This window comes from Danio aesculapii, chromosome 1, assembly GCF_903798145.1.
Source record: "Danio aesculapii chromosome 1, fDanAes4.1, whole genome shotgun sequence".
Lineage (NCBI taxonomy): Eukaryota > Metazoa > Chordata > Actinopteri > Cypriniformes > Danionidae > Danio > Danio aesculapii.
Genome location: NC_079435.1, coordinates 4,901,424 through 5,045,602, shown reverse-complemented (window position 1 = coordinate 5,045,602; position 144,179 = coordinate 4,901,424). Strand labels below are relative to the sequence as shown.

General features: G+C 38.4%; 6 protein-coding genes and 1 long non-coding RNA gene across 7 annotated transcripts in view; all 7 read left to right on the top strand.

Moving 5' to 3' along the window:
* LOC130223338 (B-cell receptor CD22-like) overlaps positions 1–318 on the top strand; it is an 8,801-nt gene extending 8,483 nt beyond the window's left edge. The window contains exon 7 of the mRNA XM_056456131.1: positions 1–318. This exon is cut by the window's left edge and continues 191 nt beyond it. The gene's annotated coding sequence lies outside the window, so the exon portion shown is untranslated.
* A 5,376-nt stretch (positions 319–5,694) lies between these two features.
* si:ch211-286b5.8 (B-cell receptor CD22) lies at positions 5,695–10,479 on the top strand. The gene is made up of 8 exons (XM_056456406.1): positions 5,695–5,737; positions 5,846–6,184; positions 6,932–7,177; positions 7,254–7,517; positions 7,599–7,692; positions 7,771–7,822; positions 10,119–10,190; positions 10,263–10,479. Exons 1-8 carry the CDS (start codon positions 5,695–5,697, stop codon positions 10,335–10,337), a joined length of 1,185 nt encoding a protein of 394 aa, XP_056312381.1. The 3' UTR covers positions 10,338–10,479.
* A 33,201-nt stretch (positions 10,480–43,680) lies between these two features.
* LOC130223449 (uncharacterized) lies at positions 43,681–55,600 on the top strand. The gene is made up of 8 exons (XM_056456322.1): positions 43,681–43,725; positions 45,994–46,371; positions 46,555–46,611; positions 51,260–51,631; positions 53,214–53,334; positions 54,927–54,996; positions 55,065–55,136; positions 55,206–55,600. The coding sequence occupies exons 1-8, from the start codon at positions 43,698–43,700 to the stop codon at positions 55,278–55,280; spliced, it is 1,173 nt and encodes a 390-aa protein (XP_056312297.1). The 5' UTR covers positions 43,681–43,697; the 3' UTR covers positions 55,281–55,600.
* Positions 55,601–61,129: 5,529 nt separating this feature from the next.
* si:ch211-286b5.9 (B-cell receptor CD22) lies at positions 61,130–72,085 on the top strand. The gene is made up of 9 exons (XM_056456077.1): positions 61,130–61,289; positions 61,417–61,460; positions 67,233–67,571; positions 67,654–67,899; positions 67,976–68,239; positions 68,633–68,726; positions 71,152–71,197; positions 71,284–71,480; positions 71,621–72,085. Exons 2-9 carry the CDS (start codon positions 61,418–61,420, stop codon positions 71,664–71,666), a joined length of 1,275 nt encoding a protein of 424 aa, XP_056312052.1. The 5' UTR covers positions 61,130–61,289; position 61,417; the 3' UTR covers positions 71,667–72,085.
* Positions 72,086–78,524: 6,439 nt separating this feature from the next.
* LOC130223254 (sialoadhesin-like) lies at positions 78,525–88,213 on the top strand. Its single transcript, XM_056456027.1, has 13 exons — positions 78,525–78,717; positions 78,884–79,234; positions 80,323–80,430; positions 82,843–83,091; positions 83,289–83,627; positions 83,811–84,059; positions 85,558–85,902; positions 86,096–86,344; positions 86,717–86,977; positions 87,056–87,155; positions 87,264–87,312; positions 87,436–87,516; positions 87,595–88,213. Exons 1-13 carry the CDS (start codon positions 78,555–78,557, stop codon positions 87,706–87,708), a joined length of 2,658 nt encoding a protein of 885 aa, XP_056312002.1. The 5' UTR covers positions 78,525–78,554; the 3' UTR covers positions 87,709–88,213.
* Positions 88,214–92,400: 4,187 nt separating this feature from the next.
* Positions 92,401–142,969, top strand: LOC130223372 (obscurin-like). The gene is made up of 24 exons (XM_056456202.1): positions 92,401–92,463; positions 109,410–109,480; positions 109,626–109,982; positions 112,815–113,063; positions 113,261–113,602; positions 114,463–114,711; positions 116,009–116,353; positions 116,561–116,809; positions 117,160–117,420; positions 117,499–117,610; positions 117,751–117,799; positions 117,962–118,212; positions 125,562–125,632; positions 127,779–128,033; positions 128,778–129,023; positions 129,102–129,198; positions 129,311–129,359; positions 129,647–129,730; positions 140,609–140,858; positions 141,243–141,488; positions 141,567–141,646; positions 141,810–141,851; positions 142,024–142,277; positions 142,887–142,969. The coding sequence occupies exons 2-24, from the start codon at positions 109,426–109,428 to the stop codon at positions 142,918–142,920; spliced, it is 4,227 nt and encodes a 1,408-aa protein (XP_056312177.1). The 5' UTR covers positions 92,401–92,463; positions 109,410–109,425; the 3' UTR covers positions 142,921–142,969.
* LOC130223321 (uncharacterized) lies at positions 122,967–126,064 on the top strand. The gene is made up of 3 exons (XR_008836649.1): positions 122,967–123,042; positions 125,562–125,632; positions 125,779–126,064. It is a non-coding gene; the product is annotated as an uncharacterized LOC130223321 (long non-coding RNA).
* Positions 142,970–144,179: the final 1,210 nt, after the last annotated feature.

Genomic DNA, 144,179 nt, shown 5'->3' with positions numbered 1-144,179 from the left:
TTGATTAACTCATCGTTATTTGTGTAATTGATTCCTATTTCTCTTTAAAGTTCAATTCAGCTCAAGTTTATTTGTACGGCGCTTTTTATAATGATTATTGTTTCAATGCAGCTTTACAAAAGGTGCACTTTACTGCATTACAATCAAATTAAGTTACAGTTACAATCAAATATAAGTTATTATACAGTATACAGACCTTCAGTGGTTAACCTGCAAGCTTATAGCATATAGGTATAGGGCCAGAAGGAATCTGTGGACATTTTTTGCTATTTCTTTGCAGAATTGTGTTAAAATCTGCGGATTTAGGCGGAATTATTTTGGGAGTATAATTAGAGTAACTAAAACCTCAATATATGAAATAAACCTTTTTTGTACCTTTTTAACTTTTATTTAATGTTTACAATGTAAATCCAATTAGATCTACTTTATTTGGTAAACAAAGCAAGTCTCATATAATATCTATACTAAAAAACTGAAAATATTACTTTACAAACCGTATTGTAAATAAATCAAGTGAATATTTCATATTAGTCAATAATATTACTGTAATTAATTTCAAAACTGAATAAATATAAATTTACACAAGTAAATAAACAGAATCAATGGGGAGGTAAAAATCTGCGGAAATCTGCGCGTGCAGATTCCCTGTGGGCCTACATATACAGTTGAAAGCAGAAGTTCATATACACTGTATAAAAAGGCACATAACCATTTTAAAAGAGTCAGGTGTTAATGTGACTAAACCTTTTCTCTTTTAGGTAAGTTAGGATTATCACATGTGTTTCTGTTCTGCTTAATAGCAGAATAATGAGAGATATTTTGAGAAATTGTTATAACTTTTCTTGAAAGTCAAGTTTACACACAATAAGATTATTCTGCCTCTGAAAAAGCTCAGATGATGATGGTCAAGGTTTTGGAAGTTTCTGATTGGCTAATTGACAACATTTGAGTTAATTGGAGGCACAACTGTAAAATAGTATTTAAGGAAAACCTCAAACACACTGGCGACACTGGCGAATCAAACAAATTAACTTGATAAAAACATTTTTGAGTTGTAAATAAGTCATCGTAAAGTACTGAGTTGATGTCTCATATCTTTTGTGGGTCTGACATGAGTTGATCCTTTGTTTTTTTCTTGGTTTGCTTCAACCTGAGTTCCGCAGACAATATCATTGGTATTTGTTTTTTTTGAAATGTGTTAATTTCAGTTTCCCTTCTTATTTAAAGCAGTTTTTTGTTCCATTTACCTCATCATATTCACTTCATCATACGCAACAGAATTATTTCTTTGTTCCCAGAATTTCTACAGAAACTGGCTGTAGGTCCTTTCGATACAAAGCTCCTTCTGACTGGAACAATCTCCCATCCTTTTTTAGATCAATTAAATCACTAAGTCTTTTTAGGGCTAATTAATTTTGTTTTCTGGAAACAACTTGCGAATGTTATTAATATTGGCTTCAAATTAAACGTTTATTATTTATTTGTATGTCAAATTGTTTGTACTTTTGATTATGTTTTCGTTTATTTAGGCCTCAGATTGTGGGAAGTGTTTAGGTGGAGTGTGCTGCTCGTTTATTTGTTTGTCTTGTTAAGTATATCTACGTCATGATGTGTTGTACTCTGTTTGATTTATGAACTTTTAGGGACCCCCTCGAGATTGAGATGATTCATCTCAAGGGGCTATCCCATTTAATAAATAATTCAAAATAAATAATAAATAAATACAACAAAAATGATGTTCCGAGTCAAAATATATGTTAATCCAGGATCGCATTGTTATTGGCAAAATCATGACGTGCTCTTTTAAATGGTGGACTCCGAGTTCAGTAGTCTGTGTAACAAAACAACAAGCATACATAAATTTATTTATAGAAGAACGGCACATATGCAGGATGAATCATAATGTGGTTCATCCTCAAATCTAGGTTACTTTCAGTGTAAGTCATGCCACTGTGAAAATACATATGTACATTTATAGTACATATACTTTGTAAGTCCTAATAAAATGGAGATTGTAAAGGATTTTTGTTGTTGTTGGGTGAGTGAAACAAGAATAAAATGTAGGGTGGGACTTGATTTTATCCGTCCATTGGGAAGTTATACTGGGGTGAATGCATTTCAGCAGTCAAACCCAGTTTAATCAAGTAAAATCCAGTGTGATCGACTAAATGTGGATCATCCTGCAGTTTTATTACCGGCCTCTAGATAGGCGTATAAGGTTGGTTTAAATTTTGGGTTATCAAAAAACTTGTCAACTTATTAAAGATTATATATTAAATAATATTCCATGCTTTTTTGTAAAAAATGACTATATCCTCTTTTACGGTGTATGTAAATAAGGTCTTTTCACATGATATCGAATTTTACATGCTTTTTTATATGCGTGACCCTCTAGAAACATCCTCCTCAGTTCTTATTATCTGGTCTTAAATAATTCTTGAACTCGCTTTACAGTAACAAATTAAAACAAATACATTCTCACAGCTGACTCTGTGACTTGATGAATATTTACTGAAGTAGTCAAATATTTTTCACCGGCATTTCAACATGCTGCAGATTTTCACAACTTTTAGGAAAGCCGCACAATAAACGGAAAGAAAAAGAAGAAGAGGGACAATAAATGTGACGTCTTCAGAGGGTATTACAATATTTCAGTGTTGTGTCTTAAGAAATAATTAGGTGTGTGTGTAAGAGAAAGTGTGTGAATGACTGAGGCGCCACATAGAGTTTAAATCAAACTTTGTTTAGCACCACATATTTTCTTGCATATATACTGATATGAACATATTTCAACAAGAGAAATAGCTACAATTGACACAATATGCCAACAGTACATATTATTACAAGTAGAGAGGAACAAATAACAGCCAGAGGAATAAAAATAAATTAAAATTAAGTCAAAAGTATTATGATAACACAGTTTGCTTGTCAATTTAGAATTTACAAATAATATTAAAGGTCCTGAGATCATTTTAGATTTACGTTTATTTAATTATCATTCAATATACGTTATTATTGAATTTGTTAATGTACTTAAACACATACTTAAAACTCGTAAGATACACCTATAAATAACTCGAATATACGTGTATAGTATTGGATGTTCAAAACAATATATATATATATATATATATATATATATATATATATATATATATATATATATATATATATATATATATATATATATATATATATATATACAGTTGAAGCTAGAATTATTCGCCCCCCCTTTGATTTTTTTTCTCTTTTTTTTATATTTCCCAAATGATGTTTAATAGAGCAAGGAAATTTTCACAGTATGTCTGATAATATTTTTTCTTCTGGTGAAAGTCTTATTTATTATTTCGGCTAGGATAAAAGCAGTTTTAAATTTTTTAAAAAGCCATTTTTAGGTAAAAATGATTAGCCCCTTTAAGCTATTTTTTTTTTCAGACTGTCTACAGAACAAACCATCGTTAAACAGCAACTTGCCTAATTACCTTAACCTGCCTAGTTCACCTAATTAATTAAGCCTTTAAATGTCACTTTAAGCTGTATAGATAAAATAAATCAGTTATTAGAGATGAGTTATTAAAACTATTATGATTAGAAATGTGTTCTAAAAAAATCTAAAGAAATTGGGGAAAAAAAATAAACAGGAGGCTAATAATTCAGGGAGGCTATTAATTCTGACTTCAACTGTGTGTGTATATATATATATATATATATGAATGAAATACATGTGCACACTAATATAATACACACCCATACATATGATAATGAATGCATATACACATGGGAATAACTTGCGTATAAACTTAATGCAAGTTTGATTTAAATCCTAAATCCCTCATAAATGACGATGTGTTTTATAAACGTATTCTGCTCACAGACTTTATAAAAACACATTCACTCGCCCTAAAAATGAAGAGATGCGCAATTGCACATTTTCCTGTCTAACTGAAGTAATGAAGAAAGACCGGACGTGTGCTAACATGCTGTAATAAAAGTTCTCCGCTCAGGCTGTTCACCTGTCATATTAATGGGCAAACCCTGCAGGATTCAGTAAATCAAGGTAGGACAGATTTATAAATAGATGAAAATGCATTATTTACACTATAGACTGACAGATCGTTGATTTTTTTTGTTGCTGTTTTAAAGGGGAAAACATTTGTCTGAAACCATGTCAAACTAAGTAATATATTATAGTAAATAGTGTATAAATAGTGAGTTTGAGCCATACTATGGTAAAGTAGTCGAGTTATTCTGTTGTGGTGATTCTATAGTTGCTATGGTAACACAACAACTATAGGAATGCTAACAAATCACCCAATGGGCTAAATGCACACAGGACTTTTAATTTTCAGCCAGGCAGCCCAAGGGCTTCCCGTGAATTGTCTTTCCATTACAAAATTGTCGCATTTAAGATCTGATTTCTTTAAAAACTTACCAATCTTCACTGCCTGTTAGATATACGATATGAAGTGGATGTCAGATCGGACAAGAAGCACTGCATTTTATTCCATTTCCCCCTACCATGTCTTGAAAATATAACCGTTTATTTTACTCCAGTATTTTCAATGGAGTTTTTGTGCTAGCCTGATGCTCCTGACGGCGCTAGTGGTTACAAAGGTCTTTCATCTCGTTTTATGCTTGAACAACAAAATGAATGCTTAAGTCTATTTAACTGAATGTATTTTAATTACATTACAACATTGATGCTGTAAAAACAACCTTGTGACATTGCAAATACTCACATTAAGCTTTGATAATAAGCTTCCCAACGATAAACTGACTTTAAAACTCTGTGCACAGAGCCCATACTGTAGTTTTCTACAGTTATACTACAACACATCAGTTTGCAGTGGAAAAAAACGTAAAAGTATTTATTACAGTTTATTATTTCACTGTATTATATACTACAGTATCATTAACAAAGTGTTGTAAATACTATAATATATAAAGCAGGGGTGCCTATACCTTTTCTAATAAAGTACCAAAGACTAAACCTGATTAAGGCCTGCAGCTCGAAGTTAAATATAACAAAGTGTATTACAATAAAGTCACCGTGGGTATTTTCCCAATCTATTTAATAATAAAAACAAGACAACAAAAAAAAAACGTTACTTTAATCGTATTAACTGATGCATTTTAACATTTTAGAAAACAATGGAGTTCGATGCTGAACACACTAGTCAAGCTGCATATTCTCTTGCATTGATTTCCTAGCCAAAGTCTTGTGCATTTGCCCTCTATCCATTGAGTGACAGTGTGTACATTTAAAAAAATCTGAACATTTAATTGAAAAATTAAATTTAAGATAGCCGTTTTTGTAGCTCAACAACACAATTTTTTTTACAGTCATTGATCACAAACAATCAAAAGGTTACATTAAATTAGAAATGACAATCTCTATTAAAGGCATTCCCCAACTAATAAATGCAATCCCAATGGGATGGCGGGCCAAATCAAAGGTCATCATGGGTCAGCTTTGGCTTGCGGGCCCTAGTTTGGACATCTCTAATATAAAATATAATACATTTTACTGTAGTATGTGCTTCAGCAACACTATACTATGTATTATATATATATATATATATATATATATATATATATATATATATATATATATATATATATATATATATATATATATATATGTGTGTGTGTGTGTGTGTGTGTAATTTTAAATTTCCTCTGTTGTCTTCCAGAATGTTTTGTCTTTTTTCATTGTTTTCCCTGTTTGTAAGTCAAGGTGAGTTTAAACCTAAAAGTTTTTAATACTTACCATAAATTGACAATCAGTGACAGAATGAAATGACAGCATTTAAAGATGTGCACATCTCTGTGTTTTGCTTTCCAGGGTTTTGCAACCTAGAGCTGGGGGTTATTTACACAAATACTGTAATATGTGCAATAAAGGGCTCAACAGTACATTTATCTGGCACCTATAAGAACCTAAGGAATTATAAAACAGTGATATTTTGGACAGTAAACCCAGTGAACATCACGGATGACATCAAACTGTTGGGTAATCCAGATTACAAAGGCAGAATTCAGGACTTGCTCAACGGCAAAACACACACTTTAACACTCAGTGATGTGAAACATGAGGATGAAGGGAAGTACTGCCTCAGAGTCATGACACATGTAGAAATACTAGACTTACAGCCCTGTGCTGGGATTGAGCTCAGAGTGACAGGTACAGTTGAGCTAATATTACTTAAAGGGGACCTATTATGGAAAAATTACTTTTTCTGAGGGGTTGTGTTAGCAACAGCGTGTGAATATAAGCAGCTTCTAATGGTTAACAGATTTTATTTCAGTTTTGTCTTCAGAAACACTTTGATTGACATTCTCCCTTTGTACGTGTCATCAGAGGGGGAAAGCCCCGCCCACTAGTGACCAGATCTCTCTTTCATTAGAATAGGACATTAGCAGGGCTTGACATTAACACCTGCCAACCCGCCAAATGCGGGTAGATTAATAGTGTGGCTAATGAAAATGGCGAGTGGCTAGTAATGTTGGAAAACTACTAGCCACAGTGGCTGATGATCAGAAAAGTTAATGTCAAACCCTGGACATTAGTCTTGTTTTTGAATCTGCCACTATGCTGACACACAGGCATTTGTAGCCCCGCCCACTTTTGAAAAGAGCACAATCTCGTTTAAATTTAAAGCGACAGTCACCAAAACACCACAATTAGGTTCAAAGCCTAAAAAGGTCAGTTTCAGAGTTATAAAACATTATTTGTGTGGCATTTTGAGCTGAACCTTCACACACACACACACACACACACACACACACACACACACACACACTCACACACACTCTAGGGGCATCAGAGACTTACATTATGTAAAAAGGCACACAATAGGTTCCCTTTACTTCAATTTAATTCTGTTCAGTCATGTACTGTAAATGTGACACATTTCCCCTGTGTTTTCAGATCTCAGAGTGGAGACTCCTGAAGAGGTTGTTGAAGGAGAGTCTCCAGTCTTAACTTGTAAAAGCTCCTGCAATCTCAGCAGCACAAACTTCAGCTGGTATAGAAACGGCGAGTCTTTCCCAGAATCGGAGCGTCAGAATCAGCTGATTCTGAAGTCGGTCAACAGAGGAGATGCTGGAAGCTACAGCTGTGCAGTGAGAGATCCCAAACATCTGCCATCTCCTGCTCTCACGCTCAACATCAGATGTACGGCGAGACCTTCAGCTTCTCACACTCCTCAGATTCACCTCTGTCAAACTCACTGATGATCATTGTTTTTCAGATCCTCCAAAGAGCGTCTCAGTGTCCGTCAGTGGATCTGCTGTAATAGTGTCTGGAGATTCAGTGACTCTGAGCTGCAGCAGCGACTCAAACCCTCCTGCTGTGGACTTCAGCTGGTTTAAAGAAAATCAAAGCTCAGTTGTTGGATCTGGACAGAGTTTCAGCATCTCCAGCTTTAACTCCAGTCACAGTGGACGATACTACTGTGAGGCTGAGAATAAATATGGCTCTCAGAGATCAGAGTCTGTTTCAGTCACTGTTGAAGGTGAGGATCATCGTGAGGTCAGTGTTTGTTTATAATGAGCGTCTCTGATTAAAAGCACTGTTTTTTCTCTCATCTGGACAGAAAGCAGCTCATCTTGGGTCTTGATCACAGCAGGAATCACTGCATCTGTTTTTGTGATGTTTGTAATTCTGATGGTTTTCATGTTGATCAGAAGGTGAGTGTTCAAACTGTACAAATTCAGCCCAGGATCATTGAAAGATTTTTGCTAAACGTTTCAAAATGTCTTTCACAGGAAGCGAGTGACTCCATCAGAAGAGCAAAACCACAGAGGAAGTTGTAAAACGGTATGTAAATCACCTAACGCAGTGGCGGATTTAGGCATGGGCTTTATGGGCGATCGCCCAGGGCGACATCTTGCTAAGGGGCGGCACGGGGAGACAGTGCAAAACAATAATTAAATAAAAAATGAGCCTCAGAATGATTTGATGTAGCTACCCGCCGGTCAGTGGTGTAGTCCTTGCTATACTCACGTATACTCAGTATGCCTACTTTTTTTCACGAGCTGTTTGGGTATTACGACTTCTGAGGATCATACCCTCGGTATACTCACTTGTTTTGGTGATTAAACATCCCTAATTTATGTGTATTCGCATCTCCTTTAACGGTGTACCAAATGTTTTTTAACTCGCATCTTAATTTGTCGCAGTTGGTGCAGTTTTGTTTAACTTGCGCCATTCCCTGCCCCTTGACGGCCGCAGCAACTGTGAGAACATTTCGAAGACCACAACAAATCAGCTGAATGATGTCTCATTGAAACATTCAAGTAAAATTATAAAACAGCATAGGCGTCGCTTTAGCTCTCCTATATTTCCATTCAGCCCCCCTAAAACCTTTGCGATTACCTCATGAACTGTACACTACTAAATGATCGCCTCAGTCCCTTTTAAATTTGATGTAAAACAGCGTCAGAATTCTGCTTCTCCGTTTTCAACTTGTTTTTCACTTAGTCAGCAAACCACAGCTGTGCAGACCGTGCGCACAAGGTGTGTGTTTATCGATAGATTGTTCGAATATCCGCATATTTGCAGTTCTTTGCTATAGACACACTTGTTTCCTCGTCGCTCCCCTCATCAGCACAGATGTTTTCTCCAGTGAAAATGTAACTCTGAACAGACATGTTGCTGTTTATTTCACAATTAACAATGAAAATAAAACATGTGCATTAACTATATCATACGTTCATGCACAGGATTACAACACAGAACCACTTAATGAATGTACTCATTTTAACTGCATATCTGAGTGACATTAGAGTCTAACATCATGTGTTGTGTCGAATTAAAAATTAGTTCCTATTATAACTTATGTAATGATAGTGAAATATGTAAATTAGCCTTTAAGTTTTTAATATGTTTATATTTATGATTTTATGAATTTAAAAGTGGCAGTTTTATTTAATACATGGATAAAAAAGTACTTGAGTATAGGCTAGTATTTATATATATATATATATATATATATATATATATATATATATATATATATATATATATATATATATATATATATATATATATCAGATTCAGAATCAGAATGTTCACACATACGAGGAATTTGTTTTGGTGACAGAGCTTCTACAGTGCAACAGGATAACAGAGACAGGACAAAAAACAGAATAAATATATTAAAAAAAAATAGAAGTAAGTAGTGAGTGCAAATATACAAATTGACAAGTGTATGTACATGTTTATTACTATATACAACGTTATATGTGCAGCTGTTATGTGCAAATTGGCGTGTAAAGTGTGTTGTTAAATAAGTGTATATGTGTATAAAGTGTATGGCAAGTAGTGATGTTGGTTCCACAGTTATTATCATCAAGTGTTCATGAGATGGATTGCCTGAGGGAAGAAACTGTTTCTGTGTCGGGCTGTTCTGGTGCGCAGTGCTCTGTAGCGTCGACCAGAAGGTAAAAGTTCAAAGAGGCAGTGTGCTGGGTGTGAGGGGTCCAGAGTGATTTTGGCAGCCCTCCTGCTTGCTCGCTCGCTCTCAGCTATCTATATATATATATATAGCTAATGAATCAAAGAACCATTGACATTCGTCGTTTTTTTGCCTACTTTTAAAATTTGGATTGGGTGGGTAATAGTACACCACCTTTTTTTCAGGACTACACCACTGCCGCCGGTTATTAAAACAGTCTATGCTTCCCAAATACTGATGATGTCCATGCGTTTCGTTTATTGAACACAGTGAAAGCTAAAGAATAAACCAAATGTTTCAAACAAACACAATTAAAAGGACATCAAAATAAACAGATAATATACAACAATGTTTAGTTTACCGTGTTGGCCTGATAACCAGCTGTACAATAAGCAGGAGCATTTAACAGGTGCCTGCATTGAAACTGAAATATTAGTAACATTCCAGTTTGTTTGTGTGCTGTCTGAATTGTTTGTTTGATGCAATTACATGCGTTCCGATGGGAGAAATAAAAAAATCCACCACATAGTTTTGGGAGGGGTGGCTAGTTGGATATGGGGTGGTTCGCCCAGGGTGCCATTTAAACAAGAACCACCACTGACCTCACGTGTGATTGGTCGGTGATGAATGAATAATTAATCCTCTCATCATTGTCAGGTGGAGTCTCCTGAAGACCCCTACATGACCCTTGACCCCAAGTCCAGATGCTCTGAATATGACACACTGGATGTGAGTTACTGGCTCTGTTTATCATCTACAGATATAACATCTGATCTTACTCATCATGTGTTTTATCTCCAGATTATGAAGCGATCCAGTGAAAACACGGAGAGTCCTGAAGGACAAGACCCAATTTATCATAACATTAGCAAATGATGGTTAAACTTCATCCATTTGATTTCACAGTTCATTTTAAAAACACTGTTGAAACCTTCGAACACTCAAATCCATCAATCTAGTTTATATTTATATTTAGAAATAATGAAAAAATGACCAGCTGGGTTACTTTTTCATTCATTCATTAGTTTTCCTTCTGCTTAGTCCCTTTATTCTTAAGGGGTTGCCACAGCGGAATGAGCCGCCAACTTATCCAGCATATGTTTTACGCAGCGGATGCCCTTCCAGCTGCAATACAGTACTGGGAAACACCCATACACTCTCACATTCACACACTCATACACTACAGCTAATTTAGTTCATCAATTCCCATATACCACATGTCTTTGGACGTGTGGGGGAAACAGGTGCATCCGGAGGAAACCCACGCCAACACGGGGAGAACATGCAAACTCCACACAAAAATGCCAACTGACACAGCCAGGACTCGAACCAGCATCTTCTTGCTGTGAGGCGACAGTGCTAACCACTGAGCCACCGTGTCGCCCAGGCTAATAATAATAGTTTTATTCCAATCACAGTCCTATAAGGTGGAATTATATACTGATAAATCTTCGGATCCTCGTGTTTTTGTTTGCATGCATCTTTAATTAATAAATATTTATGTGAAATACTTGGTAATGTTTTTTACACGAGTGCATGTTGGAAGTTTCTCAGAGAGGAAGCTGATGTTCAGAAGTGCTATTTTCCTCGAATGACACGTTGACCTGAGTTTTCATCATAGTTTAGTAGGCGCAGATCTATTAAGCATATATACGGCCCAAACTTGTGAGGATTAAGGTAATTCTCGCCTACTCTTCTTTTTTGAATATTAGGGGATCAAACATACCCAATCACACCCCTACTGCTTTTAGCATACCTAATAGTAGGGAAGTATGCGGTTTTTAACACAGCCCAGGTGTTGTGTGTGATGATAGCATGCCTTCTGCACTTCCTCTTTCTCCTTCTTTGTGTGGATGTTCCTGTGCGTGATTGGAGATGTGCTTCCTCTGGTTGTGGCGTGCGTGTCTATAGGGCAGCGAACAATGAGTGATATTGTTTATGAATGGAAAATCTTCTAAATCCCTGCCTCTGATTGCACTGAACACAGCATCAAGGCAAGGCAAGTTTATTTATCTAGCACATTTCATACTCAGTGGCAACTCAAAGTGCTTTACATAAACAGGAATAAAAGAAACAAGTATAAGAGAAATAAAAACAAATAATAGAAATGGTAAAAAAATTAATAAATAAGCATAAAAACTGATAAAACGTGTTATAAAAGAATGAAAAAGAAGAGAAAAACATAATAGTGCGATCTGTCGGACGTAGCACAGTGCTCATTCAGTAAAGGCACAGCTAAACAGATGTGTATTCAGTCTGGATGTGAATGTGCCTAATGTTGGAGCACATCTGATCATTTCTGGAAGCTGATTCCAGCAGCGAGGGGCGCAGTATCTGAAAGCCGATTCACCCTGCTTTGACTGAACTCTTGGAATTTCTAGTTTATATGATCCTAAAGATCTGAGTGATCTGTTAGGTTTGTATTCAGTGAGCATATCTGTAATGTATTGAGGTCCTAGGCCATTTAGCGATTTATAAACCAGTAATAATACTTTAAAATCTATTCTGAATGTAACTGGGAGCCAGTGTAAAGACCTGAGAACAGGCGTGATGTGCTCTGATTTCCTGGTTCTGGTCAGAATCCTGGTCGCAGCGTTCTGGATGAGCTGTAAGTGTCTGACTGTCTTTTTGTGAAGAGGCCGGTACAGTAATCCACCCTGCTGCTGATAAAAGCATGAACAAGTTTCTTTAAGTCCACACTGGAAACAAAGCATCTAATTCTTGCAATGTTTCTGAGATGATAGTATGCTGATTTACTAACTGCTTTGATATGACTACTGAAACTCAGATCTGAGTCACATCAAGATTCTTGACCTTATTTTTGTTGTTTGGCCCTTGGAGCTAAGGTACCCATTCACCTTGAGAACCTCATCTCTGTTCCTAAACGCAATCACTTCAGTTTTCTCTTTGTTTAACTGAAGAAAGTTTTGGCACACCCAATTGTTAATCAATCAATCTAGTCAAATAATATACACTACCAGTCGAAAGTTTGGGGTCAGTAGGACATTTAAAACAAAGCACTGTAAAACAAAGCACTGTAAACTGTTCAAAAGTAGTTTTTACTTTAATTTAATAATTTATTGCGGTGGTTTTAATTGAATTGAATTTTCAGCTTTAATACTCCAGTCTTCAGAGTCTTATGATCTTTCAGAAATTACTCTAATATTTATTATTATTGTTATTATTAATATTAATATTATGATTATTAATGGTAATAGTAATAAAAGCAATAATGACTGGAGTAATCATTTCTTTTGAAACTACATACAATATTTAATAAATAAATATTTAATTAATATGTATTTAACAATTTATTTTTTTTACATTTAATAAATGCCGCCTTGATGAACAGAATAATTTTCTTTAAAAAAAAAAAAACATGAAAACAAACGACGCCAAACTTTGAACTGGTAGTGTATATATTATTTTACAGCTTATTTTCTATGATTTAGCCATTTTATTGTTTAATGTTAAATGTCATAAATTGTGACGTCATCTGGGTTCTTGCTGGTGAGTGAAAAGCATATTGTTGGAGATTCTTCACAATATTGCATTCAAGAGTTCACACTTAGATGATGATTGATCATAAAGCTTGTTTGGCATGCTGTCCCGGGAGAGAGCCCTGAGCTCATAAGATCCTCGAGCCTGTGGTTCCCTCCCGTTTGCAAGGCGAGAGGGGAGTTTGAGCTCAGGTAGATCTCGAGAACTCCCCTGCTGTAGTATCTAATCAACAGATAGTGATTGCTCTTATAAGATAACTACATATAGGAGCTTATCTATGGTGGAGATTTGGATCAGTCAATTAACTTAAGTTGCATGTTTTTGGATGGTGGGATGAAAACCGGGAAACCCGGAAGGAACCCACGTGAGCACGAGCAGAACGTGTAAACTCCGCACAGAAACATCAGCTGGCTTGGTAAGGACTGGAACCTGTAATGTTTTTGCTGTGAGGCAACAGTGCTAACCACTGGGCCCCCGTGCCACTCATCTAGGAAAGGAGGAGGAATAGGGGTGGAAGGGGGGATTCTTCAAAATGAAGATGGCTGTTATATTGAACTTAGGGTACTTATCACAGCTTTAAAGTCACCATTGGTGAACATTCATCTGAGGCAGCCTTTTTATCATGTGGTGTTCCCCAGGGATCTGTTTTAGCCCCTATTGTTTTTTCCGTATATATGATTCCCCTGGGTTCTATTTTTAGAAAACATGGTCTGTCTTTCCACTGTTATGCAGATGACACTCAAATTTACCTGCCTTTAAAATCGAGTTCAAGTGGATTGGAGACTCTTATGACTTGCCTGTCGGATGTGAAAGCCTGGTTGTTATTGAACTTTCTAGATTTTAATGAGAGTGAGGGCGTACTCACACTATGTACAGTTGCCTTGAACCGGGCCAAAGCACGCTTATCCCCCCTCCCGTCTCCCCCGACGGCCCGCACTCACATTACATTCGGGCCTGGGCACGCTTACGTCATCGATGATGCGCTGGTCAGAAGCGCTCTCGCTCACCACAGTGGAGATTTCTTCAGTGATATTGTCGTTTAAGTCCTTTGATATGCAGTGACATGCAGTCAAATCAGCTACTTTTGACGCTCATAAACAGTTATAAAGTGCTGCAGAAATTAGGTTTGCTGAAGGTGCAGTGAGGGGTTTGTGTCTTCAATAAACTACAACAGTTTGCGTTCATTTTTTTTGCACTCACACACAAATGTACTGCGCCAAAGCCCAAGTGAACCGGGCTCTGGCACACCTCTTCCAACCAGGCCAGGGCAGGCCAAGTGAACCGTGCCTGAGCCTAATTCAGAGCACTTACACTTCTCAAACGATCCGGGAAACGGGCATGGGCACGGTTTGGATAGCATAGTGTGAGTAGGCCCTAAAACTGAAATAATTGTGTTCGGCCCGTCAAATTCTTCTAGGACACCACCAGTAAATCTTGGTGAATCTGGTTTTTCTGTGAAGCCTTGTGTAAAAAAATCTGGGTGTTATCTTTGATGATGGCTTGAGATTTGCTAAACAGATTAACGCAGTGGTCAATTCCTGCTTTTTTTCAGCTTCGACTTTTAAAAACAGTCGAACCTATTTAATCTAGAAAACATTTTGAAAAAGTAATTCATGCTTTCATTACTTCTAGATTGGACTACTGTAATTCGCTATTTTTTGGGATCAGTCAGACAACTCTATCCCGCCTAGAGTTAGTTCAAAATGCTGCTGCAAGACTTTTAACCAGTACTAAAAAATATGACCACATCACACCAGTTTTGCGCTCTTTGTACTGGTTGCCTGTGCACTATCGTGTCACTTTTAAAATTCTTCTTCTGGTTTTTAAATCCCTAAATGGCCTGGCTCCTTCCTACCTGTCAGACCTGTTGACTGAACATCAGCCTGGTCGGTCTCTTAGGTCATCTAACCAGAGACTATTATACAGCTCAAAGTCGAGGCTGAAATGCAGGGGTGACTGGGCTTTCACAGTAGCTGATCCTACCTTGTGGAATGCTCTGCCCCTCTGTATTAGGTCTATATCATCTCTGTCTGTTTTTTAAATCTAGTTTAAAAACTTACCTTTTTGATTTGGCATTTTATCAGTGAGAATTGTTTGTTTTAGCTATAATTTTATACTAGTTCTTTGTGAGTTGTTTTGTTCAGCACATTGGTCAACCTTTGGTTGTGTATAATAATAGTGCTATATAAATAAAATTGACATTGACATTTATAGTGGCTTAGGAATCGTCTGATTGGTGAATCATAGATTGAATAATGCGGGACCGGCTGCAAGCAGTCATAAGCATGTGATCCTCTCCAAATTAGATTATAAATATACTTCACTAAAAAAAAATAATTAAATATTTTCAGTTAAATTTAGCCAATTGTCTAAAAAATGTAAGCTCATGGTAAAGGGAAATAACATGAGTTTACATTGAATGTAATCAGATGATGAGTTGTGAAGTTCTTTATTTACTGATCCTCCATTATTATATTTTGGTTTGTTGAGCTCATAATGCTGATTGTGATCATTTCACATTTTAAATATTTATATGTATCATACAATGTCATGTAAATGAGTGGATATATTTAAGGAGGGAAGGCCACAGGTTTTCATTCTTTTTATTAATTAATTTTTTTTATTTTTTATATTTTAAAAGTATCAAATTAAGCACATACAGGTGAAGTCAGAATTATTAGCCCCCCTTTGAGTTTTTTCTTTTTTAAATATTTCCCAAATGATGTTTAACAGAGCAAGGAGATTTTCACAGTATGTCTGATAATATTTTTTCCTCTGGAGAACGTTTTGTTTGTTTTATTTCGGCTAGAATAAAAGCAGTTAAAAATTTTTTTAAAACCATTTTAAGGTCAATATTATTAGCCCCTTTTAGCTATATGTTTTTTCGATAGTCTACAGGACAAACCATCATTTTACAATAACTTGCCTAATCACCCTAACCTGCCTAGTTAACCTAATGAACCTAGTTAAGCCTTTAAATGTCACATCAAGCTGTATAGAAGTGTCTTGAAAAATATCTAGTCAAATATTATTTACTGTTATCATGACAAAGATAAAATAAATCAGTTATTAGAAACTTTTATGTTTAGAAATGTGTTGAAAAAATCTCTCCGTTAAACAAATTCTGGAAAAAAATAAACAGGGGGGCTAATAGTTCTGACTTTAAATGTACAATGAAATAAAATGAAAATACCAACAGATAAAAGGTAAATAATAATAATGTGGCTTAGCAAAACTACAATTGTACAATCTGTATCATACAACACACTCCACTTTTGACTCAGGAAAGAAAAAGAATCATTTTGCTGGAACAGGGACAGGGATATTGTTATATTTGACAATAAAACACGTTCTTGGATATATTTCCTAAATGAGTCCTAAATTTTCTTAAACTGGTTAGATGAACCTCTAGACAGTCTAATTTTTTCAACTTTAGGAAGAAGAGGACATCACGGATCCACTGTGTTGGGGTTGGAGGTTTCTGATCCTCCTAAGCAATATCAGTTGTTTGGCCAGGCGCACAATAAAAGCCATGCAATCAGATTGTATCTATGTTAGATTATATGACATGAGAAAAATCAGTGGGCAAGGGGACATAAATACATTTTGGTGACTTTAAACAAAACAGATTTATTAAACAGATATATTTATTAAGATGATATTTTAGTCACCAAACATTTTTAGAAATTGAAAGATAATACAATTAAATTCAAGCAAAATGTTGCAAAAATAAATTACAACCTACAAAATTTCAACAAATTTTTGCATCTCGTAATTTTTCCTCCTTTTTAAATTTGTATTTAACATTTTTCTGTAACATATAAATCTGACTGTACTAGTTTTTGGATTGTTATTGTAAGTTATTTTGTTAGATTAGCTCCAGATTTGGCTTCAGTACAGACTAATCTAATGTATATGCACAAACATAATATTGTAAAGCTTCCTATTAAAAATATGAATGTAAAAGAGAGATTTGTGAGGCGTGAACTTATTTATGCTGAGCACTGTATCCCACCCACCCCCCCCCCAAAAAAAAAACAGATATAGTTTTAAAAATAGTGTCCCAAAAGCAGTTAAGCTTTACACAACACATATGTGCATGAGTGGCTGAGGTGGAATTACAGCGATTTCAAGCAGGATTTATATGCTGAAAGAGCTTGTCCAGTTTACACAATGTACAATTTTGCACTGCAGAAGTCCATGTCTTGAACAGTGAATTCGGCAGTGAATTCAGTGAAGACTGATTCTCACTCCTCATCTGAGGGCCACAGGTTTTAATGTTCCACAAAAGGTTTTTGCATGTGAAGCTCAGAAGCTCCTACAGAGAAAATGAGGGTTTTCCCCATTATGAGTCCTTTTTTGACAAGAGAATATTTACAAACATATTTTCAATTTGTAGGATGAGAGAGTTTTATCTGTGAAGTAGATTCACATTCATAACTAAACTATACAAATATAACAATGAAAGAAAAAAGCTGTGCATTAAAGCATGTGAATGATTCATTTTCCCTTTCAGGTTATCTTTTTAATGTATTTTTAAAAATAAATTAAGGTCTTAATAAACAATATGATGTATATGCTGTGTTTGTGAAGGCCTTTGTGAGATTATACTGTTTTGAATACAGTTTGAAATTTAAATGTATATTTGAATTTAAGGAAACGGTGCAGATGAGATATTTCCCCATCAGGATGATAACAGTCTACATCACAGCACGCAAATATTTGCTTTGTTAGGCGGTCAACTGTTTCAGGTGAAGACCACTGCTTTCAGCTCATATCAGGTAAGATCTTTCTGCTCTTAATGATGTTGATAAATCATATAAATCATGATGTGACTGTGTGGTTGGATTTGGTTGAGTAATTTGGGTTTTGACCAGGTCAGGACTTTTACAAAAATCTAAATCGTTTTAAATCATCAAATGTAAATCATAAATTCAGTGGAGTATTTCTCTTGTGTGTCTGTGTGTACATGTTTTTATATCCTAGGTTCTATATCCATGTTTATAGGGCCATAAATGAAAAGGGTGTCCGCAGGGTACGGTGGCCGGGAAGTGCAAAACAATATGACAAAGTGTGAAACACTTTTACAAAGCTCGAGACAAATTTACATTTTGAAAAACATTTTTACCTATCATAAGACACAATTACATAGGAAAAACAGTTTTACCAAGGACGAAACTAATTTACATTTCAGAAAAAAAATAACAAAACGCAAAACACTTTTACAAGTCCCGAAACAAATTTACAATTACAGATTCCTTACGGAAAGGGAATGTCCCACATACTGGAAGTGACGTGGAACGTACACCGGGAGTGACGCGGGAAAAAGTGTTGTTGTTGGTGGTGAGCGCGGTAAATTCGTGCTGTGGAATACATAGTGTATATAAAGGTTATGGTGACCGACCATGGACTGCGGTCGAAGGATGTTTTGCTGCAAACACATGAGCAGCTTAACGTGGTTTTGCTTTTCGTGTGGCCATAGCAGGGCCTTAAAAAGTCTTAAAATGTATTACATTTCAAAATCTAAATTTTAGGCCTTAAAAAGCTTTAAATTCACTGAAATCTTGTGTTGTAGGTCTTGAATCATTTCAACTCCTATGTCCATGTAAAGCTCCCCAATCAGGCCAACACCCATTCAACTAAAGTTTAACAACCCTATTTACCATTCATTCATTCATTTTCGGCTTAGTCCCTTTATTATTCAGCTCGCCACAGCGGAATGAACCGCCAACTTATCCAGCATATGTTTTACGCAGCCGATGCCCTTCCAGCTGCAACCCATCACTGGGAAACACCCACACACTTCCATTCACACACATACACTAAGGACATTTTAGCTTATTCAATTCACCTGTACCGCATGTCTTTGGATTGTGGGGGAAACCGGAGAACATGAAGGAAACCCACGCCAACACGGAGAACATGCAAACTCCACACAGAAAGGCTATCTGACGCAGCCGAGGCTCGAACCAGCGACCTTCTTGCTGTGAGGCGAGAGCGCTACCCACTGCGCTATCGTGCTGCCCTCATTTACCAATATAGTTCAATTATCTTCCATACAATTGTTTAAATATTTTAACTGGGCCCTTAGAAAAGCGTTTAGCTTTGTGTAAGTCTGATTTCTTGTATAATGGTCTTAAAAAGTCTTAAATTTGACTTGATGAAACCTGCAGAAACCCTGACTGAGGTCTACTTAAGCTTATAAATTATACAGAATAAGTGATGAAATGTAAAAATGGATTGTTTCTGTGTGTGAAATAACAAAACAAACCTTTATTTTTTGTGTATGTTGTTTTGTGTTTATTATGCATCATAGCGAGTCCTAATAGTTTTTTTCTCTGAACTGTGAAGGAAACTCTCTTATGAACTGATTAGTGGATGAACAGAAACACATCAGACTCATAAATGACAATGACTTCCTCTCTGCTTGAAAGTAAGATTATTTCTCATAGTTCAAAACTATAAATGTAGATTTCACGTTGTCAAATTGCAGCACAATTCAATACAGTTTCATTTGTTTTTGTGTTTTCCTATTTCAGGTATTATAAAAGCACTGAGTACCATCTCTGTTGTAATGCGTACGTATATTCACATTTATAAATATTTTTAAGTTTCACTATGATGTTGACACTTCATGCATGTTGATCGATCTCACACACACGTTTACTGTTTGAAAGCAGTAAAGGTGTGTGTGTGATGCATAAATGAATGTCTTCGAGTCAGAGCTACAGTAACAGAATCTGTATTTGCTTTGGACAAAAGTAACTTGAAGGTTCAGAAAATATTTAAAGTGAAAAATATAAAAAGTGAAATTTTAAAAAGCTCAAGTGTATCAGCAGTCTTGGGCGTTGCTAGGCCTATTTTAGGGAAGCTCCTCGCCGAAATGTTGTAGTGGCTCATTTGGATGATCCGACTGGGCTATGCAATTCAATTTGCCATCAGCCTCCGGAGTTCACGGGTTATTGTCCTCCTGGTGAAGGATGCAATCGAGCCAGTCCCTCCAGCTGAGATGGAGAGTGGGTTTTACACTCGTACATTATCGTACCCAAAGAGCGGTGGATTTTAATCAATCCTGTCTGCACATTTTGATCTGTTATCTGCTCAGGATGCCGTTCAAAATGCTCATGCAGAAACACCCCCCCCAGTGCATCCGTCTGTGGGATTGGTTGCAGCTATAGACCAGAGCAAGCTCTCCTAAGAGTGCACCAGGCAAGTGCTGCCCTGTCTGATACAATTCATCAGTTTACAGTGTTCTCGCTAAACTTTTTCAGAGGCTCCTAGGGCATATGACATTTGTAGCCGCTATCACGCTGCTCAAGTTGTTCATATGAGACAACCTCATCGTTCGCTTCGCGATCAAGTCTCTAGATGGGCATGGCACGTGGAGATACACCGGGTGACCATCACCCCGCTGTGTCCCTGCACCTTCAGTCCCTGGATGGACCTTTCCTTCTATGAGCCTGGTGCCCTTAGAACAGGTTTCCAGTCATGCTGTCACTCTGACAGATATTTCCAGCTTACGCTCCCGGGAGAATGGAGACTCCACCCCGGCACAGTCCAGCTGATATGGGCACTCTTCAGAGTTGCCTTTTACCTTCTCTGCATGGATGTGCTTGCTCTCAGCTGGAAATGTAAAAATGTTCCCATTTTTCTGGTAATTAAAGGGCCCAAGGGACGTTGAAAGGTTACGTCCATGGTGATGCTTGTGTGCTCACGCTATGCTTGGCAAACTTTACATTAGGGGGTCCGACGGGCTCAGCTGCTGTGGCGCTTTGCTTACAATCTCCCAAAGTGTCTCTGAGACACATTGAAGTTCCCTCTGAAGGGAAAAGTTCTGGTTACAAACGTAATCTATGTTCGCTGAAGAAGGGAATGGAGACGTGTGTCACCTTTGCCACAGCAGCTGGGTTTCCAGCTCAGCTCTTCAGTGGCAAAAATCTGAAGCACTCTCTCTCAGGTGCTGGTTATATACTCTACTAATGATTATTCACCAGCACCTGTTGAGCTGTGCTCTGCCAACTCATAAGCAGTCATTGGCCAGTTTTCTAATGCTGTGGTCACTCTAGAGCAGGGGTGTCCAAACTTGGTCCTGGAGGGCCGGTGTCCTGCAGATTTTAGCTACAACTTGCCTCAACACACCTGCAAGGATGTTTCTAGAAAGCCTAGTAAGAGCTTGATTAGCTGGCCCTGGTGTGTCTGATTGGGGTTGGAACTAAACTTTGCAGGACACTGGTCCTCCAGAACCAAGTTTGGGCACCCCTGCTCTAGATTTTGAGCATGCAAAATTCTGTAGTACAGCACTGCAAAAAGGGGCGGGATTAAACAAGATTATTAGACATTAAAAAAGCAAGCGATTGGTCCGTTTTAAATTTCTGTCCAGAGAGGTCATGTTTTGATCCTCAATTGGTTTCACGCAGTCAAGTGATGCGATTTCGCAGGTCAGAGTTCACCAAGCTTGAACTTTCCACTGCAGCAAACTGCGAAACTTGCTGCACGACCTTATGTTTCCGGTCTGACGCATTCGTGTGTGTATGGAATGGAAGTCTATGGGGAGAAAAGTCCAGTGTAACCGCAGCTTTGCTCTTCAGAGTGATTGGTCGCCTAGCGTCTCTCAAAGTGGCTCTGACACATGTCTCCTTTCTCTTTTTTGGAGAATGTGAGTTACATTCGTAACCAGGATGTTATTCATCCTCATGTCACTCAAAACCTGTAAGTCTCTTTTTTCAGTGAAGAATATTCTGAAGTAATTTTTTGTATAGTGAAAGTGAAGGTGAACTCAGTGTGACTTGCTGAAATGAGGAAAAGGCTGATATTTCAGTGGCCATAAGGATTTATTAGCATTTGTTCATGTGACGTCTCTCATTTTAGAATATAATAGAAAATATTTTAGTCCTAAATCCACTTCTGTTTGACTTCAGAAGACTTCAAATGTGGCACACAACTCATACTGTAAAGATATCTTTGTGTCGGGCTGTCATGGGGCTTATTTTATTTCTTCAGTTTGGACAGAGATGACTGGAGAGTTTCATCAAACTATGACAGCAAATGAAAATGACAGCAGATTATAGCATAGAGAGGAAATCCTATGTTCTCCTAAAGAAACGTCATCACAATTGTTTATTCTGATCGGATGAGGAAATCATGAGCTGTTTGTCTATTTATTTCATTGTGTCCTTTTTAATTTAACATTTTTTTTTTCAGATGTTTCCACACTTAGCTTGGCCTTTCTAATGGTTACACCAGTGATGGCCGCAGCTGGTAATGTACTATACTGTTGTCTGCTGTGTTTTAACTGAATAGAGATGTAATGCTCCAATGCTTTATTTTGTTTTTCTCAATAATTCCTGCTGTTTCAGTAACTCTGATTGACGAGAGTTTTCTGAGCACCTCATGTCTGATCCCTCCATTACTGACACAATGAATATTGTCTATATTTAAATATTGAATACCGTCATTATTGTGAAATCATTGGTAAGTTGGTGAGGCAGAGCACAGTGTCAGGATTACAGGAGTCTAGATTTCTAGTAGTAACTAAATAATTATTAATAACAAAAATCATAATGTTACCATTAAGAAAAATGTGTGTTTAGAATTTTAGCAAGTAAGACTCACTGGTATTAAAACAATCCTGTAAGTGCATTAGTAAGAATAAAAATGTAAAGAAATGGACAGAATTTAATATTTTGTTCAACTTTCTTTGTGAATTGTTCAACTTTATTTGTTGTGAGTTGGATCACTTTAAATTACTTTTTTTTTAATATCTTAAGCTTTCAAAAAGTTGTCAAATTATGCTAATTTTTTTTAATATCTATGTGTTATAACAGCTAATCTAACTGACCCCTGCAACAACTACACTGTGCTAAACGACTCATGGAGATCCGTCAGTAATAGATACTCCAGCAACGTGTGTGACCAGTCACTTTCCTGGAGCGGCTGGTATCGGCTCTTCATTAATGGTCTGAGTGCTCATATGCCAGACACATGTGTTGCATTGTCTAGTTGTGGCACTGATTTCCCAATGTGGATTCGTGGTGGACACCCAACAGTAGAGGATGGAATCGTCACTCGAGTAGTCTGTGCGAACGCTTACCTTTACTGCTGTTTTTACAACTCTTATCCTATTCGAGTCAAAGCCTGTCCAGGAAATTATTATGTCTATGAGCTTCTAAGACCAACTACCTGTAATTTAGCCTACTGTGCAGGTAATTATACTCACATCAGTTCTTTCTACACATTCATGCAGCATCTTTAATCAGCATCTGTAATTGGTGAAGCATCATATAAAGCAGGAATAAATGAATGTTATAATATTTTGTAACTCTGAATAGGTTTACATGTACATTATAAACTCAAATATCAAGTGTTTTCATCACCTTCATGGACTTTTATCTGTTCATAATGTTTTATTGATGTAAATTTTCAGATGTTGGCAGTGTTATCATCAGCTCTACAGCCGCCACACCAGTGGTCGTCACACCTGGTAAAGAAACACTGCTGGCTTTCAGTCAATAACTAATAATAATAACTAATAATAATAATAATAGGGCGACGCAGTGGCGCAGTAGGTAGTACTGTGGGTTTCTCCCACAGTTCAAAGACATGCAGTACAGGTGAATTGGGTAAGCTAAATTGTCTGTAGTGTATGTGTGTGTGAATGAGTGTGTATGGGTTTCCCAGTGATGGGTTGCGGCTGGAAGGGCATCCGCTGCATAAAACAAATACTGGATAAGTTAGCGGTTCATTCCGCTGTGGCGACCCCTGATTAATAAAGGGACTAAGCCGAAAAGAAAATGAATGAATAAATAATAATAATAATAATAATAATAATAATAATAATAATAATAATAATAGGGCGCGACCCCAGATTAATAAAGGGACTAAGCAGAAAAGAAAATGAATGAATAAATAATAATAATAATAATAATAATAATAATAATAATAATGCCTACCAGTGCACATACTGGATAGATACAATAGTTCAGTTGTTAAATCCCTGGTGGTGTCTGTCTAGGAGTGAGAGAGCAACAGTGAAAAGTTTAAAGGTGGGTTGGAGTGAGTGTGTATCGATCTCCTTCACGACAGCACACCAATTTCAATTAAAGAGGTGGTCCAGAGGGAATTTTTAAGGCTTGCTTGTGTTTATAAGCAGTGTTGAGCAAGTTACTTCCAAACTGCAATACATTACAGATTACTTGTTACTGTTATTAAAAAGTAATCCCTTACCTTACATTATTACTGTCTCAGAATTGTAATATGTTACATTACTTTTTACATAACTTTACATTCTGCAGAGCATTTTACATTCAGTAGAAAGCGATGTGATGTAGCAGAATGACTCGGACCTATCCAGACTAACTACTCGACTACTAGTATATAATTGGCAACATGAAGGCTCAAGACAATGGCAGAAAGGATGACAGTCAGAATCACAAATGATCTAAGTCTGTTAAAAGTATGGTAGAGGTAAAGTGATTATCTGGCAATATCTGTGAATTGCTTGACTATATTCATATTTGACACAACAGGCCTATATGTAAACTCCAATGCCATGACAAGATGCAGATTTCTTTTCTTATTGTTGCCATTATTTTATTCACTTTAAATTCAAGTGGTTCACAACACAAAACTGTCATGCACAAAGTGAGCATGATGAACATAGCTTTCTCAATATAAAGTGAAATTAGAGGACCAACCCCTCAACTTCAGTCATTTTAGGCCATATAGAAATGAACATATAGGCTAACCATCGCTAAATATAGCCAAAACTATAGTGATGTGACGTTGTGCGCCGAGGCTTCGAAGCATGTATCAAAAAAACGATACATCTCGCAGTGAAGCAGTGTACCGGAGCTTGATTTGTTTTGCCATCATCACGTGATCCGTGACGTGTGAAGCTTCATTTTCGCCTATACCCATGTGACTGCTTCGAATTTTGATACAAAGGTTTAAACACCCCCATGGGTTAGTAAAGTGTATAGAGAGAGATTAGGCGTCGATTACATACATTTCTAATGTTTCAAAGCACTGCACCGGTCACACACACCAGTACTTAAACTAAAATACAACAGTAATTTATAGTAAAAAGGTTTTGAACCATACTAAAGTGTATTAGCGTATTTTTTTACAACTATCTTTAAAGAAAACCACTGCATATCGTAGTATAGTGTTTAATGGAGGCCAGCTGGCGAGTGCAACCCGAAAGCATTACTCACACAGCCTCCTCCTTAGAGCATTCGCCTCCCATGAAGGAACTGCTGGTTCGATCCCCGCTTGGAACGGGACTAGTTGTAATATGATAAATGTAAATACTTTTGAATACCTTGGATTTAACTACAGTCATCGGTCATAATGTAACAAACCTAATGTGCAAAAACTAGAGTCATTTGTTTATATTACTGTTGTTGTACTTATACTACATGAATAAGTTGGCCAGTTGTGAACAGTTGACATGTTTGCAACACAGTGCACACGCTAACCAGAAGAGGTCCTCATCGAGCAGTGATTTAGAAAGCTTTGAGTAACGAATCTTTTGAGTCGAGCGCTTCACTGGTTCAGAAAGCTTCATTTCACCATCACTACTAAACTACTATGGGTTGAAAGGAGGGATTTTTCCAAAACGAAGATTGGGTAGTAGGGTGAAATTGGTCTATTTATTGTAAGCTTGAATCAATCTGATTGGATTATTGCTGATTACTGATGAGAGACCAGTCGCGATCAATCATATCACATGCTCCTCTCGAAATTAGTTTGTAAAACTTCACTTAACCACAACAACACATTGGCACACCACAACCAGGCAGGAGAGAGAGAGACAACACTCTAAAAGCAGCCTTCAATGTGGGTTGCAAGTTGGTTAGCTGGGGTGGCAGGGTGGCTCAGTGGTTAGCACTGTCGCCTCACAGCAAGAAGGTTGCTGGTTCGAGTCCCGGCTGGGCCAGTTGGCATTTCTGTGCTCCCGTTTCCCCCACAGTCCAAACACATGCGCTATAGGTGAATTGAATAAACTAAATTGACCGTAGTTTATGTGTGTAAATGAGTGTGTATGGGTGTTTCCCAGTACTGGGTTGTGGCTGGAAGGGCATACGCTGCGTAAAACATATGCTAGAATAGTTGGCGGTTCATTCCGCTGTGGCGACCCCTGATATATAAGGGAAAAAGCTGAACAAAAATGAATGAATGAAAGTTGGTCAGCTTTTAAGCTTGCAGGGTAATGAGCGGCATGTGCATTCAACCAACTTCTCCTCCACACCCGGTTGAGCAACAGGTAACAGAGAGAGAGACAGAGGGAGAAAAGAAACCAAACACAACATACAAAAATTCATTCAAAACACATTAGAATGTAACAGTAATAAATGTTTATCAGTTTTAGGACACTATAAGAAAACATCCTGTTATTTATGGTTGATTTTTCTGCAGATCCCTGCTTCACCTACACTGTGCTAGACGATTCCTGGAGAGCCAACAGCAGTCAGCCATCAAACATCTTCAAGCGTGACACTTCAGTCTTCTGGAGCGGCTGGTATCGGCTCTTCATTAACGGTCTGAATGCTCAGATCCCAAACACATGTGTTGCTATCTATAGCTGTGGCACTCAGATCCCACTGTGGATTCATGGTGGACACCCAACAGTAGAGGATGGAGTTGTCACTCGAGATGTCTGCGGTAACTGGAATAATTACTGCTGCTTTTTCGGCTCTTTTTCTATTCGAGTCAAAGCCTGTCCTGGAAATTATTATGTCTATGAGCTGCTCAGTCCATCTTTGTATACTTCAGTCTACTGTGCAGGTAATTATACTCACATCAGTTCTTGCTACGCATTAATCATATTTGTGTCTCTGGTTATTTGTCTATTATTATGGATGAAGAATCATGTTTTATCTTTTATTGATCCTGTTTCATTGATTATCATCATTTTCTTCAGTTTTCAGATGATGAATGTGGTCAGTTAGTCATTATCATAACATCACTGATCATTCAGCATACACTAATATTATATTAAGTAAATTCACTATAAATGTTTTATATAATGAGAAAGACTCTCATCAGCATCTCTGCAGCATCTGTAACCTGTGAAGTTTTATTTTAATCAGTAATAGTTTTTTTATGAATGATTTGTTCCACTAAGCCTGTAGAGTATATAAACATTTAGGCCAAATAATTCATTTACTCAAAATCTCAAATCTTAATATTTTTGGATTCATTTCTTTATTTTTATGTTGTGGTGTTCAGACATGAAGAACTAAATCTGACTTGATCATTTTGAATAATTTGGTAGATTTTCTAGACTCTTACTGTTTTTCACTTTATAAAAGTAAAATGAGCTAAAATCTAAATTGGCAGTTTTATGCATAAGGCCTGGATTGTGAGTTCATATAAATTGCTGCTAATATTTTCATGTATTCTGTGTATGTTCAGTATTATTTATCTGATTGTTGATTGTTTTCCAGTTGTTTCCAACATGAGCAGCATCAGTAGAACAGTCACACCACAGACGAGCTCAGCTGGTAAAGTAGTCTGATGATTCCTCTGTTGAGTGTGTTTTGACTGAGTGTGTGTTGGAACTGAACAATTGTGTGAGCGTGTTTGTGTCTCTGGATAAAAGATTAGGGATTAAAGAGTGCACAAATATTTGTCTGAATTGTGGTTATTGAGTAAATGAAGAGTTTAGATGCAAAAACCTCTGAAGGCCGTCTGAAAATTTCTTTAAAAATGAGCATTTTTATCAGGCTCCTGTGTGTATGTTCAGTAATATCACTTTTATGGCAAAGAATAAGTCCTTTTCCTGGTCTTTAAAGGGCACATAGTTTACCTCTTTTTTATGATGTACTATTAATATTATGGTTCTTCTGAGTGTGCCAGTTTAGGTTCAGTTTAAAACACAATTCAGATTGTTTTATTATAATGTGTTAAAAAGTGTCATGTTGGGGGCGTGTCCACAGTTCGCTGATTTATGGGTGTGTTGCTTCACATGTAAATTAGTTTCGGCTTTCCGCCCAACGTAACAAGGGGGCGGGGCCATGAGCTCACCCGCTCTGTGTTTGCAACACAGACAGGCAGACTCAGAGGAGCAGGAGAGGATCCGCATTCAGTCGTACATGTACGACTCTGACACAGACCAAGCAGAGAGTACAAAATCATTTGTGTCTTTGTACAGTTTTACAGCCAACTGTGTGCTAGTTTCAAGTGCCGAGCTTGTACACAGAAACTAATAACCACGCACACTGAATTAACTTTGAATGAGGCACCGGATGCGCCGCTCGAAGCCGTGACACGGCACACCAGACACTCTCTGTAGCGCGGCAGAAACATGAAGTGTCCCGAATCGTCGCGCCACGCATTTTTGAATTCTAAACATAGGTTTCTGCAGCGGTACGCGGTGCACAGCCGTCAACTTGAGTGTACCCTGATAGAAACCTATGTTTAGAATTCTAAAACGCATGCTAGTTAAGATCACAGGGAGCTTCTGGGATCATGAGAAATGCAAACGGCTGAAGTATAAGGTAGACTCAATGAGAAGTACACATGTTTGCAAACCTACCTAAAGATACAACCAATAATTCCGATTAGAGCGATAATGTGGAGAATATTGATCTTGTGTTGAGCCCAATGAGCCTTGCATCTAAAAATAGAGCTAGGGTGTTCCTTTAGTGATATCGCTTTGACTCACGCTGAAAATGGCGGACGTGAATCTTCAAACTGAGGATATGATGACGCGCCTGTCAATCAATATTGGTGGGCGGGGGGACCGCAATCCTACGTAAAGTTGCGGTCGGTTTGAAAACCGCTCCAATTGGTCCACCGTTTTTTATGTTGTTAAATTGAAAAAAAAGCACTGGGTGTGCTTATATCACCCCAATATGACGGTCTATACACCATACATGCACATATGGCTGTCCAACCAGCTTGAAAAGTAGATTTTTTACCATAGGTGCCCTTTAAAGTGAAACATCGCAACATAAACAAAAGTGGTTGAGAAAAAAAATATTAATTTTCGGTGGAAATTTCAGACAGCACTTAGAGGTTTTTGCATCTGAACTCTTCAAAAGTTTCCTCATGGTTTTGAGGGAAATACACGATCAGATTGATGGTGTGATTGTGTTGAACAGACTAAGACAGACTGTTTGGCATATTGGAGTTTTTACAAGCTTCCACTCATAGTCACATTTGTCATTTATTTTTGATAAGTGCTTCTACAACAATGGTTCCCACCCTTTTATAACTCGCGGCCCCCTAAATCCAACACATTTATTTCGGCAGCCCCCCCTGAAATTTTAAATGTACCCGCTATTTGTGGCAGGTTAGTAACTTGTACAGAAGTCTACTGAATGATCTGCCTATGATTTGAATAAATATCAAAAATCAATCAACATATCACCAAGCCCAGAGAGATTCAGGATAAAAAAGGAGAACCAGTTTCCTGGCACTGGGCAGATGCCATAAGCTGGTACACCATCAGCGGATCAATCAGGAAGCAGGCAGAGAGTATTGAGCTGTGCAGGAGAGATTTGTTTTATCTATTTGGATTTGGTCCTGAAGCCGCACAACATCTGTGTAAAAATGTTATACGTGTACATTTACATGCTATAATGCTATACGTGACCCTGTTAATTGTAGAAATAGGAATGTCGGAAACCACGCACTACGCTTGACCGAACAAAACACTTTCACTATGGGAGAAACATGCATCCGCGGGTAAAGTCCAGATAGGATACAGCTGCGGATATGCACATCAATATAGCATAATTTTTGTGACACTGTATAACAATAATTCATATTTTTACAGTACTATGATGGTTGAGGTAGGGGTAGACGTAAAACAATATAATTTATGGGGTAATTTAATAAATAACATAAATAATACTCTGTGCAACTACTGTTTTACATTACTGTAATGGTTGGGTTTAGGGTTGGGGTGGGGGTGGACGTTAAAATAAAATAAAGTAAAATACAACTAATGGAAATGTTAATAAGCAATATAAATATTTCTCATTAACTTCTGGCCACAACCATATCTGCTCTAGCAACAACTGCATTTGCATGCGGCGATTCGTTACTTGCTGCTGTTTGTGTCATTGCCTCTGTGAGTTTGATGAATACCAATATATTTACATAGGCCCAGTGGTGTAGTCGGGGCTATACGCACGTACTGTATACTCAGTATGCCTACTTTTTTCCAGTAGCTGTTTGGGTATTACGATTTCTGAGGATCAATAATTGCGTATACCCTCGGTATACTCACTTGTTTTGCTGATTAGACCTCCCTAATTTACGTGTATTTGCATCCCCTTTAACTGTACACCAAATGTTTTTTTATCTCTCATCTTAATTTGTTTTCGAAGTCAGCTGAATGATGTCTCGTTGAAACGTTCAGGTAAAATTATAATACAGCATGGGCGGGTTGGGTGGGTAATAGTACACCACCTTTTTTTTTAGGACTGCACCGCTGCATAGGCCCATATCCATTTTGCAGGAGTGCCATGGATAATTTTGAGCAATCTTTTAAACAGGTTTTAAGCATCTTAATGCCCGCACTGCTTATTTTAGCAATATAAGTATTATCTTCTGTCAAACTAGAACGAGAATTAGAGCATGGAGCAAGTGAAGTTTTATTTTAATCAGTAATAAATATTTTTTTAAGAATGATTTGTTCCACCACACACAGTACATACACATTTAGGCTAAATAATTAATTTAATTTATACTTATAAAACTCAAAATCTCTATAGAAATAGAAATAGAAAATTAGTAAAATACTAAATTGGCAGTTTTATGCATAAAGCTTGGACTGTCAGTTCATATAAATTACTGCTAATATGTTTATCTATTCTTTGTTTGTTAAGTAATATTCGTCCGATTGTTGATTGTTTATTGTTTTCCAGTTGTTTCCAATATCAGTACAACAGTCGCACCACAGACGAGCTCAGCTGGTAATGTAGTCTGATGATTCCTCTGTTGAGTGTGTTTGACTGAGTGTGTGTTGGTCTGTAGAACTGAAAAGGTGTGTGAGTGTGTTTGTGTCTCTGGATAAAGATGAAAGATATAAGTGAATCTGAATCTGTGCATGTGTGCACAAACATTTGTCTGAATTGTGGTAAAGGTGTGGGTCATCGTGAGGTCAGTGTATGTTTTTTCTCTCGTCTGGACAGAAAGCGGCTCATCATGGGTCTTGATCACAGCAGGAATCACTGCATCTGCTTTTGTGATGTTTGTAATTCTGATGGTTTTCATGTTGATCAGAAGGTGAGTGTGTTCAAACTGTACAAATTCAGCTCAGGATAAAAAATTGTGCTTAGTCTAGATTTTTGCTAAACATAAAATGCATTGCTCCAGGTATATTTTGTTGCATGTTTCAGTTGGCAAATCCACTAGAGGGCGCTGTCTACATTTTTGCAAATCTGTAATGCACTATAACTTTTATCTAATGGTCAACAATCACTGTAACCACTGAGATAGTAGTCTGTTTCTCTTCATCTTGTATGTTTGGTAATTGTACTGTTCTCATGTGTTGATGGATGAAATGTTAAGGGCGTCTGTATGTGTTTATGTTCTTTAGGAACCTGCTAAAAAACAGCATTCGTGCTGAGTCAGGCCCGATTATCATATAATCGTTGTTTAAAAATGATAAATAAATAAATAAAATACATTTACGGTACACTGTAAAACCCAACCGTCAACTTTATCAATTGAAATGAGTGTAGTTAACTCAAAATTTACAGAAAGTAATTCTACTTTTTTGAAAAGAGTTTTGAACCCAGTGTTAAACTCATTACTTCAACTTAAATGGAGTAAGTTCACAGTACTCATATAAATTAGTTTTTAACTGAAATGTTTTGTTGCAATCGGTTTCCTCTAACGATTTGAGCTGCCTTAACTTGTTGGTTTTACAGTAGTCAGTCAGTTGGTTTGAGTTCTCTTTATTTATTGGGTTTTACTGTGCTCAAATTGCATCATTTACTCAAATGGAGTAAGTTTACAGTACTCAATAGGATTCGTTTTTGAACTTAAATGGTTTGTTGCAATCGGTTTCCCAAATGGTTTGAGTACCCTAACTTATTGGGTTTTACAGTGTGCATTGTGCTGTAATTTATTTGCTGTTGTGCAAAGAATGAAAATAATTCTTTGTTGGCCAATAATATATCCCTGTAAATACCATTATTATTAAAATTAAAGTTGTTAGTGTTGTACTGACATCTAGTGTTTATTTTATGTAGAAACCGCAGTTAAATATATGTTTAAGTATGTTTTTTCTGTTTCACAAAAAATTCTAGGTAAAATCTAGTTAAAATAACTTTAAAATTTAAGTTGAATCCCGACTTAATGACTAAAATAAAGTTAAGTTACATAAAAAACATTTGTTGTCATGACTCAAAGTCAGTTTGTGTTCATGAACATTATTTCTTCTTCTCACAGGAAGCGAGTGACTCCATCAGAAACGCAAAACCCCAAAGGATCACAACCACAGCACAGTGCGGTATGCAAGCCCTTTCATGTGTGATTGGTCAACGATGAACAAATAATTAATCCTCTCATCATTGTCAGGTGGAGGCTCCTGATGTCCCCTACATGACCCTTGACCCCAAGTCCACATGCTCTGAATACAATACCCTGGATGTGAGTTACTCTGCTGGCTCTGTTTATCATCTACAGATATAACATCTGATCTTACTCATCATGTGTTTTATCTCCAGATTATGAAGAGATCCAGTGAAAACACGAAGAGCTCTGAAGGACAAGACCCAAATTATTATAATATTGTCAACTGAATGTTAAACTTCGTCCATTTGAGTTGAGAATCAATTTGTTGTTCATTGAAAACAACTTCAGAGATTTAAATAAAGGACAAGAGAATTTGCATTTCCAGCATTGCATATAACAGCAACCGCCTGCTTGTGAAAGACTCCAGCATTGCTTAACACGCGTCTAGTAAATGAATAGAAAAATGAGCTGCGGAAATTACTCAACCACAAGATGCTGTGTCTTTTGATGGCATTTTTAATACTTGAAGGACAGATTTGTGTTTAAAAATCTTAAAATCTGTAGAGGAAAAAAAAACACTTAAAACTTAAACTTGTTTGAAACATTAGAGGATTGTTAAATTTTTCTTTTATTTCCTTTTATCTTCTCAGTATTTCTAATTTAGTTTGCTTTAGAATTAAAATGCTTTGAAAATGAAAATGCTTTACAAATAAATGTGAACTGGAATGACCTTGTGACATCATCTCATGGTTTGCTGTTTCTATATACAATATACATGTACACAGGCAGGATGTTTTAGTGGGCTAATTATTATTACTATTTTTAAAGTCTCCAAGTAATGAAAGATGTTGTGTTTGTTTATATTTAAAGGAATTTCTTGGTCTTTATAAGTGCCCTAAAACAATGACAGAATGAACCATTAGAAGAGATCAGCATTCAAAAAGTTAAACTAAGGATTAGAATTGTTGAGTTGACCTTGTTTAATATATCGTTTCAGTCTGTTTAATCCACAAGTCCAAAGACATGAACTAGGTGAGATGGGTAAGCTACTGTAAATTGTCCATATAGTGTATGTGTGTGAAGGAGTGTGTATGGATGTTTCCCATTGATGGGTTGCAGCTGGAAGGGCATCTGCTGCGTAAAACATGTGCTGGATAAGTTGGCGGTTCATTCCACTGTGGCAACCACAGATTAATAAAGGGACTAAGCCGAAAAGAAAATAAAGGAATGAGTTTGTTTAATTCGTAGGACCGTAGGATTGAAAAGAAACTCCATCACTGTTACCCTGAAGAAGGCAGCTCTCTGCCGAATTGTGTAGATTTTTTAAGGATTAGCCATGTCAATAAAGGCTTTTTAATAGTTTTTCCACATCTTTCGAGTGCCTTGGACTAATTTTTGCTGTTTATTCTGATGAATCTCTTGCCCAAAGAGTGCCGACACATTATTTAAGCTACTCCTGAGCACTTTTAGTTTATTTATAAAAATATAGATCTTTTCAATGTGGTCATGTCACCGGCTCATGAACATTTCCTGCTTGTTATCAAACTATTTCATAATTTCCTCATAACTTAAAGTTAAAACAGCTATCATAACATTATTTATCAATATGTGGCTCTTTTTGGATTCTCGGAAGCTATCGAAATTAAAAATGTAAAACAGGAAATACGTCGGGCTCATTGTTTTTGTTTACATCCCTCAAAATTGTCTATATACTTTTGAGTGTGTAACAGAAGAGTATGTGAGGTTTGGGACATGCTACTTCTTCGTTAACAGATCGTTGTGTTGCTTAGTTATGAGCCCTGTCTCTAAACATTATTTCTGTCAGATTTAATCTCCTACCTTATTGGAGAAGCAGCAGCAGCAGGTTAATCTCCCATTCACGAGTCTTTTATGCGGAGAAATCTCCTCAGGTGTTTGGATAATTCTGCATTTAGACGTTAATGTCCAAACACGTCTTTATATAAGTTCAGTATTGTTGTTGAAGGTGAAATATAAGAGAAAACGCGAAAAATGTTCCAGATGGCTAGATATTAATATTAATGTCATATAAACATCTTTACCGAAGCCTCTCTACTTGACGGTTGGTCTCGCGCGTCCGCCATGTTTGTAGTTTGTTTACACTTTTCACCCATGTGAAAATTTCTACCGGAAATAGTAAACCATTCGGCGATTCCGGGAACCTTCGGCATACTCTTTTAAACATATTACGATTTGGGACATACTAATTCTATTTTCAAATACTATTTAGATAGATAGTATGAGAACTGGAATAGATTTCTTTAGTCTTTCTTTAGCAGTTACGTGTATTCACCTCTAGGATGCGCGTCAGGTCTGTGAGATGGGATACAGCTGCGGATACTCACAGCATTATAGCATAATTTTTACACTAGAACAATAATTAATATTTTTACATAACTGTGAGGGTTGGGTTTATGATTGTTGTTAATAAAATACAACTTAATAGGTAATCTAATAAATAATATGAACAATACAATGTATAATTACTGTTTTAACATCGCTGTGAGGGTTAAGTTTAGGATAAAGGCAGGGGTAGACGTTAATATTGTCACACTATACAATAATAATTAATATTTGTACATAACTGTGAGGGTTGGGTTTTGGATTGGGGTTAATAAAATACAATTTAATACGTAATTTATTAAATAATATAAATAATAGAATGTATAATTACTGTTTTTAATTACTGTGATGGCTAGGTTTAGGCATTAATGTGGGTTGGATTTAGGGTTGAGGTAGGGGTAGATGTTAAAAAAATACAATTTAATGAGTAATTTAATAAATAACATGAATAATACTCGGTTTAATAACAGTTTTTACAGTACTGTGATGGATGGGTTTAGGTTTGGGGCAGGAGTAGACATTAATAAAATACAATTATTGGATCATTTAATAAATAATATAAGTAATTCTCTTTTACCCCTGACCGCAGCTGTATCCCCTCTAGCAGCCGCAGAGGTGTGGGGCCGCTGTCCGAGGTGCTGATCAGTCACTATCAATAGTAACGTGTGTTAAATGTGCTCCTGAAAGGTATTTCAAGAGTTCACACTTAGATATTGTTTGACAACTGTTAGCAGGTTTGGCATGCTGTCCTGGGAGAGAACCCTGAGCTCGGAGATAGTTGAGCCCAGGGCTCCCGCCTGATTGATAGAGCATGTGAGGGGAGTACGAGATCAGGTGGTTTTCGAGAGCTCCCCGTGGCAAAGGAGGAAAGGAGGAGAAAGGGTGGATGGGGGGTTTCTTCGAAAAAGGAAAATAAGAGAGTAGTTCTAGCTAGGCTACTTATAGTGAGTTTGGATTAATCTGATTGGCTAACTAATGAATGTAGATGGGTGGCCAGCATATCACATGCTCCTCTCGAAATTAGTTTGTGAAACTAACGGCGTATGACGTCAGCCCTTCTCTTTAAGAACGCCGAACTTCCTTTCACCCCTTCTAATTATGACATCATCATTATCATGAATTCCGTGAGTCACTCCAGTCTAGACTAGAGCATTGCGAAATCTCGAAGGCAAAACAGTTCAACCATAGCTTATTTTAATTGCAGTATATATGTTAATTAGATGTTATTAAATCATCATATCGTCATGTTCATTGCATGAAAGGTTAATTTTATGTTGGTACATGATACATTCAATGTTTACCCATGAATGTTGCGCAAATAATGTTGCACTTCTTGTTTTCTTCAACTTTAAAATACCTCTATTGCACAATATCTTGCATAATATTGTGTAAAAGCGCTTGTAGGTAGTCTTAGGTTTTGAGTATAGTTGATTATAGTATACTTAGATTACTGCTCTGATATGTTAAATTTGTATAGGTTTAAAATAGCTTTTACATCCAGTGTTGTGTTCATATTTATGATTATGTTTTATGTAGCACAAGGGGGCCCAAACGTTTTCTTAAAAAGGGCCAAAATCTAGGAAATATTATAGTCGTTTTCATATTAGCTGAGTAGCTGTATATGATCAAAGTAAGATATATGAAAAAAAAAACATGATTTTTAAGCACACATTGCTTTGCATCTTATAAACACAACCAAGTCTTAAAAATACACTGTGGACCACCGCTTTAAGTAAAATTAATAAATAAAATAAGTAAAAAAAAAAAGAGTGCAGAAAAATTCACCTCTTGTGTGATTGGTCAGTGATGAGCGAATAATTAATCCTTTCATCATTGTCAGGTGGAGTCTCCTGAGAGACCCCTACAAGAGGCTTGACCCCAAGTTCACTTGCTCTGAGTACGACACACTGGATGTGAGTTACTCTGCTGGCTCTGTTTATCATCTACATAATATCTGATCTTATTTATTATGCGTTTAATCTCCAGATTATGAAGAGATCCTGTAAAAACACGGACAGCCCTAAAGGACAAGACCCGATTTATCATAACATTGGCAAATGATGGTTAAACTTCATCCATTTAATTTCATAGTTCATCAGTAAAAACCCTGTGGAACCTTCCAAATTCATCAATCTAGTGTATGTTTATATTTAGAAATAATGAAAAGAGCACCCAGCATTGTCAGAAAATGTCCACTAGAGGTCCTTATTGAGCTCAGTCATTCATTCATTCATTCATTTTCTTTTCGGCTTAATCCCTTTATTAATCTGGGGTCACCACAGCAGAATGAACCGCCAACTTATCCAGTATATGTTGTGCCCTTTCAGCTGCAACCCATCACTGGGAAACAGCCATACAAACTCATTTACACTCATACACTACGAACAATTTAGTTAATCAATTCCCCTATAGTGCATGTCTTTGGACTTGTGGGGGAAACCGGAGCACCCGGAGGAAACCCACGCCAACACGGGGAGAACATGCAAACTCCACAAAGAAACGCCAACTGACCCAGCCAGGACTCGAACCAGCAACCTTCTTGCTGTGAGATGACAGTGCTAACCACTGAGCCACCGTGTCGCCCAGGCTAATAATAATAATAATAATAATAATAATAATAATAATAGGTAAACATTTACTCATTTTTATTCCAATCACAGTCCTATAAAGTGGAATTATATATTGATAAATCTTCAGATCCTCGTGTTTTTGTTTGCATGCTACTTTAATTATTAATTAATTATGTGAAATGCTTGCTAATGTTTTTTACACGAGTGCATGTTGGAAGTTTCTCAGAGAGGAAGCTGATGTTCAGAAGTGCTATTTTCCTCGAATGACACGTTGACCTGAGTTTTCATCATCATTTAGTAAGCACAGATCTATGCTAGTTAAGCATATATACGGCCCAATCTTGTGAGGATTAAGATAATTCTTAAGATAATTCTATCTTATTTGAATATTAGGGGATCAAACATACTCAATCACTCGCCTACTGCTTTTAGCATACCTAATAGTAGGGAAGTATACGCTTTCGAACACAGCCCAGGTGTTGTGTGTGATGATAGCATGCCTTCTGCACTTCCTCTTTCCACTTTTGTGTGGATGTTGCTGTGTGTGATTGGAGATGTGCTTCCTCTGGGTCTTGTGGTGTGAGTGTCTATAGGGCAGCGATATTGTTTATGAATTACAATGACTTGAAAATCATCTAAACCCCTGCCTCAGATGTCTTTGCTCTGGACACAGCATCAAGCATCAAATGTATATACAGGTTATTTTCTATGATACAGCCATTTTATGTTTAATGTTAAATGTCTGTCAGAAATTGTCATGTTAAAAAAAAGCATCTTGTTGGAGATTCTTAACCTGTTTTTTAAAACAATTATTAAATATTTTTAGTTAAATTTAGCCAATTGTCTAAAACTATTTAAGCTCATGGTAAAGGGAAATAACATGAATTTACATTGAATGTAATCAGATGATGAGTTGTGAAGCTCTTTATTTACTAATCTTCCATTATTATATTTTGGTTTGTTGAGCTCAGAATGCTGATTGTGATCTCTTCACATTTTAAATATTAATGTGCATCATACAATGTCATGTAAATGGGTGAATATACAGTTGAAGTCAGAATTTTTAGCCTCCTGTTTATTTTTTTCCCCCAATTTCTGTTTAACGGAGAGCAGATTTCTTCAGCACATTTCTAAACATAATAGTTTTAATAACTCTTTTTTAATAACTGATTTGTTTTATCTTTGCCATGATGACAGTAAATAATATTTGACTAGATATTTTTCAAGACACTACTATACAGCTTAAAGTGGCTTAACTAGGTTAATTAGGGTAACTAGGCAGGTTAGGGTAATTAGGCAAGTTATTGTATAACGATGGTTTGTTCTGTAGACTGTCGAAAAATATATAGCTTAAAGGGACTAATAATATTGACCTTCAAATGGCTTTTAAAAAATTTAAAACTGCTTTTATTCTAGTCGAAATAAAAGAAATAAGACTTTCTCCAGAAGAAAAAATATTATCAGACATACTGTGAAAATTTCCTTGCTCTGTTAAACATCATTTGGGAAATAATTAAAAAGAAAAAAAAAATTCAAAGGGGGGCGAATAATTCTGACTTCAACTGTATTTAAGGAGGGAAGGCCACAGGTTTATATTCCACAAAAGGTTTTTGCATGTGAAGCTCAGAAGCTCCTACAGAGAAAATGAGGGTTTCCTCCATATTTTCCTCCAGTCTTTTTATATTTTGACAAGTGAATATTTACAAACATATATTTTTTAGTTTGTAGGATGAGAGAGTTTTATTTGTGAAGTAGATTTAAATTCATAACTGAGCTGTAAAAAATAACAGTGAATATCTGAAGACCCAAATTTAAAGCGAGTCCTCAGATGGTTTGAATTTTTGCATTGAAGTGCAGATATTTATAAACAAATGCCGAGAGGATCACGTGCTTATGATTGATCACAGTTGGTCCCACATCACCTTCACATCTTGAACTCAAACTCCCTTCAAACGGGAGGGAACCCTGGGCTCGAGGATATTCTGAGCTCAGGGCTCTCTCCCGGGGCAGCATGCCAAACACGCATTATAATCAATCATCAGCTAAGTTTCCCTTTCATTCAGGTTATATTTTTGATGTATTTTAAAAAATAAATTAAGGTCTTAATAAACAATATGATATTGTAGTTGTGTTTGTGAAGGCCTTTGTGAGATTATACTGTTTTGAATACAATAAAATTTGAATGTAAGTTTGAATTTAAGGAAACGGTGCAGATGAGATATTTCCCCATCAGGATGATAACAGTCTACATCACAGCACGCAAATATTTGCTTTGTTAGGCGGTCAACTGTTTCAGGTGAAGACCACTGCTATCAGCTCATATCAGGTAAGATCTTTCTGCTCTTAATAATGATGTTGATAAATCATATAAATCGTGAAGTGATTGTTTGGTCTGTGTGTAGTTGGATTTGGTTGAGTAATTTGGGCTTTGACCAGGTCAGCACTCTTATGAAAATCTAAATCATTGTAAATCATCAAATGTAAATTAATAAATGCAGTGGAGTATTTTTCTTGTGTGTGTGTGTGTGTGTGTGTGTGTGTGTGTTTATATCCCATGTCCTTTATTTATGTTTTTATATCATGGTGTCTGCAGGGTCTTAAAAAGTCTTAAAATGTATAAAATTTTTGAAAATGAAAAATTTAGGCCTTAAAAAGTTTTAAATTCAGCTTTAAATTCACTGAAATATAGTGTTGTAGGTCTGGAATCATTTTAAACAGGTCTTAATTTTCCTATGTCCATGTAAAGCTACCCAATCAGACCATGTCATTATTGATCCATGTCAATAAAAGTTTGAACAAAAATTTATCAACTCTATTTACCATTCATTCATTTTAGGCTTAGTGCCTATATTAATCAGGGGTTGCCACAGCGGAATGAACCGCCAACTTATCCAGCATATGTTTTACGCAGCGGATGCCCTTCCAGCTGCAACCCATCACTGGGAAACACCCATACACTTCAGTTCACACACATACACTAAGGACATTTTAGCTTATTCAATTCCCCTGTACCGCATGTGTTTGGATTGTGGGGGAAACCGGAGAACACGAAGGAAACCCACGGAAACACGGAGAACACGCAGAAACGCTAACTAACCAAGCCGAGGCTCGAACCAGTGACCTTCTTGCTGTGAGGCGAGGACGCTACCCACTGCGCCACCATGCTGCCCTCTCTATTTACCAATATGGCTTAATTATCTTCCATACAATTGTTTTTTAATGTTTTAATTGGGCCTGTAAAAAAGCGTTTAGCTTTGTGTAAATCTGAAATTTCATATTTAATGGTCTTAAAAAGTCTTAAATTTGACTTGATGAAACCTGCAGAAACCCTGACCCTCTACTTAAGCTTATAAATTATACAGAATAATGCATGTTGAAAATGTAAAATGGATTGTTTCTGTGTGTGAAATAACATATTTTGTGTATGTTGTTTTGTGTTTATCTATAATGTCAGTCCTAATTGCTCTGAACTGTAAAGGAAACTCATCTTCTGGACTGATTAGTGGATGAACAGAAACACATCAGACTCATAAATGACAATGACTTCCTCTCTGCTTGAAAGTAAGATTATTTCTCATAGTTCAAAACTATGAATGTAGATTTCACGTTGTCAAATTGCAGCCCAATTCAATACAGTTTCATTTGTTTTGTGTTTTCCTATTTCAGGTTTTATAAAAGCACTGAGTACCATCTCTGTTGTAATGCGTACGTATATTTACATATTTTTTCAGCTTCACTATGATTGAAAGCCGTAAAATTGTTTCAAGAGTTCACACTTAGCTGATGATTGGTAATAAGCTAGTTTGTCATGCTGTCCCGGGAGAGAGCGCTGAGCTCATAAGATCCTCGAGCCCGGGGCTCCCTCCCGTTGCAAGGCGAGAGGGGAGTTTGAGCTCAGGAAGATCTCGAGAACTCCCCTGCTGTAGTAGCTAATGAACAGATAGTGATTGCTCTTGAGAGATAACTACTTACTAGAAGCATGTCTATGGTGCTGATTTGGATTAGTCAATTAACTTAAGTTGCATGTTTTGGACGGTGAGAGGAAACCGGGGAACCCGGGGGAAACCCACATGAGCACGGGGAGAAAGTGCAAACTCTGCACAGAAACGTCTGCTGGTTTGGTAAAGCCTGGAACCAGAGGAGTTCTTGCTGTGAGGCAACAGTGCTAAGCACTGGGCCACCGTGTCACCCATCTAGGAAGAAGGAGGAGTAGTGGTGGAAGGGGGGATTCTTCAAAACGAAGATAGAGGTGGAATGTAACCCAGAGTATTTGTAGTAGCTTAGGAGTCGTCTGATTGGTGCACTGAGAATTGGATAATGCGGATCCAGCCACTAGCAATCGTAAGCACGTGATCCTCTCCAAATTAGTTTATAAATAAACTTCACGTATGTGATGCATGAATGAATGTCTTTGAGTCAGAGCTACAGTAACTGAATCTGTATTTGCTTCGGACAAAAGTCACTTGAAGGTTCAAAAAATATTTAAGTGAAATTTTAAAAAGCTCAAGTGTATCAGCAGTCATGGGCATTGCTAGGCCTATTTTAGGGAAGCTCCTCGCCGAAATGTTGTAGTGGCTCATTTGGATGATCAGACTGGGCTATGCAATTCAATTTGCCATTAGCCTCCAGAGTTCACGGGTGAGTATTTCACAGCGGTCATCTACGCTCCGCTCCTGTCTTACACGAAGAGATTGTTGTCCTCCTGGTGAAGGATGCAATCGAGCCAGTCCCTCCAGCTGAGATGGAGAGTGGGTTTTACGCTCGTACATTATCGTACCCAAAGAGCGGTGGATTTTAATCAATCCTATCTGCACATTTTGATCTGTTATTTGCTCAGGATGCCGGTCAAAATGCTCATGCAGAAACACCCCCCCCGGTGCATCCATCTGTGGGATTGATTGCAGCTATAGACCTGAGCAAGCTCGGAATGGAGCTGGACTCGGTCTTCATTATGACCTTTGTAGCCGCTATCATGCTGCTCAAATTGTTCATATGAGATCACCTCATTATTGGCTTCACGATCAGTTCTCCAGATGGGCATGGCACGTAGAGATACACCGGGTGACCATCACCCCGCTGTGTCCCTGCACCTTCAGTCTCTGGATGGACCTTTCCTTCTATGAGCCTGGTGCCCTTAGAACAGGTTTTCAGTCATGCTGTCACTCAAACAGATTTTTCCAGCTTACGCTCCCAGGAGAATGGAGACTCCACCCTGGCACAGTCCAGCTGATATGGGCACTCTTCAGAGTTGCTTTTTACCTTTTCTGCATGGATGCTCTTGCTCTCAGCTGGAAATTAAGAAAAATTCTAATTTTTCTGATAATAAAAGGCACAGAGGACGTTGAAAGGTTACGCCCATGGTGATGCTTGTGCGCTCACGCTATGCTTGGCAAACTACACATCAGGGATGAGACAGGCTCAGCTGCTGTGGCGCTTTGCTTACAATCTCCCAAAGTGTCTCTGAGACATGTTGAAGTTCCCTCTGAAGGGGAAAGTTCTGGTTACAAACGTATTCTATTTTCCCTGAAGAAGGGAATGAAGACGTGTGTCACCTTTGCCACAGCAGTTGGGTCTCCAGCTGATAGCGGAGTGTTTGGCTCTTCAGTGGCTTAAGTCTGATGCACTCTCACTCATAGGCATTCATTGGCCCATTTTCTTACTCTTCAGAGTGATTGGTCATCTGGCTCTGACACATGTCTCCGTTTCCTTCTTTGGGGACCGCGGGTTACATTCATAACCAGGACAATATTTACCCTCATGTCACTCAAAACCTGTAGATCTCTTTTTTCAGTGAAGAATATTCTTAAGTAATTTTTTGTAAAGTGAAGGTGAACTCAGTGTGACTTGCTGAAATGAGGAAAAGGCTGATATTTCAGTGGCCATAAGGATTTATTAGCATTTGTTCATGTGACGTCTCTCATTTTAGAATATAATAGAAAATATTTTAGTCCTGAATCCACTTCTGTTTGACTGCAGAAGACTTCAAATGTGGCACACAACTCATACTGTAAAGATATCTTTGTGTCGGGCTGTCATGGGGCTTGTTTTATTTCTTCAGTTTGGACAGAGATGACTGGAGAGTTTCATCAAACTAAATGGGTGTAGAAAATGACAGCACATTATAGCATAGAGAGGAAATCCTATGTTCTCCTAAAGAAACGTCATCACAATGGTTTAGTCTGATAGGGTGAGGAAAGAGGATGAGAAAATGTACATTTTTTTGCATGAGCTGTTAAATAAAAGCCTGTTTATCCATTCCTTTTAATTGTGTCCTTTTTAATTTAACTTTTGTTTTTCAGATGTTTCCACACTTAGCTTGGCCTTTCTAATGGTTATACCAGTGATGACCACAGCTGGTAATGTACTATACTGTTGTCTGCTGTGTTTTAACTGAATAGAGATGTAATGCTCCAATGCTTTATCTTGTTTTTCTCAATAATTCCTGCTGTTTCAGTAACTCTGATTGAGAGTTTTCTGAGCACCTCATGTCTGATCCCTCCATTACTGACACAATGAATATTGCCTATATTTAAATATTTAAATATTGATTACCGTCATTATTGTGAAATCATTGGTAAGTTGATGAGGCAGAGCACTGTGTCAGGATTACAGGAGTCTAGATTTCTAGTAGTAACTAAATAATTATTGATAACAAAAATCATAATGTTTTTCTCCTCTTAACTTTAGAAAAATAAAATAAGTAAAAAATCTAAATTGGCACTTTTATGCATAAGACCTGGATCGTCAGTTCATATAAATTCCTGCTAATATGTTCACGTGTTCTTTGTATGTTCAGTATTATTGTTGTTTCCAACATGAGCAGCATCAGTACAACAGTCACACCACAGACGAGCTCTGTTAATGTAGTCTGATGATTCCTCTGTTGAGTGTGTTTTGACTGAGTCTGTGTTGGTCTGTAGAACTGAACAGGTGTGTGAGTGTGTGTTTGTGTCACTAGATAATGATGAAGGATAAAAGTGAATCTGAAATGAAGTGAGTCCTAATATCATTCAGTACCTGTTTGACATACACACCGCGACCCCAACCGCACCCACATGAGACGTGCATGTATTTATTTTCTCATGCAACAAGCAATAATTCGACAGAAAGATAACTTTTGCTAATATCATATGAACAACTATTTCAATGCATTCAACTAGAGGTGGGCGATATGACCTAAAATTAATATCACGGTATTTTTCATCTTTTGAACGGTGACGGTATAATATGGTATTACTTTAAATAGCAAAATAATATACATCTCAAGGAAGAACAGACAAAAGAAAGTCTCACTTCTATCACTCTTTAAAGTTTTGGTTTGGGTCATTGTAAATGCTCAGTATCGTTATGAGCTGATCTTCATTTCTCTGTGTTGGTGGAATAAAGCAGGCGAGTCAGCCGCACCAATTTATGAGCAGACAGAGCAGGATTCTCATGATGACCACCGGCGCAATACCGCTCTTTGTTATGAGCTGTAGTTTCAGTGTAAACTTAGTAAAGGCAAGTTTCTTTGGCGATGATGTGTACAGTATTAGACTTTATATTTAGCGGACATTTGCGCTGAACACGCGATGAATGCAACGCATCAAGCTCAGCTGGCAGATCAACATTTACCTCATGTCATGATCGCTGTCATCTGCGCCATTATTATTATTATTATAACTCTAAGACAACACTATAGATAATTCTGTAAAACATGTTTTTTGTGTTCTACACAATCTGTAGAATTTCATTCGAATGAAATTAATATTCATTCATTCATTTTCCTTCAGCTTAGCCTGTATTTCAGGGGTCGCCACAGCAGAATGAACTGCCAACTGTTCCGGCATTTGTTTTACGCAGTGGAAGCCCTTTCAGAAACACCCATACACACTCATTCACGCACACACGGATGCACTACTCATTTAGTTCATCAATTCCCCTATAGCGCATGTCACTAGAACCAGTGATGTTCTTGCTGTGAGGCGACCATGCTGTTCTGAAATTAATATATAAAAAAATATTTAAAAGTATTGATTAAAATAATATAATTATCATTGTATATATTTATAAATAAATGTGGCGTGGCTTGGTTGTTGGGGGTGTGACTTTTGAATATGGGCGGGGCTTAAATTCTCACTCCAAACTAAAGCCTTAAGTTGGCAGCCCTGAAAATACTGTGAATAAACATAATAGGCTGCTCCGTCAAAAGACTACAAAACAACAATAGGTATACTAAAATGACTTAAATATATTTTTTAAGTATGAATATCTTTTTTCAGAGTGATAATCTGATCTTTTATTAGATATTATCAGTTATTCTAATAATATTTGTTCATTCCTGCTGCAGGTTTTTGCTCTGAGACTGTCATGTTTAATCTTTACATTTAGTTTAGTAGTTTGTCTTTTTCTTGTCTAAGACACACTGATATTAAAGCAATCCTGTAACTGCATTATAAAGAATAAACATGTAAATAAATGAACATATTTAATATTTTGTTAAGCTTTATTATTTGTGAATTGTTAAACTTTATTTATTCTGAGCTGGATCACTTAGAATTTTTTTATTAGGTCTTTAGCTGTTCTTCTGGATGTATTTTATTAAATAAATGCTCATTTCCTTTTTTATGTATGTGTTATAACAGCTAATCTGACTGACCCCTGCAACAACTACACTGTGCTGAGTGACTCATGGAGATCCGTCAATAATACAAATAACACCAACGTGTGTGACTGGTATATCTCCTGGAGCGGCTGGTATCGGCTCTTCATTAACGGTCTGAATGCTCATATCCCAGACACATGTGTTGCAGTGTCTAGATGTGGAACTTCTTTTCCACTTTGGATTCATGGTGGACACCCAACAGTACGGGATGGAGTCGTCACTCGAGATGTCTGCGCTAACGCTTACGGTTACTGCTGCTTTTTCCCCTCTTATCCTATTCGAGTCAAAGCCTGTCCAGGAAATTATTATGTCTATGAGCTGCTTAAACCAACTGTCTGTAACTCAGCCTACTGTGCAGGTAATTATACTCACATCAGTTCTTTCTACACTTTCATATTTGTGTTCGTCTCTAATTCAGGATAAGAAATAGATTTTGCTCTGAATATGTTTACATGTACATTATAAACTCATATATCCAGTGTTTTCAGCTCCTTCATGGACTTTTATATGTTCATAATGTTTTATTGATGTAAATTTTCAGATGTTGGCAGTGTTATCATCAGCTCTACAGCCGCCACACCACTGATCATCACACCTGGTAAAGAAACACTGCTGGCTTTGATATTGAGAATAATGTTTTAGTTTCATGAAAACAGTGAAGTCCACACATCAGCTACAGATGAACAATAAGAAAAGATGGACAGGAGTGTTCAGTCATTAGGCTTTTTATTTTGGAAAGTAACCAGGTTATGAATTTTGAAATGTATTTGGGAACTCTATATTACACATAAAGAGTAAATCACTGAACGGTGAACCAGCAGTGCACACACTGGATACTGAGTTTCTAGGCGACCATCAACAGTTCTTCAGATGATGACAAGCTGGCAAAACATTGCTGCAGCTCTGATACAAGTTTTATTTATGGAGTAAATTAAAAAGCTCTGCAGTGTTTGGGTGTTCTGTGTTTGTCTGAGGTAATTCGTCTACCGAAATGAGTACAGAATGAAGCTGATTGGTCAGTTCTTTTCACGTGACTCACGGTGCGCCCGCGGCATTCTGAAAAGCTGTGATGTTTTCAACTCGGATGATTTAGCGGACCGATACAGGGGTTGGGGACCATTGGTGTTGTAACGAAATTAGCTCAACTTATAAATATTAATGATTATTAAGATAAAAATAATATTTATTTTTATTTATTTATTTAATATTTAGTTTATTTATTTAGAAAGGAAATTTTACTTCACGTGAAGTAGATAAATAGTTTTAGAAGTTTTATTAAACTTTAATAAGCTAGCAGCAAAATATTTTACTGTTGAAATTTCTGTGAGGCAAAAACAAACCCAATCCAACATGGTTATAAAGTGGTTTAATGACTAGTCTAACACAACAAACATACGATACACAAACAAAAGAACAGCGAGGAAAATAGAGAATTTAGATGAAAGAATGACAAATTTCACTCAGTTCCCTCACGACAAGTAAGAACCACCAAGACTATAAAAACAGCTTTTTGATAAAGAGCACAGCTTAAAAATGCACGACTAATACCTGCATCTGGGTCTCTCGTGTTGTGGGAGTTTTCGCTGATGCTTGAAAGATGGAGTCTCTAAGAAAGACCTTTTTCTGTTCCGTTTCAGTTTGCGACGCAGATCAGAGGATATGCAAGGGGCAAACTTTAAACTGAGATATAATTTCCCGTAAAATAAGAAACCCGGACTCAGGTGAGTCACACGGGTACAGAAACCAGTCCTGTAGATGCTGTGTCGGGACTTTCTGCAAGGATTTTGGGGGGTGTAGATGGATTTTAACTATTGGCACCTATTCTCTACTGAAAAAAGTTGCACAGGAAACTTTCTTTGTTCCTCTAGCTGGTTTTAAGGCTGTTCCAAGGCAGACAAGCAAATTTTAACTCATGGTTTGAAATTACAGCAAGCATACAAGTTATTATCATACATAGGTTACAAACGCATTACATGTACTGTACTTTGGGCTGACTTTTGTTTAGATTTCTATGAGTCCATTTCAATAGTGTGTGTCTTTGGGTGTGTGTTTCAAAGATGGTGGGGTTGGTGCTTAGGAATGTCTTTGAACACTTGGTAGATTTTATGTCACTGAGTGACTTTACTCTCAGACGTTTTGCAGTTGAAACTAATAAAAGTAATTTTAGTTGTAAAACATATCAACTCTGTGCAGTACTTAAACAACAACCCTCGGATGTTATAGCCTGATGATGAGCTGCTGTGATTAAAAAATATTCATTCTTTCTGTAATAGAGAGATGATGATTTAGTAAAAGAGATCAAACCGAGCTGGGGTGCATTTCCCAAACAATGACGTAACTCGCGGCTGAACTATCATAGTACGTATTGTTTGGGAAAATAAAAATGTACATTTACATTTACATTTAGTCATTTAGCAGACGCTTTTATCCAAAGCGACTTACAAATGAGGACAAGGAAGCAATTTACACAACTATAAGAGCAGCAGTGAACAAGTGCTATAGACAAGTTTCAGGTGTGTAAAGTCTAAGAAGCAAAGCATTAGTAGAAAATTTATTTATTTATTTTTTTTTTGAGAGAGAGAGAGAGAGAGAAAGAGGGCACAGTGGTATAGCCAGAGAGGCAGTTGCAGATTAGGAAGGAAAGTGGAGACTAAACAGTTGAGTTTTTAGTCGTTTCTTGAAGACAACAAGTGACTCTGCTGTTCTGATGTAGTTAGGGAGTTCATTCCACCAACTGGGCAGATTGAATGTGAGAGTTCGAGAAAGTGATTTCTTTCCTCTTCGGGATGGAACCACGAGGCGACGTTCATTCACAGAACGCAAGTTTCTGGAGGGCACATACATCTGCAGAAGTGAGAGCAGATACGAAGGAGCACAGCCAGAGGTCACTTTGTAAGCAAACATCAGAGCTTTGAATTTGATGCGGGCAGCAACTGGCAGCCGGTGCAAACGGGTGAGTAGCGGAGTGACATGTGCTCTTTTGGGTTCATCAAAGACCACTCGTGCTGCTGTGTTCTGAAGCAGCTGAAGAGGTTTGATAGAACTAGCTGGTAGCCCGGCTAGCAGAGAGTTGCAATAGTCCAGTTTGGAGAGAACAAGAGCTTGAACAATGAGTTGAGCTGCATGTTCAGATAGGAAGGGTCGGACCTTTCTGATGTTGTAGAGTGCGAATCTGCAAGATCGAGCAGTTCTAGAAATGTGGTCAGAGAAGTTCAGTTGGTCATCAATCGTTACTCCAAGGCTTTTTACCATTTTGGATGCAGTGATGGTTGCTCCATCCATCTGGATTGATAAGTTATGGTGAAGAGTCGGGTTGGCAGAAACTTCAAGCATTTCCGTTTTCATGAGGTTAAGGTGGAGATGATGATCTTTCATCCAGTGTGAAATGTCTGACAGGCAGGCTGAAATGCGAGCTGGAACCGAGGGATCATCAGGGTGAAAAGAGAGGTATAGCTGGGTGTCATCAGCATAGCAGTGGTAGGAAAAACCATGTTTCTGGATGACTGTTCCTAAAGATGCCGTGTAGATAGAGAAGAGAAGTGGCCCAAGAACAGAGCCCTGAGGTACCCCAGTGTTTAGATGCTGTAGGTTGGACACCTCTCCCCTCCACGACACCCTGAATGACCTGTCCGAGAGGTAGGAACTGAACCATTGAATAACAGTGCCTGCGACGCCCAGTGACTCAAGCGTAGATAGCAGGATCTGGTGGAGAAACACTACTTTCTCCAAAATCTTGGCCATGAATGGAAGCAGGGATACCGGTCGGTAGTTTTCAAGTAGCGTTTGATCCAGGTTGGGTTTCTTTAGCAGAGGGGTTACCCTAGCCTGCTTAAATGAAGTAGGGAATAGACCAGAGTCAAGAGATGTGTTAATTATGTGAGTCAGTGTTGGTATGACTGCAGGAGAAATGTAGTGACGAGTGTTTCCCAAAAAATTTATTTCTCTGTCGCAGATCCATCATTTGAACCACGTTAGTTATAACGTGAAACGTCCATAATGATGCTCCAAAGGGAGTGGAGTAACAACTTCTTTAGAGGAGAGCCCTATCATTTCTTTGTGCAAATTATATTGTTTTACACTCATTAAAAATCCAATATTAGTTTTGGTAAAAACATTAACTCGCTTTTTATATTAATTTAAATAAATGGCACATACAGGGCCTGTGTTTCTTTTACAAATACTATTGAGAACATTATATAGTCTATTCTAAAACATAAAATCACTTACAAAAACTAACACCTACTCTAATATAATATATAAATCATATAAATAAATAAATAATGAGGCTATTCATTAAAAAATGAAATTTAACATTTATTATTTATTAGGAAATGAAAAAAATCATACTTTAATAATAATATTAATGATGATGATGATGTTGATTATTATTATTATTAAGAGGGATATTGTTCATTTATGTTTTATTTTTTGAAAAGTCTACTTTTACAATTTGACACATGTAAACCACTGCAGAAATGTTCTAACCAGCAGGCCCAGGTCATATACAGTACAGATACTTAATAAATAATCTACTATAAATTAAAAGCATTAACGTATGCTGTGTTTTTTGTTTTCACAAGCTTTGGAGACGTAAAATAAATTCCGCTTTTAAATAATAGGTCACTCATAACTTTCGTCATGAGCCACGACTGAGTTCAAAATGACATCAATGTTTTCAAAGTGCACTGCGAAGGGAGCACATGTGTAAACATGAAGATCGCTAAAACTGAACTGTAAAAATACGAGATGACTTTAAATCATTCCAAGTTTAAATGTTAGAATGTTCTAAATGAATAGAGCATAGGGGGGATAACAGGCAATAGAACACAGCCAGGAACTATGTTTCTAACTACAGCTCCAGAGGTGTAGTTGCAAGCGTACAAGTTTGCGACGCAGTTTGAAAATGTTCGTTTGATTGATGGATTTGGGAAACACCAAATCAACAAACTATGTTTGTAACGACAGAACTTGCGACCTTAGGTGCCTAACGAGGGTTTTCGAAAATGCACCCCTGATTGACTAGATTTAAAAACATACGTGACTGGATAATGAGGACATCGATTTTAAACCCAAAACTGCCCAAAACTAAAATTTTAAGTGATTTACAATTATGTGACAGTGTGCAAATGCCGAAGATATAAAATGTGAAATTAATGTAAATTTTATGCTTCAGGAATTCATTTTTTGAGAACATTTATAATAAGACTGTGATTTCATTCTGTTATTTATGGTTTATCTTTCTGCAGATCCCTGTTACAACTACACTGTGCTGGACGATCCATGGAGAGCCGACAGCAGTCAGCCATTAAAATCAGTCTACATCTGTGACCAGTCAGTCTCCTGGAGCGGCTGGTATCGGCTCATCATTAATGGCCTGAGCGCTCAGATCCCAGACACATGTGTTGAGATGTATAGTTGTGGGACTCATGTTCCACTGTGGATTCGTGGTGGACACCCAACAGTAGAGGATGGAGTCGTCACTCGAGATGTCTGCGGTCACTGGTATAATTACTGCTGCCATTTTGGCTCTTTTCCAATTCGAGTCAAAGCCTGTCCAGGAAATTATTATGTCTATGAGCTGCTTAGTCCAACTACATGTTTTTTGGCCTACTGTGCAGGTAATTATACTCACATCAGTTCTTTCCACACATTCATGATATCCGTGTGTCTGGTCATTTGTCTGTTATTAAGGTTGAAGAATCAATGTTTTATTGATTATTAACATTTTCTTCAGTGTACAGATGATGAATCTGGTTAGTCATTATCATCACATCACTGATCAACAGCATACACTGACATTATATTGTTAGAGTAAACTCAATATATATATTTTCAATTAATGAGAAAAGACTCTCATCTCTCATCACAATCTCTGCAGCATCTGTAACCTGTGAAGTTTTATTTTAATCAGTAATAAATACTTTTTTAATGGATTATTTGTTTCACCACAGTTACAGTACATTTAGGCCAAAGGATTTCTTTAATTTATACTGAACAAACTTCTATCTTTATATTTTTTAGATTAATTTCTTTATTTTTATGTGTGTTATCTGATTGTTGAATCTTGATTGTTTTCCAGTTGTTTCCAACATGAGTAGCATCAATACAACAGTCACGCCACAGACGAGCTCAGCTGGTAATGTAGTCTGATGATTCCTCTGTTGATAATAATAATAATAATTCCTTTTATATAGCTCTTTTCTGGGCACTTAAAGCGCTTTACACATTGGAGGGAATTCCACCACCAGTGTGCAGCATCCACTTGGATGATGCGACGGCAGCCATTTTGCGCCAGACCGCACACCACACACCAGCTGATTGGTGGAGAGGAGACAGAGTGATGAAGTCAATTATGATATGGGGATGGTTAGGAGGCCATGATAGACAGAGGCCAGTGGGCAGATTTGGCCAGGATGCCAGGGTTAAACCCCTACTCTTTTTCGAAGGACATCCTGAGATTTTTAACGAACACAGAGAGTCAAGACTGGGTTTAATGTCTCATCCAAAAGACGGCGCTCACTGAGCAGTATAGAGTCCACGTCACTATACTGGGGCATAAGGACCCACACAGACCGCATGTTGGGCGCCCCCTGCTGGTCTCACTAACACCACTTCTGTTGAGTGTGTTTGACTGAGTGTGTGTTGGGCTGTAGAACTGTAAATCTGTATAAATGATTTCTATAATGAGAAAAGACTCTCATCTCTCATCAGGATTTCTGCTGTATCTGTAACCAGTGAAGTTTCTTATCATGTTATGGTTTTCCTACATGATGAACTGGAACTGGCTAGTTTTAGTTCTTCTAGCCAGAACTTTATTCTTCATCCTTATATAATCCTCAATCCCAGCTAGAGAGTTTTAACTGTAAGGCTTGGTTTGTCAGTTCACATGAAGCACTAGTAAATATTTCCATGTACTGCTATGTTCAGTATTATTTATCTGATTGTTGATTGTTTTCCAGTTGTTTCCAGCATCAGTACAACAGTCACACCACAGACGAGCTCAGCTGGTAATGTAGTCTGATGATTCCTCTGTTGAGTGTGTTTTGACTGAGTGTGTGTTGGTCTGTAGAACTCAACAGGTGTGTGAGTGTGTTTGTGTCTCTGGATAAAGATGAAAGATATAAGTGAATCTGAATCTGTGCATGTGTGCACAAACATTTGTCTGAATTGTGGTAAAGGTGTGGGTCATCGTGAGGTCAGTGTATGTTTTTTCTCTCGTCTGGACAGAAAGCAGCTCATCTTGGGTCTTGATCACAGCAGGAATTACTGGAGCTGTTTTTGTGATGTTTGTAATTCTGATGGTTTTCATGTTGATCAGAAGGTGAGTGTGTTCAAACTGTACAAATTCAGCTCAGGATAAAAAATTGTGCTTAGTCTGCATTTTTGCTAAACATAAAATACATTGCTGCAGGTATATTTTGTTGCATGTTTCTGATGACAAATCCACTAGAGGGCGCTGTCTACATTTTTGCAAATCTGTAATGCACTATAACTTTTTTAAAAATCTCCTGCTCGTCATCTGATGGTCAACTATCATTGTAGCCACTGAGATAGTAGTCTGTTTATTTATAAACTAATTTTGAGAGGATCACGTGCTTATGATTGCTTGCAGCCGGTCCTGCATTATTCAATTTATAATTCACCAATCAGACGACTCCTAAGCCACTATAAATACCCTAAGTTCCATATCACAGTCATCTTCATTTTAAAGAATCCCCCCTTCCACCCCTACTCCTCCTCCTCCTTTCCCAGATGGTTGGCACAGTGGCCCGGTGGTTAGCACTGTTGCCTCACAGCAGGAATGTCACTGGTTCTATTCCTTACCAAACCGGCCGACGTTTCTGTGCGGAGTTTACACATTCTCCCTGTGCTCACGTGGGTTTCCCCCGGGTTCCCCGGTTTTCTCCCACCATCCAAAACCATGCAACTTAAGTTAACTGACTAATCCAAATCGGCACCATAGACATGCTCCTATAAGTAGTTATCTCTCAAGAGCAATCACTATCTGTTCATTAGCTACTACAGCAGGGGAGTTCTCGAGATCTACCTGAGCTCAAACTCCCCTCTCACCTTTCAAACGGGAGGGAGCCACATAAATATGGATTCTTAAATGTCGGTATTGTTTTCTTAAAAAAAAAAAAAAATATATATATATATATATATATATATATATATATATATATATATATATATATATAGATCAATACGTTTTGACACACGTTTTATAAAAATAAAATGAGCAGTTTTCAACATTTTAGATATAGGCCGTTATGCGATTCAGTTAAATATAAGTTGGACATTTATAGGGCCATGTAACATGTTTCTGTGTATTTTAAAATAATTAAAATAGCAAAAATAAAATTATAAAAATACAAAGATACATTACATTTTGCTAAATATAATAGTCCTGTATAGGCTTTATATCCTGAGATCATGTGATCAGATCTGGACATCCTTAGTTAAGGATGAATGTTTTTATGTTCTACAGAGCAGGAACCTGCTAAAAAAACGGAGTCAGGCCTGATTATGTTAATCTTTTCCTGTTTAAAAATTGTATAATAAATTAATAAAATACATTTAGTGTACATTGAGCTGTACATTTAATTTATTTGCTGTTGTGCATAGAATAAAAATAAACCTTTATTGGCCAATAACATCCCTGTAAATATCATTAGTGTAAAATAAAAATTTGTTAGTGTCGCACTGCCCTCTAGTGTTCATTTTATGTAGAAACTGCAGTTGAACATATGTTTAGGTGTGTTTTTGCGGTTTCACAAAATAATCTAGTTAAAATCTAGTTAAAATAACTTTTAAAATTTAAGTTAAACCCGACTTAAGGACTAAAATAAGTTTAAGTTACATAAAAACATTTGTTTATTCAGTTTTCATGATCATTATTTCTTCATCTCACAGGAAGCGAGTGACTCCATCAGAAGAGCAAAACCCCAAAGGATCACAACCACAGCACAGTGTAACAACACAGGTATGTAAATTTCATCACATGTGATTGGTCAATGATGAACTAATAATTAATCCTCTCATCATTGTCAGGTGGAGTCTCCTGAAGACCCCTACATGACCATTGACCCCAAGTCCACATGCTCTGAATACAATACACTGGATGTGAGTTACTCTGCTGGCTCTGTTTATCATATAACATCTGATCTTACTCATCATGTGTTTTATCTCCAGATTATGAAGAGATCCTGTGAAAACACGAAGAGCTCTGAAGGACAAGACCCAGATTATTATAGCATTGTCAACTGAATGTTAAACTTCATCCATTTGATTTGAGAATCAATTTGTTGTTCATTGAAAACAACTTCAGAGATTTAAATAAAGGACAAGAGGATTTGCATTTCCAGCATTGCACATAACCAGCAACCGCCTGCTTGTGAAAGACTCCAGCATTGCTTAACACGCGTCTAGTAAATGAATACAAAAATGAGCTGCGGAAATTACTCAACCACAAGATGCTGTGTCTTCTGTTGGCATTTTTAATACTTTAAGGTCAGTTTTGTTTTTAAAAATCTTAAAATCTGTAGAGGAAAAAAAAAAACACTTAAAACTTAAACTTGTTTGAAACATTAGAGGATTGTTTAATTTTTCTTTTATTTCCTTTTATCGTCTTAGTATTTCTAATTTAATTTGCTTTATAATTAAAATGCTTTGAAAATGAAAATGCTTTACAAATAAATGTGAACTGGAATGACCTTGTGACATCATCTCATGATTTGCTGTTTCTATATACAATATACATGTACACAGGCAGGAAGTTTTAGTGGGCTAATTATTATTACTATTTTTAAAGTCTCCATGTAATCAAAGATGTTGTGTTTGTTTATATTTAAAGGAATTTCTTGGTCTTTATAAGTGCCCTAATACAATGACAGACTGAACCATTAGAAGAGATCAGCATTCAAAAAGTTAAACTAAGGATTAGAATTGTTGAGTTGACCTTGTTTAATATATTATTTCAGTCTGTTTAATCCACAAGTCCAAACACATGAACTAGGTGAGATGGGTAAGCTAAATTGTCCATAGTGTATGTGTGTGAAGGAGTGTGTATGGATGTTTCCCATCGATGGGTTGCAGCTGGAAGGGCACCTGCTGCGTAAAACATGTGCTGGATAAGTTGGCGGTTCATTCCACTGTGGCAACCACAGATTAATAAAGGGACTAAGCCGAAAAGAAAATAAAGGAATGAGTTTGTTTAATTCGTAGGACCGTAGGATTGAAAAGAAACTCCATCACTGTTACCCTGAAGAAGGCAGCTCTCTGCCGAAACGTGTAGATTTTTAAGGATTAGCCATGTCAATAAAGGCTTTTTAATAGTTTTTCCACATCTTTCGAGTGCCTTGGACTGATTTTTGCTGTTTATTCTGATGAATCCCTTGCCCAAAGAGTGCCGACACATTATTTAAGCTACCCCTGAGCACTTTTAGTTTGATTTATAAAAATATAGATCTTTTCAATGTGGTCATGTCACCGGCTCATGAACATTTCCTGCTTGTTATCAAACTATTTCATAATTTCATCATAACTTAAAGTTAAAACGGCTATCATAACATTATTTATCAATATGTGGCTCTTTTTGGATTCTCGGAAGCTATCGAAATTAAAAATGTAAAACAGGAAAAACGTCGGGCTCATTGTTTTTGTTTACATCCCTCAAAATTGTCTATATACTTTTGAGTGTGTGACAGAAGAGTATGCAAGCTTTGGGACATGCTACTTCCTCGTTAACAGATCGTTGTGTTGCTTAGTTATGAGCCCTGTCTCTAAACATTATTTCTGTCAGATTTAATCTCCTACCTTATTGGAGAAGCAGCAGCAGCAGGTTAATCTCCCATTCACGAGTCTTTCATGCAGAGAAATCTCCTCAGGTGTTTGGATAATTCTGCATTTAGACGTTATGTCCAAACACGTATTTTCATAAGTTCAGTATTGTTGTTGAAGGTGAAATATAACAGAAAACGCGGTTAAGACATGTTCCAGTTGGCTAGATATTAATATTAATATCATATAAACATCTTTACCGAAGCCTCTCTACTTGACGGTTGGTCTCGCGCGTCCGCCATGTTTGTAGTTTGTTTACACTTTTCACCCGTGTCAAAATTTCTATCGGAAATAGTAAACCATCAGGGGATTCCGGGAACCTTTGGCATACCCTTTTAAACATAATACGATTTGGGACATTCTAATTATATTTTCAAATACTACTTAAGACAGACAGTATGCGAATTGAAATAAATTTCTTTAGTCTTTCTTTAGCAGTTACGTGTACTTACCTCTAGGGTGCGCGTCAGGCCTGTGAGATGGGACACAGCTGCGGATACTCACAGCAATATAGCAAGTTTTGGTCACACTGTAGAACAATAATTAATAGTTTTACATTAGTGTGAGGGTTGGGTTTAGGACTGGGGTTAATAAAATACAACTTAATTGGTAATTTAATAAATAATATGAATAATACAATGTATAATTAGTGTTTTTACATTACTGTGATGGTTAAGTTTAGGGTTAAGGCAGGGGTAGACGTTAATATTGTCACACTATACAATAATAATAATATTTTTACATTACTGTGAGGGTTGGAGGGCAGCACGGTGGCGCAGTGGGTAGCACCACCACCTCACAGTAACAATAGTATCTGGATGCAGCCTTTATGATGCAAGCTGAGATTGCATCCCTCAGAATGAGTGGGTATGGGTGTTTCCCAGTGATGGGTTGCAGCTGGAAGGGCATCTGCTGCATAAAACATATGCTGGATAAGTTGGTTATTCATTCCACTGGGGTGACCCCAGCTTAATAAATGGGACTAAGTCGAAAAAAAAAAATGAATGAGGGTTGTATTTAGGGTTGGGGTAGGGGTAGATGTTAATAAAATACAATTTAAGGAGTAATTTAATAAATAACAGGAATAATACTCGGTATTGCTGTTTTTAAAGTATTGTGATGGTTGGGTTTACGGTTTGGGGCAGGAGTATACGTTAATAAGATTTAATTAATGGATCATTTTATAAATTGTATAAATATTTCTCTCCTGACCGCAGCAGCTGTATCCCCTCTAGCAGCCGCAGAGATGTGGAGGCGCTGTCCGAGGTGCTGATCAGTCACTATCAATAGTAATGTGTGTGCGTGTGTGTGAATGTGCTTGTGAAAGGTCTTTAAAAAGAGTGTGTGACGTCAGCCCTTCTCTTTTAAAACGCCGAACTTCCTTTCACCCCTTCTAAATATGACATCAATCATTATCATGAATTTCTTGTCACTCCAGTCTAGACTAGAGCATTGCGAAATCTCGAAGGCAAACCAGTTCAACCATAGCTTATTTTAATTGCAGTATATATGTTAATTAGATGTTATTAAATCATCATATCGTCATGTTCATTGTATTAAAGGTTAATTTTATATTGGTACATGACACATTCAATGTTTACCCATGAATGTTGCGCAAATAATGTTGCACTTCTTGTTTTCTTCAACTTTAAAATACCTCTATTGCACAATATCTTGCATAATTTTGTGTAAAAGCGCTTGTATAGTCTTTCTTAGGTTATGTGTATATTTAATTATAGTATAGTTAGATTACTGCTCTGGTATGTTAGATTTGTATAGGTTTAAAATAGCTTTTACACCCAGTGTTGTGTTCATATTTATGATTGTGTTTATGTAGCACAGGGGGGCCCACACGTTTTCTTATAAAGGGCCAAAATCCAAGCTTGATTGAGATCTGTGTACCGAAAGTAAATATAGTAAGCTGTATTACATTAAAGTTGCCAAATTTCCTAATTTATTTCATATTATTTATAAATAAATAATTAAATTTTTTATTTTATTTATAATAATAATTATTATTTTTAAATGTATATAATTTTAACAAATTTATTACAATAATATTTATTTATTTATAAAAATCCAAACAACAGAGTTCAATGCTGAATACACTAGTCATGCTGAACCTGCTTTTGCATTGATTTGCTGTCTAAGCTAACTGAGTGTATTAAAGATGTTAAAGACTGGATGACCAACAATTTTCTTCTCTTAAACTCAGACAAAACAGAATTATTACTTATTGGCCCTAAATCCTGTACACAGCAGATCTCACAACTCGACCTGCAATTAGAGGGATGCAAAGTTAGCGTTAGTTCTACTATAAAACATCTGGGTGTCATATTAGACAGCAATTTAACTTTTGAAAATCATATATCCCATGTCACAAAAACTGCCTTAATAGCTAAATTACGAAGTATGCTATCCATCTCAGATGCAGAAAAGCTAGTCCATGCTTTTATGACTTCTAGGCTGGATGACTGCAATGCTCTGTTTACTGGCTGCCCATTATCCTCTATTAACAAACTTCAATTAGTACAAAATGCAGCTGCCAGAGTTCTTACCAGGTCTAGAAAATATGATCACATCACCCCAATTGTTTATGACTGGGGTTAATAAAATACTATTTAATAGGCAATTTAATAAATAATATGAATAATAAAATGTATAATTACTGGTTTTACATTACTGTGATGGTTAGGTTTAGGATTAAGGCAGAGGTAGCTGTTAATATTGTCACACTACGGTTACGCACCGTCTAGGGATGGTGCACAACATGAAAGACAAGACAACGAAAGTGAAGTCAAAGATTTATTGGGGTTTGAATTCGGGAGCTGACCAAAATAACAAACAAAAATTCCTTTATGTTAAATCTCTAACTTACCTGATCAAAAAGAAAAGCAAAGAAAGTACAATTCACTACCCTGACTACCTAACACAAAAAACAGAGGTCAAAAAGGTTTTACAAAGAAAATGGCGTCAAACTCCTTACTATCCCAATATATATACTATTTACAAACTATTTACAAAACAGGTAATCATATTAAAAGGACAATCCAAAAATCAATGTCAGCAGGCAACAAAGGTCAAACAAGCCAGTGGAACAAAGTATCATAAACAAAACAAACACTAACACAAAAAGCACTCGCAAATCTCAATAAAATCTCAGTAGTTACACAAAACAAAAAGTACTCACAAATCTCAATATTCAGACTTAACACATACAACTCTGGCCTATACCACATACAAAAGTATCAACAAACACAAAGCAAGTGACCAAAAACAAGATGGCTGCCAAGGAAGTAGTGTCATGGCTTTTTAAAACACTGTAGGCCAATCAGGAACAAGCAAGCTGGAAGTAGCCAATTAGATGTGTTCTAAGCAAAACAGAAAAGACAGATGAGACAAGACCAACATAGGGTTGTAACACTACACAAAAAAATTATAATTTTACATTACTGTGAGAGGTTGGAGGGCAGCACGGCGGTGCAGTGGGTAGCACAATCGCCTCACAGCAAAAAGGTCGCTGGTTCGAGCCTCGGCTGGCCATTTCAAACCCAGTCATTACAGTAATGTAAAATCAGTAATTATACCGATACTATTCATGTACTTATTAAATTACTAATTAAATTAAATTTGTTTCACGCAGCAGATGCCCTTCCTTCCAGCTGCAACCCAACTGGGAAACATCCACACACACTCATTCACACATATACACTACGGCCAATTTAGCTTACCCAATTGACCTACACTGCATGTGTTTGGACTTGTGGGGGAAACCGGAGCACCCGTAGGAAACCAACGCCAACACAGGGAGAACATGCAAACTCCTCACAGAAACTCCAACTGACTCAGCCGAAGCTTGAACCAGAGACCTTCCTGCTGTGAGGCGATTGTGCTACACACTGCGCCACCGTGCCGCCCAGAATAATAACAATCAAGTGTAACTTAACTTGAGTTTGACTTGAAATGTTTTTTTCCTTCTTTTAATTCCTGTTCAGAGAAAGCTGTTAAGAAACTCCCTCACATGAGCGCATGTTGCAAGTACAAACTTTGCATACAGCAAAAAAAAAAGACAGAGAAAACAGGAAGCTGATGTACAGAAGTGCTATTTTCTTCAGTGCTGTGTGGATGACGCATTGACTTCAGTTTTCACAGTAGTTTAGTGAAGTAACATTAAAATAGAGTCTTCAGTTGAATGTTTCTCAGCCTAAATGAATACTTTAGTGCAGATTTGATCAACTTTATGCATTCAGTCAAACTCCTTTAGCATGTTTACAGCAGTATACACACACAGACAGGTTGATAGATATAGATAAAATAAACGAGTGCTCTGTGTCTGGAAGAGGAGGAGGGTTTTTCTCGGACAGAGGAAGTGAAGCAATCTTGAAAAGCTCATACATCATCACAGTACTCAAACCCTGCAGACTGAAGCAAAGCAAGGTAGGACAGACATCCTAAATCTATCCAAATACAGCTGTTCAAACACACAGTTGCTAGACATTACGTACGTCTTTTATACATATTTGTGAATTTGTGTAACTGTAGCAGTCTTTCTAATGTCTTTCAGAATGTTTTGCGTTTTCGCTCTGATTTTTCTGCTTGTGATTCCTGGTAAGTCTCAGACTAAGTGTTATTTAACTCTCAATCTTTCAGGGACTTTTGGCTGTTATATACATATTTGTCACTTTTCTGCACTCTTTTTTTTTACTGTACTTTATTTATTATTTTATTTATTAATTTTACTTAAAGCGATGGTCCACAGTGTATTTTAAGGCTTGGTTGTGCTTGTGCTTACATGCAAAGCAATGTGTGCTTAAAAATCATATTTCTTTTTTCCATATATCTTACTTTGATCATATACAGCTACTCAGCTAATATGAAAACGCCTCTAATATTTCCTAGTTCCTCTGAAAGCCCCACCCTCAAGAGACTCTGATTGGTGAGCTAACATAATGTGCTGTGATTCGCTTATCGGCTCCACGTGACCAGTAAAGCGTCGCACCTCCACAAGCATGCGCTCTTTGATTCTGCTGTGTAAATAGTGTCAGAGTAGGAGTAGCTGTTAGCAGTATCAGTTTGAGCCTTAATCAGACAGAAAATGAAAAAGGATTTTGCACGGCTACTCTCTAAAATACAATCTGACAAGTGTCTGTAACGAGTCAAAATAGGGTGTGGCTCCTTTAAGAGAGAATCGCCATTTTATGTGTGTGTGTGTGTCTGTGTGTGTGTGTATGAACAGTCTGTAGACGCATGTAACACGAGAACTGCATGTGTACGAGACCGATGTTTATTTTTATTTTTCTCTGATGCTCGAATTAAGTTATTTTCTGTAATATTCAGTGACACTGTTCACAGGAGATTAAGGTCCAATCCCAATTCTACCCCTTAGCCCTTCCCCTTACCTTAAGGGGTAGTGGTGTTCCAATTCTCTTTACCTTGAAAGCGTAGGGCTAAGGCAGGGGTGTCCAAACTCGGTCCTGGAGCTGGTTCAGGTGTGTTTAATTGGGGTTGGAACTAAACTATGCTGGACACTGGCCCTCCAGGACCGAGTTTGGACACCCCTGGGCTAAGGAGAAGGGGTAGATAGCTCTGAACGAAGAGTTTTCAGGAGGGTGAGACTGAGATGATTTGTGGGAGTTTGTGCGAGTTATGCGACGCGTTATGTGATATAACTTGTGAAGACCGGAAGACCAGGTTGGGGTGGGGTGGGGGTGGTGCTGGTAGGTTTGACAGCGAGGAGGGATGCGGTGGGGAGGGGTGAGAAGGGTACACAATGTTTTTAAGGACCAGGAGGGAGGAGCGATTTCTTGGAAATAATTCAATCAGGCTCATTCTGAAAACATAGTCCCGTGGACGTTTCTGGAGACTGCAAAATACGTAGCCGGGGGTACGTACGGCTGCATTTCATTTTTTTAAGTGAACGATGCGGGGCGGTGTGACGCTGTTCCTTACAGCGCTTGCTGGCCGGCCGCTCGCCTCCGTGTGGAGGGCTTTCCCACTGCAATCAGTTTGTCCGGTTAGCTCTTCGTGTACTTTGGCGGACTCGAGGCGCAGAGAGGGGCTGACCACGACGACGACGATGACCGGGTGCGAGTCCAGGGAAGAGCAGTTCCAGAAATCAGGTAAGAAATCAAAAACAAAATCCAAAAAATAAAGCAAACAAGTTCATCACAGGGTGAGATTGTGGTCAAAATCCGAAAACGTGGTAAAAATTAGACGAGGGCTTTTCTTTTTCTGGACGGCTTTTGTGAATCGTCGTTGGTTGGGTTTAGGGACAGAGGAGGGTGGGTCAGCCAATTGGCCAATCATTCTGTCATCCCAATAATGTCCAGGCAGACAGGCGGAAGGTCGTTCGACAGCGGCCTCTAGCGAATTTACGCGAGAACAGCGCGGGAAAAAACGTGCACAGCGGCCATTTCGCGGATTCGCGAAAACAAAAACTGCAAAAATACGTACCTCCCGGCACGTATTTCGCGGTCTCCAGAAACGTCCACGGGACTACGTTCTCAGAATGAGCCTGGGTTGAAATTATCACTTATTTGCAGGCATCCGAGAGTCTTTGCATTTGCAGGAGACTCCCGGATGCCTGCAAACAAGTGATAATGCATAGAGACTCCCAGAACGTCCGGGAGACTTGAGATGTTTGAGATTGTGGCTGTTTACAGCGGTTTGACTGAAAAATATGAATTTGTAGCTAAATTGTTAGCGGTGCCAAACAGCATTTCCCATTGTTTACATCCTCATTTTATCCTTGCTATGACATACCATTGACACTAGACCCTGTGCATGTCATTGATCAATTTTAACACATAAAAACACTTACAGGTTGTGGCTCACATTCCACAGCTTCATCTGTTGGAGGACTTTTCAGCTGAATCCAGCATTAAACTGAGAGAGATTCTGGAAGCTCTCCTTTGTCAAATGCTAGAGCTATATATTTAATAATTTCTTTGGAACATAATTAAAATTAACCAGTAAGTCCTTCTGTCTTTGTGTCGTGTCCTTTGAAAGCCCAAATACAAAAACAGAAGAGGCTATGTGGAAATGGCAGCGTTTGGAGGCATTTTAGCTTTCACTGCTATAACATTACATTGCCTCTGACCACGCCCCTTTGCTGCGCAGGGTGTGTGCATGTGGTGAATGCATGTAACCTAAAGCCCTTGTGATCTCACTAGCCTAGATGTATTTTTATTTTTTTTATAGTCCCCAAATACGTTCGCTGTAGGCTTTGCTACGCTAACTCTGTAAAAGCCAATGTCTCCCTTTGCATTGAACTTTGAGAGTATTAAATTCAGTGATGTTGTTTATGTTCACACAGCTACATCACGCATCATCTAAAGTTTAACATATGATATCGTAGTGGACCACCCCTTTAAAGAAGAATAGAAACAGAAAGAAATGAAAATACAATAACTTAATGAACAGTAGACTGGTCATGCGGGTCATGCTGACAGATAAATATCTGATCTAAAAGTCAGGTTACAGCAATATAAAGGCTTAAACACTATCCATTTCTCTTAATATTGCAAATGTTTGTCCAGCTTTTCTGCACTCTTACAATGTGTTGACTTAAGCAACATCTCGTCAGTTTTATTTCAATGAACATTTAAATTTTGGATTAAAATCAAGTTTTATTCATTTATGTACGCATTTATTGAGTGTATTAATGAATTATTTACTTCATATAGATGAGTGTGTATTGATATTCATGTACAACACAATAGAAACTTTGTTGTGCTTATGAATTTGAGTTTAATTTACTAGAACCTGCACAGAAACAAGGGCGTCACGGTGGCGCAGCGGGCAACACGAAGGTCCCTATTTCAAGCCCTGGCTGGGTCAGTTGGCATTTCTAAGTGGAGCTTGCATGTACTCCCCGAGTTGGCGTGGGTTTCTCTGGGTGCTCTGGTTTCCCCCACAGTCCAAACACATGCGCTATAGGGGAATTGAACTATCTAAATTGGCCGTAGTGTATTGGTGTTTAACAGTGTTGGATTTGTGGCTGGAAGGGCATCTGCTGCATAAAACATATGCTGGATAAGTTGGCGGTTCATTCCGCTGTGGAGACCCCAGATTAATAAAAGGACTAAGCCTGAAAAAGGCAAGGCAAGGCAAGTTTATTTATATAGCACATTTCATACACAGTGGCAATTCAAAGTGCTTTACATAAACAGGAATAAAAGAAACAAGTATAAGAGAAATAAAAACAAACATAAAAATGGTAAGAATAAAATAAAATAAAAGCTGATAAAATGTGTTATAAAAGAATTAAAAAGAAGAGAAAAACATAGTAGTTCGATCTGTCGGACGTAGCACAGTGCTCATTCAGTAAAGGCACAGCTAAACAGATGTGTTTTCAGTCTGGATTTGAATGTGCCTAATGTTGGAGCACATCTGATCATTTCTGGAAGCTGATTCCAGCAACGAGGGGCGTAGTAGCTGAAAGCCGATTCACCCTGCTTTGACTGAACTCTTGGGATTTCTAATCTATTTGATCCTAAAGATCTGAGTGATCTGTTAGGTTTGTATTCAGTGAGCATATCTATAATGTATTGAGGTCCTAGGCCATTTAGTGATTTATAGACCAGTAATAATACTTTAAAATCTATTCTGAATGTGACTGGGAGCCAGTGTAAAGACCTGAGGACAGGTGTGATGTGCTCTGATTTCCTGGTTCTGGTCAGAATTCTGGCCGCAGCGTTCTGGATGAGCTGCAACTGTCTGACTGTCTTTTTGGGAAGGCCAGTGAGGAAGCCGTTACAGTAATCCACCCTGCTGCTGATAAAAGCATGAACAAGTTTCTCTAAGTCTTCACTGGAAACAAAGCATCTAATTCTTGCAATGTTTTTGAGATGATAGTATGCTGATTTACTAACTGCTTTGATATGACTATTGAAACTCAGATCTGACTCCAGAGTCACACCAAGATTCTTGACCTTATGTTTTGTTGTTTGACCCTTAGAGCCAAGGTACGCATTCACCTTGAGAAGCTCATCTCTGTTCCCAAACGCAATCACTTCAGTTTTCTCTTTGTTTAACTGAAGAAAGTTTTGGCACATCCAATTGTTAATTTCATCAATACATTGGCAGAGGGTGTCAATGGGGCTGTAGTCATTAGGCAGTAAGGCTAGGTAGATCTGAGTGTCATCAGCATAGCTGTGGTAGGAGATTTGGTTCTTTCTCATTATTTGGCTCAGAGGGAGCATATAAAGGTTGAACAGGAGTGGTGCCAGAATCGAGCCTTGTGGGACTCCACATGTCATGGGTGTCCACCCTGACCTATGGTCACCTATACTGACATAGTAACCTCTTCCTTCAAGGTAAGATCTGAACCATTTGAGGACAAAAAAATGAATAAATGAATGAATGAATGAATGAAGTGTGACTAACTAAGGTCAAAGGTCAAACTAAACATCCTAGTTGAATTAGCTTAAAGGTGCAGTAGGTGATCTATCAAAATGCTATCCGTTAGATAATAGGCACTTATTACTAAGCCATACTTACATGCTATTTCAGACCGAATATTCGTAGTGGTGAACAATATAGGGAGCGCAAGTCATTGTTCAAAAATGAACCAACCTGAAAATAATAGCATTTTCAGCTCAGTAAAGTGGTAATTGATGTTAAACTAAACATAAATCTACATTATTGATGCTGTAAAAGTTAAATAAATAGAAACTGTTAATAAATAAACATATTTAATGGCAGTTATGTGTGTTGCTAACATATGGAAATGCTCACAGTTCTGCAAAACGAACACAGACGCATTTGGTTTGGTAAAATTTATCATGACGTGTTTGGTTTTTTAGGACACTTCCTGAAAATACTTGCTCGTCCTGCTATTTTGGTGCTTAGTTTGTGTGAGCTCTAGAGTGTATGTCCAGTTTATATGAGGATATCGTGTCTTCTGGATTTAAATGAAAGATTTTTCACTAAAAATATGAAATGCAAGCACTAAAGCCAAAGAGCAAGCAAACTAATTCTCTATTGAAGGGAAAAATAGGTAAAACACAAATAATAATGAGGAGATCATTGTGTTTTAACATGAACATTTATTAATTTAGCATAATTAGCAGTTTTGTGCAATATTTGGTCACACTTTATTTTGATGGTCTGTTTGGTGAATTTGAGTTACATTGCATCTACATGCCAACTAATTCTCATTAGGTTATAAGTAGACTGTTAGGTTGGGGTTGGGGTTAGTGTTAGTCGACATGTACATTACAAGTTTCCTATAGTCAGCTAAATGTCTGTTGAATGTCTGCATCAACAGATATTAAGCAGACAGTCTACTTATACTCAAATGGACCATCACAGTAAAGTGCTACCCAATATTTTTTATGTAAACATTTTAAAAGTTATTCCTGTCTTTTTTTTTTTTAGGGATTTGCAGCCAGAAATGGCATGTTCAGTACTCAAAAATGGCAATATGTGCTTTAAAGGGTTCAACAGTACAATTATCAGGCAGTTATAAACACCCAGATGGTCTCACTGTGACAGAGATATTTTGGACTGTAAATCCAAAACGAGGGGAAGCCATCAATCTGCTGGATAATCCAGATTACACAGGCAGAGTTGAGTTCTTTCATAAAGAAAACTTTTTTTTTCTCAAACTCAGTAATGTGAGACATGAAGATGAAGGACAGTACTGCATCAGAATTGAGACAAAGGTAGAAATAGAGCAATATCTGGGTTATCCTGGGACTGAGCTCACAGTGACAGGTACAGTTGAACTCATATTGCACAGACAGATTTCATCTGTTCAGTCATAAAAATATAACTTCTGTTTCTTCTATGTTTTCAGATCTCAGAGTGGAGACTCCTGAAGAGGCTGTTGAAGGAGAGTCTCCAGTCTTAACTTGTAAAAGCTCCTGCAATCTCAGCAGCACAAACTTCAGCTGGTATAGAAACGGCGAGTCTTTCCCAGAATCGGAGCGTCAGAATCAGCTGATTCTGAAGTCGGTCAGCAGAGGAGATGCTGGAAACTACAGCTGTGCAGTGAGAGATCTGAATCATCTGCCATCTCCTGCTCTCACGCTCAACATCAGATGTACGGCGAGACCTTCAGCTTCTCACACTCCTCAGATTCACCTCTGTCAAACTCACTGATGCTGATTGTTTTTCAGATCCTCCAAAGAGCGTCTCAGTGTCCGTCAGTGGATCTGCTGTAATAGTGTCTGGAGATTCAGTGACTCTGAGCTGCAGCAGCGACTCAAACCCTCCTGCTGTCAACTTCAGCTGGTTTAAAGAGAATCAAAGCTCAGCTGTTGGATCTGGACAGAGTTTCAGCATCTCCAGCTTTAACTCCAGTCACAGTGGACGATACTACTGTGAGGCTGAGAATAAATATGGCTCTCAGAGGTCAGCGTCTGTGTCTTTAACAGCTACAGGTATGAATGATAATAATAATAATACATTTTATTTATAATGTGCTTTTCTCAGATCCAAAGCGCAAACAGAGATACAAGGCAAACAAAGCAGAACAATAAAAACAGTCAAAAAATAAAAACACCACAATAAAATATGAGCGATTCAATACAATTGGATGATAAAATTAACAAAAATAATCAATCTGAGTTAAAAGCAACGGTAAAAAGGTGAGTCTTAAGAAGTTTCTTAAAACATTCCAGAGAAACAGCATTCCTGATGCTGGTGGGTAGGCCGTTCCATAACTTAAGCGCACTGTATGAAAAAGCTTGATGATGATGATGATGCTGTAAACTCTTTCTGAATGCTGCTGGTGTCGTAAGCATCAATGTAAAATAATGTTTTTATGTACTCAGATGGCCAAAATACACTTCTGTACGCCGCTGCTGTTGGATTGGGGGCTGCTTTCATCTGCATCTGCACTATTATTGTGGCACTAAAGATCATAAGGTAAGGCTCAATTCCAATTCTATTTTTGTACCCCTTCCCGTTGGCCCTTAAAACCGAGTGTGAAGGGAAAGGGCTTTAAAATGTACCCCTAAGAAATGGGAAAGCACCACAGCACCTGCACACGTCATCAGCTACAGAGGTAATCAATGAAGTGAATCATGGGAAATGTAGTAATGGGTAATCTAAAACAGTCTGTGTGAAATAAATGTTGGTGTAGCAGGACGGTGCTATCTAGTGGTGAGTAAACAAGAACACAGGGATGATGAAAACCCGATCATCTCAGTATGCAGAAAATTCAGATCCAATTTAAGCTGGGGATCTGTTAAAATATTCCTGCGACTCCTGCGACTAGACCATATATGACCGGCCGACCGGATGTGATGTATTCCAGTGTTGTCCAAGCCGGGCCGTGATTGTGACATGAGAAATAGTAGATTTAGTTATTTTTACAATCAGAAAAAAGTTCACGGGCTCTATTTTGCTTCTATGGCGCATGGTATAACAGGGTTGAGCTTATTCTCTTAATGAGTTTTAGGTTGGTTTTGAGAATAAAAGAGTCAGTTGCGTTGCGCCATAGTGCATTTGCTATGTACATGGCGGACTTTGTAAGTGGAAAAACTGAACCCTTCACTAACAATAAAACAGTTAAATAGAGCATCTTTCGCTGAGCTGAAACTAGCAAACAACAATTGCTTCGCGTCTTGCGCCGCATTGCGGCGGGTGTATGATAGGGCCCTATATATATATATTTATATATATATATATATATATATATATATATATATATATATATATATATATATATATATATATATATATATTCAATTCAATTCAATTCAATTCACCTTTATTTGTATAGCGCTTTTACAATGTAGATTGTGTCAAAGCAGCTTCACATAAAAGGTCACAGTAAATAGGAACAGTGTAGTTCAGTTTGTAGTGTTTAAGTTCAGTTCAGTTGAGCTCAGTTCAGTGTGGTTTAATAATCAATACTGAGAGTCCAAACACTGAAGAGCAAATCCAAAGATGCGCAGCTCTATAGATCCTAAACCATGCAAGCCAGTGGCGACAGCGGAGAGGGAAAAAAAACTTCACTAAATGGCGAAAGTGAAGAAAAAAAACCTTGAGAGAAACCAGACTCAGTTAGGCACGACCATTTTAATTTCTCCGCTGGCCAAACGTCTTGTGCAGAGCTGCAGTCTCAGCGGCGGAGGCTGGAAGCTGGCCTCAGCGAAGACTCGTCTGTCCCTATATATATATATATATATATATATATATATATATATATATATATATATATATATATATATATATATATATATATATATAAACATATCTATTAATAACTGAGTAATACAAATAATATATTTTAATGTTGTCTCTATATTCCTTCAAAGATTTTAGCGGTTTATGAGTTTATAGTATTCATTTATTCATTCAACCATGGTGAATGCATGGAGAACAAAGGCTCTTGCTTTTGCAGTTCTTTATTTTGGACACCGGAAGAATCAGCTTCATTCCCATGGTGCACAACAAAACAGAAAATTCTGTGTGACTGCCACAAGGGGGTGAATTCCGACAGTCATGTCCAAATGTCGCATGCAGTGGAAAGGCAGATTAAACATAAAGCAATCATTACAGAGTATATATCATTTGAAAGGTTAAACTGTTTGGTTTCCATGTCTGGTGATTGATTTTTGATAGATATTACTGAGTAACAGTTAATTAATTAGAAACAAAGATACTCATCAGAGTCGCAAAGCATTACTTTGCTACAGCAATCTACATATAAAATATTGTTTAGATGTATTAGATGTTTCTTAGAGGCTAAATTCAACTCAAATACCACCAAACTGTCCATACTGTATAGTTTAGAATATCATGTCTACTTAACAAATATTTTCAGAAGTATGAAAAAAAACTGTTCATATTTCTCAAAAATTTAGGGGGGCCTTTGTGTGGTCATCAATAGAAGCTGGATGTCATCTTGTGGTTATGTTTTTTTTAATACAACCAAACAACATCTTACTGAAAGCTAAATTTTAAGATATCAACTTTAAATTTGAAATATAATTAGATTTTCTGTCAATTTTAGGCTAAAACTTGTTTTGGAAAATAACATTTTTATGTATTAAAATATCATATACATTAATTCTTTTCAAATTTCCATAAACAAAAAGGCACATAACTTTCGTTTCCTTTAAGTTCATGAAATTGTTTCATAATCTGAGCTAATTAACTTTTTAAAAATAAGACCAAGCTTAAATATTTGTACCAAAGCATTGAAGAAGGGGGGTATTTAAGAGGTTAAGCGTACAGTCCACTTATTTATTTTCATGACATTACTTTTACTGCAACATATTCCCCTCTAATCTGGTATTTTTCATCACATGAATGGTTTGTGTTTCCTATTTTTCTTCTTCAGAAGGAAGACAGAAGACGCAGAAGTCCAAGGTGACTTATCAAAACAGGCAAGTCCACAATATTGTCAGTTTCAGCACTTTCACAGGTTAGTTCAATCAGATTGTGAGTGTTTGTATGGTGTGTGTTTATACAGGAAAACAAGAGCACATCAGTGATGGATCAGATGAACTCATGTAATCCAGATCCAGACGTCTGTCAAAAAAAACCCAAAGAGCATCAAACTGCAGGAGATGAGGATGATGTTCAGTACGCCAGTGTTTATCACGTCAGAAATGCTGACAAAACGACTGTAGAGGCTGAAAGTCAGTATGGAAATGTGAGCAATCGCAGGTGAGGCAGCTTATATTTTATGACTTGTCAACAGAATGTGCTGGGTTAAACAAACCTCTAAACACTTTTGAAAAGAAAGACATGAATATACCTCAGATGAAGAAGGTTTCATCCATGCATTGCTTTGTCTGTCTGAACAGATCGGATGATTCCTCTGTGATCTACAGCAGCATCGGTGTTTCATGAAGAATATGAACTGTCATTGTTATGATCACCAGCTATCTAGCATTTGCAGATTGTTGTAGAACTACACACATGCCACGTTAACAAACGACATATCCCATCAGGTATCACACACACACACCAGTTCCAGTTCTCACCACTGCTGAAGCTCATGAAGACTGATGACCAGGACTATAAATACACTTCACTCACAGACACTTTGCTGAGTCTTGTAAACTATGAGCAATTTAAAGTGTTTTCCTTGTTTAGCCCTGCTGTGTTTTGACCCTGTATTCTGTTTATTGTTTATGTTGTTTTGCCGTCCGTCCCGATAATTCGCCTGTTATTTTGACCTCACTTTGGATTATCTGCATGCTCCTGTCTGTCCGTTTTGACTTTTGCCTGCCTGACGAATCTCTTAATATACTGCATTTGGATCTTCACCTCTGTTGCCTACCTGACTCATTAAAGTTATCCTGACCTGCAACTGTAGCATCCTTACCAAAATCACATGAACATGAGAAAGCCAACATGCTGAAATTAATGAGCTCTATTTAAGCTTATCATTATTTTCTTCAGCGAAATTTCTAAATGTATTTTGCAGTAAAACTGTTGAGCTAGAAAAAACATTTTCTTCCCAGCCTTTAAGGAACATTTACTTACATTTAAGTAGCATTTTAATAGACTCATTTTACATACTCCTGTAGAGTTAAACAATTGTGTTTTAATAATAATAATAATAATAATTCCTTACATTTATATAGCGCTTTTCTGGAGACTAAGCGCTTTACACATTTTTGGGGGAATACATTCATCAACCACCAGCGTGCAGCATCCACATGGATGACGTGACGGCAGCCATATTGCAGCACATCGCACACCACACACCAGCTGATTGGAGAGGATGTGTGATGAAGCCAATTATGATATGGGGATGGTCAAGAGGCCATGATGGACAAAGGCCAGTGAGCAAATTTGGCCAGGATGCTGGGGTTAAACCCCTTACTCTCTCTAGGACATCCTGGGACTTTTAACGACCTCTGTTTTACATCTCATCCAAAAGATGGTGCACATTAAGCAGTATACCGTCCCCATCAATATACTGGACCCACACAGACCACAGGTTGAGCATCCCAGGCTGGTCTCACTTACACCACTTCCGGCAGCAACCAAGCTTTCCCACGTGGTCTCCCACCCTGCTTACCTTCAGTGGGTGACCGTGTGAGTTGCAGAGACTTAGCTACCGACAATTTTACCATTTCCGAATTCAGCCTGAATCTGGCAGAAGCACTTTTTTAATTACATCATGTACTAAGGCTGACGGAAAATTAAAAGTTGCTATTTTCGAGGCTGATATGGCTGAACTATACTCTCATTCTGGCAGGAGCACTTTTAGCTTAGCTTAGCATAGATCATCGAATCATATTAGACCTTTATTATCTCACTCAAAAATGACCAAAGAGTTTCGATCATTTTCCTATTTAAAGCTTGACTCTTCGATAATAACATCATGTACTAAGGCTGAGGAAAATTAAAAGTTGCTATTTTCGAGGCTGATATGCTATTACTACATCTCTCTGATACACATCAGTACACCATCACCGCTAAAGCTCACATATGAGCGTCAGCCCTGGCCATTCAAAAGATCTCTCCAACGTTTTATGAATGATGGGATTGTAGAGGGAGGAGGGGGCTGCGGGAGAGGAAAGACTAGGTAAAGTTATCCGGTGGGAGCCGCCCAATGTATATACCTCAGATGCACCTCATCAATGCCTTGATGAAACTCCGGCGTCCCTTTTGTTGTTTGTAAAAACAAAACAAAAAGGGCGGCGAGCAAAGAAGGAATAAAACAGAGCTGGAGGAAAGAGAAATGTCTGAGCCAGTCAACAGTAACAATGCAGTCTGCTGGCTTGAAGAGACATGATGTCATCAGGGCACCGCAATCCCTAGTGTGGCCACCAGGTGACTGTAAAGTGAGCTAAAACCCAGGATAAAAATTAGATATAATCCCCATTTCACATTTTTTATTATTTAATCTTACATGTATTTAATCTAAACATTTAAGAACATTTTCCATCTGTGATTGGTTTTGCTGCAGAGCTCTTGTGTTAAGTGTTGCCTCTGACCCACTAAAACACACTGACCGCTAATGGCTGTGAATGTGGATCATGTAGTATTGCTAACACTTTATGTTTCAAAAAGAGGAAGTGAAATTAAGAGCTGCAAAGCTTCATCTGGTGATGCTCAGACACTCATTTAAAATGTTTTACACAGTTCTGTCTCCAAACTAATTGTGTTTTCACATTTTCTCTCTTAAACACTGAACAATAGTGAATTCTGCTGTTTGACATCTGTAGATGAGAGCGACTGCATACACACATGTAGTTGTTCTGGTTTTTTTAAGATGGTGTCAAACACACCCAGGAAGAGGAAGACAAAAAAACAGAACATTTGTAGTGTGAAAACTGTTCACAGAAATAGTTTAAGCTGCTGATGTTTTCCTTATTTGAGCGTCGACACTGAAGCACGGTAAGACCATTTCAATATTCAAATCATTGTGTTAAGCTGTACGACTGTAAAATGCGTCTGGTGAATGTTGAGTTAACAGAAGCTCAGTAACTGTTATAAATACATGTGTAATGAGCAGCGATGTTCAGGCAATATTTAAGCAATAAACTTTAAAATTTAAGCTGAACACTAGTATCTTGAAAATTATCTTTCCGTTAAACAGATATTTAGTATAAAATAACAGAAGGGCTAATAATTCTGACTCCAACTGAATATATTGTGATCAGAACTGTTGTACGCATTACATCACTTTGTAAACGTTTATTAATATAATTTGTTAAACCTTCCGTACAGTTTAGAGCACTTGGACCCGGAAGCTGCTTAACATATTGGCCCTTAGTGCTGGTCCTGCATGGACAGCCCTCACCGGCCCCCAGGAGCCCTCACAGCACCTGCACTATAATCTACATCAATAAATGTGTTTCAGTATACTTTTTAGTTCAGTCATTATACATCTGGATTTAACTATTGTATTTTATTGTATTATTTCTGCCTTAACTTAGTAACTAAATTAATTTTGACTAAGGAGTGTCTTTAAAAACTGAAAGAGTACTGCTGACGATACTAACTAGCTTTGCCATCTGGAGAAACATAAACAACCCTGCTGGTTGGCTGGTTTTAGCTGGCTGACCAGCCTGGTTTTAGAGGGGTTTTGGCCACTTCCAGGCCGGTTCCATTTTCAGCCTGGTCTTAGCTGGTCAGGCTGGAAAATGACCAGCTAAAACCAGCTTGACCAGCCTGGTTTAAGCTGGACATAGCTGGTTTTGGCTGGGCTCCCAGCCTGTCTAGGCTGGTCAAGCTGGTCATTTTCCAGCCTGACCAGCTAAGACCAGGCTGAAAATGGCTAGAACCAGCCTGAAAAAGGCCAAAACCCCTCTAAAACCAGGCTGGTCGACCAGCTAAAACCAGCCAACCAGCCTAGGCTGGTTTAAGCTGTTTTTTCAGTAGGGAAGGCACATTGATCGCACACTTACCAAATCTGTAGAAACAGGACAATCAACACCAACTGGAACCGTGTCTTTTTTAAAAGGAGACGAGCAGCAAATTCAGATTTCAACATTTCCAGATGCGAAAAACTCTCGAGTTAAAGATGTTTCTTACAAACATATTGTTGTTGCATGTTAGCAGACCACTGTAATTCACACATGTGGATCCACACACGGGCTGTGCTCTCATCATGGTGAAATGATATGACTGTCAACATTTCAAAAAATGTTTTGTGAACCTTTAAAGCCGCGAAGACCAGTCGATTCATCAGCGGATCGCTCATATGTCAGCTTATAAACAGACCAGCTGATCTTCATATCTTTAAAACGCTCCAGTATCCCTGTATCTGTAGTGAATTCTGCTGTTTGACATCTGTAATGGGCCGTTTCCACTGAGGGGTACAGTACGGTACGGTTCGGTACACTTTTAAGGCTGTTTCCACTGTCAAAATGCGTACCGAACCATACCGTACCACTTTTTCAGCATCCTATCGAAAGGGTACCAAACACGAGAAAGCGTACCAAAAGGTGGAGCTACATGCGCAGCTCAACGCTGATTGGTTACAGAGATAAGTCACGAGCTCGTGGAGCTAGCCAGAATGAAAACAAAGGAACCGCCATGTTTTAAATACACAGCCGAGACATTGCACTGTAATACTATATGCATATAATAATGAGCCATATGGTTGACCCGAGCTCAGACAAACCTTGTCGTTGTCTTGATGTACAGCCACAAAGCCAAGAAGAACAAAATCTGCCGTGTGCTGTTGTTGCTTTACGAGCCCGTCTAAAAGTGCGAGCGTTTTTTTGCTTCGTCCAGGGAGCTCACGATCGCGTCTATATTTAATAAAACAAACTTCTTGAGCTGATGATAATAACTTAGCGTGATTACTGAAGTGTCTCCATCATCTGCTCCTTTCAGAAAGAAAAGGACAAGCGCGGGAGTGAAGCACGAACAAAGGAGAAGCCCGACAAAACACAGGAGCAAATTGTTTCAGCAACCTGAATCACAAACAAACTGCCATGTTTATCATTGCCTTTAGAACTATTATGAACTGGGAATGACAGAATTACTGTCTAACAGAGTTTACATGAGCTGGTGAAGATTACAGACACAGATGAGAGGTTTACACTGACTGTGGGCTATATTTCGTTTTGTTTTTGAACCCAAATAAGGTCTGCTGTGTGTAGTTTTCCTGTAATTGGTAACATATCGGAGACTGTAAGGGTCTGTTTGTGTTCATATATGCTGCATTTATTTATTTATTTTATATAATTGCAGACGTTACAGTAGGCTATTTCGCACTTTGTATCATTGATCTGCAGTTATAATCAAGTTATGTTCATAGAAAGATCAGTGATGAACATTTATACACAAGTATTTGTGTATGAAGCATCTGTTTTGTGAGAAGAGCTTCTCATGTGATATGTGAGCGACCCGTACAGCTTTATTGTAGACATTTCCTCGAGCGAGAATGAAGTCGACTGAAACTTTCTGTCATACACCACGCCCACCAAAAGGGTACCCTTGTTAGTGGAAACGCAAGCCTGATAAAGGTGACCCGTATCGACCAGTACCGTACCATACTGTACCAGTCAGTGGAAACAGGCCATAAATGAGAGCGACTGCATGAGTTGTTCTTAAATTTGAGATGATCTCATACAGCTCCAGGAAGAGGAATATTTAACCGCACATTTTAAAAGTGTGAACACATGTTGTTTACAGTAATAGCTTGAGCTGCTGATGATCTCATGTAAGCATCAACACTGAGACACTGCAACTGAGTGTTGATTTACAGTGATGTTCAGGCTCTGCTGCTTTACACTCTAGCAAAAATAGTGCTAAGTAGCACTAAAAGTGGTTCTCTGTGCAGAATATAGGGTAAACATCATTTAACTATGATTTAGCAGAATAATCACCTTAAAGAACAGCTTAAATACCATTTAAGGTTCTTTGTTGGTTCAATATACTGTAGCACTTAAATTGATTTATCTATGATTACTGACAAAAGATCCACTGAAGACCCTTTTCTGTGGGTGAGATTAGAGATTATAGTCTCCACTCGAAAGAGAAAACAACAAGAGTTTCTGCAAATGCTGATCTGTCATGTGTGACCCTGATGAACTAAACCAGGATATGTTGGAAATAGCCAAAAATACACTGTATGAGTCCAAATTATAGATTTTTTAAAAAACTTTCATTATAAATTTATATAATTTATAACTAGGGCGGCACGGTGGTGCAGTGGGTAGCACAATTGCCTCACAGTGGGAAGGTCACTGGTTTGAGCCCCGGTTGGGTCAGTTGACATTTCTGTGGGGAGTTTGCATGTTCTCCCTGTGTTAGCGTGGATTTCCTCCTGGTGCTCCGGTTTCCCCCACAAGCCAAAGACATGTGGTACAGGGGAATTGGGTAAGCTAAATAGGGTAAGCTAAATTGGGCAAGCTAATTTGTCCGTAGTGTATGTGTGTGAATGAGAGTGTATGGGGGTTTCCCAGTGATGGGTTGCAGCTGGAAGGGCATCCGCTGCGTGAAACATATGCTGGATAAATTGGTGGTTCAGTGGATGAATTGCTTTGGCAACACCAGATTTTAAAGGGACTAAGCCTAAAAGAAAATAAATGAATGAATGTATAACTATGAAATTAATAAATATTAATTAATAATAAATTAATAAATTGATTTCAACTAATTATAACAATAATAATCATGTTCCATGAACATGTTTTTTTTGTAAATTTCCTAATTTCTGTCATGAGTCAGGTTTGACCTAATCTTCTCTGTTGTTCACTTCAGCTCTTCCTCCTGGCACGCATGCATTACTCACCTGTTTCTATTTGATCTAATTCACCTCTCTATACCTATACCTGCCCTGTCTTGTTACACTTTGTCAGATTATTGTGTTTATAAAAGCTTTCAGAAACTCTCTCTCGCACTAAGCAAACCTCTCTTTAATCCCAGTCTTCAACACCTGATTTGTTATTTAACTTTATTTTGCTTACCTGTGAGCTGTGCAGCCTCCTCGCTGTTGAAACCCAGCTTCTCACCTGCGCTTGCCAGCTCCAGCACTTGCTCCGCTGCGAGAGAGCTGAGACGGATTTTCTGTTGCTCATCTCCCAGTCTGCATTCTCCCAAGGGTGGTTGAAGAACGGCAGCTGCCTTCGTTCATCATTATCATTAAATAAACTCTCTCTATTTGAACTGCAACCTCTCTGTTTTCTGTCCGAGCCTGACAATATCAAAACTAATTTTTTGTCAAGTAATGTGCTTTGCTAAGCCCTTCATTTGCACAATTTAAAAATAAAAGTTCTTAATATTTAGATTTTTTGAACACTCAGTTTCCAGATCTTTAAATAGATGTTTCTCAGTAAAATACAGACTGTTCACACAATAGAGTTTGTACTGTTGTGTAGAGATGATGCTCATACTGTCATATTTGTCATTTGTAGGATTGCAGAAGTCACTATGTTGAGGTCTTTCAGAGCATCTCTTCCTCTGATCTTAGTGATCATGACTGCCGGTGAGTTTTCAGTCACTTTAGACAAACTTTAACACTCTTGAAAAGCTGACTGAGCTCTTCACACTCTGAACTCTTTACTGATAGAGACAATAAAAATGAGCAAAAGTGAAAAGGTTTGTTTTGTACGTTGCTTCAAAATCCTCCATTTCTCATGTCTGTGTTTCAGGGTCTGATGGTCAGCTGGATTGGGGAGTGAATTACAGCCCTTCATATGTTTGTGCATTAAAGGGATCAACAGTGGAAATATCCTGTACTGTAAAATATCCTTCTAATCATAAGCTCACAAGAGTCTTCTGGACCAAAAATACTGATGGAGAACCACCAAATCTGTGTTTTGACCCTGATAAAATAAAACGAGTTCGGCGTGTCAGAGATTATAAAGACAATAAAGACATTTCCAGAATCACTTTGACTGCAGTAACAGAAGCTGATAAACACATCTACTACTGCAGATTCACTACAAATTTTGAGACTGGAAAATGGACGGGGATTCCTGGAGTTCAGCTGGACGTCACAGGTAGCAGCAGTGAACTCTCACAAACACACAAACACACATTAATCATTTCATAATCTTTTTGTATCTGAACAAAATCAAAAATTGTGATTGAATGGTGATGGACTGAAATGATGTGAATTTTAATTGATATAAAAAGTCAAAAACTAACTAGGAAACATGCATATATTACATAACACGTAAGGGATTTACAAAGCATAGATAGTGCTTAGATTAGGTCACAAAACCGCATGAAGTTGAGTTGAATGAACCATTTAATTACATACAAAATAACTTAGTATTACTTAATGCCTGAATAATAAGATATATAAATGTTAATTTGAATAGTTTATTAGTCATTTACTAACTCATTCTCAATTATCTAAAAACACACACCAAGTGTTCTTAAATAACTGCTTTGTAAATAATTAAATACTTAATTTAGTAATAAAAGAGGAACCATTAAAAAGCAGGAAAATACAACCATTAAGAACATAATACCTCTGCTTGTGTAGTTATTATAGTGTTACCCAAACTTTAACGAAAACACGAGTCACATGTGTGAATAATGGCTAGCATAATTACTTGTTAGTTCATGTTTGTATTAATTAACACTTTAGATTTAGCTAAATTAAATTGACATGAACTAATGAGCTGTTAATGTATCTTTATGTCATGACTTTACTTGAAGTGGCACATTATTATTAACTCATTCTTAATCATGAACTCCTGAGTTTGGCTCATTCTGAATATGTACCCCTATATACATTTCTGGAGAGCGCAAAATACATTCCAGGAGCTACGTTATTTTGCAGTTATTGTTTTCGTGAATCCACCAGATGCCGCTGTGTACGCTGTTGACTAATTCACTGACTGACCGACTGACCCACCCACCCTTTTCCCTAAACTCAACCAATAGTATTTTGAAAAGCCCCTATTGACCCGCCCAGTCCCTTCTTTAAACCCAAATGACTATTCTTAAAAGCAATCCAGTTAAAGAAAAGCCCTTGTCTGATTTTTACCATGTTTTCAGATTTTACCACATTTACTTTATATTATTTTTTTGGCATCTGTTTTTGTCTTACCTGCTTTCTGGAACCGTTCTTAACCAGATTCAAACCTCATCGTCACGGTCAACTTCGATCTGCATCTCAAGTCTGTCAAAATACATTTCGAACTACCGGACAAACTTGTAACAGTGGGAAAGCGTCCACATGCAGGTAAGCGGTCAGCTGGTTAAAATCATGACATCAAAAAATACCTTGATTTTTATTTTTATAATAAACACTGTCAAGACTTTCAGTAAAAGCAAAATAATTGTGTGAAACTGATGACAGCAACTAGAAGAGAGAAAATCGTCAAATTTACTGTCCATAGCATTAGAAACACCTCACTCACACGGTAATTAGGATTTTGTATTTTGATGCAAGCATGATATAATACATACATACATACATACATACATACATACATACATACATACAAATGTACATACATTAAAAAAAGATCTAAATATTAACAACTTTCAAAGATTTACAGTTTTTCATGATTGCTAACACTAAATTAAAAAATTAAACACTAAACACTAAAATTAAACTTTTCCCACAATTAGCAAAACCGAACACTCAAGGAGCAAAACACAAGGCCAGATCTGCACAAGTGTTAGCACGTTGTCAGCTTCACACTTTTTGCAAAACGATACACAGTGATTCGCAAATCCCTAAACACACTTGAATGCTTTTGACACGGTATTTTTCATAATGGAATTTCCTTGCAATTTCAAAGCAAAGGCCACACACACATGAACCATAGGTTAAACACAGCCATCACAACCACATTGTCAACCTCACACTTGTTGCAAAACTCTACACACAGTGATTTGCAAAACACTAAACACACGTGACATACATTACACACAAAAATCTATTATGAAGTCACTTCCATGCAATACCTAAGCACTGACTGTCAAATTAGCGCACTGTCTAACCAATTAGTACAACACAGTCATCAGGTGTGCAAACACTTGTTTGATTAATTGTAGACACACCAATCAGGTGTTTAAGCACTATAAAAAGCAGCAGGTGAGTTCATCGTTCTTCAAACACAATAGAAAGAGTCAGAGAAAGAGTAAGCAAATCAGCAAATCAAATCGGTCATACGCAATACATTGTTGACTGGGACCATGTGTCTTTCCACCGCTCTGCTCTGGTTCAGAACTGGTTTCAGCAACATCCACATTTCACCGTCCTGTATCTTCCACCATACTCTCCATTCCTCAACCCTATAGAAGAGTTTCTCAGCATGGTGGTGGAAGGTACATGATCTCCATCTCCAGGCTGAGGTACCTCGCATCCAAGCCATGGAGGAGGCCTGTGACCAGATGGAGGTTGCAGCAATACAAGGATGGATTCGTCATTCAAGACGTTTCTTTCTAAGGTGTCTTGCTAATGACAACATTGCCTGCAATGTTGATGAAATTCTCTGGCTAGATCCAACTAGGCGAAGAGACAATGTCTAGTGTGTTTTTTTTTTTTTTTTTTTTTTTTGTAACTGTAAACTTTCAGTGCAATATGTAAAGTGACAGTACCACTTTACATATTGTTACAGTACCATGAATCTCCACGTCAACGTTTTGGGCATGTTGAGAAATGGATGAGTTTCTTCAGTGTGCTACATTGGTCTTGTGTAGTGTTTGGTGGATTTACTTTATATTTGTACTTTGTTGATTGTAGCCTACTCAGTCATAGGGAAGTAGAAGAGCTAAAAGTGTTTTAGGTTTATCAGAGTAGAGTGTAACTCGTGTAAACAGAGTATAGTACATGTGAAATGTGTGTTTCTTATGGTAAAGTGTATGTTTTTAAACATACCTGTATAGTTTTTACAAGAGTGTTTAATTATGCAAAGGATCTGTAGTGTTTTGCTAATTGGGTGTGTGGCTTTGCTAATTGTGTGTATTGTTTTAAAAACACGGGCCCTGTTTAGAAAACTGTGCTTAAACAATCCAAAAGAACTGTAAGCACATCAGTGTCCAACTGTTCTTATAAATGTGTATTTATGTGATGGCTTGTGTGTGTCATTTGGAAACAAAATAGCATTTTGAAAAGAAATCACATTGTTTTGAACATAAAGTTTCATTTTGCAGAAGAATTGAAGGGTTTTGCCCAATGTGTGTGTGTGTGTGTGTGTTTTGTGATTTGTGTGTAGAGTTCTGACAATATGACACATGCTCTCAGAAAATGTGTGTAAACAAATGGGAAAAACTGTATAAGGCAGGACTGATTCCACACATTACTGCACAGTGCACTTTCTCCCATTCAGTGTATTGTGAGTGGACTGTCCTTGACTTTTTATCCTAATATTAACTCTATAGTTAACTTAATATTTACATTATAGTATCTGTTTTATAAAATCCTGTTGAACGCAAAATTGCTTTTATATTTGAGCTGTATGTATACTCTTGTTTTATGATTTTTATATTATGTAATACATAACACAACTGCTACTAAATGAACATTATTCTGGAGAAGAAAGAAGATCTTGCATCTTCAGAATAAAAGCTGAATTATAAAATGATGATAGAATTATTAATAAGATGACAGTAAACCAATAAACTGTTGTAATTTCTCTGTCAGACCTGCAGGTGGAGACAAAACAAAGTGTAAAAGCAGGAGATCCAGTCACTCTGAGCTGTAAAAGCAGCTGCTCTCTGCCTAAAGGATCTACATTCCTCTGGTACAGAAACACAGAGAGATTAACTGGAGAAACACTGAATAATCAGCTTCATCTGCAGTCAGTCAGTCACTCTGATGCTGGATATTATCAGTGTGCTGTAGGAGGAAATGAACATCTGATCTCTCCTGCTGTTTATGTCAAAGTAGGAGGTGAGTATAAACAAGAACACGAGTGAAATATCTCACATGTGGAGTTTCCAAATTTAATTTGAATGAACATGTAAAGCTTTCCTCAAACTAAAATCTTTTGTGTGTTTTCAATAGTTGAGAACAAAACAACATTTATTTCTGTGATTTTGTTTTTGCTGAAAGCCTGTTTCATAGTTTTCCTCATGTCTGTGTTTCAGGGGTGGATGGTCTGCAGGAATCAGGAGTGAATTACAGCCCTTCATATGTTTGTGCATTAAAGGGATCAACAGTGAAAATATCCTGTACAACATATGCTGGTTATAAGCTCATACAATCTTTCTCAATCAAACCTGCTGTAACTACTGAAGAACCACCAGACCTGTGTTCAGTTCCTGATAAAACAGGAAGAGTTCAGTGTGTCAGAGCAGATAAAGACACTTTCAGCATCACTTTGAGTGCAGTAACAGAAGCTGATAAACACATCTACTACTGCAGATACACAGATACACTGAATAAAAGATGGACTGTGATTCCTGGAGCTCGTCTTGATGTCACAGGTAAAAATAACTGAGACCAGGACTTTATTCAGGTCTCCATGAACACAGCAGCTATTTAATTCACAGCAGCATTAAGCTTTTATTATGTAACTCATGTTTGAAATGCTTTAATTGAGTATTTAATTTTATTTTAGACTAATTTAATAAAAATATCATTTTTAAATGTTGTAATTTCTCTGTCAGACCTGCAGGTGGAGACACAGCAGATTGTTGTAGAGGGAGATTCAGTGACTCTGAGCTGTAAAAGCAGCTGCTCTCTGCCTGAAGGAACTGCATTCATCTGGTACAGAAACACAGAGAGATTAACTAGAGAAACACTGAATAATCAGCTTCACCTACAGTCAGTCAATCGCTCTGATGCTGGAGACTATAGATGTGCTGCAGGAGGAAATGAACATCTGAAATCTCCACCTGTTCATCTCAAAGTTGGATGTGAGTACAAACTAATTTATTAGCATGATTAAATTATTTCACACATTTGCAATATCTGTGTTTTATCTGGATATATTTTCAAGTGAAGAGTTTTTCACTGATGAACATTTTTATTGTATTTGTCAGCAACATTATTTCGCAGATGAAAGTTAATAAAATGTCGTTTTGAATGACAAAAAGTGCAATAAAAAGATATATTAAATCTATATTTTTGTCCATCAATAAAGATGAACTGAAAATGTTTAGAGAATGAGAATTTAGGAAAGATCAAGTCAAATCAAAATCTTCTCCATGGTGGTGATTTGAGCTTCAAACATTTGAGCTTTTATTTATGCAAAGGTAAAAATTTTACAAAATATATGTGGAAAAACCCCCAGAAGAAACGTGTTTGGTATTCTGCTTTCAGCCAAGTGCTTCATTATGCTTCAGCCAAGAATTTTCATTTCATTGCATCTTTATAAATCAATGTTATGATTCAGTTTCTTGTTGTGTTCACTTAAGTCCCTGATGTGTTTCTGCATTTTCAAAATGCAACATTTATATTAATGTAAAGTATATTTAGATCAGGTAAAATGTGTGATTAATGTTTGAATAAGTGCAAGTTAACTCATGGCATCATGGGGTTAATCCTGATTAAATATTTGAACTGATTTACAGATCTAAAATAAACACAAATTGAACTGCTACTAAATGAACTGTTTTCTAAAAATGAAAACGTCCTTTCGACTTCAGAACAAAATCAGGAAGAATTATTAATAATACTTTTTTTTTTCTGTGATCTGTCGCTTTAAACTGTGAATCACTGAGTTGTAGTTTTTTCTCAGACCTGCAGGTGGAGACACAGCAGACTGTGAAACAGGGAGACACGCACATATGACCTGTAATTTAGCTTATGCTGATTTACCTTGTGGGATTCAAGCAGTCGTTCATTACACATCTCATTAAACTCTCTAAAATATCAATGTTTTGGAGAAGAAAACTATTGAGGCAGATTCAACTAAACCCATCTGTCATTTTGACTGATTGTTCTAAGGGTGATCTGCTTTCTTCTTCACTGTCATTTTTCTTGTTAGTAAAAGGCATAGAGAATTAGTGAACTATAAAATGGACAATGTGCAATACACTTCTAAACTGAAAGTGTCTGCTATAAACACAGTAAACTTCCTACAATAGGCCCTGAGCCTTGCTTTCACTTATGATTTGGGATTGCACATATTTCCTGGTGTGAGAATATCCTTGTCTATAATCAGTCTCAGTTGAGCACATAGTTTTAGTTGTGGATGAATAGGCTTCAAAATTTCTGATCCATTTATGGATTTAATTATTTTAAATACTCCATCAAAATGACTAAAATAAAACTAAAGCTGAATGTAATTTTGATCAAAAGACTAGGACTAAAACTAAATCAAAATGTGCTGTCCAAATTAACACTGCTGAACTGAACATCAACTAGAATCTTAGCTGTGTGTTTTAAAGTGTTATCATGTCTCTGTTTCAGTGATTAATAGTCAGCAGGATTGGGGAGTGAAATACAGCTCTTCATCTGTTTGTGCATTAAAAGGATCAACAGTGACAATGTCTTGTACATCAACACGTGCTGGTTATTATGAGCTTAAACCAGCCTTCTGGACCAAAACTATTGTAACTGATGAAGAAACACAAAGCCTGTGTTCAGACCCTGATACAACAAGAAGAGCTCAGTGTGTCAGTGAAAATAAAGACACTTCCAACATCACTTTGACTGCAGTAACAGACGCTGATAAACACAAATATTACTGCAGATTTACAGATAAATGGAATAAAAGATGGACTGTGGTTCCTGGAGTTTGGCTTGATGTCACAGGTAAAACTATTGCACTGTCCAAAAAACTGTTCTTCTGCCTTTTGATTTTATTAAATTTTTCTTTATAACTGAACCACTGTTGATTTAGCATCTGCATCATCAGCCTGAGGTGATTTAGATTCAAGTATCAATCTCCATGATGTTGTGACAATTTTTGACTTACACCATTGAAAGAAAATTGTTGTAATTTCAGACCTGCAGGTGGAGACACAGCAGACTGTTGTAGAGGGTAAAACAGTGACTCTGAGCTGTAAAAGCAGCTGCTCTCTGCCTAAAGAAACTAAATTCATCTGGTACAGAAACACAGAGAGATTAACTGGAGAAACATGGAATAATCAGCTTCATCTGCAGTCAGTCAGTCACTCTGATGCTGGAGACTATAGATGTGCTGCAAGAGGAAATGAACATCTGAAATCTCCACCTGTTCATCTCAGTGTTGAATGTGAGGACAAACCGACTGATTAATAGTAGAAACGTATCAAATAAGAATATATATGATTATATCTATGCTAAATAACTCTTTAATGTATTATACAGACGGCATGACATTTTGTTTGTTAGTATTAGAGACTTGATTTAATTAAGATAGTGTAATATTAAGTACATTTTATCATCATTCATTGTGTCTGTGTTTTGACAACTTGGGGTGATTCTGGTTTATTTACTGTTCACCAGTTTAGATTTTCACCTTTTTCATTTCATTGCTGAATTTATGGAGTATTAAATGTCTAGTATAGATAGTTTCTTGTAGTATATAGTTTTTATAAACTGATTTGTACTTTTTTTTTGTGAATACTTGGTTATTGTTTTTCAGATCCTCCGAAGAGCGTCTCAGTTTCCATCAGTGGATCTGCTGTAATAGTGTCTGGAGATTCAGTGACTCTGAGCTGCAGCAGCGACTCAAACCCTCCTGCTGTGGACTTCCGGTGGTTTAAAGTGAATCAAAGCTCAGCTGTTGGATCTGGACAGAGTTTCAGCATCTCCAGCTTTAACTCCAATCATAGTGGACGATACTACTGTGAGGCTGAGAATAAATACGGCTCTCAGAGATCAGAGTCTGTTTCAGTCACTGAAGGTATTTTCTAGAAACAGACACTCTTTTAGTTTCTTCTGTCTCTGCTGTCAAATGATCTTCATCAACGTCTTGTTTCAGGGGTTCAGAGATCTGCTCTGCACACACTTACTGGGGTTGTGGTGGGATGTGGAGGATTGATCTTCATCATCATCATCATCATCATTATTGTGTTCATATGGTGAGTAGAGTTTGTCTGCACACAATTTTAGTCAATTTACTGACAGAAAAATCTCAAATGTAACACAAATGGACTCAAACATGTTAATAGTTTTCTCTGTGTTTTCAGTGTGAAGAGGAGGAGAGCAACTGGAAGTGAAGATGTGAAGCAAAAGCAGGTGAGAAACACACTCCTCCATCTACAGCTGCAGTTCAATGTGCTTGTGTGCTTACACTGAATTATAAATACAGATGTGTGTGTGTGTGTGATGCAGTATAAGTGTAGAAATGTTTCTCTATAGAGCGCTGACTCGACTGATGATACGTACACAGCTCTGGATCCAGCGTCCAGAAGATCTGCTGACGTTTACAGCACAATCCCAGTCAGTAACACTTTCACAGTCAGATTGATCAGATCCAGATAAACACAGGCTGATTGTGTTCATGTGTTTCTCTCACAGTCTGTCGGCTCCAGAGCTCCTGATGATGAGACCTACACGGCTCTTGAGCTTCAGTCCAGATCTTCTGAATATGAGACTCTACATGTAGCAGGAGCTTCAGCAGATCCACATTAAACTCTCCTCGCTGTATTACTGCTCATATACAGGCAAATACTGAAGCTCCTCAGAAACTGATCATCATTAGAGCTCATCAACATCTGACTGCTCATAAACACATATTAGACTTTATTCACACAGTAGGATTCTTCTGCATATGCAAACACAGTTTAGGATAAAAACAGCAATTCAGATATTCAGGCTAGCAATTTCAGTATTGTTCTGATTATTTATAATTATTGTCTGCTTTACTTGTGAATTTAAAGATTTAATTTAGGCTTTCTAAGCATTTTAACCGCTAAGCAGTGTTTTCTTCTTAATGTAATCTGTAACTTAAAATTAAAGTGCTGTGATGTCTAGATTTTATTTTGTACTTTATAGCATCACTTCTCATAAGAAACATTTCTCCAGTATCTTCTGTGTATTTAATGATCACAGTAACTGTATTTTCATGTGTGTTTTCAGATTGCCCTCTAGTGGCCAGACTTTTATCAGCTTTATAAAATCTGATAAAAGGCCAGATGTGGACATTTACAATACTGAAATTGATGTATACTCTAATAATTATAATAAATATTGATTAATAATAATAATAATACTTAAATTAATTTACACAATATGATAAAATATGGCAACCAAACTACTGTCTGTGACTCGTAGCTCCATTGACTAACACACACACATATTTTATTAATTTTATTTGGAATGACTAATACTAATTAAAGCAACACAACATCCAAATAATCATAAAGAGCCCATGATGTTTCACAGTACAAGCAGTAGATACAACCATTGAGTTTCTTTTGTGTGACAATATTAAAACACTCAGTCAAGTCTGCGTGTAATAGCAAGTAACTAGATTAGGGATCGAGATGGCATCGTCTTCTCCATACGTGAAGACTGCCTATTATAGCAGACACAGAACAGTACTTTGCAATTTGTTTAGAGTTTTTTTTTTACTGAGTCCGGCAATTTGTAGTCCCCTCACACACAATTTATGAATGTGCCCTAAGCTACCGTCGATTAAAACCACTAACTTTGTGTTGTAACCACACGCTTTTAAAGCATTTACTAATGGTTGATTTTTCAGCATTTTTTCTGAATAGCACAAATCCATGTATGCATCAAAACAGCAGCCTACTTCCATAATTAGAATGTTTTTCAATACTAGTGTGATCAATAGCCGGGTTGTGTAGTGCAGTGTGTGAGACTGTGTGATCCGCGCAATGCAGACAGGCCAGTTTACCCTGGAGCTGCAGATGTGTCCAATAACAGCGCTGCTGTGTGTAAAAGTGCTGGAGAATCTCATACCTGCACGTTTTGCTCTTCAGCTCCTTCTTTACTCCGCCATTATCTAAAATTGCTTCAGCATATGTGTTATCAGTGTCCATGATCGCCTCATCACTGGCTTTCACCTGCTGTCCGTTCGTGTTCCTCCAGCTCAGCTGTATGTTATTGCTGCTCCACAAGTCATTGAGGTCCGGCCAGTCTGAGCGCATTCCAAATTCCACAGACGTTGTATCTAGCTTCCCATTGAGTTTCTTTCTGAATTAAGTTAATCTGTGTTAAGGTGCAGCTTATTGTCGGTGCACCAAGTGGACAGATGCTGTAGATCTCCTCCCTGTAGGCAGTCTCATCATTGTTGCTGATTAGACCAATCATTGTAGTGATTCTGCAAATTTGATGATGGTGCTGGATCCATTCATGGGCTTACAGTCGTGAGTAAAAGGGAGTAGAGGAAGGGGCTCAGCACACAGCCCTGTGGTACACCAGTGTTGAGTGTGATGGTGGTGGAGCAGATGTGGCCTGATCTAACATTCTGGACCTGTCAGAAAGTCCATAACCCAGTTGCAGAGAGAGGTATTAATATCCAGGTCTCTAAGTTTAGAAAGTATGACAGTGTTGAATGCTGAGCTGAAGTCAACCAACAGCATCCAAGCATAAGTACTTTTATTGTCCAGGTGTGTGAGTACAGAGTGTAATGCTATTGAGAAGGCATCTTCTGTGCCTATTTAGGCAAACTGATGTGGGTCCAGTGTGGATGGCAGAGAGTCTTTCAGATGTGCCAGGACCAACTGCTCGAAGCACTTCATGATGATGGGTGTGAGTGCTACAGGGTGGTAGTCATTCAGGCATGTTGGGCTAGAGTGTTTTGGCACTGGCACAATGGAGGTGGTTATAAAGCATGTTGGCACAGCTGCTGTTGTGGAAAAAAGATTCTGGTCTGCAAAATATTCCAAGTCTCTAAGTCAAAGTTCTCAAAAACTGACAAAGTCTGAGATCTCTGAAGTCTTTAGGCACAGCCGTTTATTGTTACAGCATCAGTAACAACAGAGATAGGTCGTCTGTGAAATGTCTGTGAATACCCCAGCGAGCTGTTCTGCACATGCTTTGAGGACGTGCCCAGGGATCGGACTCAGTGCGGTGTAGTCTTCTGAGAAGGTGAGTATAATAGGTGAGCAGTCGGATGAGGAAGAAGTGATCCTGGTGTAGGGTTCTTTATTGTCTCTTTCAAATTGGGCATAAAAATCATTAGGCTCATTCAGGAAGGAGACATTTGTGGCTGTGGGGGTGAAATGGCTGTGTTTGTAGTTGCTGTTGGCCTGGATGCCCTGCCACATGCGTCGAGGATCAGAGTTGGAAAAGTGATCCTCTAGCTTTAGCTTGTAGCAGTGCTTGGCCTTTTTGATGTCCTTCTTAAGATTAGCCCTGGAAGTGCTGTAGGCCTGTGTATCACCTGATCTGAAGGCAGTGTTGCATGGCTTCAGCAGGAGGCGCACCTCCTTGTTCATCCATGGCTTTTGAGTTGGGCATGTGGGGATCTGCTTCTGGGTTCTAACACTGTCTATGGTGGTGTTGAGAGCCACAGGTTGCCTGGGAAGCAAACATACTCCAGTCTGTGTGTTGACACCTGGCACCTGACACCCACCCCCCCTGGCCACACTTTGATGGTCCTTACTGATAGCTTTACACGGTTGATGAGAGGTGAGTACCTGAGGGTGAGGAACAAAGAAAGGTGATCTGAAAGGGGGGGGGGGGGTTGGGGGGGCTCACAGCGTAGGCTACATGGTCCAAAGTTTTGTTTTCTCTTGTATGACAGAAAATATTTTGATGAAATTTGGGAAGCACTGCCTTTAGGCTTGAGTGATTAAAATCCTCCGCAACAAGAAAAGCAGCCTCCTGGTGAGCAGTCTGTTTGCTGATGGCTGCTTGAAGTTCATTCGTAGCAAGCTTGATATTAGCATTGGGAGGGATATAAGCATCAGTTATAATGCTGTGTTCACATCACACGCAGAACAAGCAGGAGGATTTTCCCCGGGACACCAACAACAGGCGCTATGTCATAATCATGCCCCCACAAGAGCAAGCTCTCGATTGGTTAACGCGGCACGAATGTCCGCTGAAGTTCAGATTTTCGAACTCGAGTGATTCGATTGCTAAGTGCGTCAAAAGCACAATTCGCAGATTTTTTAACTCGCGCCATTCGCGCCGCACCATTCACACGCATCATGCCGCAGGATGTCTATTCGCGTCTTTGCATTGACTTAACATGTAAATCACTCGCGCTTGACACTTCTTCTGCATCTGGTGTGAACACAGCATAAGAGCGGAGGTGAACTCCCGCAGCAGATAGAACGGTCTACATTTAACCATTAGAAATTCTAGGTTAACAGAGCCATGTCTCCCAACGATGACAGAGTTTGTGCCCCAAGCTTTGTTAACATTAATGCACAATCCTCCGTCTCTGGTCTTACCAGAGTTATCCGTCGTTCTGTCTGCTCGAAATGTGTGGTGTTCAGCTAGAGTAACAGCGTTGTCTGGTATCCCGCTGTTTAGTCATGTTTCTGTGAAGATCATGACATTACAGTTACACAGTCTTTTACTGTGGTTAATGCGCAGTCGAATCTCATCCATTTTTTTCACCAGTGACCGCACCCTGGCAAGAAAGATGCTGGTTAAAGAGAGCCGGTGTGGTGTTAACTTTAGCTTAGCTCTTAGCCTCCCTTGTCTTTGTTTATGTTTGTTTATGTTTTATGCTTTTACACTCATACACTACAGCCAATTTAGTTTATTCAATTCCCCTATAGCGCATGTGTTTGGACTGTGGGGGAAACCGCAGCACCTGGGGGAAACACATGCCAACACAGGGAAAACATGCAAACTACACACAGAAACGCCAACAGACCTAGCTGAGACTCGAACTAGCATCCTTCTTGCTGTGGTAACTTCTGAGCCACCATGCTGCCCACCCTAATATTAAATTTTTAATTATTTAATCTTTACATTTTTTTAATCTAAACATTTAAGAACATTTTCCATCTGTGGTTGGTCTTGCTGCAGAGCTCTTGTGTTAAGTGTTGCTTCTGACCCACTGAAACATACTAACCGCTGATGGCTGTCAATGTGGTTCATGTAGCATTGCTAATACTTCATGTTTCAAAAAGAGGAAGTGAAATTAAGAGCTTCAAGGCTTCATCTGGTGATGCTCAGACACTCATTTAAAGTGTTTTACACAGTTCTGTCTCCAAACTAATTGTGTTTTCACATTTTCTCTCTCAAACACTGAACAATAGTGAATTCTGCTGTTTGACATCTGTAAATGAGAGTGACTGCATGAGATGTTCTGGTTTATTCTGGTTAACACACCCAGGAAGAGGAAGACAAATATTTTTATCAGCACATTTTTATTGTGAAAACTGTCGGTTTATAGAAATAGCTTGAGCTGCTAATGTGTTCCTCATTTGAGCGTCGACACTGAGACACTTCAGCAAGGTAAGAACATTTCAACATTGAAATCATTCTGTTGAGCTACTGTACGACTGATATGCGTAAAAATGCGTCTGGTGAATGTTGAGTTAACACTAGCCTAATAACTGTTATAAATACATGTGTAATGTGCAGCAATGTTTAGGCTTTACTGGTGGTTTACACGCCAACAAAAATAGTGCTAAATAGCAGTAAAAGTGGTTCTTAGGTCATAATCATATAGGGGAACCACTACTTCTCAACTATTTTATAGTTAGCACCTTTTATTTTCTGCTACAACATATAGCAATTTAATTCAATTCACCTTTATTTGTATAGCGCTTATACAATGTAGATTGTGTCAAAGCAGCTTCACATAAAAGGTCATAGTAAATAGGAACAGTGTAGTTCAGTTTGTAGTGTTTAAGTTCAGTTCAGTTTAGCTCAGTTCAGTGTGGTTTAAAAATCACTACTGAGAGTCCAAACACTGAAGAGCAAATCCAACGATGCACAGCTCTACAGATCCCGAACCATGCAAGCCAGTGGCGACAGCAGAGCAACTTTGTATCCCTCTAATTGTAGGTCGAGTTGTGAGATATGCTGTGTACAGGATTTAGGCCAGATTGTGTCTGAGTTTAAGAGAAGATAATTGTTGGTCATCCAGTCTTTAACATCGTTAATACACAGTTTAGACATCTCGTCAGGTTTAGCTGAAATATATAATTGAGTATCATCTGCATAGCAGTGAAAGCTGATCCCATGTCTTCTAATAATGTCTCCCAGGGGTAGCATGTATATTGTAAACAGCAAAGAGCCTAAAACTGATCCTTGAGGCACCCCGTATTTTACTGGGCTGATTTGTGAAGGCTGTCCATTAATATTCACAAACTGATAACGGTAAGATTAGTATGACTTAAACCATTGTAGAGCCTGTCCCTGGACACCTGTAGACTTTAAGCGATTTATGAGAATATTGTGGTCAATGGTGTCAAATGCCGCACTAAGATCGAGTAAAACTAATAGCGAGATGCACCCTTGGTCAGCAGCTAAGAGTAGATCATTGGTTATTTCACTAATGCGGTTTCTGTACTGTGATGAGCTCTGAAACCTGACTGAAACACTTCAAAAACATTGTTGGTCTGCAGAAAGGAGCATAATTGAGCAGAAACAACTTTTTCTAGCATTTTAGACATAAATGGAAGATTTGAAATAGGCCTATAATTAGCTAAGTTGCTGGGGTCCAGTTGTGGTTTCTTAATAATAGGTTTAATAACAGCTAACTTGTAAGGATTTGGAATATGGTCTAAAGATAAAGAAGAGTTGATAATGTTAAGAAGAGGTTCTCCTATAACAGGTAGCAGTTCTTTCAGTAATTATGTTGGAATTGGGTCCAACATACACGTAGCTGGTTTAGAGCTATTTATAATTTTGTCTAGCTCTTCCTGTTCTATGATTTTAAAGCACTGTAGGTTATTTAGATTCAGTGGCGTGTTTACTGGATCTGAAGTATAAGGCGGTGCAGAAAGTTTAATATCTCCTATTTTCTGTCTAAAGCCTTCTATTTTATCACTGAAAAAATTCATGAAGTCATCACTACTAATTTGCGGTGGAACATTTAGTTCCAAAGATGACCGATTATTTGTTAATTTAGCGATGGTGTTAAATAAGAATCTAGGATTGTTATGATTATTTTCTATCAGGTTGCGGAGGTGCTCAGCCCTGGCAGATTTTAGAGCCCTCCTATAGCTGGACATACTGTCTTTGTACGCAATTCTGAAGACTTCTAAATTAGTTTTTCCCCATTTACGTTCCAGGGCACGGGTTGTCTGTTTTGAGAGCGCGGGTATGATTATTATACCATGGTGTAGTTTTTTTCTCTCTAGCCTTTAGTTTGATGGGTGCCACAGTATTTAGAGTGCTAGTAAAGATGGCATCCATACTGCTGGTTATGACCATACATCAAGGTCATTTGCGTTTGCCGCTGCATTTTGAAGTAGAGAAAGATCAGGTAAGTTATTTATAAATTCATCTTTGGTGGATGGAACAATAGTTCTTCTAGGGCGATATATCGGAGAGGATCTGCTAATTTCAGGTAAACACAGCTTATATAGTAAGAGGTAGTGGTCTGTAATATCATCACTTTGTGGTATAATATCTACATCAATGACCTCAATTCCATAAGACAGAATTAGATCTAGTGTATGCTTTAAGTGATGGGTTGGACCAATAACGTTTTGCTTTATCCCTAGTGAATGTAGTAAGTCCATAAACGCGAGCCCTAATGTGTCGTTAGCGTCATCTATGTGGATGTTAAAGTCTCCTACAATTAGTATTTTATCAGTTTTAACTAGTAAGTCAGAGATAAAATCAGAAAACTCTTTTAGAAAATTAACATAGGGTCCTGGGGGTCTATATATGGTGATTAGAGTGAGAGATATCATAGGTTTTTGCATAGTGTCCGGAAGCATAAGATTAAGCGCTAGTACTTCAAAGGAGCTAAACATAAGTCCATTTCTCTGATTAACATTAAGAATATCACTAAAGATTGACGCGACTCCACCACCATGACCAGTTTGACGAGCCTCATGTTTATATAAGAATCCTGTAGGAGTTGCTTCATTTAAACTAATATTGTCATTTTGTTTCAGCCAGGTTTCAGTGAGACAGAGTGCATTAAGATTGTTATCTGTTATTATTTCTATAATATTTCTATAATATTATTATTTTTTAGCAAAGAGCAATTTCTGTTCTTCACACCATGTTAATAGACATTCATTCAGAGCAAAAGGTCTACTGAACCTTTTATTTCCTCGGCGGTAGGTAGGAAGCGGTCCAGGAACGATGATCTGCGTGGCAGGCGAGGTGCGTCGAACCATCTCCATCATTTACATTTACATTTACATTTAGTCATTTAGCAGACGCTTTTATCCAAAGCGACTTACAAATGAGGACAAGGAAGCAATTTACACAACTATAAGAGCAGCAGTGAACAAGCGCTATAGACAAGTTTCAGGCGTGTAAAAGTCTAAGAAGCAAAACATTAGTAGAAAATTTTTTTTTTTTTTTTTTTTTTTTTTTTTATTAATAGAGAGAGAGAGAGAGAGAGAAAGAGGGCTCAGTTAGTGGTATAGCCAGAGAGGCAATTGCAGATTAGGAGGAAAAGTGGAGACTAAACAGTTGCGTTTTAGTCGTTTCTTGAAGACAGCAAGTGACTCTGCTGTTCTGATGTAGTTAGGGAGTTCATTCCACCAACTGGGCAGATTGAATGTGAGAGTTCGGGAAAGTGATTTCTTCCCTCTTTGGGATGGAACAACGAGGCGACGTTCATTCACAGAACGCAAGTTTCTGGAGGGCACATATATCTGCAGAAGTGAGAGCAGATACGAAGGAGCAAAGCCAGAGGTCACTTTGTAAGCAAACATCAGAGCTTTGAATTTGATGCGGGCAGCAACTGGAAGCCAGTGCAAACGGGTGAGTAGCGGAGTGACATGTGCTCTTTTGGGTTCATCAAAGACCACTCGTGCTGCTGCGTTCTGAAGCAGCTGAAGAGGTTTGATAGAACTAGCTGGTAGCCCGGCTAGCAGAGAGTTGCAATAGTCCAGTTTGGAGAGGACAAGAGCTTGAACAATGAGTTGAGCTGTATGTTCAGATAGGAAGGGTCGGACCTTTCTGATGTTGTAGAGTGCGAATCTGCAAGATCGGGCAGTTCTAGAAATGTGGTCAGAGAAGTTCAGTTGGTCATCAATCGTAACTCCAAGGCTTTTTACCATTTTGGATGCAGTGATGGTTGCTCCATCCATCTGGATTGAAAAGTTATGGTGAAGAGTCGGGTTGGCAGAAACTTCAAACATTTCCGTTTTCATGAGGTTAAGCTGGAGATGATGATCTTTCATCCAGAGTGAAATGTCTGACAGGCAGGCTGAAATGCGAGCTGGAACCGAGGGATCATCAGGGTGGAAAGAGAGGTATAGCTGGGTGTCATCAGCATAGCAGTGGTAGGAAAAACCATGTTTCTGGATGACTGTTCCTAAAGATGCCGTGTAGATAGAGAAGAGAAGTGGTCCAAGCACAGAGCCCTGAGGTACCCCAGTGTATAGATGCTGTAGGTTGGACACCTCTCCCCTCCACGACACCCTGAATGACCTGTCCGAGAGGTAGGAACTGAACCATTGAATAACAGTGCCTGTGACGCCCAGTGACTCAAGCGTAGATAGCAGGATCTGGTGGTTTACAGTGTCAAAAGCAGCTGATAAATCCAGCAATATGAGGACAGATGATTTAGAGTCTGCTTTAGCCAGTCTGAGGTCCTCCACGACCGAGAGCAGGGCAGTCTCAGTTGAGTGGCCTTTCTTAAAGCCAGATTGCTTGTTGTCCATGAGGTTGTTTTGAGTAAGAAAGTCTAGGACTTGATTGAACACTACTTTCTCCAAAATCTTGGCCATGAATGGAAGCAGGGATACCGGTCGGTAGTTTTCAAGTAGCGTTTGATCCAGGTTTGTGTTTGTTGTAGGTGCAGCAAATTGAGCACTGATTTTTGCAGTTTTGGTGCAAAAGAATGTAGCAAAGTCATCAGTAATGAGTGTGGAGGATGCTGGTAAAGGAGGAGGATAGAGGAGGGAGGAAAATGTTTTGAAAAGTAAGCGAGGATTGGTGGCACTGTTGACTTTCTGACGGAAGTATGTCTGCTTTGCAGAAGTAACCTCAGTCGAGAAAGAAGACAGAAGAGTTTGGTATGTTATGAGCTGTTCAGGATTTTTTGTTTTTCGCCAGCTTCTCTCAGCAGCCCGAAGTTTTGAGCGATGCTCACGGAGAACATCAGAGAGCCAGGGTGCAGGAGGACTGGCTCGGGTTGGTCTGGATGTCAGAGGGCATAGTCTGTCTAGACATGATGTTAGCGTGGAGCAGAGTGTATCAGTTGCACTGTTCGTATCAAGTGCAGAGAGTTTGCAAGATGGAGGAAGAGAGTTAGAAACAATGGTGGATAGTCTGTTGGGTGAGAGAGAGCGTAGGTTTCTGCGAAAGGCAACTAGAGTAGGAGTGTGTGGCGGCTCAGGAGTAATGTGGATGTTGAGAGAGAGAAGGAAATGATCCGATGTTTGTAGTGGAGTTACTAGTGTTTGGTCAGCGAGGCAATGTCGAGTGTAAATAAGGTCTAGTTGATTACCTGATTTGTGAGTAGCAGAAGTAGGTGCTCTTTTGAGGTCGAAAGATGCAAGCAGAGTCTGGAAGTCAGCAGCTTGAGGTCTTTCTATGTGGATGTTGAAGTCACCTAGCACCAACAAGGAAGTGTCATAATCAGAAAAAGATGAGAGAAGAACATCCAGTTCATCCAAGAAGTGACCTAATGTACCCGGTGGGCGGTAGATGACAACCACATTTATGCGAAAGGGGTGGATAATGGTGACTGCATGGAATTCAAAAGAGCTGATTTTTGGCAGGGACGGTCTCTGAGTGAATTTCCATTCTTTGGAAATCAGTAGTCCAGTCCCACCCCCTCTCCCTGTCTGACGAGGGTGGTGGGAAAGAGAGAAATTAGTAGAAAGAGCTGCATGTGTAGCAGTGTCCTCCGGTCTCAGCCAGGTTTCAGTTAGAGCCATGAGACTAAAGTCAGAATGAGTGGCTATGGAGGTAATAAAATCTGCTTTGTTAACAGCAGATTGACAATTCCAGAGGCCCACAGAGAGAGAGAGTTGTGAAATAGAGGATACATGAATTGATCGAAGGTTGTGAGGGTTGCGCCTGCAGCGTACCTCCCGTGCTCTGCGAGTATTAGTAACAACAGGAATTAGTAAACACATAATAAAGTGCAAGGAAAACAATAATGAGTGCAGAGAAAAGGAAAAAAAAAAATAAAGTAAGAAGTACTCAAGTGCTTTGTCGGTGTCTTTGCTCGGTGGAGTCGCACAGGTAGAGTCGATGGTCTTTACCCTCGTCGGTCTTAGAGTCGCACAGGTAGAGTCGATGGTCTTTACCCTCGTCGGTCTTCACACGAGGCGGGCTTCACACGAGGCTGCCGCGACCGCTGCCGCGGTGAGACTAGTCGCTTATATACACCCCCGAGCGCTTTGCTGATTGAGCTCAGGTGGACACGCCTCGAGAGTAAAAACACCCGAAACTGCAGCCGCGGGGGCGCGCGAAAAACCTCCGGCTCGGCACGCAAGCTCTTACAGTAAACAAAAGGAAACAGTGGCTAAAACTTGCTAGTACTAAACACAGATAGCTGAAAAACAATTTTATGTCCAACAACCAATACACAACCAGCTGAAACAAGTCTAACTGTTCTCTAACCAAACACTAAACACAGATAGCTGAAAACAATTTTAAATGTCCAACAACCAATACACAACCAGCTGAAACAAGTCTAAGTGTTCTCTAACCAAACACAGCAACTGAAAACAGGTCTAAATGTACTTACTCGGTGTTGCTCTCGATGCTAAAGTGCTTCTCCTGCTAGCTAGACCAAATGTGTTCAAATATATAGTCTTTACCTGGCGTTTGGACACGCCTCCAAAGTTACAAAACACCCGAAACTGCAGCCGCGGGGGCGCGCGAAAAACCTCCGGCTCGGCACGCAAGCTCTTACAGTAAACAAAAGGAAACAGTGGCTAAAACTTGCTAGTACTAAACACAGATAGCTGAAAAACAATTTTAAATGTCCAACAACCAATACACAACACAACCACCTGAAACAAGTCTAACTGTTCTCTAACCAAACACTAAACACAGATAGCTGAAAACAATTTTAAATGTCCAACAACCAATACACAACCAGCTGAAACAAGTCTAAGTGTTCTCTAACCAAACACAGCAACTGAAAACAGGTCTAAATGTACTTACTCGGTGTTGCTCTCGATGCTAAAGTGCTTCTCCATCAGGATCCTGAAGTCCTTCTTCAGGATCTCCGTCTGCCGGAGCCCGGTGTCGTTCGTCCCCACATGGAGGACGACGGCACCGAGGCTCTCGGCAGCGCTCAGGATAGTAGGTATCTGTGCAGAAATATTCTTAACTCGGGCACCAGGGAAGCAGAAAGTGCGTACTTTGTTACCTTTAGAGGTAGTGGAGGAGACGTGGCGCACGATTGAGTCGCCGATGATGGTCACATCACGACCCGTCTCGCAGAGAGGGGCGAATCGGTTCTCCATGGGGATCTCGAACACCGGAGGAGGAGACGTTCTGGCCGGGACCCGGCAAGCACCTTACGTGGCTGCACCCAGGGGCCGTGATAGCCGGGTGTCGGTGTGAACGACGCCTGGGAAAGCTGCGCCCTCGGTGCGCTGGGCCTGGACACAGAAACACGCGCGGTTGAGGTAGTCGGAGTATTGTGATTGTATTGTACACTTACCACAGACGAGCGAGTACGGGGTAAGAGCATAGCCCGGAGCCGCACTCGCTTCGTCTCGAGGGAGCGAATCTGGGACTCCATTGCTTCCAGCTCCAGCGCCTCCATCGATGCTTCTCCTGCACTCAAGGACAGACACACAAGCGACATTGTACAAGGTGAAGAGCAAAGCCAGTAAGTGAGAAAATAAGTGAGTGAAAGAGGTCGGTAGCTTTAGCTGACCAGCGGTGCTTGCAGGCTAAAGCTACAAACAACAGGCGGATGCTCGAGAGACAGAAGGTTTGAAAGTAGATTTGTTTGTATGAGTGTGTTAGGGGATTGTTCACTCCAAGTAGGAGAGACAAATATTTAGCGAATGAGGAGGTATTTTATGATAAAAATGTAAATTGGAGTCTAAACTCCAAACACACGCAGCGAGGCTACCGTTCAGTGACAGTGACGTCACTCGAGCTTAAAGCGGGGTGTGGGGAGGTGGAGAGGCTGCTCTTTTTAACTGCCAGAGGAAGGATGTCTCCTGCCTTGATGAAACTTTGGCGTCCCTTTTGTTGTTTGTAAAAACAAAACAAAAAGGGCAGCGAGCAAAGAAGGAATAAAACAGAGCGGGAGGAAAGAGAAATGTCTGAGCCAGTCAACAGTAACAATGCAGTCTGAAGAGACATGATGTCATCAGGGCACCGCAATCCCTAGTGTGCAGCCACCAGGTGACTGTAAAGTGAGCTAAAACCCAGGATAAAAATTAGATATAATCCTAATTTCACATTTTTTATTATTTAATCTTTACATGTATTTAATCTAAACAATTAAGAACATTTTCCATCTGTGATTGGTTTTGCTGCAGAGCTCTTGTGTTAAGTGTTGCCTCTGACCCACTAAAACACACTGACCGCTGATGGCTGTGAATGTGGTTCATGTAGCATTGCTAACACTTCATGTTTCAAAAAGAGGAAGTGAAATTAAGAGCTGCAAAGCTTCATCTGGTGATGCTCAGACACTCATTTAAAGTGTTTTACTCAATTCTGTCTCCAAACTAATTGTGTTTTCACATTTTCTCTCTTAAACACTGAACAATAGTGAATTCTGCTGTTTGACATCTGTAGATGAGAGCGACTGCATACACACATGTAGTCGTTCTGGTTTTTTTAAGAAGGTGTCAAACACACACCCAGGAAGAGGAAGACAAATATTTTTAACAGAACATTTGTAGTGTGAAAACTGTTCACAGAAATAGTTTAAGCTGCTGATGTTTTCCTTATTTGAGCGTCGACACTGAAGCACGGTAAGACCATTTCAACATTCAAATCATTGTGTTAAGCTGTACGACTGTAAAATGCGTCTGGTGAATGTTGAGTTAACAGAAGCTCAGTAACTGTTATAAATACATGTGTAATGTGCAGCAATGTTCAGGCAATATTTAAGCAATATATTTTTTTAAATGTCAACAGAACAAACCATTTTATACAATGACTTAAAAATTTTAAGTCTTTAAATTGATCATACTTTAAATTTTAAGCTGAACACTAGTATCTTGGAAATTATCTTTCCGTTAAACAGATATTAATAATTCTGACTCCAACTGAATATATTGTGATCAGAACTGTTGGACGCATTACATCACTTTGTAAACATTTATTAATATAATTTGTTAAACCTTCCGTACAGTTTAGAGCACTTGGACCCGGAAGCTGCTTAACATATTGGCCCTTAGTGTTGATCCTGCATGGACAGCCCTCACCGGCCCCCAGGAGCCCTCACAGCACCTGCACTATAATCTACATCAATAAATGTGTTTCAGTATACTTTTTAGTTCAGTCATTATACATCTGGATTTAACTATTGTATTTTTATTGTATTATTTCTGCCTTAACTTAGTAACTAAATTAATTTTGACTAAGGTGTGTCTTTAAAAACTGAAAGAGGACTGCTGACGATACTAACTAGCTTTGCCATTTGGAGAAACATAAACAACCCTGCTGAAAAAATCCAGCTTAAACCAGCCTCGGCTGGTTGGCTGGTTTTAGCTGGCTGACCAGCCTGGTTTTAGAGGGGTTTTGGCCATTTCCAGGCTGGTTCCAGCCATTTTCAGCCTGGTCTTAGCTGGTCAGGCTGGAAAATGACCAGCTAAATCCAGCTAAAACCAGCCTGGTTTAAGCTAGACATAGCTGGTTTTAGCTGGGCTCCCAGCCTGTCTAGCCTGGTCAAGCTGCTTTTAGCTGGTCATTTTCCAGCCTGACCAGCAAAGACCAGGCTGGTCAACCAGCTAAAACCAGCCAACCAGCCTTGACTGGTTTAAGCTGTTTTTTTCAGTAGGGAAGGCACAGACGAGCAGCAAATTCAGATTTCAACATTTCCAGATGCGAAAAACTCTCGGGTTAAAGATGTTTCTTACAAACATATTGTTGTTGCATGTTAGCAGACCACTGTAATTCACACATGTGGATCCACACACGGGCTGTGCTCTCATCGTGGGGAAATAAAAAACAAAACCATCATTGCGACACATTTATAAACACAACACTGACGACCCATTTCTCAGAGTAATTCTTCTACTACTTGTTTGAATAACAGTTGGCAACATAATGTGGCGTCTCTCTGAACACTGTAACAGGTAAAAACAGTCTTCAAAACTATATCATGCATATTAATGAAGTTACACCTCATTCACAATAGAGCTTGCTGATTGTTCCAACCAAGTCTTTCTCTTGAATGAATTAATGAACAGGTGACGACACTTTGTACCGGCTGGTACAGACATCCAGTCTCCATGCTGGAATTTACACAATGATCTAATCGTCGTGATGTAGCTTTAAAATTTCTTTTCAAACCGGAAGAATGAATTTGCTCAAAACAACGCAAAAACAACCAATTTTCACATTGTGGTGAAATATCTGTGTCCTAATCGTGTATTTAGCAATGAGGGACACATATATGACTGTCAACATTTCAAAAAATGTTTTGTGAACCTTTAAAGCCGCGAAGACCAGTCGATTCATCAGCGGATCGCTCATATGTCAGCTTATAAACAGACCAGCTGATCTTCACATCTTTAAAACGCTCCAGTATCCCTGTATCTGTAGTGAATTCTGCTGTTTGACATCTGTAATGGCCCGTTTCCACTGAGCGGTACAGTACGGTACGGTTCGGAACACTTTTAAGGCTGTTTCCACTGTCAAAATGAGTACCGAACCATACCGTACCACTTTTTCAGCATCCTATCGAAAGGGTACCAAACACGAGAAAGCGTACCAAAAGGTGGAGCTACATGCGCAGCTAACCGCTGATTGGTTACAGAGATAAGTCACGAGCTCGTGGAGCTAGCCAGAATGAAAACAAAGGAACCGCCATGTTTTAAATACACAGCCGAGACATTGCACTGTAATACTATATGCATATAATAATGAGCCATATGGTTGACCCGAGCTCAGACAAACCTTGTCGTTGTCTTGATGTACAGCCACAAAGCCAAGAAGAACAAAATCTTCCGTGTGCTGTTGTTGCTTTACGAGCCCGTCTAAAAGTGCGAGCGTTTTTTCGCTGTCTTCAGGGAGCTCACGATCGCGTCTATATTTAATATAACAAACTTCTTGAGCTGATGATAATAACTTAGCGTGATTACTGAAGTGTCTCCATCATCTGCTCCTTTCAGAAAGAAAAGGACAAACGTGGGAGTGAAGCGCGAACAAAGGAGAAGCCCGACAAAACACAGGAGCAAATTGTTTCAGCAACCTGAATCACAAACAAACTGCCATGTTTATCATTGCCTTTAGAACTATTATGAACTGGGAATGACAGAATTACTGTCTAACAGAGTTTACATGAGCTGGTGAAGATTACAGACACAGATGAGAGGTTTACACTGACTGTGGGCTATATTTCGTTTTGTTTTTGAACCCAAATAAGGTCTGCTGTGTGTAGTTTTCCTGTAATTGGTAACATATCGGAGACTGTAAGGGTCTGCTTGTGTTCATATGTGCTGCATTTATTGATTTATTTTATATAATTGCAGACGTTACAGTAGGCTATTTCGCACTTTGTATCATTGAGCTGCAGTTATAATCAAGTTATGTTCATAGAAAGATCAGTGATGAACATTTATACACAAGTATTTATGTGTACAAAGCATCTGTTTTGTGAGAAGAGCTTTTCATATGATTTGTGAACGACCTGTACAGCTTTACTGTAGACATTTATTCAAGCAAGAATGACGTCGACTGAAACTTTCTGTCATACACCACGCCCACCAAAAGGGTCAACCCAGGCTCATTCTGAGAACGTAGTCCTGGGGACGTTTCTGGAGACCGCGAAATACGTCCCGGGAGGTACGTATTTGTGCAGTTTTTGTTTTCGCGAGTCCGCGAGAGGCCGCTGTGCGCGCTTTTTCCTGCGCCGTTCTCGCGTAAACCCGCTAGAGGCCGCTGTCGAACGACCTTCCGCCTGTCTGCCTGTCTTCATGACGGAATGATTGACCGTGCGACCGTCCAATCGGCTGACCCACCCTCCTCCGTCCCTAAACCCAACCAACGACGGTTCACAAAAGCCGTCCAGAAAAAGAAAAGCCCTCGTCTGATTTTTACCACGTTTTCGGATTTTGACCACATTCTCACCCTGTGACGAACTTGTTTGCTTCATTTTTTGGATTTTGTTTTTGTTTTCTTACCTGATTTCTGGAACCGCTCTTCCCCGGACTCGAACCCGGTCGTCGTCGTCGTCGTGGTCAGCCCCTCTCTGCGCCTCGAGTCCGCCCGAGTACACGAAGAGCTAACCGGACAAACTGGCTGCAGCGGGAAAGCCCTCCACACGGAGGCGAGCGGCCGGCTGGCCGGCAAGTGCCGAAGGGAACGACGTCACACCGCCCCGCAGCGTTCGCTTAAAAAAATGAAATGCAGCCGTACGTACCCCCGGCTACGTATTTCGCGGTCTCCAGAAACTACGTTCTCAGAATGAGCCTGGGTTGAAAAGGGTACCCTTAGTAGTGGAAATGCAAGCCTGATAAAGGTGACCCGTATCGACCAGTACCGTACCATACTGTACCAGTCAGTGGAAACAGGCCATAAATGAGAGCGACTGCATGAGTTGTTCTTAAATTTGAGATGATCTCATACAGATCCAGGAAGAGGAATATTTAACAGCACATTTTTAAAGTGTGAACACATGTTGTTTACAGTAATAGCTTGAGCTGCTGATGATCTCATGTAAGCATCAACACTGAGACACTGCAACTGAATGATGATTTACAGTGATGTTCAGTCTCTGCTGCTTTACACTCTAGCAAAAATAGTGCTAAGTAGCACTAAAAGTAATTCTCTGTGCAGAATATAGGGTAAACATCATTTAACTATGATTTAGCAGAATAATCACCTTAAAGAACAGCTTAAATACCATTTAAGGTTCTTTGTTGATTCAATATACTGTAGCACTTAAATTGATTTATCTATGATTACTGACAAAAGATCCACTGAAGACCCTTTTCTGTGGGTGAGATTAGAGATTATAGTCTCCACTCGAAAGAGAAAACAACAAGAGTTTCTGCAAATGCTGATCTGTCATGTGTGACCCTGATGAACTAAACCAGGATATGTTGGATATAGCCAAAAATACACTGTATGAGTCCAAATTATAGATTTTTTAAAAAACTTTCATTATAAAATCATATAATTTATAACTAGGGTGGCACGGTGGTGCAGTGGGTAGCACAATCACCTCACAGTAAAAAGGTCGCTGGTTTGAGCCCCGTCTGGGTCAGTTGGTGTTTCTGTGTGGAGTTTGCATGTTCTCCCTGTGTTAGCGTGGATTTTCTCCGGGTGCTCCAGTTTCCCCCACAAGCCAAAGACATGTGGTACAGGGGAATTGGGTAGGCTAAATTGTCCGTAGTGTTTGCGTGTGAATGAGTGTATGGGGGTTCCCCAGTGATGGGTTGCAGCTGGAAGGGTATCCGCTGCGTGAAACATATGATGGATAAGTTGGCGGTTCATTCTACTGTGGCAACCCCAGATTAATAAAGGGACTAAAAGAAAATTAATAAATGAATTTAACTATAAAATATTAACTAATAATCAATTAATTTCATTTAATTATAACTATAATAATCATATTCCATTAACGTTTTTGTGTAAACTTCCTACTGTAAAAATATCAAAACTAATTTGTCAAGTAATGTGCTTTGCTAAGCACTTCATTTGCACAATTTGAAAATTCATTCTCTTAATATTTAGATTTTTTGAACACTCAGTGTCCAGATCTTTAAACAGATGTTCCTCAGTAAAATACTGCTGATTCTGATAAACTACATCAGCAAAATAAGCTAATTTATTCAGCTGTGATGCATAAAGTGTTGTATGAGTCTTAAATAAAGAAAAAATACACTTAAGATTCACATATGAATCTCAGTTGACCTGTACAGGAGAGACAAGTTTGGTCCTGCAGAGTTTCTCTCAAACCCCAATCAAACACATCTGAACAAACCAGTCCAGCTTTAAGAGTTTCTACTAAACTACAGGAAGACCAGCTTATATCTGAGCACAAGCAGAGGTCAAACAGATCTTAAATATTATTGTACCAGCTCAGACTGATTATAGCAGCTTTATACACGTTTCGAATGGTCAGGCAAAAAAAGAATTTAGATATCTTCTGCATATTCTTGTGTTGCAGATCCAAATCTGCACATAATGATAAATCACACTGGAGACAGCAAGGACAGCTTCACATCATCTGTTTATTGGTCCTGAAACATATGGGACACTTAATCAGGAAAAAAACACTCTCCACGCTTTCTTCTCATCTCACACACACAATATTATCAGGAGTGGAGGAGAAACTTCTCACACGTCTTGCATTGTCAGCGTCCGAACTTGTACTGACACTAACTGTGCAACATTAATCATGAAAAAACATGTAATTGTTTAAATAAAATAAAAATAAAATTATATTAAGCAGTGTTGCTCTTTACACATTTACTCAAAGTGATACATCAAATTTATATTCTCAAAAAACAGCATATAATGTTCTCAAACTATCAGGCATATTCACAATGCAATAAAACATGAAATAAGAGCAACCCAGAAGCAAGTAGTAAATCAATAATTTTTGAGAAAAACTAAAATGATTAAAACATTCTAAATAGATTCACACATGAATATTTTCAGTTTGACTCAATAGAAACATACCTGAAACATTTTGGGACACTTATTCAGGAAAAACTCTCCACGCATTCTTCTTGGTTTTACACACACGGTGCACAAACCACCGATTGATTAGCTTCTATTAGCCCCTATGCTGGATTCAGTGACTGGCGCATCTCTCCCCATGCTGCTGTGAAGGCTTTCAGATCACTGTGTGTGTGTGTGTGTGTGTGTGTGGTGACAGCTCTTACGCGCGCTTGTTATAATCAAACGGCAACCTCCCGCTCCCCCTCGGGAAGCCAATACGGAAGTAGCTAAAACTGCAATTCATCAAAATTCCGCTAGTCCTGGCTCCATAATAGAGCAAATTGCAATTGAGCCCACTGTTAGAATGGCCAACTTTACAGCAGAAAAAAAGGTGTTTACAGCCTGGTACAAAGACAGATGTTGGTTCATATAGCTATTATTACCCTTCATGACAACTGTGAGGAGGGTGAATTTTTTATAACTCATCCGTTTCCTTTATATTAGGTTATATTAAGTTTGCATAATTAAGGGTGTGGCCAATTGAGTGACAGCTAGGTCTCGCTGGTCGCCGTCACTTCACCTCAGCTGAATCCGGCAGATTAGCCACTGATCTCGGCATATTCATCGTATTTTTGTTTTGTTTTATGTGGTTTACACAGTCAGCTGCCTTTTGGACTTATTTCTTACAATTATCAGATGATATGGGATGCTGTGTGCATTTAATTGTGCTCACAAACCATTCACGTGGCCTCCATTTCCCATGTGAGTAAAGTTATATACTTGTATACCATCTCTATAAATGTATTTGTTTTATTTAAGATCATTTATCATTAATATTTATCTTTAGACCTGTAAAGCACTCCAGAATGTGACCGATTGATTAGCTGTAGGCTCTAGAACAGTCATCTGAAGCGTTATCATACAGTGTTATGCTGGAGTTCATCAATAGTTCAAACAAGCACATGTGGTCAGAACACAAACGAGTCGCAGGTAATAAAGTATCAAGCGTTTCTCCCAAAGTCAAGTCTGTCTGCCAGGTCTAGGCAAAGTGCCAGCAGGTGTCTGTAGCTCCGCCCACTCTCCGCCTCTTTGCCCTTGTTTGGTATCCCGCTGTGGGTGCGATGACGCGCGAACAAAATGGCGACGGTTGGCCACGCCTACTTATAGCTTCTTTTGCAGTGTTCAGAAACCTATGGGTGACGTCACGGATACTTCGTCCATATATTTTACAGTCTATGGTTATAATCAATATGAATATTCCGATCAAACTGAATACAATTTACATCAAATTACCTTGATAAGAACAAATAATCATATTAGATTACAAACAACCCAACAAGTTGTTTAGCACGTGTGCACCGCTGCTGTTTACACATGTAATATTTTTTCCTGAGGTGATTTAAAGCAAAATACACAATCAAACATATCTACAATGATAAGGAACACGGTTACTTACTGAGATATTACCGCACAGCAATACCACATGAAGAAAGGACGGACTTTAAAGGAATAAACAATGTGAGGAGAGCTCCATTATAGCACACAGGACAAGTCTGAACAAGTTCCGCCCACGCATGCGCGAGGCAGGCAGTTGTGTACAATTACGTAATTTATCGGTTTAAAGATATCGGATCGATAACGATAATCTTAAAAATAGCATTTATCGGCCGATAACCATATGGCCGATATATCGTGCATCACTAGAATGTTAAACATACCAATATTATCAAGAGTGAAGGAGAAACTTCCCACACGTCCTGCCTTGTCAGCGTCCGAACTTGGACTGAGACTGATGCAACTCTCCCGCACTCTCCGTGAACAAAGTGTGCAACACTGATTACGGTCCCGCATGAACAAAACGCAGAAATTAAAGTTCCAACGCCCATTAAACCAGGTAGGTATATAATACATAAATTAATTGTTTCTTTAGTTTTGGGAAGTTCGTTAAAGAATATTATCATTAAAATTAACATTTCTCTTCCCTGCTGGCTACTTTTGTATGTGATATACAGCACGTCTGCATCTCAGGTCCTTAAAAGTGAGCCCTGGATGTTGTATTTCTCTGACCCTGCTCTCTATATGTGAACGTGAGATTTACAGAGTCTGAGAGTGAATGTGCTTAAGTTGACAGCTGTGTTAAAACTGAAAAGATGGTAATTTGCATAAATAATTTTATTAAATGTATTGTTGAACTCTGGTCAACAGAGGGCAAACTTCTGATAAAAAAACACCCTGTTATGTGGCACCACTTTTATTCATGTCTTCTGTGCCATGAACCGATCCAGATTTGACTTGTTACTTGAAAAAACTCATGTTACCTGTAATGAAGCTCTTCAGACACACGAGGCCTGATAGGAGAAGCACATCAAGCCTTCAGTGAGCAGTGGATTATTCAGAAATGATCATGTTCTCCATCTACAGACAGTTCACACAATAGAGTTTGTGCTGTTGTGTAGAGATGATGCTCATACTGTCATAATTGTCATTTGTAGGATTGCAGAAGTCACTATGTTGAGGTCTTTCAGAGCATCTCTTCCTCTGATCTTAGTGATCATGACTGCGGGTGAGTTTTCAGTCACTATAGACAAACTTTAACACTCTTGAAAAGCTGACTGAGCTCTTCACACTCTGTGTCTTAGAAACAAACAGAAGGTTTTACTGACAGACAATAAAAATGAGCGTCTCCATTTGTCATGTCTGTGTTTCAGGGTCTGATGGTCAGCAGGGTTGGGGAGTGACTTACAGCTCTTCATCTGTTTGTGCATTAAAGGGATCAACAGTAAAAATATCCTGTACTGTAAAATATCCTCCTAATCATAAGCTCATAAGAGTCTTCTGGACCAGATATATTGATGGGGAACCACCAGACTTGTGTTCAGACCCTGAAAAAACTGGAAGAGTTCAGTGTGACACTAAAGACAAAAACAGAGAATATAAAGACACTTCCAGCATCACTTTGACTGCAGTAACAGAAGCTGATATACACATCTACTACTGCAGATTCACTACAAATGTTACTGGTGGAAAATGGACGGGGGTTCCTGGAGTTCAGCTGGACGTCACAGGTAGAAGAAGAACTCTCAGAAACACAGAACACACACATCAGTCACTTTATAATCTTTTTGCATCTGCTGTATGACTTTGGGGCAGCAGATCATCAGCACTGTAACCTCACAGCAAGAAGGTTGCTGGGTTGAGTCCCAGCTGGGTCAGTTGGCATTTCAGTGTGGAGTTTGCATGTTCTCCCCGTGTTGCCGTGGGTTTCCTCAGGGTGCTCTGTTTTCCCCCACAGTCGAACACATGAGCTATGAGTGAATTGAATAAACTAAATTGACCGTAGTGTATGAGTGTGTGTGAGAATGTGAATGTGTATGGGTGTTTCCCAGTACTGGAAGGGCAAATGCTGTGTAATGCATATTCACTCTGCTGTGGTGCCTCCTGATAAATCTGGCACTAAGCTGATAGAAAATGAATGTATGACTTTGTTTCTGAACAAAACCAGAAATTATAACAATTGTAACAAAAATAAAAATGTCCTGATTGCTCTTGCTCATAATGATGAAATGGTGACCTTTGTGCTTAATAAAACATTGAAAATGGGCTAAAATTATGTGAATTTCGATTAATATGCCAAGTGTTCTGGAGGGTTTGTTTTATGACAGCAGAAGTTCATAAAAAACACATGGTCACCATTTAGAAAAGTCAAAAACCATCCAGAAAACTTGATCTCCAAGTAAGAAAGTTGGAAATTAGATGATTTTAAAAGATTTAGGAAAGATTTGACCTACTCAATTCTCATTTATTTAGATACTTTCAGTTATGGAGCTTAATTCATAAGCAGTTAAGGGGGTACTCTCACTAGGCATGGTTGCCTTGAACCTTGCTTAAGCACACTTGTCCCCCCTTCTCTCTTTCCCTTGGACAGCACTCACACTGCATTTTTTACCTACCGAGCCGGAGCACGCTTACATCACGCTTACATCACGCTTACATCACGCTCACACTACAAGTGTACCATGCCAAAAGCCCAACCGAACCATGCTCTGGCACACCTCTTCCATTCGGGCCAGGGACGGCTAACTGAACTGCGCCTGGGCCCGATTCGGATGGCCTGAGTAGTGTGAGTAGGTCCTAATTTCCCCATTGTGCCAAATAAAAATATACTTGATATATTTGACCTTCATACCTCTTTGAAAGGGGTTATTTCAAAATCTTTACTATAATTAACACAAAACAATCTGCCTTCTGCCACATCTGAATTTAACGATTGAAGAAAATATCTAGGATCTTATTCCTGCATGAACACATTCATCATCAATGAACGCAAGACATACTTTCATTCATTTCAAGGTTGTGACCAGAATAGACTCGTCTAGTACTAAACTGAATAAAATATTCCCTAAACTTGCTTTTGCTGCACAACTAAACCAGACACACAGTTAAATACTTTCTGCTCTTGTTTGAAACGGTCTGATTTTGGGGGGAAAAGTCTTCAGCTGTTTTTCTGCTGTTATCATTATCAATTGACCCAAACAGCACTGTCACTAAATTTTGCCATAATGTTGAATTAAATTCATTACAGGCTGATAGTGTAAACTTTGTAACTTTACTGGCTAGACAACTTATTCTTATGAATTTGAAGTCAGCAGTTCCCCCTTTTGATCAGCAATTGGTTTTTGATTTTTTTGACATGCTTTTAGAATGGAAAAGATTCAGTTCGTAATAAAAAAAACTAAAAAGAAAAATGGAGCAGTTCCAGTAAGTCTGAGGCCCTTTTTATTTTTTAAGAATGTGTATATATATATATATATATATATATATATATATATATATATATATATATATATATATATATATATATATATGCACTAGGGTCTTGCACTAGGTCTTACCTCAGCCATTGTAGGGTGGAAGAGAGTGGTGTCCATTGAAGAAAATCGGTAACATTTTACAATAACAGTACAAGAATAAGGATGTACTATTATGTAAATTAAACTTTACAGTATTATGAGCTAATGATAAGTTAAGGCATGCACTAATCAAGAACAACACTTAAACTAAAACATAATGTGTGAATAATGGCTACCTTAATTCCCTGTTAGTTCATGCTTGTATTAATTAACGTTTTAGTTTTAGCTAAATGTAACTAACATGAACTCATGACCTGTTAATGTAGCTTTATGTCATGACTTTACTTGGAGAGGCCCATTATCATTAACTCATTCTTAAATACTTATAAACTCATGTTTAAACATAACACTTATGCACATCCATCTAGTGCGTGCAGTGTAGACGCAGCATTTCAAACACCTCACATAAGCGATAGTTCGTTTTTGTAATTTGATGCAAAGATGTTATAATACATACATAAATACATTTAAATGTACATATATTTAAAAAAATATTAAAAACTTTCAAGGATTTAAGATGCTAATGACCGTTAAACCTGTCATAAGAGTCTTGTGAAAAGAGATCATTAAGATGTAAGATGTATTACGATGTAAGACATTATTCACACATGAACTCATGTCATAGTTAAAGTTCTTGTTTAGCGCATGCCTAAACTCATCAATAGTTCATAATGAAGTAATATTTAACTTACATATTAGTATATGAGTATTCATGTACTGTTATTGTAAAGTGTTACAAATCTATATTTCAAATAAAAATATACTTCCAACCATAACTGCTTCTATGTTTGAGCTGTATGTACTGTACATTCATGTTATATGACATTATATTATGACTGCTACTAAATGATGAACAGTATTCTGGAGAAGAAAGAAGATCTTGCTGGCTAAACTGAATTATTAAATGATGATAGAATTTTGGTTATTGTGTGAACTTTCACATTCAGGTGATGGTAAACCAATGAACTGCTGTCATTTCTCTGTCAGACCTGCAGATGGAAACACAACAGACTGTTGTAGTGGGAGGTTCAGTCACTCTGAGCTGTAAAAGCAGCTGCTCTCTGCCTGAAGAAACTACATTCATCTGGTACAGAAACACAGAGAGATTAAGTAGAGAAACATGGAATAATCAGCTTTATCTGTGGTCAGTCACCCATAAAGATGGAGGATATTATCAGTGTGGTGTAGGAGGAAATGAACATCTGAAATCTCCTGCTGTTTATGTCAAAGTAGGATGTGAGTATAAACAAGAACACGAGTGAAATATCTCACATGTGGAGTTTCTAAATTTAATTTGAGTGAACATGTAAAGCTTTCCTCAAACTAAAATCTTTTGTGTGTTTTCAGTAGTTGAGAACAAAACAAAATTTATTTCTGTGATTTTGTTTTTGCTGAAAGCCTGTTTCATAGTTTTCCTCATGTCTCTGTTTCAGGGGTTTATGGTCTGCGGGAATCAGGAATGAAATACAGCCCTTCATCTGTTTGTGCATTAAAGGGATCAACAGTGAAAATATCCTGTACTTTAACAAATGCTGGTTATAAGCTCATACAATCTGTCTCAACCAAACCTGCTGTAACGGCTCAAGAACCACAAGACCTGTGTACAGCTCCAGACAAAAGAGGAAGAGTTCAGTGTGTCAGAGAAGATAAAGACACACTCAGCATCACTTTGACTGCAGTAACAGAAGCTGATAAACACATCTACTACTGCAGTTACACAGATGAAGAGAATAAAAGATGGACTGTGATTCCTGGAGCTCGTCTTGATGTCACAGGTAAAATAAACTGAGATCAGGACTTTATTCAGGTCTTCATGAACACAGCAGCTCTTTATTTTACAGAAATCAACTCGCCATCTGAACAACAGCAACATCATGTTTTTATGGCATAACAGCTATTTGAAATGCTTTAATTTGGTCTGCACCTGACCTGATTTCTTGTGCCGTGGAATACATTTCTGAATAAAACACGATGGCGGTCGGTAACTCTGGTGTAAGTTGAATGGGAGCGGGCGGTATAACAATATAGCATTCCTGAGAGAGAGAGCGAGCGAGTGAGTGAGCGAGCAAAAGAGAGATAGTGCGCGCATTCGCTGTGGTGCTGTGTGTGTGTGAATGAGAAAGAGTGTGCATATCCACCGTGTGTGTGTGTATGTGTGTGAATAAGAGAGCGTGTGCATCCGCCGTGGTGCTGTGTGTCACTTGCTATAGGCTGTTCCAGCTGGGTGTTTTTTTAATAGGCCTATTTAATCGCTATACTGTATATTCTTCCGTGGCCCAATATGTACCTGCTACGTGTATTGAAATAATGCTGATATATGATATATGAAACACAGTCGGTAGTTGTCAAATATATTGAGTGGATATGTTTGTAAATCTGACTTTGAAAGAGTAAGTGCCTCACAAGCCACAATCCTTACCGCACGTCACACGGCACTCATGTCACGTCACAAAGGGGCAAACAAAACTGACATTTAGCCTACAATCCTTGCACAACCTACACTTATCTGTTATCTCTCTCTTTTGGGAGTGCCTAAATTTAATGTGAGATTTTGGAAACCAGATCTAAAAGTTTTTAAATTTAGTCACGCACAGATCTCTACTATGATTTTTAAATGTTGTAATTTCTCTGTCAGACCTGCAGGTGGAGACACAGCAGGCTGCTGCAGAGGGAGGTTCAGTGACTCTGAGCTGTAAAAGCAGCTGCTCTCTGCCTAAAGAAACTAAATTCATCTGGTACAGAAACACAGAGAGATTAACTGGAGAAAGACTGAATAATCAGCTTCATCTGCAGCCAGTCAGTCGCTCTGATGCTGGAGACTATAGATGTGCTGTCAGAGGAAATGAACATCTGAAATCTCCTGCTGTTTTTCTCAAAGTTGGATGTGAGTACAAACTAATTTATTAGCATGAGTAAAACATTTCACACATTTGGAATATTTGTCGTTTTTTTGGATATGTTTGCAATTAAAGAGTTTTTCGTTGATGAACATTTCTTATTCATTTTTCACCAACATTTTTTTGCTGATGAAAGTTAATAAAATGTAGTTTCGAATGACAAAAAGTACAATGAAGATGTATTGACATTCATTCATTCATTCATTTTCTTTTCGGCTTAGTCTCTTTATTAATCTGGGGTCGCCACAGTAGAATAAACCGCCAACTTATGCAGCATATCTTTTACTCAACGGATGCCTTTCCAGCGGCAACCCATCTCTGGGAAACATCCATACACACTCATTCACACTTGTACACTACGGACAATTTAGCATACCCAATTCACCTGTACCGCATGTCTTTGGACTGTGGGGGAAACCAGAGCACCTGGAGGAAACCCACACGAACGCGGGGAGAACATGCAAACTCCACACAGAAATGCCAACTAACCCAGCCAAGGCTCGAACCAGCGACCTTCTTGCTGTGAGGCGACAGTACTACCTACTGCGCCACCGTCTCGCCCATTATTTTCATCGTTAGTAAAACAGTATTAGTAAACATTAACTCTTGTTCAAATGTACTACCCTTGCGTTATGTTGGGGGCTAGTTTTTTTCCATTGACTTCCATTATAATCGCATTCTTGTTATATGATTATGTGCTGTCATGGCTTTACAATCAAAAAATGTGGTTATAATGGACCTCAATGGTGCAAAAACAGCCACTAACAAAATGAAAGGGGAATACATTATGAGCAAATTTTAAACCATTTTCCCAAAATATGTGTCAAAATGAGGTTTGTCACCAAAAATCATTACATTTGCTGAAACACAAAGAATGTTGTGGCCAAATTAAGACTCAAAATCACCCCAGAGTGAATGAAAACATCTCCAAAGCTTGCCACAATAGGCCCTGAGTCTTTCTTTCACTTGTGATTTGTGATTGTAACACATTTCCTGATGTGAGAATATCCTTGTCTATAATCAGTCTAAGTTGAGCACACAGCTTTAGTTGTGGATGAATAGGCTCCTATTTTTTTTTATACAATTATAGATGTATTTCTTTTTTAATATTCTATCAATATGACTAAAATAAGATTAAAGCTAAATGTAACTTTAGTCAAAAGACTAAGACTAAAACGATTAGGAATAAAATCTGAATTTACTGTCCAAATTAACACTGCTGAACTGAACATCGACTAGAATCTTAGCTGTGTGTTTTAAAGTGTTATCATGTCTCTGTTTCAGCGATTGATAGTCTGAAGTATTGGGGAGTGAAATACAGCTCTTCATCTGTTTGTGCATTAAAAGGATCAACAGTTACAATGTCTTGTACTCCAACATATTCTGATGATTATAAGCTCACACCAGCCTTCTGGACCAAAACTGCTGTAACTAATGAAGAACCACCAGACCTGTGTTTAGACCCTGATAAAACAGGAAGAGCTCAGTGTGTCAGTGAAGATAAAGACACTTCCAGCATCACTTTAACTGCAGTAACAGAGACTGATAAACACATCTACTACTGCAGATGTACAGATAAATGGAATAGAAGATGGACTGTAGTTCCTGGAGTGTGGCTTGATGTCACAGGTAAAACTATTGCACTGTCCAATAAGGCCAACCTTCTGCTATTGAAATTGATTAATTTTTTCTTTATAACTGAAACACTGTCGTTTTAGCATCTGCATCATCAGCCTGAGGTGATTTAGATTTTAGTATCATCTCCATGATGTTGTGGCAACTGCATGATTTACTTAAGACACCATTGACAGAATGTTGTTGTAATTTCTCTGTCAGACCTGCAGGTGGAGACACAGCAGACTGCTGTAGAGGGAGATTCAGTCACTCTGAGCTGTAAAAGCAGCTGCTCTCTGCCTGAAGAAACTAAATTCATCTGGTACAGAAACACAGAGAGATTAACTGGAGAAACACTGAATAATCAGCTTCACCTGCAGCCAGTCAGTCACTCTGATGCTGGAGACTATAGATGTGCTGCAAGAGGAAATGAACACCTGAAATCTCCACCTGTTCATCTCAGTGTTGAATGTGAGGACAAACCGACTGATTAACAGTGGAAACTTATCAAATAAGAATATATATGATTATATCTATGCTAAATAACTGCATGACATTTTGTTTGTTAGTATTAGAGACTTGATTTAATTAGGATAGTTTAATATTAAGTACATTTTATCATCATTCATTGTGTCTGTGTTTTGACAACTTGGGGTGATTCTGGTTTATTTACTGTTCATCACTTTAGATTTTAACCTTTTTCTTTTCATTGCTGAATTTATGTAGTATTAAATGACTAGTATAGATAGTTTCTTGTAGTATATAGTTTTATAAACTGATTTGTACTTTTTTTTTGTGAATACATGGTTATTGTTTTTCAGATCCTCCGAAGAGCGTCTCAGTGTCCGTCAGTGGATCTGCTGTAATAGTGTCTGGAGATTCAGTGACTCTGAGCTGCAGCAGCGACTCAAACCCTCCTGCTTTGGACTTCCGGTGGTTTAAAGAGAATCAAAGCTCGGCTGTTGGATCTGGACAGAGTTTCAGCATCTCCAGCTTTAACTCCAGTCACAGTGGACGATATTACTGTGAGGCTGAGAATAAATACGGCTCTCAGAGATCAGAGTCTGTTTCAGTCACTGAAGGTATTTTCTAGAAACAGACACTCTTTCAGTTTCTTCTGTCTCTGCTGTCAAATGATCTTCATCAACGTCTTGTTTCAGCGGTTCAGAGATCTGCTCTGCACACACTTACTGGGGCTGTGGTGGGATGTGGTGGATTGATCTTCATCATCATCATCATCATCATCATCATCATCATTATTGTGTTTATATGGTGAGTAAATGTTGAGCAGCTCCTGCATTAAAAGGCTGCTGCAAAAATGAACATGAATACAGAACTTACTGAACCTGAGGCATTATTAAGCATCAAATGTTAATGAATTACTTTACAAAACTTTGAAACATTTTCTTCAGGAAGAAGAAGAGGAGAGACGGTGGAGCTGAAGATACCAGACAAAATCAGGTGAGTTTAATAATACAGACCTGAATCATGATATTAATATTATATGTTTTTTGAAAATACAAGAGTTATAAAATCCCGCACTGATGCTTGACAAGAATCTGTCCTGAAGACGATATTAGATCAGGACTGATTATATTTCTGTGATATTTGATTAAACCACAGCAGAATCCCATTGGCGGATCAGCAGAAACAGCTTCAACCAATGACAGTGCAGTGTATTCACTAGTATCAGCCAATCAGAGCGAGGCTCTTTACACCACAATTACATCAGTGAAACCCAAACGCTCCAGGAGAGCAGAAACAGGAGATGTGGAGGATCTTCAATACGCCAGTGTTCATCACTTCAAGAACAAAGACATGAAGACTGAAGAACATCAGAAGATGGAGATGCAGCGTCTGTCTGATGCCAACAGGTGACAAAACATTCATCTCAACCTCAATTAAACACTGAGACCCTTATAAAACATGTTCAGTGCGTAAAGCAATGCTTCACCCCAACATTAACATTTGCTGTTGATCTACTTTCCTTCAAGCCGTCCAGTGTGTGAGAAATGTGTTTCTTCAGTAGCACAGTCAATGCTAGTCAGTGGTTAGCATCTATCTGAGAGTCAGAAACCAGCGACTGCAGACGCTTTCACATATTCAAGACCTCAGAGATTCATCAGGAGCCACGGTTATTAATGTAGCTTTGCCTGTGTGTGTTTTTGACTCTAAATGATGTTCACTGGAGTTTTAGGAATCAGCAAGTAGCACATTTTCAGCTCAAATCTTCTGTAACGTCCTACAATAATCATCCGCTGTATCTAGAATGTCTTGAGTGAGAGTAAATGAACAGCAGATCTTCATTTGTGGGTGAACTGTCTCTTTAATCAGAGCTCTCCTGTTTGTGTTGTTGAGCTCATGCATTGTCAGCTGCTGGAGAGACTGTCTGAAACGCCACATTAATCTGTGCTCAACTCATTTCTCTGCAGATGTGTGGATGTGATTTACAGCTCAGTCAAATAAACAACATTGCCTCAATACCTGTTGATGATCATCAGAGACAGCTTGAGTTCTGCTGATTTGCTCATCATTAGAGGACGTCAACATCTTCTTTTCAGGCTTATTTGCTGATGTGTGTTGGTTATTGGACAGAGTGTGTTTGTTCTGGAAATGCATTTCAAGAGGAAATCCTCATTTCATATATAAAGAAATGCATTCATATATTATATTCATATAACCTTCATATTCCTTCCTCATTATTGTTCATTAGTGTCTTCTTCACTGGAGGATTAACAGACTGAATTGATGATATTTACAGATAAGCAGTGTTTTCATCTCCAACTCAACTCAATCTGTAAATAATTCTATTAAAGTGACTGGATTTGATTGAACTGTGTTTGCTGGAGTAACCTACTAATGTCTGTTGTGTTGTAGTGTCTTATATCACACAATAAACATTGATTTAATAATTATGATGACTGTGTGTGTTTTCAGATTGACCTTTAGTACTCCACCACGTAGAGGCCAGACTTAAATCGGTACTATAAAATATGATCAAAATGATTAATAAATCCTGAACACAACAATTTAACTAATCGAACACCATATTTCATTAGGCCATAAAACACACTTTAAGTAAATAAAATAGTAATAGATCAAATATATATTTATATATAAAAACATTTAAAATATATATCAAAACCCCTTATGAGTACTAGAACATCACAGCCGTGGCCCCACCCTGGAGCCAGGCCTGTGGTTGGGGCTCGTATGCGAGCGCCTGGTGGCTGGGCTCATATTATATGGCTCATGCCATATATCACACAATAAACATTGATTTAATAATTATGATGACTGTGTGTGTTTTCAGATTGACCTTTAGTACTCCACCATGTAGAGGCCAGACTTAAATCAGTCTTTATAAAATCAAAATATAAAATATGATTTAAGGACAAAATTAAAGAGGTGGTGAATTACTTTGAACATTTTAATGGCAAATTAAAAAACTTAAATCACTATAATAGCTCATTATTATTAATAATAGTTAATAAATACATTTAAATTCATTTTTATTGTAAAAAGCCATAGAAAGATAATTAAATGTGTTTAAATACTGCAGATGCACAAACACCAATCAGATTATAGTCTGTGACTAGTAGCTCCGCCCACCGTAACGGAAAACTTGATTTAGTTTCAAAACTATTTCAAGACAAAAGAGCAACAGAGAAAACAAAGCGAGATGAGTATGGAGCTAATATTATGGCAAAACGATCTGAATTTGAATTGTGTTAATTTGAATTATTGACAGTTGTAATTTAATAAATCGGAATTTTTATTTGCCGTTAAAAAATTTTTTGAATTTGAATTTTTTAATTTGAATATTGAACATCTGAAATTTAAGACTACCGAATTTGTCAAGGCTGATTTTTTTATAGACGCATTTTCAAACTTCAGATTTTGAATTCATACACTGCAGATATTGGGTTTGAAAAATGCAGTTTCAAATTTTCAAGATGAAGAAATGAATTTCCTGTTGATCACCCCTGACCTACTTTCTGCTGAATCTGAATTTCACGATCTGAGTTTCTGGTTTTGAAGTTTAGGGTGTCAAATTTGATGCTCTGAATTTCTTCATCTTGAAAACTTGAAACTGCATTTTTACAAACCCAATATCTGCAGTCTGTAAATTCAGAACTCAAAAAAATCTGAAGTTTAAAAATGCGTCTATAAAAATTTCAGCCTTTATAAATTCTGTTGTCTTACACTTCACATGTTCAGTATTCAAGTTATGAAATTCAAATTACGAAATTCAAATTCAAAACAAATTTAACCACATAAAAAATCTGATTTATTAAAACACAATAGTCATAAATTCAAGTTAACACAATTAAAATTTAGATAGTTTGGCATAATTTTAGCTCCATAGTGTGATTGACTATAATGCATTTATTAATTAAAACAATACTAATTTGATCATCACAGATCTGGAAAGTCGGAGCAGTCAGTTTGAATTCGGTGATTTACAGATCGTGTCTGAGTCACATTCACGTGTTTCAGCCTTTTGTCCTCAAATTAGCTGAAATATCTCTGATTATGGAAACTAAAGATCTATTTCTAAAAGCATACGCTGTCCTGATCTGTTTGTGATTTGCATGTGTGTAGTTATGTCAATGAGTGTCTGATGAAGTCCTCTATGCTGGGCTCTGTGCAGACTGCAGCTGTTGTTGCGCATGCGCGTCTATAGATGGCGTATCAGCTGCTGAGAGCTCAATCCTGTAGACATGAGGAGTGAAGCTGCTGTCCGAGGTGCTGCTGTTCACTGATAGACACACACACATGCTGAGTGATCTGAACACTCTAAATTACACCCGAGCCTCCGTTTTCAGATGTCTCAGTTTTTTCCCATCCACACTGAGATGGAGCAGCAGCGTTTTAAAATAAAAACGGCCTCTCCAGCTGTCACGGATTGGCCAGGCTCTTCCACCAGTATCACGCAACGAGCATCATCCCCTGAGTTCTAATCACGTACAGCTGCACCCAATCACTCCAACACACTATATAAGCACACACCTCACCTCACTTAAGCTACGGTCACACTGGGCTTTGTGTGTGCGAAATTTTGTCGTGCTGCGCTGCGAAAAGGGGCGGGATTAAACAAGCTTATTAGACATTTTAAAAAGCCAGCGATCGCTCCATGTTTTAAATTTCTGTCCAGAGAGGTCCTGTTTTGATCCTCGATTGGTCCCATGCAGCCAAGTGATGCGATTTCGCAGGTTAGAGTTCACCAAGCTTGAACTTTGCACCGCAGCAACCTGCGAAACTTCACGCATGACCCCGCGTTTCCGGTCTGACGCATTCGCGTGCATATGAATGGAAGTCTATGGGAAGAAAAGTCAAGTGTGACCGCAGCTTTATTGTCCGGTCTCGTTCCCACGAAGCGGACTCATAGCGAGTACCTCCTGGTAGTCTCTCATCTCATCTCATCTCATCTCATGAACTTACATGATCTCTGTTTCCTTCCAGTCTGTCCAGTGTTCCCGGTGTCCTGTCAGAGTTGTGTGTGTGTGTGTGTGTGTGTGTCGTCAGTCTGTCTTCCCCGCAAGCCCTCTGGTGCACTAAAAGTGTTGCATGCAAAAACAAATTAAATTGAGCAATGTTCAACTTAATTTGTTTGTTTAAATGCAGCCCAAATAAATTGTTTAAAACCACTTAACATAAAAAAATTAAGTAAATCCAAGGAATCATCTTCAAATTTTTTTCAGTGTGTGTGCAGTAGTGTCTGTCATCCATCCTGCCCCAAAGAAGGATTATCAGCTCAACCAAACTTCAATCACTTCCCCATCGTTATCCTTTTGTGCTCCGCTGTTGTAATAAACATCTTTCATCATATACTCACCTTGTTTGTCCGTCTGCTTCCCTAACACCAGCATTTCCAAAACGCTCCATTTTCGGCACTCTGGCGTAGTGTGGATGGATGGCGTAACCGTAGTACATCTTATGCGTTTTCAAACTAAAGCTGCGGTCACACTTGACTTTTCTTCCCATAGACTTCCATTCATATGCACGCGAATGCGTCAGACCGGAAACGCGGGGTCATGCGTGAAGTTTCGCAGGTTGCTGCGGTGCAAAGTTCAAGCTTGGTGAACTCTAACCTGCGAAATCGCATCACTTGGCTGCATGGGACCAATCGAGGATCAAAACAGGACCTCTCTGGACAGAAATTTAAAACATGGAGCGATCGCTGGCTTTTTAAAATGTCTAATAAGCTTGTTTAATCCCGCCCCTTTTCGCAGCGCAGCACGACAAAATTTCGCACACACAAAGCCCAGTGTGACCGTAGCTTCAAACGCACTAGTGTAAATGGGGCCTAAGTGTCATTAATCTGTGAACAGAGCAGTTCATGTGTGTGTCGTCTGTCATGTTACACTTCAGGTGTGAAAACAGAGTTCGAGCTTAAAAGAAGGAAGTGACACTAAGAGCTGCAAAGCTTCATCTGGTGATGCTCAGACACTCATTTAAAGTGTTTTACTCAGTTCTGTCTCCAAACTAATTGTGTTTTCACATTTTCTCTCTCAAACACTGAACAATAGTGAATTCTGCTGTTGGACATCTGTAAATAAGAGCAACTGCATGAGATGTTCTGGTGTTTTAAAGATGGTGTCAAACACACCCTGGAACAGGAAGACATATTTATAAAATGTGTGACCGCTTGAGCTGCTGAAGATCTTATTTGAGCGTCGACACTGAGACACTGCAGCACGGTGAGAGCATTTCAACACTAAAATAATTCTGTTCCGCTTCATGATGGTTTGATCATGTGTTTGCTTTACTAGTGTGTGTGGGTTTAATTAGTTGTGTGCTGCTGTGAAAACAGGGTGATTAGTGGTGAATGTGTGTGTTTGGTCTGGTCAGGATGTTGATTCTGTGTCTCTCACTCTTGATCACTAAAGCAGAGTCAGACGCCGATGTCAGATATTTTTTTCTGCAGTTAAAGGACGAGGAGACGCGGCATCCATTATGTTAGTGTCTGATTTAGGCCCGATCCCAATTGTATTTTTGTACCCCTACCCCTAAGGGCTTCAAAATGTACCCCTTAGAAATGGGACAGCACTACAGCACCTCAGATCTCAGGCTCATTGCGATCTCTTGCTTCATATGAGAGCAGACGATGGTGACTGCTGTTGTTATTCCAGTTGTGTTATTTATTGGTATTTTTCTTCAGGAAATCACTGAAGGCATATATTATGTTATCATAATGATATATTATGGCTATAGGATCATAACTATACTGTGCATTTACACAGTGGCCATATTCATCAATGTAAACACACCAAAAACAACACTAACATTATAGCAGAAACTGTAAAAAGCTCATTCCCAGCCACTAGACTTTACTGAGAGGGGATTCGAGTGTCTGAGTGTTGGGGGACTGCTGTACAGGAGTTCTGATTATGGATTACAGATCGCTAAATTTAGCGGTTTTTATTTTAGCAATTTTTTAAGCATGACGGTAAAACACGAACACGGTTATGAATATATTAAAACATGTCAAAATTCCTAATAATGACAAAAAAAATACTAATTTGTGGATCTCCTTACTTCCGGGTTCAGCTATCCTGCCGTTGTGGCTGGTGTATTCTAGGAAATTGTCTTACCCGTTGGTTTCGAGTGTGGTCCTGAAAAATCTTTGCTCGAAGGGCTATCTATCCCTTTCCCTTAGCCCTACACCTTCAAGCTAAAGAGAATTGGGACACCCCTACCCCTTCACGGGAATCAGAATCAGTTTTATTGCCAAGTGTGCTTCACACACACAAGGAATTTGTTTTGGCTACAGAAGCTTCCAGTGTACATAAAGTGACAACACAAAATAAATCTGAAAAAATAAAATAATAATGATGAACATTAAACAGATGCGGTTAGTCAAGAAACCTGGATGCTGAGTTGTATGTACAGATTGTTATAAATATACAGGTTATAAGATGCTGTGTACAAGTGCGTATGAGAAAGTATTGCACATATTTATTGCACAGTAGGGGAATATTTAACTGTTCATAAGGTAGACAGCCTGAGGAAAGAAACTTTTCCTGTGTCTGGCTGTTTTTGTGCTTGGTGCTCTGAAGCGCCGACCAGACGGTAACAGTTCGAACAGGTAGTGTGCTGGGTGTGAGGCGTCCAGAGTGATTTTGCGAGCCCTTTTACTCACTCTGGAAGAGAACACGCAAAATGATGCTTGTATTTGCAGCAGCTCCACATCCACAACTTCACGCATTGATTTAAATTAGGCTTTACAGTCTCCTTTACTTCCACTGTATTTGTTCAGCGGAGGGAACTGAACCAACCCCGTTACATCAGACACAGCGACATTCCAAGATGGCTGCGCCCTTGGTCTAAAATCTATAGTAAAACACGCCGTTTTCTGCTAAATGGTTACATTAATCGAGTTTGTTTAATATATTATCATTAAAGTGGAATCCAATGTACAAAATAAGGTAAACTTGACTGAGTGCTTCATTTCCCCTTTAATAACTAGAGAAGTGAATAAACTCTGCTGATGACGTGTCGTCACTGACCTGTTTGCTGTGGTGTTTAGTTTTATATACTGAGTGAAAAACAAAAATAACACTTGATTTTTTATTTCACCTCAAAAACCTTGGAGAAAGACACCCAAAACAGATTTATGCAACTCATTCATTCATGTTCCTTCAGTTTAGTCCCTTATTTATCAGGGGTCTCCACAGTGGAATGAACCACCAACTATTCCAGCATGTTTTTTTACGCAGCGGATGCCCTTCCAGCCACAACCCAGTACTGGGAAACACCCGTAGACTCTCACACACACACACTAGTACACTTTAGCCAATTTTGTTTACCCGATTCCCCTATAGCACATGTGTTCGGACTGTGGGGGAAACTGGAGCACCCAGAGAAAACCCACGCCAACAGGGGTAGAACATGCAGACTCCACACAGAATCAAACTAATACTCGAACCAGTGACCTTCTTGCTATTAGACGACAGCACTACCCACTGAGCCATCGTGTCGATTTCTGCAAATCTCACAGTGACTGTATGAGAGTTGACAGCCCTGTCTAAATTACTAAAATGGTGTTCATTTGCATAAATAATTTTGCTCAATGTTTCAGTGAAAATGCAAACCCTGGTCACCAAAGGGCAAACTTCTGATAAAACACTCTCTTGTGTGGTGACAACTTGTCATTGTTGTTCAGTGTGCAGCTGTTGTGTAGAGATGATGCTCATACTGTCATATTTGTCATTTGTAGGATTGCAGAAGTCACTATGTTGAGGTCTTTCAGAGCATCTCTTCCTCTGATCTTAGTGGTCATGACTGCGGGTGAGTTTTCCGTCACTACAGACAAACTTTAACACTCTTGAAAAGCTGGTAGAGATCTTCACAATCTGTGTCTCAGAAACAAACAGCAGTGTTTTACTGACAGACAATAAAAATGAGCGTCTCCATTCCTCATGTCTGTGTTTCAGGGTCTGATGGTCAGCAGGGTTGGGGAGTGAATTACAGCCCTTCATATGTTTGTGCATTAAAGGGATCAACAGTGGAAATATCCTGTACTGTAAAATATCCTCATGATCATCAGCTCAGATCAGTCTACTGGACCAAACATGCTGTAACTGATGGAGAACCACCAGACCTGTGTTCAGACCCTGATAAAACAGAAAGAGTTCAGTGTGTCAGTGAAGATAAAGACACTTCCAGCATCACTTTGACTGCAGTAACAGAAGCTGATAAACACATCTACTACTGCAGATTCACTACTGATGATAGAGGTGGAAAATGGACGGGGATTCCTGGAGTTCAGCTGGACGTCACAGGTAGAAGTAAAACTCTCAATAACGCAAACACACACAGCACTTCATCATGTTATTTTGGCCTGTTATTTCTGAAGTGTTGATTTCCAGTGAAAGTGAAAGCAGATGCAATGTTTGGCCTGATTCAGCTGCTTTGGATAAACACATTTTCCAAAAACAGAAATCCAAATGCCTCATTTGTTTGTTGTTTGAAATGGTACTTTCCTTTTATCTGTACTGTTGGTTTTTAATTGAGTAGTCAGCTTTTTAGTCAGTGAAAGTCAGGAAAAGTTGGAGAATCTGACATGCGGCCTAGAGTGGGAGCCCTGAGTACTTTACAATTACAAATTCACTGTTTGACCCAAATAAACATTTTCACATGAGAATCTGAACAAGAAACACATTTACCCCTTTTGATCTGACCAACTGAGGGAGTTTATTTATTTTTATATAAAAATATATATTGTGCTATGTAACACTGTGGTAAAACTATACGGCCATGATTCACTTTTCTCATTTGCTTTTAACACTATCGGTTGTGTTTAGGGAATGGTGTGGGTCAGCTGATCGCAAGTCATATGTCATATTGATATATATGCATGACAAGCCGCGGCATCTCACGAATGCGCACAAGAAAGAAGTGTAAATGGCATCTACAGATGTCACTACTTCAGCTTGTTCCCCTTGCCGCCGTTCTTACCGCAGCGATAGAGGTAGTTGGTGCGCCAGCAGCTTTTAACCACTGGGTGGCGCTTTATCCACAGATTTTCAGCTTTAGATAGAAGGTTCCGGATGTGTACCTCATGTGATGTGATGTGTTCAATTTAAATATAATTTTATTTATTTGTTTTAGTTTTCTTAGTAATAAACATGTTTTTACACTATATTATATGTTTTAGAAAGGATACACACAGAGAAGTATAGCCCTTGGCTGCAAAAAGCAAATATAAGAATCAAGTTCTTCAGCTTTTCTAGTGCCCGATTCATTTGCGTTGGGGTGAAAAGAATGTTTTGATTTCTTTGACCATTATGGCGATGTTATTACCTCAAATCTTAAACATGTGCATATATGAAATTATATGATATATATGATTTTCATAATATGAAAATCGCGGCACAGCACACACTACAAAATAATATTAAGGTCATCGAGCTGATGGACCACATCACCTGATTGCAGTAAAACGTAGCTCTGAGCATGAATTTCCAAAAAGCCTGTGGTAATTTTTCATGTTTAAGCCAAATATTTGCTAAGATTTAGAAACTGTTATAAAAACACACGTCTGGACCGAGCTGCTCCACCAGAGAGAGTCTTTAGCAATCAGTGATTGGCGTCTGTACTAGAAGGCCGGGTTTTGTTTGCTAGAGCATCCATATTGAATCTTTTGGTTTTGACTCTGGGTGAATCTCCAGTCTCTGATGATTGTTGTTTTGATCTTTCCGGATTACAATCCGCCATTTACTCCAGCTGCTGTGATAAAAAGCTGTAAATGATCCTCCACCTGCAGCTCCTCATGTGTGTTATAGCAGAGACTCCTCTTCTGTATGGATGTGATGCAGTGGTGCAAAGACAAACTCACAAATTTATTTGAGATATTTTTTTAACCCCAAAAATTGTATTGACTGCAGATTTAAGACACTGTATTGACAGAATGTTATTGTAATTTCTCTGTCAGACCTGCAGGTGGAGACACAGCAGACTGCTGTAGAGGGAGATTCAGTCACTCTGAGCTGTAAAAGCAGCTGCTCTCTGCCTGAAGAAACTACATTCATCTGGTACAGAAACACAGAGAGATTAACTGGAGAAACACTGAATAATCAGCTTCATCTGCAGTCAGTCAGTCGCTCTGATGCTGGAGACTATAGATGTGCTGCAGGAGGAAGAACAGGAGAACTTTTGAAATCTCCACCTGTTTATCTTAATGTAGAATGTGAGTATAAACTGACTGATTAATATTAGTTAAATATAAAATAAAAGTATTATAGACACATTTACATTAATTAACTATTTAATTTAGTTCATATTTGTTAGAGTTTGTGATTTATTGATGTTATATTAAGTCAAATTAATTAAACCCTCCTTATGAATCTTGTGTTGAATTGATGCTGTCTTTATTTGCTTTTAACAAGTTCAGATTTTATCTTTCTGATTTCAGGATGTATGCAGAGGCGCAAAAAGGGTGTATGCAGTATATGCGTCGCATAGGGGCGCTTCACATGGGGGGCGCCATTGTGCCAAAACGATTTTCGAAATTATCCTTATTAAAAGTTTCAAATAACAAAAATAAATAAATATGTTTTGTTAATGTTTTATTTTGCATTTTATGCGAGTATAATATTGTATTTTATTAAATAAAAAATTATACCATGAGTTGCATACGTTGGCACACACGTTTTAATTCAAAATCATTTAACACAATAACATGCAGTCACACAGCCAAGTTTAAAGTGCTCATGTTGACGTAACTGTTTAGATTTTTTACATTTTTATCAAAATAAACTGTCAAATCATACATACAGTCCAATTTGAACTTGAACCCGCATACCCCTCAGTAAATGTGTAGTTGCGCCCCTGGATGTATGTAGTAATACTGTCTAGTATAAAAAGTATCTAGTGATCATTTGATTTGTACTTGTGATTTTAAAATGGATTTTATCAATACATCTTTTTTCAGATCCTCCAAAGAGCGTCTCAGTGTCCGCCAGTGGATCTGCTGTAATAGTGTCTGGAGATTCAGTGACTCTGAGCTGCAGCAGCGACTCAAACCCTCCTGCTGTCAAATATATCTGGTTTAAGGAGACTCAAAGCTCAGCTGTTGGATCTGGACAGAGTTTTAGTGCACTAGATAGTGGACAATACTCCTGTGAGGCTGAGAATAAATACGGCTCTCAGAGATCAGAGTCTGTTTCAGTCACTGAAGGTATTTTCTAGAAACAGACACTCTTTCAGTTTCTTCTGTCTCTGCTGTCAAATGATCTTCATCATCGTCTTGTTTCAGGGGTTCAGAGATCTGCTCTGCACACACTTACTGGGGTTATGGCGGGATGTGGAGGATTGATCTTCATCATCTTCATCATCATTATTGTGTTCATATGGTGAGTAGAGTTTGTCTGCACACAATCTTAGTCAATTTACTGACAGAAAAATCTCAAATATAACACAAATGGACTCTGTTTCAGACATGTTAATAGTTTTCTCTGTTTTCAGTGTGAAGAGGAGGAGAGCAGCTGGAAGTGAAGCTGTGAAGCAAAAGCAGGTGAGAAACACACTCCTCCATCTACAGCTGCAGTTCAACATGCTTGTGTGCTTACACTCAATTATAAATACAGATGTGTGTGTGTGATGCAGTATAAGTGCAGAAATGTTTCTCTATAGAGTGCTGACTCGACTGATGATACGTACACAGCTCTGGATCCAGCGTCCAGAAGATCTGCTGACGTTTACAGCACAATCCCAGTCAGTAAATGTCTGCAACTCTTTCACAGTCAGATTGATCAGATCCAGATAAACACAGGCTGATGTGTTCATGTGTTTCTCTTACAGTCTGTCGGCTCCAGAGCTCCTGATGATGAGACCTTCACGGCTCTTGAGCTTCAGTCCAGATCTTCTGAATATGAGACTCTACATGTAGCAGGAGCTTCAGCAGATCCACATTAAACTCTCCTCGCTGTATTACTGCTCATATACAGGCAAATACTGAAGCTCCTCAGAAACTGATCATCATTTGAGCTCATCAACATCTGACTGCTCATAAACACATATTAGACTTCATTCACACAGTAGGATTCTTCTGCATATGCAAACACAGTTTAGGATAAAAACAGATATTGAGATATTAATATTTCAGATATTAAGGCAAGCAATTTCAGTATTTTTCTCATTATTTGTAATTATTGTCTGCTTCACTTGCAAATTCAAAGATTTGATTTATACTTTCTAAGCATTTTAACTGCTATGAAGTGTTTTCATCTTAATGCAATCTGTAACTGTTACTATTAAAGTGCTGTGTTGACAAATTGTTACTGTATTTGTTTAAATTGTATAATATCTGATTAATATTAAACATTTCTCTGGTACCTTCTGTGTATTTAATGATCACAGTCAGTGTTGCCAGATGTTGCTGACTGTTTCCAGCCCATAACGTGTTGAAAAATCGGGGAGGGAGATCACAAGCGTTTCTACATTATTCTAAGCATATGTATGCGAAGAACGGGGGCTATGGCATCTCTTTGGGAGATCAAAACAGGTGTATGAGGGCAGACCAGGGCTGGCGGGTACGCCGTTGCAAAACCGCCCAAATTTTCACTACCCGCCTATGTAAATTTTTACCCACAAAAATAAATTTAAAACCGTCCAATTGGGCGGGAAACCTCCCAATCTGGCAACACTGATCACAGTAACTGTATTTCATGTGTGTTCTCAGAGTGCCCTCTAGTGGCCAAACATTTATCGGTTTCATAAAATCTGATAAAAGGCCAGAAGTGAATATTTACAGTACTGAAATTGATTTATACTCTATCAACTATAATAAATATTGTTTAATATTAATAGTTAATAAATTAATTTAAATTTGCTATTTTCCTTACACAATATGATAAAATATGGCCAATCAAACGAGTTTTAACGACTGCAGATGATTAAACACCAATCAGATTACCGTCTGTGACTCCTAGCTCCGCCCACCGTAATGGTAAATTAGATTTCTCTTCAAAACAATCTCCAGAGAAACAGTGAAGCTGCAGCTGCTTAAAGCGAGATAAGTGACTAAAATGTGTTTATTAATGTAAAATATACTAATAGCATATTCAGAGAAGTGGACAAGTAGAGTTGCCAGTTTAATTCCAGAGTTTTACAGATGTTTCTGAGTGACAGGCCTGTGTTTCTGTGTTCTGCCCTCGACTGGAGCTGTAATTACAAGACAATGCCCTCGTTTGACTGACATTTGAAATAATGCACCTTATAATGGGTAGTGAAAATCTTTTTCCGTAAGAATACAATAAATCTGTGTTGAATATGAATGTGGTTCATGTGCAATTGTCGTCTGTCATGTTAACATTTTATGTGTGAAAACGGAGTATGTGTGGAAAAAAGCGGAAGTGAATCTGCTATGACGATTGCGTCAGCCCCAACTTCAGACACGCCCTCTGTCAAGCATTGATGCTGAAGCCCCTTGTGAATAGGGCACGAGAGCTGCAAAGCTTCATTTGGTGATGCTCAGACACTCATTTAAAGTGTTTTACACAGTTCTGTCTCCAAACTAATTGTGTTTTCACATTTTCTCTCTCAAACACTGAACAATAGTGAATTCTGCTGTTTGACACCTGTAGATGAGAGCGACTGCATGAGATGTTCTGGTGCTTTTGAGCTGCTGAAGATTTATTTTGAGCGTCGACACTGAGACACCGCAGCACGGTAAGAGCATTTCATCATTAAAACATTACAATTATTCTGTTGAGCTTCGACTGATATTTGTAAAAAATGCATCTGCTATTTGATTTGATGAGTTAAAAGAAGCTCAATATACTAGCAAAATAAATTTCTGAGTTTCTTTGGATTTTCCTTTCTGTTATATTCCAGTTTGGAGTTAAAGTTTGTTGTGAGTCTGAAAAGGAGATTTCTCCACTCCAGTATTTCCATTCAATTTTATTTACTCATCTAATTTAATTTGTTTTTTGTTTTGTTTAATTGTTACCTTCTCTCCAAACCCCTAGAAAAGCAGTAGATTGTAACTGTTATAAATACAAATGTTGTGTTGTGTGTGTGATGTACTGGAATGACAGGAGTCAGTCATAATTATATGATCTTTTACTGAGCGCCATGGACAAAAGGCAGAAGCATACCTAAGGCTTGTTCAGAACACACTCACTTAACTTCCCACTTCTTTTTTTGGTGGTACTCCTCAGTTCCTCCAACCTCCAGTCCTCTTAAAGGGCACATATTTTACCCCTTTTTCAAGATTTAATATAAGTATTTTGAGTCTCCAGAATGTGTCTGTAAAGTTTCAGCTCAAACCACTCATCAGATTATTCATTAGACCTTTCAGGATACTGGATTTTTCTGCTTTGAACACACTGTAGCTGTTTCTGTGGCCCGTGCCTTTAATGTTAGTTCTCCCTGAACACCGTTCCCATGTGCCTGTCAGAGTACCTCAGTCTCTGCCTCGGCTGCGTCAGATAAACAGCACAGGGACAGACATGAAGGAAGCAGATCTCACATAATGTTTGTGAGAAATGCTACAGTAAGAACTTTACAATGATTATTTGATGTATTTGTTGTGAAGTTAATATGTGTTCTTTCTATGAGCCACACACAATGTCGTTACAAAGTTCATGCACACACAGTGCGTGCGTTTAACTTTGCACGTGCACAAGCGCAAAACCCCTCCCGGCCCCCTCCCCCTAATAAATATGGTAATGACTCCACTTTGGCAACAACCAAACGAAAAAGCAATGGTAAAAGCAAGAAATAAGAGAAACTTCACAGAATGTGAATTGGAGGTGCTCCTATCGGAGGTAGAGCAGAGAAAAACTGTGTTATTTGCAAGTTTGTCCTCCGGAATTAATAACAAAAGAAAAAAATTGAGTGGGAGAGTTAGGTGATGCGGTTAACGCAGTGGGGTCTGAACATCGCACTGTGAGTGAATTAAAAAAGAAATGGTCCGATGTAAAGGTGTAAAATGTTGTAGCGTCTATTTAGGTTAAATGCAAATAGCACACCTCGTTGGAATGAGCTAGTTGAGGGATTCCCGCCCATCACTGTTTGGTTGACAGAGACAACAAAACTAAAGAGAGTGGCAAACAGCAGCGTGAGTGGCATAACTCGTAAAGCGTATGGCAACATGTTTTGACATGAACCCGGTTCGAGTTCAGCGTCTGATGAACTTCTTTTTTTCCCCCACTACATATCAGATTTTGCCTACTCTTCATCACGAGAAAGACAAGTAGGAATCATTAATAAGTGTGTGTATTATGTTAAGCTCATTTAAGCATCACCTATTATTTGCACATTTATTGAATGGAAATGTTTCCGATTCACGTATGCAAATTCGTCTTCAGATGGCGCCTTTATAACAATGTACGTGCAGTCGATCACTCTGATTACATTGGGAAAACCGGCAATTGCTGCAAATTACGCTTTAATGTTTGGCTGGTCAACTGCATGGTATGGAAACCTTATCAACCTGCTAGACATGCGGATGATCCTGTGTCATACAGCTGCCATTGCACGGCTCAAAGATACTTTGTAGTGTGCAATTTAACACAATTGCCTCTAGTGGTCGCCAATGCAAATAAAATTAACACACACAAGAAATGCACATACGCCAGACATGAAGTTGGCATGGACCAACGCACATTCTCACGTTCATATCATCGTTAGTAAATCCAAACGTGAGCGTGAAATCTGGCGTACGCAAGGTTTTTGTGCGTATGCAGTGTTAATACATGAGGCCCCTGATCTTTTAATCCCAGTTGCTTTGTGCACATCATGTCTTGTTGATATGATTATACGTGTTATTATGGAGACACGTTCATACACAGCTGTCACTCAATTTAGTGGGCAGGGAAACCACACTCCTACTTCACATTACAGTCGGCCTTAAAATGGGAGGGATTTGGATCCTATTTTAACATCAGGAAATTTAAATAAAGAGACTTATCAAGTTTCTATCACTCCAATATGACTGTGGACACACTATACCTACACACAGCTCTGTCCAAACGGCTTACAAAAGATGATTTTCAGCATAGGTGCCTTCACCTAATATACACACACCTGAAAACAACAAGAGTTACTGCAAATGCTGATCTGTTCTAAAGCTCAGCTGACACGTACAATACAGGAGAGACAAGTTTGGTCCTGAAGAGTCTCAGTTCTGCAGAGTTTCTCTCAAACCCCAATCAAACACATCTGAACAAACCAGTCCAGCTTTAGGAGTTTCTCCAAAACTACAGGAAGACCAGCTTTATCAAAACTCTGCAGGACTGGAGACTAATGAGACGTGAGCCAAACTGAAGAATCAAAGGACACTTACAATACTTTATTTCCCCAGAGAATATTAGAAAGTTCTTTAATGCTGGTTTATGATCATGTGTTTGCTTTAATGTTGTGTGTGGTTTAATTATTTGTGTGATGCTGTGAAAATAGGGTGTTTCTACAGACAGTTCACACAATAGAGTTTGTGCTGCTGTGTAGAGATGATGCTCATACTGTCATATTTGTCATTTGTAGGATTGCAGAAGTCACTATGTTGAGGTCTTTCAGAGCATCTCTTCCTCTGATCTTACTGATCATGACTGCAGGTGAGTTTTCAGTCAATATAGACAAACTTTAACACTCTTGAAAAGCTGACTGAGCTCTTCACACTTTGTGTCTCAGAAACCGACAGCAGTGTTTTACTGACAGACAATAAAAATGAGCAAAAGTGAAAAGGTTTGTTTTGTACGTTGCTTCAAAACACCTGAAAATCCTCCATTTGTCTTGTCTGTGTTTCAGGGTCTGATGGTCAGCAGGATTGGGGAGTGAATTACAGCCCTTCATATGTTTGTGCATTAAAGGGATCAACAGTGAAAATATCCTGTCAGGTAAAATATCCTAACTATTGTAATTTAAGAAGAGTCTTCTGGACTAAATATACTGATGGAGAACCACCAGACCTGTGTTCAGTTCCTGTAAAAACAGGAAGAGTTCAGTGTGTGAGAGAATATAAAGACACTTCCAGAATCACTTTGACTGCAGTAACAGAAGCTGATAAACACATCTACTACTGCAGATTCACTACTGATGTTGAGGGTGGAAAATGGACGGGGACTCCTGGAGTTCAGCTGGACATTGCAGGTAGAACATTGCAGTGAACAACAGATAATTACAGTAACATACACATTTAAAAATGTTTCTCGGAGAATGGAGAAAAACATTTTTATTTCAAAATCTTGACCCTCATCTCTTGTTCTCCTTTGGGTTTGATGAAAATAGCAGTGCAGATACTCAGTGCAGATGAAAAACCTTTTTATAAATGAGAGTGTCAATGGAGGTATAGTTCAAATGCAGTTTTATTAGAAAATACCTTTGTGAAAACAGTCGAACACCAGCAAAACACAACATCCAAGGTAATTCAAAAAACAATCCAAGCAAAACAGGCAAAGGGTCGAGGCAAACAATCATTCAATACAGAAACAGTCCAAGATCAAAAACATGGACAGGTCAAAACAAGATAGACTGAGAATTGTAGCAAACGTTAAAGAAGATTGAGTAATGAATGTGTGTGAGAGTGGCGCTTATATGAGTGTGCAATGTCCTGCAGGGGACTGTAAAGTCAGGGTCACGTTCATCAGGTGTCTGTGTGAGTTATGAACACAAAGGATTGTGGGGGTTGTAGTTTGGTTCACTATTCACAAAACATTTGTCTGTTAAACTGAGAACTAACCAAATATCTTAGAGCCGTGTATTTCTTATATAACATTATTTAATTTTAATGACATTTTATCATTTAACATGGATTAATAAAGAGGATTATACAGCTTTAGAACAAAACCAGAGTGAATACCTGCAGACTTTTTGTTTTGTGTGAACTGTCACTTTAAGCTGATTGGGAAATTTTTGTTATTTAGACCTGCAGGTGGAGACACAGCGGATTGTTGTAGAGGGAGATTCAGTCAGTCTGAGCTGTAAAAGCAGCTGCTCTCTGCCTAAAAAAACTGCATTCATCTGGTACAGAAACACAGAGAGATTAACTGGAGAAACACTGAATAATCAGCTTCATCTGCAGTCAGTCAGTCGCTCTGATGCTGGAGACTATAGATGTGCTGCAGGAGGAAAAACAGGAGAAATTCTGAAATCTCCACCTGTTTATCTCAGAGTAGGATGTGAGTACCAAAACAGCATATGTATTAGTGAAATATTTTATGCATTTGTAAACGTACAATAATGCAGTGTGTTTTAGTGTGTCAAGATAAAGTATTCATGTACAGTGTGTTGTTTCTGAAAGCATCTTTGATTGTTTTCCTTCATGTCTGTGTTTCAGCAGTTGATGGTTGGCTGGATTGGGGAGTGAATTACAGCCCTTCATCTGTTTGTGCATTAAAGGGATCAACAGTGAAAATAAACTGTACTTCAACATATTCTGATGATTATAAGCTCACACCAGCCTTCTGGACTAAAACTACTGATGGAGAACCACCAGACCTGTGTTCAGACCCTGATAAAACAGGAAGAGTTCAGTGTGTTAGAGAAGACAACGACACTTGCAGTATCACTTTGACTGCAGTAACAGACGCTGATAAACACATCTACTACTGCAGATGTACAGATACACTGAATAAAAGATGGACTGTGGGTCCTGGAGTTTGGCTTTATATTGCAGGTAAAACAAATTTCAGGTAAACATCTCAGAAATAAATGACAAAGGCCTTTATTATTATTTGAATTCATTACATTATCCTTGAAGAAAGGGTTAAGGACTTGGTCAAAAATGGATGGTGATAGAAATTTGAACAACAGAAAACATCATGGTTTTATTTTGTAACTGTCTGAAGAGATTTACATGATTTAGTTTGTTCATTGTAATGTTGGGGTTAGGTTATAGTTTGGTTATGGTTCCATTTTTAAGAAGGGAGATCGGAGGGTATGTTCTATCTATAGGGGGATCAAACTCATTAGCCTCCCTAGAAAAGTCTATGCCAGGTACTGAAGAGGAGAATTCAGCCGATGGTTGAACCTCTGATACAGGAGGAACAATGTGTTTTTTGTCCAGGCCGTGGAACACTGGACCAGCTCTATAACCTCATCAGGGTGCCCAAGGGTTCATGGGAGTATGCCCAACCAGTCCACATGTGTTTTTTTATTTTTATTTTGAGAAGGCATTCGACCGTGGCATTCTGTGTGTGTAGTCTAGGAGTATGGGATTGGAGGCTCTCTGTTATGGGGTGTCCGCTCCCTATTTCAAAAGAGCAGACGTGTTTTTCCCATTGCCAGAAATAAGACAGACTTGTGTATCCCTTTGCCCTTCAGGGTTGCCCTTTATCACAGACTTTGTTCATTACTTTTATGGACAGAATTTCTAGGCACAGCCTAGGGCCGGAGGGGGTCGGGTTCAACGACCACAGGATTTCATCTCTGCTAACTGTAAATGATGTTGTTCTGTTGGCTTCATCAGACATGGACCTTCAGCATGCACTGGGACAGTTTGAACCAGAGTGTGAAGTGGCTGGGAGGTCCATGGCTCTCCACCAGAAAAAGGTGGCTTGCCATCTCCAGGTTGGAAGAATGCCCTTACCCCAGGTGGAGGAGTTCAAGTATCTTGGTGTTTTGTTCACAAGTAAGGGAAGCATGGAGGGTGAGATTGACAGTCTGATCACTGCAGTGGCAACAGCAATGCAATCCTTGTTTTGGTTTGTTGTGGTAAAGAAGGAGCTAAGGCGAAAGATGCTCGGTCAATGTACATTCCTACCCTCACTTATTGTTAGGGTTGGGTATCGTTTGGGGTTATTTCGATACTGGTGCTAAATCAATACTTTTAAAACGGTACCAGTGCCAAAACGGTGCCTGAACCGATACATTTGAGCCACAAAATTATGGTGGATGACTCTAGAAAAATCTTTTATTTGACAAAATCTTTAAAAAATAATAATTTTAATAGAACAATATAATTTAAGTTTAAAGTAAACATCAATTACATTACATTACATTAGCTTACTACTAACCTGTGGAAAGGCTGTCATCAAAATACTGAACTCCTGTTTTCCAGGGTTGGGGCTTGTAACTGTGTTTACATGGTTATCAGTAATCTACTGATTTGCCTTAATCTGAATAAGACAATAATATTCAAGGTGTTTACATGAGTTGCTTTTTTGAACGTTCCTTTCATGATCCTGTCTTACATGTTATAGTCAGTGGTGGTTCTAGACCAGAGAAACTGTAGGGTGAAATGTTATATATAACAAGTAAAATATTATGACTGTCACCATGGGTAGGATAAATAAAGTAGATATTAGAAATGAGTTAGTTTAACTAATATGTTTAAAAATGTGTTGTAAATAAATCATGTGTTGAAGACGAAAATCAAAAATGAACGAAGGCAAAACTAAACGAGTTAAATATGACTTACAGGAGCGTGACTGAAAACTACATTTGATCAATGTGTTACATCTGTTCTTTGGTACTTGCCAACTGTTTGTAAATTCAATACTGCATTTCCTAATGTAAAACTATGTACACTAGATTTCTGATTAATAATGGTCTCTGCATAGCCGAGGACTTCTGATATTAAAAGTGTTAAAATCGCTATTACCTGTGTCAATTTGGGCGTCAACCTCTGACTAATGCGGGGAACTAGGCTAATGCGCGCAACACCGTCACTGACAGAGAGAGCAAGCAGAGGGAACGAGTGCACGTGACACATAGAGCGCGCAGAGAGAGGCCTCAGTCATATCTCCGGACACAAAACTACATGTCCAAATTTAGGGGGGCCAAGCTTGTTGAGGCTGGGACTGGTGGAAGAGTGCTCTTTTAATGGAATTTGATAGCATATGTTAAATGGAAAGAAAAAAAACCTCCGCATTTCGCGACGCAGGTGTCTGTGGTCCTTTTAAGGTTATCAAAAATCACTGTTTACATGGTAGTCTAGACGCTAAATCAGAGTATTGTCTAAATCATATTAAATCGGAGCATTGGTTTCCATGTACGTATATTGAAAGTGCCAGATGATGTCAGGGACAGTGCATTGCTCTGCCTTTGAACCCTCAAATGTGTCATTAAGTTTGACGTGTCCCCCTTACACGCAGCTTTTGAAAAGCATCTGCTTCACGTTGCTGTGTCAGAAGCCCTGCTTGTAAAATATGCTTAGTTTAAGCAAATTTGATGAACGCGATCATGCGTGTTGATCTGAAGAGAGTCGCTGTACTGTGTGCGTCCGTTCCCTAAGCTACAATAACGCCTGACATCGCCTGTTTGTATTCCTCAAAGTTGTTTAGGATTAATGTTTTAAGATGGTGTGTACAACGTGTACGTATGTGTGCCTTTGATGCACCCCTTGATGCTTCTTACGTCTTTGTCGTAGCACACGTGGCACCGAAATTCATACGCTGATTTAATCTGGTACATACCGGTTACAAAGGTACTGGTGCTATAATGGCATCGGGTTTCGGTACCCAACCCTACTTACTGTCATGAACTTTGGATCATGACAGAAAGGAGTGGCTGAAATGAGTTTTCTTTGCAGGGTGGCAGGGTGCACCGTTAAAGGGCACATAGGTTACCCCTTTTTTCATATTTAATATGAGTCTTTTGTGTCCCCAGAATGTGTCTGTAAAGTTTCAGCTCAAAACACCCATCAGATTATTTATTATAGCTGTCTGAAGTGTCTATATCATAGCTGGAAGAAAGGTTTTGCTGTTTTTTTTGTACTGGCCCTTTAAGGCTAGTCCTCCCCGCCCACCGTTCCCACGTGCCTGTCAGCAATCGCCGCCCTCGGCTGCCTCAGGAAGCAGATCTCACGTAACGTGTGTGAGAAATACTACAGTAAGAACTTTAACAATCAGTATTTGATGCATTTTTTTTGTGGATTTGCAACAATGAGTCAGACACAATGTCATTACAAAGTTCAGGTACACACTCAGCGAGGACACAAACACATAGCGCAGACACATATATACACACACACACAAACGTAGCGCAGACATACACACAGTCCACTGCTGTATGGATATCTCTTATATTAATGTACAAAATAAACCTGATTTAACGTCCACAAACCGCGATTGAAGCGTCTTCCTTTATAATTGTTCTGACACGCGTTGATTATGTGCTGATTAGATGCATCTGAAGGGAATCGCTGTTATTTATTAAACACATGCTCTGTTTTAAACCATGTTAAACTTGTGAAACTCTTGATCACGTTTGATGATGATTGATGATCCTAGCGAACTGAACAGACCTTTTATTCCCGGCTGCTTTGCGCTCGTCCTCCCTTGATGATATGATTATACACGTGACTACCGGACATGTTAATGCGCACAGCTGTCAATCAATATTGGTGGGCGGGGGGAACGCTCTCCTAAGTAAAGTTGCGGTCGATCTGAAAACCGCTCCAATTGGTCCACCGTTTTTATGTTGTTAAATTTGGAAAAAAAAGGACTGGGTGTGTTTATTTCACCCCAATATAACAGTTTATACACCATACTTACACACATTTCTGTCTAAACGGCTTGAAAAGTAGATTTTTCACCATAGGTGCCCTTTAAAGTTAGGGTGAGGAGCTCTGTCACCCGGGAGGAGCTCAGAATAGAGCCCTCCAGAATTTGCTGCAGGGACTACTGTATGCCTCTCTGTTTGACTGGGGACGCCTCAGGATCCCCCCAGAGGAGCTGGAGGAGTGTCTGGGAGAGGGAAGTCTGGAGTTCTCCTGAGACTGCGGCCGCTGCAACCAGGCCCCGGATAAGTGGAAGAAAATGGATGCATGGATAGTAATGTTTTGATGATAATGTTGTAACTTTTCTGTCAGACCTGCAGGTGGAGACACAGCAGACTGTTGTAGAGGGAGATTCAGTGACTCTGAGCTGTAAAAGCAGCTGCTCTCTGCCCGAAGAAACAATAATCTATTGGACCAGAAATGATGTGAGATTTATTGAACGAAGACTGAATAATCAGCTTCACCTGCAGTCAGTCAGTCGCTCTGATGCTGGAGACTATAGATGTGCTGCAAGAGGAAAAGCAGGAGAAGAACTTCTGAAGTCTCCACCTGTTTATCTTAATGTTGAATGTGAGTATAAACTGACTATTATTAGTGGAAATTTAGTGGAAGAGGGATTTTAGATATGTTTAGATTTAATAATTCTTAATTCAGATTTGTTCAGACTGTATGACGTTTTTTATTGTTAGGATAAAAGACTTAATAATGTAATAATAATTTAACTTAAATCAGGGGTATCTGTGTTTTGAAACTCTTATGATTCAGTAAATCCATAAATTTGCTGCTGTTTTATGCACAAGTTCAGATTTTAATATTTCTGATTGATTCATTAAAGTTATAATGATCTAGTATAGAAAGTGTCTAGTTTCTTTTTTTTTTTTTTGTCTTAATCATTTGATGTGTATTTGTAATTTTCGAAATGGATTTTATCAATACATCTATTTTTTTTTTCAGATCCTCCAAAGAGCGTCTCAGTGTCCGTCAGTGGATCTGCTGTAATAGTGTCTGGAGATTCAGTGACTCTGAGCTGCAGCAGCGACTCAAACCCTCCTGCTGTCAAATATATCTGGTTAAAGGAGAATCAAAGCTCAGCTGTTGGATCTGGACAGAGTTTTAGTGCACTAGATAGTGGCCGATACTACTGTGAGGCTGAGAATAAATACGGCTCTCAGAGATCAGAGTCTGTTTCAGTCACTGAAGGTATTTTCTAGAAACAGACACTCTTTCAGTTTCTTCTGTCTCTGCTGTCAAATGATCTTCATCAACGTCTTGTTTCAGGAGTTCAGAGATCTGCTCTGCACACACTTACTGGGGTTGTGGCGGGATGTGGAGGATTGATCTTCATCATCATCATCATTATTGTGTTCATATGGTGAGTAAATGTTGAGCAGATCCTGCATTAAAATATTTCAAAAATGATCATGAATACAGAACTTACTGAACCTGAGGCATTATTAAAAATGAAATGTTATTAAATTACTTTACAAGACTTTCTAACAAAACTTTTTTTTTATCAGGAAGAAGAGGAGAGACGGTGGAGCTGAAGATACCAGACAAAATCAGGTGGGTTTGATAATACAGACCTGAATACACAAACTCCTCATGATATTAATATTATATGTAATTTGAAAATACAAGAGTTATAAAATCCTGCACTGTTGCTTGATAAGAATCTGTCATGAAGACGATATTAAAAGCAGAACTGATTATATTTCTGTGATATTTGATTTAACAGCAGCAGAATCCCATTGGCGGATCAGCAGAAACCGCTTCGACCAATGACAGTGCAGTGTATTCACTAGTATCAGCCAATCAGAATGAGGATCTTTATGCCAAAGTTAAAGCAAAGAAACCCAAACACTTCAGAAGAGCAGAAACAGGAGATGTGGAGGATCTTCAATACGCCAGTGTTCATTACTTCAGGAACAAAGACATGAAGACTGAAGAACATCAGAAGATGGAGATGCAGCGTCCGTCTGATGCCAACAGGTGACAAAACATTCATCTCAACCCCAATTAAACACGGAGACCCTTATAAAACATGTTCAGGGCTTAAAGCAATGCTTCACCCCAACATTAACATTTGCTGTTGATCTACTTTCCTTCAAGCCGTCCAGTGTGTGAGAAATGTGTTTCTTCAGTAGCACAGGCAATGCTAGTCAGTGGTTAGCATCTATCTGAGAGTCAGAAACTAGCGACCTCAGATGCTTTTACTTATTCAAGACCTCAGAGATTCATCAGGAGCCACGGTTATTAATGTAGCTTTGCTTGTGTGTGTTTTTGACTGTAAATGCTCTTGACTGAAGAATCACCAAGTGGTACATTTTCAGCTCAAATCTTCATTAATGTCCCACAAAAACAACAGATATATCTAGAATGTCTTGAGTGAGAGTAAATTAACAGCAGATCTTCATTTTTGGGTGAACTGTCCATTGCCAGCAGGCACAACCTAAATCTAACCTAATATTAATGTCTTTGTGTGCCTGCTGGGTTTAATCAGAGCTCTCCTGTTTGTGTTGTTGAGCTCATGGATTGTCAGCTGCTGGAGAGACTGTCTGAAACGCCACATTAATCTGTGCTCAACTCATTTCTCTGCAGGTCTAAGGATTTGATTTACAGCTCAGTCAAATAAACAACATTGGGTCAATGCCTGTTGATGATCATCAGAGACTGCTTGAGTTTCCCTGATTGTTTTTTTTACAGATTTTAATTTAAACTTTCTGATGTATTAACTTTTGAGTTGATTTTCAATATCACACACACACACACCTCTCTACAATGACGCAAATACCACTTAATTTTTTAACCATTAAACTTTAGCCGGTACCTTTATACATTATATGCAGATGCCTTGTTTTTATTTTATTGTCAAATGTATCAAACCGTAACATTTTCTAACATATAAATATAAGTTTTATCTTGCTTTTTCATATAGTTTTTGATTGTGACCTCATCATGACAGTTTACTAAATCGTACACAAGATTCTTAATTACTGTAATATTGTTTTGTAAAGCTATACCATATGTTACTTTTCTCTGAAAAAAGCATTTCAATAGTTACCATCTTCAGATCTGTTTAGTTTTTCCTTTAATTTAAATCACTAGAAAACTAAGCCAACAATTATAAGGTTCACAAAACAATATTAGGCTCATAAAGAGCATTTCCAGCATTATGGATGTGACATTTGCAGTAAAAACTCAATTCACATACAAAGTATATGTTAAAATTATATTGAATCTTCTGTTTATATTTTCCAGAACAACTGACCACAAAGTTAAGGGACCAGAAAAATATCAGTCTGTAAACATGTTTTGTACTTTAAATGAGGAAAATAAACATGTGAATGTGACCAAAAATAGTCTGGGAGTTTACAGGCTACAACATGATTCGTAGATATTCTGTGAATTAAACTGCACAACCCAAAAGAAACCATGATAATCAAAAGGATGAGTTGCTCTCTATAAAACAAAAATTATAGATTTAATATTTTTGCAAAATCCATTGGGGTCTCCCTGTGCAGGTGAACTGAATAAACTAAATTGTCTGTAGGTTATGTGTGTGTGAATGAGTTGTATGGATGTTTCCTAGTGATGGATTGCAGCTGGAAGGGCATCCACTGTATAAAACATATGCTGTATTGACCTTATTCTTTAATGCGGAAGTGTGCTTGTTTTTGCGATTGTTTTAGAACTTTCAATTCAGCTGCCTATGGGAGAAATGACTAGGAATAATAAACGTCAGAAAACGGTCAAACTACTTACTCTATAAACAAGTGTTTGCATGATAATACAGACAAAGTAGAATAATATAATACGAAAATATCAGTTTGCAACACCAAGCAGCAAAACAAGCTTTTTTTAACGTTTCAAAATGAATGTAAGTGAATGAGA

Coding starts and splice junctions, on each gene's coding strand:
- si:ch211-286b5.8 (XM_056456406.1), top strand. CDS start 5,695: ATGTTTTGTCTTTTTTCATTGTTTTCCCTGTTTGTAAGTCAAG. Junction 5,738..5,845: donor TTCCCTGTTTGTAAGTCAAG/GTGAGTTTAAAC, acceptor TTTGCTTTCCAG/GGTTTTGCAACCTAGAGCTG. Junction 7,518..7,598: donor TGTTTCAGTCACTGTTGAAG/GTGAGGATCATC, acceptor TCATCTGGACAG/AAAGCAGCTCATCTTGGGTC.
- LOC130223449 (XM_056456322.1), top strand. CDS start 43,698: ATGGTTATACCAGTGATGACCACAGCTG. Junction 46,372..46,554: donor TAACTCAGCCTACTGTGCAG/GTAATTATACTC, acceptor GTAAATTTTCAG/ATGTTGGCAGTGTTATCATC. Junction 51,632..53,213: donor TTTTTTGGCCTACTGTGCAG/GTAATTATACTC, acceptor TCGTGAGGTCAG/TGTATGTTTTTTCTCTCGTC.
- si:ch211-286b5.9 (XM_056456077.1), top strand. CDS start 61,418: ATGTTTTGCGTTTTCGCTCTGATTTTTCTGCTTGTGATTCCTG. Junction 67,572..67,653: donor GACTGAGCTCACAGTGACAG/GTACAGTTGAAC, acceptor CTATGTTTTCAG/ATCTCAGAGTGGAGACTCCT. Junction 71,198..71,283: donor AAGGTGACTTATCAAAACAG/GCAAGTCCACAA, acceptor GTGTTTATACAG/GAAAACAAGAGCACATCAGT.
- LOC130223254 (XM_056456027.1), top strand. CDS start 78,555: ATGTTTCTCAGTAAAATACAGACTGTTCACACAATAGAGTTTGTACTG. Junction 86,978..87,055: donor GTCTGTTTCAGTCACTGAAG/GTATTTTCTAGA, acceptor GTCTTGTTTCAG/GGGTTCAGAGATCTGCTCTG. Junction 87,156..87,263: donor ATCATTATTGTGTTCATATG/GTGAGTAGAGTT, acceptor CTGTGTTTTCAG/TGTGAAGAGGAGGAGAGCAA.
- LOC130223372 (XM_056456202.1), top strand. CDS start 109,426: ATGTTGAGGTCTTTCAGAGCATCTCTTCCTCTGATCTTAGTGATCATG. Junction 109,983..112,814: donor AGTTCAGCTGGACGTCACAG/GTAGAAGAAGAA, acceptor TTTCTCTGTCAG/ACCTGCAGATGGAAACACAA. Junction 141,489..141,566: donor GTCTGTTTCAGTCACTGAAG/GTATTTTCTAGA, acceptor GTCTTGTTTCAG/GAGTTCAGAGATCTGCTCTG.